The 144,179-nt window shown below is 45.9% G+C and overlaps 1 protein-coding gene, 1 long non-coding RNA gene and 1 pseudogene across 5 annotated transcripts in view; all 3 read left to right on the top strand.

The window, feature by feature from the left end:
- The first annotated feature begins 27,002 nt into the window (after positions 1-27,002).
- LOC131503012 (zinc finger protein 831-like) lies at positions 27,003-27,523 on the top strand (annotated as a pseudogene).
- Positions 27,524-65,666: 38,143 nt separating this feature from the next.
- RAI2 (retinoic acid induced 2) lies at positions 65,667-125,292 on the top strand. 4 transcript variants are annotated; one of them, XM_058714689.1, is made up of 3 exons: positions 66,088-66,472; positions 123,329-123,487; positions 123,704-125,292. In XM_058714689.1, the coding sequence occupies exons 2-3, from the start codon at positions 123,353-123,355 to the stop codon at positions 124,922-124,924; spliced, it is 1,356 nt and encodes a 451-aa protein (XP_058570672.1). In that variant the 5' UTR covers positions 66,088-66,472; positions 123,329-123,352; the 3' UTR covers positions 124,925-125,292. The 4 variants fall into 4 exon arrangements, with proteins under 4 accessions (XP_058570671.1, XP_058570672.1, XP_058570670.1 ...); XM_058714690.1 differs by having other exon boundaries at positions 66,089-66,472; positions 123,779-125,292; XM_058714688.1 differs by lacking the exon at positions 66,088-66,472 and adding an exon at positions 65,667-65,885 and having other exon boundaries at positions 123,329-125,292.
- An 18,565-nt stretch (positions 125,293-143,857) lies between these two features.
- LOC131502599 (uncharacterized) overlaps positions 143,858-144,179 on the top strand; it is a 3,011-nt gene continuing 2,689 nt past the window's right edge. Inside the window, exon 1 of the long non-coding RNA XR_009257088.1 lies at positions 143,858-144,137. This is a non-coding gene — a long non-coding RNA (uncharacterized LOC131502599). The remainder of the gene's footprint in view (positions 144,138-144,179) is intronic.

The raw sequence follows: 144,179 nt of genomic DNA, 5'->3' as shown, positions 1-144,179 counted from the left end.
TCCATTATGGCATTGCCGCCTTGCTAATTTGATATTTGATAGAAAAACCGAGGCAGTTCTAACTATACCTGTGTGATACAAGCAGGATTATTTCCAGAGTGGCAGAAGACAGGAAAGGAGGGTTTCTGCAGCTGTTATCCAAACTGGCATAATTGATGTGGGTGCAGTGGGTTATAGCTAATGGTCTGTGTTTAATTATGGAGGCAGTGACACCAGACCTCGAGGATGATAAGGCACTAACCAGATGATGTACCACTTTCTCAGTTATGAGCTTGCTGGAGAGGGTCAGTACAGTGGCAAGATGGTCTAAATTCCATGTTTCTCCTGGGATTCAGGCTTAGTCCTTGAGAAGCACAGGACTATATTCATAAGATGGATCCAAATTCACACTGACAAAGTCTCCTGGGAGAACAGTCACACAAAGGCCCCAGACAAAAGTGCTTTCAAATCCAGTGCTCTAAGAATTTATTCTCCATTGAAACCAGGATAATTTACATTGATATGTACCTAAAACTCAGCAGCCATAGTGGAAAGATGGAATTTTTCATCTTGTTTCATTCATCAGAGCAATCAACAACAAAAACACTTTTGTTCACTAGCTTATTGGACTGCATATCATCACACTATATCATTATTAATTTTTAGAAATAGAACTTTCAGGTTTTAGCTGGACATCTGGCTGCCCAGCTAGAGACTATGGTTCTCAGCCTCTGGGGCAAGAGTGTGAGACCACGTGACTCCCTTTTAAGCAATAAGAAAGGAGCAGAAGTGACTGTGTGTAATGTCTGGGTCATGCTCTTAAAGGGAACTTCATCTTCCACTTCTTCTTTTCCCCTTCTTGTGGGTGAAAGTGAGGTTGTGATGGGTGGTGGTTCAGTTTCAGTCTTGAAGATTAGGAAAACACCTATAGGGTTTTGTACATTTTCTCCTTAAAATTTTTTTTTAACATTTATTTCTTTTTGAGAGAGAGAGACAGAGTGCGAGCAGGGGAGGGGCAGAGAGAGGAGGAGACACAGAATCCAAAGCAGGCTCCAGGCTCTAGAGGATGACAGCTCAGAGCCAGATACGGGGCTCGAACTCACAAACGGCAAGATCATGAGTGGATCCGAAGTCAGACACTTTAACCGACTGAGCCACCCAGGCGCACCATGTACGTTTTCTCTTTAAATTGCCCAAGCCGAGGGCACCTGGGTGGCTCAGTCGGTTAAGTGTCCAACTTCAGCTCAGGTCGTGATCTCACGGTTTGTGAGTTCTAGCCCCACGTCGAGCTCTGGGCTGACAGCTCAGAGCCTGGAGCCTGGAGCCTGCTTCCAGTTCTGTGTCTCATTCTCTCTCTGCCCCTCCCCCACTTGTGCTCTGCCTTTCTCTGTCTCTCAAAAATAAATAAATGTAAAAAAAAAAAATTTTTTTTTAAATAGAGTGCACAAGCCGAGCCAGTGAAGTAGACAGGTGGGGAGTGGTTGGAGCATCTATTTGATAGGGAGGAGGCTGGAGCTCAGAGAGGCCAGACCTTTTTTCCTCAGTCACATACTATGTGAACTCAGAGCCACATCTTGAACCCAGGTGTCATGACTCCGATTCCAGTGCTCCTTTTACTATAAAATTGCCTCTTCATCCTTGGAGACCTTAAGACATAGCCCTATATGTTCATCAGAGGGAAATCTGCATTCATTGAAACACCTGCTGTTTTGGTGGCTTAAGCATCCCCATGTAGCTCTTATCCTCTCCTTTCCACTTCCTCCCGACTGCCCACCCCACAAACAGCAAAAAAGCAAAGCTCTGTAAAGCAGGGTTTTTAAAAATGGTCGATGGCCTTGGTTAATATCAGAACTTTCAAGGATCGGTGGGGAGAAGGAGTTGCAGTGGGAGGAGTATTTTATCAACGACACTGTTTAGAATTGCCAGCACACGGGGTAATAAAAAGCAGAACAACTTTTAGTCAGTGTTATTATGGTTTTAAAATTCTCTACAGGCATTGGACCCGTCATTACCTGTACCTGCTTTTTGCTTGTACCTTGGATGGACCGCTTCTATTACCCGCCCCCTGTTTAGTATGCTACAAAATAATAGTAATGAAGGAAAGCAAAATCACAAAATGCAAAATCCAATGAGCTCTTGCCTTGCTGTGTTTGATATGTATACATGTCCAGGAAGTGGCTGGGATGTTTTTACCAATTGTTGCCTGTTACATTTAGAAGAGCTTCTGTAAAGAAAAGGAGAGCTTGTCTGTTTCCTTGGGTTTTTCCTTCCGTCTTATCTCCATAGTTACAAGAGTTGGTTCTGTGCATTTTTTTTTTTAAAGCTGGCATCTCGCCCAACTCAAATTGATTATAAAGGTTGGGAGGGACAGTCGAGATCTGCAGCTTGATTCCCGGTAAGTTGGCTGTTTGGGAGGATAGCACTGACAGCCGAAACAGCCTGCAGACAGGAAGGCAAGTCTAGAGATTCCCTTGTTTATTATGGAGCGCCGAATGACTCACTGGGTTGTGCTCTTCCTTGGAGGAACACAGAAAGATAAGTTTCTGAGTGCCTGGCAGAAATCAGCACAGATTCTTTCCTCAAAGGCTTTATAGCAGAGTTGCCAGATTAAAGACAGGACACCAGTTAAATGTGCATTTCAAATAAGCAGCAGCTATGTTTTAGTGTAAGTATGTCCAAACTATTAAATGGAATATAGTCTACTAATAGATACAGGATACCCAGTTAAGCTTGCATTTCAGAAATGCAAATTTTAACAAAGCATCCTGTATTTTTATTTGGTAAATCTGACAGCCCTACTTCTAGAAATCTAGCAAGATTTCATGAAATAGTGTCTTTCAGCTCAGGAATAGCCAATGCTGTTTTTCCCTTGCAAGGTGATGCGGGCTGTTTGGATGTGTTTATTGGAGGGGTGGGGACATGTAGGGGAGAAGATCAAGGGGAAAGAGACTGGACTGGAAGACAGGAGACTGAGATCTGAGTCCTCTGCCAGCAACTGGCTGTGTGAAGCTGGACAAGGCGCTTCACCTGTCTGAGCCTTAGTACCCTAAAAGGAGAGGATTAAATGGTCCCTCTAAGGATAAAATGATCCTGTAGTCCTGTGTTCTTCCCCATGCTACAAATATTATGATGGAATTCATTTTCCCCAGAGATGATGTAGACTGGTGCTGTCCAATAGAAATAAAATGCAAGCTACATGTGTGGCTTTAGATTTTCTAGTAGCCACATTATAAACGTCAAAAGAAACAGGTGAAATTAATTTTACTAGTATATTTTATTGAACCAGTTATATTAAGATATTATCATTGCAGTATGTAATCAATATAAGAATCATTAATGAGATAGTTTACATTCTTTTCTTTGTACTAAGTCTTCAAAATCTGCTGGGGATCCTTGTGGCGCAACTCACTTTGGACTAACCACATTTAAAGTACCAAGCCACATGTAGCTATTACACAGCACAAGTAGAGACTAAATAACTAAATAGATGGATAAATGAATAAATTGTAGAGTTTAACAAGCTCAAAAGTGAGAAATCTGTAGTGGGTTATGGAGAAAACTTAGGCTATTTAAGAACATATTCATAAGCTTTTTAAAATTACCATACAGTTGGCCCTTATTATTCATGGATTCCATATTTGTGAATTCACCTGCTTGCTACAATTTATCTCTAACCCTCAAATCAATACTTGTGGCATTTTGCAGTCATTTGTGAATGTGACATATGTGCAGGGTGACAAATTTGAGTTGTGCAATGCGCATGTTCCCACCTGGGGAGGAACAAGGTGATGTTCTGCTTTCTTGTATCAGCTCTCATACTGCACAGAAGGTCCTTTTTGTGGTCTGTTTAGTGTCATGGTTTTTGCATGTTTTGTGCCTTTTGTGGGTGATTTCATGTTTAAAATGGCCCCCAAGATTAGTGCTGAAGTGCTTTCTAGCGCAAGAAGGCTGAGCTGTGCCTCATGGAAAAAATGTGTGTTAGATCAGCTTCTTTCGGGCTTGAGCTGGAGTGCCATTTGCCATCAATTCAATGCTAATGAATCAACTCTGTAGTAAATGAGGTTCTTTAAAGAGGAACACACATAAAACAAGGTTCCGTATTGATCCAGAAGTGTTGTGACCTGAGGTTCACGGCCAAGGGTAATGGCTCAGTATTCACCAATACCAGTTCACCCCATGACTACCGCGAATAATGAGCATCAACTGGACTTTGTTTTTTAGAATAGTTTAAGATTTACAAAAAAGTCGAACAGATTGTATAAAGATTTCCTGTATACCCACCTTCTGAACACAGTTTCTCCTATTGTTGACATGTTACATCAGTATGGTACGTTCATTACAATTAATGAACCAATATCAATACATTATTACTAAGTGAAGTCCATAGTTTATTCATATTTGCTCGGCTTTTACTTAATGCCGCTTTTCCGGATATCAGGACTCCACATTACACGTAATTGTCACATCTCCTTCTTGGCTGTGATGGTTTCTCAGACTTCCCTTGTCTTTGATGACCGTGATAGGTTTGAAGAGTACTGGGTAGGTATGTTGTAGAATGCTCCCCTTGCTGGGATTTATCTGATGTTTTTCTCATGATTGGGCTAAAGTTATGGGTTTGGGGAGGAAGATCACAGATGTAAAGTGCCATTTTCATCACTTGATATCAAGGGTATGTGCTATCAACATGACTGATGATATTGGCCTTGGTCACCTGCCTGAGGTAGTGTTCCAGATTTTTCCACTGTGAAGTTAGTCTTTATTCCCCTTTCCATGCTGTCTTCTTTAGAAGGAAGTCATTATGGGTAGCCCACACCTAAGGAGTGGGGAGTTGTGTTCTACCTCCTTGAGGGTGAATTATCTACATAATTTATTTGGAATTCTCCTGCACAGGAGAGTGTCTCTTCCCCTCCATTTATTAAGATATTCGGTGATTTATTTATATCAGTAGGGACTCAGGGATATTTATTTTACATTTTGGGTTAGAACCCAATACTACTTTATATATTTTGATGCTCAAATTCGTCCAGCTTTCGCGATGGGGAGCTTTCTCAGTTTACCCTTCTGACCAGTTAACATACTCTATCGTTGTATATGTGTGTGCATGAGGGGGTGGAGGGGAGAGGGAGAAGGAGAGGGAAAGAGAAAGCACTTCCTTACTTTCTGGCACTACAAGATACTCCAGGCTCATTCTGTATATTTCCTGGAATCAACCATTTCTCCAAGGAGCCCTGGTTCCTTTTATTGGAGACTAGTATTAGAAACAAGTATCTGGGAAGTAGGTTTGCTCATTGTTCCTGGGGTATTGTGGCTCAGCTGACAGAGCAAAGAAATATAGGTGTGTATACTAACCCATACATACATACATCTCTATAAATATTTCTATATATATCCACCTGTATCCATATTAAACTAAACCTAAATTCATACTGATGTCTCCAACTAATCCATTACCACATGGATCGTTCTTGCCTCCTCCCCTTGCTGATCTGTAAATTTCCACTCCAACAGTGAGAAATCTGGCTGCCACCATCTGCCATCCATGTACTTAATTGTTCAATTCCAGTGTGCATGCATTGAGGTATTTGCTATACAGGAGTACCATAGGCTTGTATAAAATGAATTTATTCCCATTATAAAATTGTCATATGTTTAATAAAGAAAATAGGAAAACTAGATACAAATTGAGAAAAAGTGTCAAAAGTAGGCCCCATCACCCCAATACAACCTTTGCTGATATTCAGGGTTATTTTCTTCCCTTCTACCTTCTCACTGGCTCTTTAAAACCAGCCAGACTCTCGCCACACCCCCTAAAGCCACTAGTAGCCACCTCTCAGGACTCTTCCTGTCTCCCACTGTGTGGGCACTAACTCCAGTCTCCATACCCAGAGGCTGACCTGCTCTTCACCCTTGGCCATCCCAGGGACACCAGCATTGCCTTATTTCACCTCTTGAAATGAGACACTGATTTGTCTCAGACCCTACTCCCTAGCCCCCACACCCCAAGACCCAACTCCAGCCTTGTCCTGGTTCCAGTCTCGTTCCTACTATCACCTTTTGGTCCACTTTTCGTAGTTGTAGTCATGTTTTAGGTATGATTTTGAATGTTACTTTTTCTGTCTTAACATTATGCTCATAAGCATATTCCATGTTATTGCAGTTTTCCTAATCACCATTTTCCTATGTTTGTTCCATCAACAGGATTTACCATGTTTTTTTTTAAACTATATCTTATCAGAAACCTGAGCAGTCCCAATTTCCAGCTATTATAAGTCCCCCTGAAATGACACCTTAGTACCCTATAGCCTTTTCTGTATTTAGAACAAATAAGACACATTAGAATATATTTAGAGTCACTCCCAGAAATTGAGTTATTAAATCAAAGAGTGTTTGAAATTTTCAATGTACATTAGGAAATTTCTTAAACCTGTGTGGTACTAATTCAGCTTAGGTTTTGTGTTGAAAGAGGCGGCCTCAGGTTTCCCACTCCCTAGCCCCAGAGGGCTGCCTTTGGGTATTCTTGGAAGAAACAGAAAGGACCCCAGATCTGACCCAGTGAGGCGATTCTTTGGTTTTCTTTTTATGTTATGATATGAATCCAGATATACTACAGACAAATCAGGGCCTCAAAGCATTGTAGTAATGGTAGCTGACATTTACTGTATGACGGGCACTCTTTCTGACACTTTTACCGGTATTCAAGAATTTCATTCTCGCAACACCAAAAGGTGGACATCTGCTGATCTCCATTTTACGGATGGAGATACTGAGGCATAGAGAAATTAAAGAACTTTCCCAAGACCACTTGGTCCATACATGGTACAGACAGGATCTGAACTCAGGCAGTCTAATGCCAGAAGTCATTCTCTTGATGCCCAGTTCTGGCTATGTGAGATGAAAACTATTTATTTATTTATTTATTTATTTATTAAAAATTTTTAATGAAAACTCTCTTTTAAAAATGTTTATTTGAGAGAGAGAGAGAATGCACAAACGGGGAAGGAGCAGAGAGAGAGAGAGAGAGAGAGAGAGAGAGAGAGAATGAAAGAGAATCCCAAGCAGGCTCCACACCACTGGCATGGAGCCTGACATGGGGCTCGAACCCACGAACTGTGAGTGAGATCATGACCTGATCCAAAATCAAGAGTTGGAAGCTTAACCATCTGAGCCCCTCAGGCACCCCACGATGAAAACTCCTAATAAAACAGTCACCTTTGGACACCTGAGTGGCTCATCTGGTTGAACATTGGACTTCAGCTCAGGTCATGATCTCACAGTGGGTGAGTTGGAGGCCCCCATGGGGCTCAGCGCTGATAGCACCGCAGAAGCTGTCAGCGCAGAGCCAGCTTTGGAGCTCCTGTACCCCTCTCTCTCTGCCCCTCCCTCACTTGCACTCTCTCTCAAAAATGAAGAAACGTTAAAAAAAAACCCAGTCACCTCAGTGCTGTGTATTATATACTCTTTCCCAATATCAGCATTATAAAGGGTGCGCCCTTGTCCTTCTATGTGTCTTTTTTTTAAAGTTTCCATTATAGAAAAACTTACTTAAATGGGTCAAAGAGCACTATGAATAAAGGTTACTTTCTTTACTGACAAGCTTTCCAAAAGAGAAATTTGCATTTCTTCTGATTAAAAGTGTATCACAGATATAGGTAATGGTTCAGTTTCTAGCAAAGAAGGAAGTGCAAGGTGCTGAGCTGAGCTTATCAACTAACTCATGGGCTTTCCTTGTTCCGTGTGGACTAGTCTTTCCCCACTGCCTCAGGGATTCCTAGAAACAATCTTGAAAAAGGTGCATGACTGTAGAAAATGTTTTCTTATTTACAAAAAAAAAAAAATCATTTCCTTATTTTTCTGCATATAATGTCTAAGAATTGTCCTTCCTATACAAGTAAGGGCATCTGGTTGCTGTGGTCTTCAATAGCTGGAAAAAGCAAAGGAGATGATTTAAAAAATGGCCTTTGAAAAGGTTAAGATTCCCTCCACCATCCCTGGTATAACCATGTTAGTTACGGTAATACTAGAATCTCAGTAGATGAATCCAGCAGCTGTTTATTTCCCACTAATGTCAAGTTCCATTGGCAGGGCCCTTGTTCAGCAGGTGGCCTTCCATGGCCTCCCTCAGGGCCCAAGCTCCCTCCATCTTGAGATAGGTTCTCAGCGTCAGTGAATGGGGAAAGAGACCCTGCAGGAGGTACCCTTGCTTCTTAAGCACCTCAGCCCAGAAGTGAGATGTGTATTTCCACTCACGTTGTGCTCATAATGAGCAGTCAGAGAGCCACCTGCCGCCGGAGTGTGGGAAATGGACTCCCTGACTAGGCAGCTGCTTTCCAGCCACACCTCAACGTCTTGGAGGGAAAGGCCAATCCTGATGGCTAGTGCATCATCTCTGCCATGAGAACCTTAGATGGAATGAGCCAGGTCCTCAGAATGTTGAAGCCAGCAGAAATGGTGCAAGACTGCCAAGGAAACAATCAACAAAACTAAAAGGCAACCAACAGAATGGGAAAACATATTTGCAAATGACATCTCGGACAAAGGACTAGTATCCAAAATCTATAAAGAGCTCACCAACCTCCACACCTGAAAAACAAATAATCCAGTGAAGAAATGGGCAGAAAACATGAATAGACACTTCTCTAAAGAACACATCCGGATGGCCAACAGACACATGAAAAGATGCTCAACGTCGCTCCTCATCAGGGAAATACAAATCAAAACCACACTCAGATATCACCTCACGCCAGAGTGGCTCAAATGAACAAATCAAGAGACTATAGATGCTGGCGAGGATGTGAAGAAACGGGAACCTTCTTGCACTGTTGATGGGAATGCAAACTGGTGCAGCCGCTCTGGAAAACAGTGTGGAGGTTCCTCAAAAAAAATTAAAAATGGACCTACCCTATGACCCAGCAATAGCACTGCTAGGAATTTACCCAAGGGATACAGGAGTGCTGATGCATAGGGACCCTTGTACCCCAATGTTTATAGCAGCACTTTCAACAATAGCCAAATTATGGAAAGAGCCTAAATGTCCATCCACTGATGAATGGATAAAGAAATTGTGGTTTATATACACAATGGAATACTACGTGGCAATGAGAAAGAATGGAATGGAACTGGAGAGTGTTATGCTAAGTGAAATAAGTCCTACAGAGAAAGACAGATACCATATGTTTTCACTCTTATGTGGGTCCTGAGAAACTTAACAGAAGACCATGGGGGAGGGGAAGGAAAAAAAAAAGAGGTTAGAGAGGGAGGGAGGCAAACCATAAGAGACTCTTAAAAACTGAGAACAAACTGAGGGTTGATGGGGGTGGGAGGGAGGGGAGGGTGGGTGATGGGTACTGAGGAAGGCACCTTTTGGAATGAGCACTGGGTGTTGTATGGAAACTAATTTGACAATAAATTTCATATTTAAAAAAATAAAAAAGAAATGGTACAGGAGGGTGCTCCGTGGAACCATCTAGAGAGCACCGACCCCACACTCTCTGCTGACCTGTGCCACGTGTCCCCCAGCTGCCACTGGCTACTGAAATGAGAAGAGAGCTATCTTCCTGAGCACTGGACACAGAAATCCTGGAGAAATCTTGGTGGTTTGACTACAAACTGAGCACAGAATAAGAAGAGTTAATGAGGCATGTGGAACAAACAAATGGAAGTGGTGATGTGGGCTGGTTTATCCATGGGCACTGCCTTAGTTAAGCAACATCAGAACTGCCTGATGTTTTAAAATAAAACAAAACCAAAAAACCAGATGCTCTCTAACTGCATGGCCTTGTGCCTGACATTGGCCACTCTGGGGCTTAGTTTATGCAAAAATAATGATGTGGGCCCAATTGTTTCCAAAGCATCTTCTATGATCCTATGACCTATGAACTACAGAATGGTAATGAGCACTTCCAGAGCCCTGAGCAAAGCCCCCTGTAACATATCTTGATCTGGCTGCTGGTTGCACAGATGTGTTTACTTTGTAAGCATTCACTGAGCTGTACACTTAGGATCTGTGCACTTGCCTTTATGTATGTTGTCCTTCCATTTTAAAAGTTTATAAAGGAAAACAAACCCTTGTCACCTTATCCACCTCTCTCCAAATAAGAAGCCTAACATGGTTTTCAAAGTCCAATTCAGGCCATGAAACATGCACAGGATGTAGACATCCTTCGCTGGGCATGTCCCCAAGATCTTCCCCCCTGCACTCGGTGTCTCTGGGATGGGGGAAGGGCAACTACCTGTTTCTTTTCTATTATTAAAAATTTTTTTTAATATTAAAACATTTTTTAATCAAGTGTATTTATTTTGAGAGAGAGAACACACGGGAGGGACAGAGAGAGGGGGAGAGAGGGAGAGAGAGCTCCACACTATGACAGCGTGGAGCCTGATGCTGCGTTTGAACCCACAAACCATGGGATCATGACCCGAGTCGAAATCAAGAGTCGGTCACTTAACTGACTGAGCTACCCAGAAGCCCTGGCAACTACCTATTTCAAATGCACTCAGACTTTTCTGGAATCCCTGCTCCTCATAGACCTCAAGTCCAGGGAAGGAGAAAGTGAGGCCAAACATGTCCATAATCTTTAAGCCCACTGACTGGTTTTCAGTGACTCTTGGCAGAATCTTTAGCAGGTCTCCTTGGTACTGGGCATGTCACATCTCTGGCCATCAGCCACATGTTGTAGGCCCCTCTGAATGGTCCCTGTTTTCAGGCAGTTCCTGAGTCAGAGGTCATTCTTATGCATGTGACCTCATCTTCAGACCACACCAGATTGGGCAGAGATGGACATGTGTCCCAAGAACAGCAGATCTAGAGGTGACCAGAAGCCAAGTGGTGGCCTGGAGTAAAAGTTCCACATCAATAGAGATGATGGAGATTAACTGGCACAACTCAATCATCCTGGGGACCTGGGTGTGTGTGACAGATGCAGAGTCAGCCAGGTGGGGGAGAGCAGAAGAGGAGAGGTGCCTGACAGAAGCCCGGCAGAAGGGCCTTGAGGAGGAGGAGTCATGAGCGGCCGTGTCCATGAGCAAGCTTTGCACAGGCAGAAACCAAGAGATTAGCCGGCTAGAAGCTGAGGCAGTTGATTGGCAGGAGCAGGCACAAAAATCCCAAAGATGAGGACACTGAGTCACAGAGATGGCAGAGCCTAGAGAAGGCGGCCATGGAGCCATGAGCTGCCAGCAAAGAGGCCCCACAACTCCGTTCAGGCTCCCCTGAGGCCACCCCTGCTGTTCTTTCCCCGTGTGAGCACAAGGTCAAGGCTACTGTCACCTTTATTTAATCTCTCAGTTCCCACATCCATAAAATGGGGCCAATAATAATGCCTCCTTCTCAGCATTTTATGGAGTTTAAGTAAGTTAATACATGTAAGACACTTAGGATAGTGCTTCCCACATACTAGGTGCTCGATAAACATTAGTTATATTGATGGTGAAGATGTTGCTTATTGCCACATGTGTTCTTAAGCCCGCAAGACCCAAGGCAATCAGAGTGACTCTGCTACTTGAAACCAAAGGGCCTATTTATTTTAACTGGTATTTTTAATTCCAAAGTATGGGGGTCAATATTCACTCAATTCTGGCCTTACCTCCACTCATAACTTTGCTTTCAGACACAGCCCAGTTTCCTCTCTTGAGGCTGTCCTCTAAAAGAGTTGTTTCCCGTCACAGCTCTTAGTGGCATCACCATCATCTGAAGGGACCCTGTGCATCTGTTAGGCACTAGCGAACTTGCCACAAGCTAGAAGCATAGGAACCTTGCAGCAAGTCTGACCCAAGGAGTAAGAAAGAGAGATGTGCACGGAATACCGATGTGAGCTTGGAATGCAAGACTGGCTTTTAACACCAACAGTAAACTGGAAAACGTGTGCCCACCTGACGCAGCATTTTAATATATGTCCTCCTCACCAGACGTCTCGACATCTTGAAGCCTGCCAAAATGTTCAGTTGCAGAGACCCCTGGGAGAAGAGAATTAGCTGAGCTCGGGTTCCTCCAGAGGCTGACTTGGCAACAAGGTCTCAACTACACAGAGCCGGCTTGGGAATGGGTCTGAGGAAACACCGCAGGGGAGCAGGCAAGCGAAACAAGGAAAGGAAGGCAGCCAACTGGGCGCTGTCAAGCCCGTGATCGCAGTGGGCAACTAGCATTGAGCCCCTAGCACTTCCGGCCTGCCACAGAGGAGAGCCATGCAGATTTCAGAGGCCGGGAAAGGTTGAGAAGTGCAGGTCCTGGCCCGGGGAAGTCAGGCTGGAATGCACACAAGTGGTCAGGACCAGGGGAGATGAGCACAAGCCTGGCCGCGCCTGCTGCGAGAGCCCAGGCCTCCCTGGGAGTCGTGGCCGCGTCTGCACTTCTGGGGATCAGGTGGTTGTCTTACAAGCCACACGGACAACCTGCAGTTCGTCAGTTTGCAAATCATTTGGGTTGAGACAAATGTAATGGTTCTCCTAAAATGGTAATTGCATTTTCCTGGAAATCAGCACAGGTTTGTTTATCTGCCACTTGCGTGTTACAGCACATAGCACATGCAGATCTTGAACATGTTGAAAAAGCAGAACAGAGGCCCAGCACAAGTCTGTTCACAGACCTGCCCGGAGGACACCAAATGGCATGTTATTTCCTCCCCTCAACTGCATGTCACCAACAAAGGAACCCTCCAGGCCGGAGGTGGTGCTTTTCAGAGATGTCGTAGGAGGCAGCAGATGTGAGGTTTCTGTCACTGGAAGGTCTGGCAGCCTTTCTACAGTGTGCCAGTGGCTCGGGTGAATACTCAGGATGGGGAAGGTTGCTAGTTTCATTTACATGCTATTGCTACTCGTTTTGGCTGGCTTACCCACAATGCCCCAGACACCTATTTGAATGGGAAGTGTTCCATATTTGTGAGACAGACCATCTTGTGGAAATTGGTGTTTTGTCACTCTCCCGAACAGTGTGAAGTTAGGAAAATGGCTTGTGTGTCTTGTTTGTGTTGTAAAATTCCAGCATTTTTTTTCTCCATCTTTCTTTATTATCAACATTTTTCTCGAGGGAGCTCACAAAAGCCAAAAGGATCCTTTTTACAATTTTTTTTTCAGAACCATGCAACATGAAAAATAAAACCTTCTGTTATGCCTTAATTATTGTTTGCAAAAACTACGAGTACTTTCATGCCATGGTTTCTATATACCACTAACATTACTTGGTAGAAATGTGAAAGTTATCAAAAATCATTTTGAGAATTCCTTCTTTTTCTTTTTCTCTTGGAATATTGATATATTAAACCAAAGTGGCTCTTTGTCCAAGGCCCAATATTATGGTCTTATTTGCCATAGGTATTTACTTTTATTTATTTTTTTTTTTAATTTTTTTTTTCAACGTTTTTTATTTTATTTTTTGGACAGAGAGAGACAGAGCATGAACGCGGGAGGGGCAGAGAGAGAGGGAGACACAGAATCGGAAACAGGCTCCAGGCTCCGAGCCATCAGCCCAGAGCCTGACGCGGGGCTCGAACTCATGGACCGCGAGATCGTGACCTGGCTGAAGTCGGACGCTTAACCGACTGCGCCACCCAGGCACCCCAGGTATTTACTTTTAAAACATATAATTTCTTTTATATCCTAACTATTATTTTGCGGTGTATTTCTATGCATTATTGAATTATTGTATTTTTCAGTTTCATTTCTATACAATGAATTTTGTCTATAGAACACTCAAATTGCCATACATAATATACGTGTATATTAAAATGATAGAGAGAAGCATTCAAAATTCCAACAAGAGTCTCATATAATTGCAGTGGTGTAATGTAATATAACGCAATAAAAATGCAGTTTATCCCAAGGACATATTGGACAGAATGGAAAGGTCACTGTTTTCTGACCCTGATTTTCAAGCTTCTGTCTGACATTTACATTGTATATCATTAAGAGCATACACAAGTATATCATGTCTTTTTCAGACCAATTTTACATAAATTATGTGTCTCTATGATTTGTTTGCATAATGGGGTATTCACTCTGTATTAGAAATGTCCCATAGACCAGCCCCCTGCCGTCACAAGAATGCTAGAAGTAAATCAGAGAAAAGAGGTTGGAGAGTTCTGAGACATTCTAAAAAGAATCAACAGGAGGCTTCTTCCAGTGATAAAACAGACTGAGCTCATGATAAGAACTCTCTTCTATTACTAATATGTAGAAATTCTCGAAAAACATATCCCCAGAATTTAAATATATACATGAGCTCAGAAAAGGATAAAGGAAATCCCCAAGTGCCTGGACAGGAAGAACAGAATCAAAGTCAGAGCACTAAGGCCAAACAGGTACCCCAGGACCATGAAGATCTCACCTCAGACTGCTGCCCTATCCAGGAGCTGAAAAGGGACGTGGCAGGCTTGCCAGGAAAGCAAGCCTGGCCCAGGGATGATGAGGAGGCTGGTGGCTGGGCCCCTGGGTGGAGGGAAGCCCTGTGCAGGAGGTGAAAAACCCAGGATTACACCCTACTTGGTGTAGAATTTGAGTTTATATTACCTGTATGGCACAGGAACACAAGCCAAACAACTAACATAAAAATGGATCTGGAACCTTTGAAAACTCCAGAATTCCCAACTGAAACAAATGCAAAACCACTCTGCGGGTCCATTTTCACAGCTAGTGACTCACAGGACTCCAGGAAAAAAAAAAAATACAGCCTACTAAAGAAGAATTCACAATAAACGATTATGGTTGTATTGAATAACGCACCTATTGTGAGGGACAGTTAGAAAGTTCAGCAGACAAGAGAATAGACACCCCAAATTGGGTATTAGAGAATCATCGTAACAACACAATAAATATATTTTGAATAGTTGAAGACATAAAAGAGAGAACCAGAATGAAAGCCCAATGTAATATGAAGAAAGACCAGAGAGATTTGAATGAGAACCAAATAGAGTTTTTACTAATGAAAAATAGAGTCATAGAAATGAGTGGACAGGCTAAACAGTAGTGTAAATAATGGCAAAAAGAAAATTAGTTAAATGGTATATGTGAGGAAATTACCCCAAATGTGGCCGAGTGGAGGGGGAGCGAGAGAGAGAGAGAGAGAAGTAAAGAAAAATGAACTATGAAGATAATTCGAGGGCGCCTGAGTAGCTCAGTCAGTTGAGTGTCTGCCTCTTGATTTCGGCTCAGGTCATGATTTCGTGGTTGTGAGATCAAGCCCCACACTGGGCTCCACGTTGGGCTCTGTGCTGAGCGTGGGGTCTGCTTAGGACTCTTTCCCTCTCTCTCTCTCTCCCTCTCCCTCTCCCTCTGCCCCTCTCCCCCTCTCCCCAACTTGTGCTTCCTCTCTCAAACAATTTTTTAAAAGAAAGTTAATTTGGAGCAAGTTCCAACATATGTCTAATCAAAGTTGCAGAATGAAAATTTAAAGGGAGATGGGGGCAGAATAATATTCAAAGAGATAACAACAGAACAAATTCTGGGACTGAAAAAAGACATGAGTTTTTAGATTAAACAAAGCATATCTTTTCCCAAGCAAGATAAAATAAATCCACACCTAGAAAAATGTGGTAAAACTACAGAGCACTCCAGTAAAGGAGAAAATCTCAAAACCAGAGGGGAAAAGAAAAAAAAAAAAAAAGCCTGCGAAGAAACCATACACACTATAATTCAGTCACATGACCAAACCTAACTGCACAAAAAACTGGGAAATGTAGTCAGGCTATGTGTCTGAGAAGATGGCAACATGGCTTTCAGAGACCAGATGCTGTCTCTGCCACAGTATAATTATCACCTTCTGAGTGTTGAGCTCAGAACTGTGGAAGAAGAAGGGAAGATTAAAGATGCTCTTGGGAGATGAAGCCTTTTTAACTATCCTCAAATCACACTACACATAGCACTGGAACTTTCTTCTCTGATATTATTTTGGCTTTAACTGTCGTGAATGGCAGTGAAAGAATTCCCTCACCCAGATCGAATATAACATGTTCTAGAAATGAATCTTGTCCAACTTAAACTCACAGAGAAGGGTGAAAATTTGGGTTTATTTCTCAAACACTGAGTTGGCCACTCATAGAATAATAAACTCAAGAAGATCTCAGTGAGTATCCCAGGTTAGCCCCTGGCCAATGCACTGCCGAGTAACGAGGATCTCATTTGCGTGTGGCACATGACAAACTCAGCAAAAGCCTGTTGAATCCATTTATTTATTCTTAAATTCAACAGACATTTTTTGGATGGCTACACTGAACCATTGTTCTCGATCTGCACTGTCTGATAGGATAGCCATTAGTCATATATGGCTACTTAAATTAACTAAAATTAGAAATTCAGTCGCACTAGCCACATTTCACATGCTCAGTAGATACATGTGGCCGGTGGCTACTACACTGGACAGCACAGATACAGAATATTGTCACAGAAGGGTTTATTGGGTAGATGCTGGAAGTACCGTAGCAAACACAACAGACACATTTCCTGTCTTCATGAAGCCTAAATGCTGTGTCAGATGACCATAAGTCTATGGAGAAAAATTAAGCCAGAGTGGAAAACAGGGAGTGGGAGTGGAGGAATGGAGGGGAAGCAGTTGCAATTTTAAATACAGTAATCCAGGAAGATGTCCCTGAAAAATGACTGTACTGGTTAACGTAACGCTAGCTGATATAACAAATAAGCCCTCAAATCTCAGTGGCTAAATACAAGAGTTTATTTCTTGCTCTGATCACTGGGTTGTGGGGAGGGACTATGGGATCATTAGGTGGCATCTGTTCTAATAGAGGCTCTGCCACCCACTACACGGAGCTTCCAGAGTTGCTCTGGGTGTTAACCTCAGCTCAGCAGATGGGAGAAAAGGAAAAATGGAGTCTCATTTAAGAGGTTCCCATGGTCTGTGATGCAGGCCTGGAAATGGTGTGATCGTTTTCACTGGCATTCACTTGGCCAAAACCCAGCCAGCTTAGCACATATCCTTATCTAGATGTACCTATTGTCCCAGCAATAATTCTACAATATGGACAGGGAGCATACATTTTGGTAGGTCGCTGTCTACTACAGCCACAGTCCCTCAAAGAATTGAGGGAGCCAGCATGCAATATGGGGGGGAAGGGGGGAAGAACAGTTTACCCAGAGAGGAGAGCAAATACAAAGGCCCTGAGGCAGGAGTGTATCTGGCATAGAGAGGGAAAAGCAAGGGGACCAGTGTGGCTGGAATAGGGAGGGGAGCTAGAATATCCCAGGGGTATCTTCTCAGGTTCCCGCTGACCCACCAGCGAGCCTCTCGGAGTGTGCTTGTTCACTTCCATCTGACCGGCCATAATTTGTTTATGAAAAAACTGTGACGATCTTGGCCAACTCCTTTGCCAAAACCCAGTTACACAGTCCGTGGCCTTTCCCTGGCTTAATAGTTTGATAGCCTATCAAAACAGTTAACTGGCATGGGCTACCAGGGCTTAAGCTTGGAGGCCCCTCGCCTGCAGAGACCCCTCGTGAGCCCCTGGAAGGGGCCCTGACAACATGTTCACATGTCATGTGATTTTGCAAAATTTGCAAAAATAAGACGTTCTAACCACAGTCGGTTAAGTCCTCTGTGTCAAGTTTACTTCCTCTCTGCCATACATCCACCCTACACCTGGCTGGGTTTTGGTGAATGCTGGTGAAAACGATCACACCATTTCCAGGCCTGCACCACAGCCCATGGGAAGCTCTTAAACGAGACTCCATTTTTCCTTTTCTCCCATCCGCTGAGCTGAGGTTAACACCCAGAGCAACTTTGGAAGCTCCGTGTAGTGGATGGCATAGCTTCCTTCAAATCTGCTGGTATCGAAGTGGCCACAGACGTTTTTGAGATCGGGCTGAGGGCAATTTGAGTTAGGGGTGTGCTTAGTGTACTCTTAGCGGGAAATATTTATGTGGTGCACAGTGACTTGTGTGTGTAGTTAATTTATTGTGAGCTGTCCCAATACAAGGGTGTCTCTGGAGTCGTGCTTATTTATTGTGCCAAGACATGTGGCATTGTGACAAAGTGTCCCCTGGCCATATTGAGATATCGGCTGGACCTACAGCAGCAAGTACCAAAGATATGTGCACAGTGGAGGAGGGAAAAGGTCTGGAAAGTATATAGCGTGATGTTGTGGAAAACCTTTCCCATCAGCAGACACAGTGGGGGCTTCGGTTCTCATTAACGCCTAATCAAAATGGAAGTTCTCCTGCCAGGGGTATAGTTGGTGTGCTGGGGTGAATAGTGTCCCCCCAAAACTCATGTCCACCTGGAACCACCTAACACGGACCTTACTGGGAAATAAGTCCTCGAAGATGTAATTAAGTTAAGATGAGGCCATTCTGGATTAAAGCGAGCACTAATCCAATGGCTGGTGTCCTTATGGAGGAGAGGGCACACAGAGACACAGAGAAGGCTGTGGGAAGATGGAGGCAGATGCTGGGGTCATGTGACAGGCCCAGAAATGCTAGGAGCCACAAAAAGCTGGAAGAGACAGGAGGGATTCTCCCCTCCAAGCTTTGGAGGGAGCATGGCCCTGCCGACACCTTGATTTGGGACTTTTGCTTCCAGAAGTGTGAGAGAATACACTCCTGAGGTGTCAGGCCGCTCAACTTGCAGTCATTTGCTGTGGCAGCAGTAGGCAATGAATACACTTATTAATGCAGCATTTGTGGGGGCGCCTGAGTGGCTCGGTCGATTAAGCATCTGACTTCGGCTCAGGTCATGATCTCACAGTTTGTGAGTTCAAGCCCCACATCAGGCTGTGTGCTGACAGCTCAGAGCCTGGAGCCTGCTTCAGATTCTATGTCTCCCTTCCTCCCGTCCCTGCTCACACTCTGTTTCTCTCTCTCAAAAATGAATAAACATTAGAAAAATTTGTTAAAAATAAATAAATGTAGTATTTATAATTATAACCACCTAATGTGTCTTTTTTCTTTGATTAATTGGAGCAAATAGAAATAGAATTCTCGTGCTTGTGTGTACAGACTTGTAGCAATACTCTAAGCAGTAAGAACATGTGTGTGTGTGAAGTTTATATGTTAACAGGCATCCCCTCTATCGATAAGATAGATTGCAATCAGCTACGGTGGATGTAAGGCTGAATTATTTTTATTTTTATTTTTTTTATTTTTTTTCAACGTTTATTTATTTTTGGGACAGAGAGAGACACAGCATGAACGGGAGAGGGGCAGAGAGAGAGGGAGACACAGAATCGGAAACAGGCTCCGGGCTCCGAGCCATCAGCCCAGAGCCCGACGCGGGGCTCGAGCTCACGGACCGCGAGATCGTGACCTGGCTGAAGTCGGACGCCCAACCGACTGCGCCACCCAGGCGCCCCATATTTTTATTATTTCATTGGAAAATGACGTTGTAAAATTATTGTCATGTAAAGATGTTATCAGAGCATCTAGCCAGAAAAAAAGGGAAAAATATTGTAAATATAATTCAGGAAGCTAATTCACACAAAATACTATTATTTTTATGATTTTTGTTTGGGAAATTTGTCAATTTTTTTTTTTTTTTTTGAAATTTACAATTTGTTGCAAGTTTTGTTCTTACTCTAAGTAAATATTCGTGTTGGTACCTAATTTTATATTTGTTATTTTGTATGATATCTAGTTATTAAATGTTTATTTATTTTTGAGAGATAGTGCAAACAGGGGAGGGGCAGAGAGAGGGAGAGAGAGAATCCCAAGCAGGCTGCACTCTTGATGTCAGTGTGGAGCCTGATGCAGGGCTTGAACTCACAAACCGTGAGATCATGACTGGAGCTGAAATGAGGAGTTGGATGCTCAACCAACTAAGCCACCCAGGCACCTCCGTGTAGTTTGTAACAGAGCCTTCTCCCACCAGATGCTACAAAGCTCCAGGCCCCTCAAAGCCTGGTCTGTGATTGGGCACGAGAAACTGACTCCAAGGGAATTTTGCATCAGCATCTGTTCACTGCATGATTTTTTGAAATCTATGGGCAAGTTAAGCCCTCTGGAAGCTTGTATCATAAGTGAACCCAGTAATCTCTAGATTTACAGCTATCCTGCACAAACAGGATTTCTATGAGGCAGTGAAAACAGCTCTAAAATTGCTCGTGCTTCTGGTGGTTTCTCCACAGCAGTTCAAATGGCATTTGGGCAGAACACAAGTTTGTTGTTCTAGGCTTTCCCGGGCACTGCAGACCATTTGGCATCCCTGGCCCCTGCCCGCTGGATGCCAGCAATAGGCTCCAGTCGTTGACAATTGGAATCATCCTCAAACATCTTGAAACTTCCCCGAGGCCTGTTGTCGGGGGAGAGGTACTGCTCCCATTGAGAACCGCTGCTGCACAGATGGCCCTGAGATATTCTCTGTAAATCCCACTTTATCAGATTAAAATTAAATTGGAACTTAATGTGAGGGAAGGGCCCCTCGCTTTGTGCCTCACTTACGGGGCAGACCCTCCTCGGCTCTCCCACATCAGCCTGTCACCCCCACAAGTAAGCCTGGGAAACATATTATGAAAATGTGAAATCATGAGATTCTAACATCCACTGCAGCACCGGTCCTCAAATGAGAGTGATTTTGTCCCCCAGGGGGTATTTGGCAATGTGTGGGAACAGTTTTGGTTGTGACAACTAGGGAGTGGGTGCCACTAGCATCTAGGAAGTGGAGAGCAGGAATGCTTCCGAACACCCTTCAGTGCATAGGACAGCCCCCATGACAAACATTGATCTAGCCCCAAATATCACTAGTACCAAGGTTGAGAAACCCCGATCTGGACCTTAGATGGATTCCTGAAATAGTCTATGTAAGACCCATTTTATTTAAAAAAAAAATCAAATTCTATTTTAATGTCGTTGAGACTTTGTGTCTACCAAGTCCTAAGGCTTTCAACGAGGCTGACTTGCCTGGGAACCATAAGCAGTGTGCCCGGGGCAGTCCAGTCATCCTCTGAATTGTTGGGAACCTTCGGGCTTTGCCTCCTTTCCCTTTCCCATACCTTTCAGGCTGCCCCCAGCCCTTCTCAGGTCCGACAGGGTTTGCCTGAGCCCCCAGGCAGTCCTGGTCTCACCTAGTCTCTCTAGGCAATTATGACACAGCCGGTCTATAAATACTCACCGGACCTTTCCTTCTTGGGTACACAGGAATCTTACATTTCCCAGTGTCTCTTGCAGTCAGCTTGAGGACCAAGTGCTGGCTCATGAAATGTGGGCAGAAGTGCTACATGCTATTTTCCTGGATGCCTTCACTCCGGGGTAGCACGGAGGGCACCCAGAAGGGCCCTATCGAGGGAAGCCAACAGTAACCATAATGCTGGCCTGTGAACCCACCAGAGGAGGTGCTATAGGGGCACAGAGTGACCTCAGGGTTGAGGGCTGCAAGGTGAACCTGGGGGCCCTGGGGAGTCCCACCTGGACTTCAGGAGGATACACAGCATGTATAAGAGAGAGCCAGAAGAGAGAACGCGGGGCCATGAGGAGCTGGGTGCCACAGCTCTAGGAGTTGCCAGCTGTACACCCCAGCAGGAGAGACAGCAGGAGGCACAGGGGCGAATGGACAGGGACACCGTTGCTACTGAAGCCTGCATGGACCCAAAGAATGTCAGGAGGACATGGCAGCCTCCAACTCTATGTCCACACCCCTGTCACTTGAGGATGCTGGGTGGAGCTCAGAAAGGGATTTTTCTCAGATAGTCCCCTAAATTTTTTATTTTTAAACTTGTTAAACATTAAGAAAAGTTGAAAAGTAATAGTCATCATCTGTGAACTCTTCAGCAAGAGGTACCTAACATTTCTCCTGACCTTATTCCATTATTCTTTCTTTCCACTCTGTTCTTTTTCTGCCTCCCTCTCTCCCCCTCTTTTCTCCCTCTCTCCCTCCCTCCTTCTCTCTCTCTTCCACCCCCTCTCCGCACTCCTCCTTCCCTTTCTCTCCCTTCCTCTCCCTCTCCCTCTCCCTTCCTCTCCCTCTCCCTCTCCCTCTCCCTTCCTCTCCCTCTCCCTCTCCCTCTCCCTCTCTCCCTCTCCCTCCTTTTGCTGAAACCTTTGCAAATAAGTAGCATAAACTGTGTTACAATCCATTCCTCCCATTAGGCTTTGTGATGGTCAATTTTATGCATCAACTTGACTGGGCTAAGGGATATCCAGACAGCTGGTGAAACATTACTTCTGGGTGTGTTTGTCAAGGTGTTTCTGAAAGGGATTAGCATTTGAATCAGCAGACTGAAGAAGAGCTGTCCTCACCAATGTGACCCGGCATCACCTAATACCTTGAGGGGCTGAATAGAAGAAAAAGGCTGAAAAAGGGAAATGTGCTCTTTGCTTGAAGTGAGAGAACCATATTCTCCTGCCCTCAGACATTAGTGCTCCTGGTGCTGGCCTTGTAGACTCAGACGAGTACTTACACTGTTGGGCTTCCCTGGTTCTCAGGCCTTCAGAACTGAATTACACCAGCTTTTCTGTGTCTCCAGCTTGTAGACAGCAGATCAAGGGGCTTCTCAGCCTCTAGAACTGTGTAAACCAATTCCTATAATAACTTTCCTCTATCTATCTATCTGTCTCATCTATCTATCCATCCATCCATCCATCCATCCATCCATCCATCCATCCTATTGGTTCTGTTTCTCTGGAGAACCCTGACTAATAGGATTTTGGTGCCAAGAGTGGTTCCAGAGGAACAAATTTTTAAGGATGAATATTCTGAATTGGTCCTGGATTTCTGGAATTGGCTCTCTAACCTCATTAGATTTAAAGATATTAATGAGTCTATTCTCAGCAGTAAGCAGAGTGGAGATAATTTTGTTACATAGCGTCAACCCCCCTCCACAGTGGCTATGGGTGCTTTCCCTTCCAGCAGGAATGTTTGCCAGCAGCCTTGCCAGCAGAGGGTTTTGTCAAGTCTGTGAATTTTTGCCCAACGGATGGATGAGAAATGTAGTCTCACTGTAGTTTTAACTTATTGTGAGCGAAGATGAGTGTTATTTTCTTATATTCAAGAATCGTGTATTCTTTTCTCCAGACTGTCTATACTTGTCCATCTAAAAATTTTGCTTTTGGTCTTTTTCATCTTGATCTTTAAGAGCTCTTTGTATCTGTGAGGGAGATTAGGCCAGAAAGGGGCATTTTTAAACTGAAAGAGAAGTTTTAAAACTGGGAGACATGAAGGCACGATGGATTGAAAAGTTGAACTTGCTCTGCTTATAAGCAGGAGGGAACAAGAGTATGATTAGGTCCTACCCAGAAAAACAAGTAAGAGCTTTTTCTTTTCTTTTTTTTTTTTTTCCCTGCATAGAAGTCTCGCGTGAACAGAGCTGTGATGCACCACATATGGCTAACACTCCAGAAGAATTTCAAATCAAATGGGCTTTCCCCCTGGACTTCCTAAAAGTGAGACCAGCTGCTGATACATGTAGCCAATTTGCCAACCAGCTCCTTTTTAAAGAACAAGATGCTGATGTGATCTCAAAAAGAAAAGTCTTCCAGAAGAGGACAGACACAGTTCTGGTTTTTGAACACTGTAACCGGTGGCATGATTAGGGCTGGCTCCTCTATCCACGAAGCCAGGTGTTTCATAACGAACAGTAACACTCTCTTGGCCCTAATTTGAATTTGGGGCGTGTGTTTAAAGTAGAGAACAGCAATAGAAAAATGTGGAACTCAAGCTCTTGCTCTCCAGATAAACATCTTGTAGTAACGATAACTTGAGAATGTCCTGAATAGGAGAGTTGGCCATGCAGTGTCCACACGGCATTCTCTTCGATGAGGAATGAAAAGGAAAGGAAAAGAAAGCAAGCGCCCGAAGGGAAAGCATCTTGATTCCTCCCTTGAATCTTTGCTGTGGCTGAGATGTTCTCCAAGAAGAGAGGCGTCAGGCAGGACAGGTCCCGGAGAGAGTGTTTCCGGTCCTCTTCTCAGCCTTAGAGAGACAGCGTCAGCTTGTATGTGGACGCGCAGCGGTGCAGACTGACCCTTGCAGGGACGCTCACTCAGCAGGCTGCTCACCCTGACCATCGTAAGAGGAAAAGGTAAGCGGAGAGTCCGGAGGGAATAACAGTGGCATTTTAATGTGATAATAGACAAAACCTGATTGGAGTGTGGTCGAAAAAGAGGAGAGCAGGTGAAGATGACAAACATAGCTCATTCTAGGAATTTGAGTGCAAAATGGAGTAAATACATGAGGGCTGTCCGTGGCATTGGATGTGGAAGCAGGGGATGTATATGTGTTTTTAAAGTTTTGGAGTTTCTCTTTACCACGTGTTTGTAAGCTGGTCCAGCTTTCTCCAGTACAGAGAGAGAACTTGATGAGCCAGTTGCTGGGGTGAGTCCTTGAGGAGGCGAGCAGGTAGGACTGGCATCACACACCCACGACCTGGGTCGGCACTCAGGGCCCCATGCTCTGAAAGGCCCTGAACTCTCTTTAATGCTCTGTTGTTGCCGTCTGGAAATTCTTGATAATTTTGCCTTTGAAAATGAAGTCCAGCAGAACTTAGGAACAAGTACCAGGGGCTTGGAGCCTCAGCTCACACGCAGTCCTGCCTCCTCTACCTCCTCGGGACAGGCTCTCAGGCACCTGCTCCCAAGATGTCTGGTGCCCCGGGCCCCACCTGGCCTCCCCCTCACCCGTCCCCACCCCATGCCTGGGACAGCAGCTGGGTGGCAGGTAGGAGGAGAGAGGGTGGAGAGCCCGATTGGTGCCGTCAGCATCCACTCCCAAGGGGGCCCGGGTGCAGGCTGCTTGAGCTCAGGTGCGCACACCCTGGGAAGTTTCAGGGCAGGCTGTGTGGTAGTTGCCCTGCCCTGGGGCTGGCATTGCCACGACATGTCCAGGCAGCTTAGCAGAGGCTGCATCCTGGGGGAGATGAGCCTCCCGTCCACCCCGGATCCAGGTACCTAGCGTGCCCTGGTGCACAGGTTTAAGGACCCCCAAGCATCGTCCATCTGCCATGGATTGGGGAGAGATACCGGTGGGAAGCAGAGCTCGACCTGCTCAGAGCTCACCCCCAGTCTCAGTGCAGCGGCTAGGCAAGGCGGCTGGTGGGAGGGGAAACCTGGTAGCCATCAGGCCCAAGTGCGGGCAGTAAAATTTGTGCTAATAATATAAACCTTGAATTTTTTCTCTATCATGACCTTACATAGCAAAAAGAAGCCCCATGACAAGTCAAGAGAGAAACTGAGAAAGATAGGGTTTTATATTTGAGTACTGTTTTCCCTGTTTTTTAAGCAAGGTGCTCCTCATTTTTGTGTTATGACTGAATACCTCCTCTAGGCCAGGCACTGCACTAGATGTTTTTACACAAATGATCTCGTCTGACTTTCCTGGTAATTCTGCCCTAATGACACTGTTCTTAGAGCCGAGGGAGGGCATCCTTGAGCAAGCATGATGGCTGAGGAGGGATGGGAACTCAGGTCTGTTCTTTTCCTGGAAGCACCTTGAAGTTCTCCAGGCGGCAGAGATGATGCAGTTTCTTGAGATAAGCCTTTATGTTAATATCAGCGCTTATCAACTTCAGTAGCTGCTGATCTCTAAATAATTCTGTTCTTAATTCTTTCCTTTAAAAACATATAAGGGTTCAGATATTTCGAGAGGCGGGGGGCTTTGCAGGTGGCCCAGTGCTACAAGATCCAGAACGGTAGGTGTTTGTGGTTGGAGAGAGGATAGGCAAGATGGCCTGATCTGCCCTCACTTCTCTCCAGTGGGATGCCGGGAAATGGTAAACAACCAGCTCTTACTCAAAATTAAAAGCTTCTTCTGTGGCATTTGCCAGTCTTCATGGTGTAAATCCTCTCACCGTAGCTGATTTTAAGCTCCCAACGTGATGAGGAGTTGGGAAGAGGTGCGTGGCAATACAGCATTATATGGCGTTTCCATGGTACAGATGTAAGACCTAAAACCTGCTCAATATCGTAGATACTATAAAATATAGTACAATACTTAGTAAATTATTTTGTTTTCACTGTCATTTATGTAATTGTATGTTTATTTAGTTCTTTTCGTATTTCAAGTGTTTAATTTTTAAAAGTTTATTTATTTTTGAGACAGAGAGAGAGAGAGACAGAGTGTGAGTGGGGGAGGGGCAGAGAGAGAGGGAGATACAGAATCCAAAGCAGGCTCCAGGCTCCGAGTTGTCAGCACAGAGGCCGACATGGGGCTTGAACTCAGTAACCATGAGGTCATGACTTGAGCTGAAGTCAGACGCCCTTCAAGTTTTCATTTCAATTCTAGTTAGTTAACATATAGTGTAATATTGGTTTCAGGAGTAGAATTTAGCAATTCATCACTTCCATACAATACCCAGTGCTTCATTCTTCATAATGGCTGTATTTAAATCAACCAGCTCACACAGTCCTGAAAACGTAACAATCAGCTCTCGTGAGCCAGTGTGAGCTAGTATAAGCAGCGTGGGCTGATAGGAGGTGATATGAGCCAGTGGAGGCCAGCTGTAGCACAGCGTTGCTTCTGAGGAGCTGAGGAAGGCCGTCCTGTCCCTTGAGCCAATTTTCTTTCTTGTTACGAACATCCCAGGGCAGGGATAGAACCCCAGAGTGGGAAGGGCTCTGGGAAGCTGCTGGGTCCCTGCCCATTTTACAGATATGGAAATGGAGTCCCAGAGGATGCAAGGGGCTTGCCCTCGGTACGCTGGATACTTGTGGACCTCCAGGGTCTTGGACACCCTGCATGTCTTTTCCCCCACACAGTCAAGACAGTTTCTGAGTGTCGATTCTATACCAGGCAGACCTGGGTCTGAGTCTTGACTCCGCCATTTAGTAGCTAGCTGCAGGACAGGTCACTTCAGTTCTGGGAGCCTCAGTCCTTCTTTTCTTATATGGAGAAAATAGTGCTCTTCTTGGGTGGTTGTTGTGAGACTTTGACGGGGTGATGTATGTGCCTGGCCTGGGGCAAGGGTTTACTGAATGTGGAGGGAAGAGAGGCACCCATGGGAACATCTGATTGTTGCTGCAGCTTGCCCAGCATCCTGGGCTGCCCTGAACTATGTGGGGTGAAGGTGCTAGAACCCGCTCGTCTTGCTATGCCTGCCAGGGACTGACAGCTCCTGCTCGCAGCTGCCCCGGGGCCTAAGGTAGTCTGTCCTCCTTTCTGCCTAATGCTGGGCCCCACCATCTTATCACTGGAGCGGGGCCTGGCACCGGCCATGTTCCTGAAGGCCCTGCCCGTTCTCCTTGACCACGCAGTGCCTGCTGGGGGTGTTCAGCCACATGCTTCCCTAGAGATGGGCAGCCTGGATTGGGGCAGCATGCCCTTTGTCCTTAACCCTCCTGCTGTGGCCCAAGTGGCCCATCCCTGGCCAACTCGGACAGCCGGTGGCCCCAGTGCTGAGCGTGTACACCATGGGTACTCCACCTGTCCTGTTGCCAGGCCTGGGAAACCCAGGTAACATGAGTAAGCCAGCATGTACTGTGCCTGCACTGTGGCCAGGACTGCCCGAAGCCCAGCTTTTTGGAAAAGCACATCCAGTCCTACACACACAAGAGACCCTTCCTGTGTGACACCTCTAGCCTTGCCTTTATGGCCCAGAGCAACACATATAAGCACAGGCAGATCCAGACACATCTCAGCAACTCCCAACTGTCCTCTGAGTCTGATGGGAGTGGGACAGCCTCCTAGTGGAGGGAGTGAGTCTGGAGAGACACTCAGAAGAGAGGGAAGGTGACAGGGCATAAAGCAATTTCCTTCTCCAGGCACCCAGGGTATTGGGCTGGACCCAAAGTCCACCATGCATTTGTCCCTTGCTGCTAAGAGCCTAGACATGAATCAGAAACTGTTTCCTGTCCAGGTCCACATTTAGAGACTCCCAACAGGGAAGCCCCTTTGGACTCCAAAACATGGCTTTCCCTGGGTTCCTGCCGGCATAAAATGCCAGAGTAGAAGTCTCTGACTGCCATTAAGCTTGGGCTGCTGCAGTGACAGCAGGCACTCTCCTTGGAGAAGTCCCAGAACACCAAGGCCTCTGAGGACAGGCTGAGAAAGTGTGAGAGCACAGTCTCAGGCTATCTGTCCCCCTCCAACAGCGCAGGGTTGCTGATGGTTCCCGCCAAGTACCCTGTGCCTACAAGGACTCCTTCCGTTTTGACATCTGGGCCCCGAGCTCAGTGGAGGAAGCACACCACCCTCTCCACAGCCCCTTCCACCTTCACTCCTCTGGACAAATCTAGGCCCCTCTTCTTTTACTCTGTTTCCACTCAGTTTGCCACCACTGCAAAATGTATGCTGATCATCAGGAGCAACTTGTTGCTTTTTATTAAGAGCAGCAGAGCACAGCACGAAGAGGGCCAGAGCCCGTGGAAGCCTGCCCCAGGAAGCAGAAGCTTCTGAGCCCCAGACACTACCTGGCCCTCTTGGGCTACAGCTTGGACACAACCTTAGTAGGTGTCCCCAACTGTCCCCCTTGAGCCCATGATGCCACAGATGGCCTGCCTTTTAACCTGATGGAGATATCCTGACCACCACAGAAAGCCGAGATGGAAAGAGAAACGCCACAGGGAAGGAGGCTGCCGGCCAATGTGGCCAGTAAAAAAAGTGCAGCCGGGAGGAACTGAAGGTGTGTTCCCAGGAGAAATGGTAAGATGTTGAAGAGCATCCACTAGAAAATGAAAGGCTGACACCATGGAGGCAAGAAGATGAAGGAGGTGAGGATGGGCAGTGAGATACAACTGAACCTGCCTCCACAGGAAGAAGCAGTAGGGAAGGAGGGGAGGCAAGTGGGTGCAGCCCAGCCAGGGGATAGGAGGACCCATCTGTGTGATGCCATTTTCCCTCCCGACACCATTTCTGTTGGGGAAGATGGGGCTTCACGGAAGTCAGCCAGCCCAAGAAGTCTCTTTGGTGACTGAGTCTCCCAAGCAGAAGGCTAGAGCAGTCAGAACAGAAACTGGTGACCGACCAGCCCAGGGGGAACAGAGCCATGTCATTTCCCCCCATCCTAAACTGCAGAGACCCCCTGCCAATCTGGACAGTAAGAGTCCTCTGATTCCTCCATACGGGAGGGTGGAGCCAGAGTGTCAGCTGCCACCAGCACCTGGCCTTCAAGAAAGGTGACGCAGAAGCCCTGAGGCTGGTTTTGCCAGACCCCAAGCGGGAAAGAGGCCTCCATGGTGATGACAGGAAGGAGATCTATCAGGGGGCCCAAGACATCCCCAGGTTGCCCAACTGTAGTTCCAGCAAATTCTGTCCCATGGAGGATAAGCTCCCTTCAGAAAAGAAGAAACTGAAGTGGGCTTGCTGAGCAGCCAGGAGAAGCTAGATGTCCCCAAACCAGGGGACACGATCCCAGGGAGACCATGATCCCAAGGAGAAACGGAGCGCTGACTACATGGAGTGAGTGAGACAGGTTGGCAGATGTGTCCTTGGAGTGCTCTGGTGTTTCCTTAGCTTCTCTGTGGGCTGTCCTGAGACATGTTGGGCCGAGGGCAAAGGAACCCCAGTTTCAGTGTGTGGGCTGTGGTTACCAGCCAGTGTCTCAAAACCTAGGTGCAAGTGGCTCCCTGCTGGCTGTCTAGCCTTGATTTCCTGGTTTGCTCGCTTCTCTGGAAGACCATGCCTGTTCCCTGAAGTACCTCCTCAGGTTACCTCAGCAAGAGACCCACTCACCACTGCCAGGATTCTTTCCGTGGGAGAAGGTGGCTTAAGGAATAAGGCCAGGTCAGGGCCAGGGCCCAGTTTCATGGACATGTGATCTGTGCAGTCACCCAGGACCATGGTGTCAGAAGGGCACCTTGCTTGGTTTAACACTCTGCTGGTGGGGTCTTGGGATTCTTAACAATTTTTGAATAATAGACTCTCCATTTTCATTCTGTACTGGGCTCCCCAAATTATGTAGTTGGTCTGATAAGTGGGGATGGGAACCACTTCACAAGTAAGAGGTCAGCCTTAGCTAAGAACAGACAATTCACTTGTAGTAGAGGAGGGGAAGGCACAGTCACAGGTAGGTTGTGGCTGTGCTAGTGGGAACCTGAGGGACTATTCTGTGACTGCTGTTGCATTTCCAGTGGAATAAGAACCGAGGTCTCAGTGAGACCTCAGTGAGAGTGAAGAAGGAGGAGAAGTTTTTGTGGTTTGAGCAAACAAGATGAGGTATGGAATCGTAGTCTATGAGGGTGGGCTGATTGAGTCCTTCCCAACATCTGGGATGATTCATGAACCCCCTCATGGGGCACTATGTTTAGAGGGTCTGAGAGGGTCAACTGGCTAGAAGGACTTCTATCCCACCCAATAAACAGGCTTTTGGAGCCAACCTTGACAACCGTTGTCCAGTTTGGGGGAGGAGCTTAAAAAACAGGCCCACCCAACTGAGGTGGGGGCTGATAGAGCTGTTTTAACAGCCTCCAATATTCCCTGAATGGGGAAAAAAATAATGGTCTGAAGTGTAGGTGATCAAAGATAAATCACTGAAACTGCTCTTATGAAGGATGTTAATGGCCCCTCTGTTACCAAATCCCATGGTCAGTTCTTAGGCCTCATCCTGCTTGAACCATCAGCAAGCAATAGAAACCATGTTGATCACCATCCCTTCCTTAAACTCTTTATTTGGTGCCTGAGACACCACCCTCTCTTGGTTTGCCGTTTTCTTACTGGCTTCTCCTTCCCACCCACCTCCCCTATACTTCCTTATCTTCCCAACCTCTAAGCTTTGGAATACCCTCAGACTTGGTCTTCATGTTTCTTCTCATTTTCTCTCACTCCCTAGGTGATTTTATCCAAGCCTATGGTCGAAAACACCACCTGTATACTCATGCTTCCCAAATTTGCATCTCTAGCTCAGCCCTCTCTTCTAAACTCCATACTTATATATCCACCTGCCTACTGGTCATCTTGATTAGGAGGTCTAATACACATATCAACTTAACATATCTAAAACAGAGCTACTGATATCTCTTACAAACCTTCTGCCCTACAGACTTCTTCCTCTCAGTGAACACCAAAAGCTCTGCTACTCCTGTGTCCCAGAAAGATAGATCCTTCTACCACCAACCACTCCTCAACCAACTCCCCATGGAGCTCACCCACTCCCACTTTAAATTCCAATTGGTAGAGCCTACATTGCGTGCCTGCTCCCCAGCTACAAGGGAGGCTGGGAGAATGAATTCTGACTTTGACCTTGAAAAGGGAAATTCTCCAAACATAGGCAGAGTTTTCAAAGATGCTGAGTAGCCACAACTTATGATTTCCTCATATTTTGTGAGGAAATATCAGTACTAACTCTTTCTAGAATTTTCTGATGTTCATCTATTTTATACCTGAATCTACTACATCCAGACCAGTAACTTTTTTTTTTTTTTTTTTTACCTCGAGCAGTTTGCCTTAATCAAGTCTATCCAATAACTCTCAAGCTTTTAATAATCTTTTAAATATCAATTTAGGTCACATCTAATTAGGTTACAGAACTATGATAACAACTATATGCATAAACAGGTTTGGGAACAAATTTACCTCGTTCTTGGCTAAATATACAACTCAGCCAGTGGTAACAAAAGTGTTCTGGCATTTTACAGAGTAGTCTTCTATCCCTGAGCAGTTTTAGGACCTGGGCATCAATATTGTTTCCAGTGGTGAGTATTGGTTAGTAAGGTGAATCAAGTAAGCAGAGATGGGTTAAGAGAACTTCTGTGTGCTTTACGTATTACTATTGTGAGTGATGACTTCATGTTTAGTGTCTATCCGGATTCCCTTTTGACATTGAACACATTGGGCTCTTATATGTTTCCTGCCCCCACACTTAGGGAAAGGCTGGTTCTTATCTCTTCCAGACACATCAGTCTGTTGTTGACCCATCATTCTGTTGCCCTCTAGAAAAATAAGTTGCACCTTCAGCCCAGTTCTGAAAGTCTGACTGCAAGGAGGAATAAATTTTATAGATCGATAGAATCAAATATTACATATATCAACTATTAAATATATATGTATCAACTAACCAGACACTTTTGCGAGTGAGCAAAGGGGGCACTATTAAAAACTAGGATGGGACAGTAAGTGTTAACAACTGACGTATTTTGTCTTGGTAAAGTGAAACATCTGATAACCCTGATGCATAGATGCTCATGCATTGGTAATCTTCTCCAAAGTTCACAGAGAGGCTCCTAGGGATTGTCAACGTGGTGAATTTTGTTTATTATATGTCATATGGGTAATGCAGTGATCTTAGGGATTGAGATAAACCATTTTGGCTGTAGTAAGTAGCATTCCAGAAGGATAGACTGCCTGGGATAGACACACAGGGATAATATGATCCTATCTGGTAAGATTCTGTTCCGTATCTGGAAAACCAACATCTGGTTCTGGTTCCAAACCACTGAATTCTGGTATGTACTTAGACTGTGCCAGCTTGGAGAGCTGGATGGTGATGGATACCACTTTATTTATGCTTAAAAATGCCATACCCTGCAATCGCATTGTGTATTGTATAACTCCAAGATTGATGAGGTGTACCTGGACCAATGCTTTGAGTCTTCCCAGCCCAGGTGCCAGATTATGTGAGTGAGTGAGTTTTCAGATGATTTCAACTCCAGCCATCTGCATTCATCTGAGAGATCTTGGGCCAAAACCTGCCCAACCAAGTCAGTCTTAAGTTCCTGACCCATAGAAACTCTGAGAGATAATAAATTATTGTTACTGTTTGAAGCCACTAAGTTTATGGGTGATTTGGTAGGCATTAATGAATAACTAGAACAGGTACTTATATGCTGCCACAACAGAGTGTCCCAACAATCAATAGATTTTATGAGTTAGAACTTCAAGGAGGGCTCAATGCTGAAGACAATTTAGGGGAGAACCTGAATATATATGGTGGTTAAAAAGGCTGAATGTGAAACCAGAGGTCAGTGCATCCATGAAAAAGGTCAAAGAAGGACAGTCAGAAATTTAAGCCTGTTTTCCCAAACCCCACTTTCTCATGGCTCTCCTCTATCTCACTGGCCATTGCTTCTAAGTGTCTTTGCTGCTTTCTCCTCATTCCTCTGGCCTCTAAACTTTGGAGTTCTAGGGCTCAGACCGAGGCTGCTTTTCTCCTATACATATTTCATAAGCAATCTTATCTAAACTCATGACTAAATACTACCCATGTGCTGATGACTCCTCTCTTTGATTCTCCAGATCTAACCTCTCTTCATAACTCCAGACATATGTGCCCAGCTGCCTGCTGTACATCTCCACTTGGAGATCTACTAGGAATCTCAAACTCAGCATATCCAAAGCCAGACTCCCAATTTTCCCCCAAACATGCTCCTCTTTCAGTCTTCCCCATCTCAGTAAATAATGAATCCATCATTCAAATGGCCCAGGAAAAATTTGGAGTCGTGTTTGGACTTCTCCATTTATGTTTGATCCATCAGCAAATACTTTCGGTTCTACCTTCCAAATACACCCAGAAAGTGCCCATTTACCATTTTTACCACTTCCTCCCTAGTCCAAGTCAGTATCAGCTCCCATCTGGTAGATGAAGGTAATGGAGATGGTGGTACAGCCAGAAGATAATGATTCAAAACAGGAGGGTTTTTAAAAATGTTTTTTATTGGGGTGCCTGGGTGGCTCAGTCAGTTAAGCATTCAACTTCCGCTCAGGTCATGATTTCACCATCCATGAGTTCAAGCCCCGCATCAGGCTCTGTGCTGATAGCTCAGAGCCTGGAGCCTGCTTCGGATTCTGTGTCTCCCTCTCTCTCTGCCCCTCCCCCACTCACACTCTGTCTGTCTGTCTGTCTGTCTGTCTGTCTCTCTCTCTCTCTCTCTCTCTCAAAAATAAATAAATATTAAAAAAAATTTAAATGTTTTTTATTAAATTAAACTTTTTATTTAAGATAATCGTAGATTCTCACGCAGATAAGAAATAGTAAATAGAGGTCCAGTGTTTTCCCCCAGTGGTAACATCTTGTAAAACAATAGTACAATATCACAACAAAGATATTGTCATTCATATGGTCGAGATACAGAACATTCCCATCACAAGGATCCCTCTATTGCCCGTTTATAACCACACCCATTTTTCTTCCACCCTTCTACCCCATCCCTAACCACTGGAAACCATCACTCTGTTCTCCATTTCTAGAATTTTGGTCATTTCAAAAATGTTATATAAATGTTATCATACAGCTTATAATCTTTTGGGATTGGCTTTTTTCCCCACTCTGCATAATTCTCTGTAGATTTATCCAAGGGTTTTTTGTATGTGTGTATCTCAATAGTTTATTCCTTTTTATTACTGAGTAGTACCACAGCTTGTGTAACCACTCACCTGTGGTAGGACATCTGGGTTGTTTCCAGTTTGGGGCTAGTATGAATAAAGTGGCTATGGACATTCATGTACAGATTTTTTCATGAACGTAAGTTTTCATTTTTCTGGGATAAATGCCCAGTAGCACAATTGTCGAATCATATGATACTTGCATGTTTCATTTTTTCAAATAATTGCCAAATTATTTTCCAGAATAGCTATGCCATTTTACATTTCCAGCAATAGTTTGAATCAACCAGTTTCTGTGCATTCTTGCCAGCATTTGGTGCTGTCACTGTTTTTAATTTTAGCCATTCTGATAGCTGCACTGATATCTCAAGGAGGTTTTAGTTTGCGTTTTCCTAACAGTTTGTGATGTTGAACACTTTTTCTTGTGCTTACTTGCCATTTGTGTATCCTCTTCTGTGAAATGTCTCTTCATGTTTTTTGCCCATCTTTTAATTGAATTGTTTATATTTTACCATTGGGTTTTGAGAATTCTTTATATATTCTAGATACTATCCTTTGTTCAATAAGTGCTCTGCAAATATTTTCTCCCAGTCTGCAGCTTGCCTCTGTGTCCTTTCACAGAAAAAGGTTCATAATTTTGATAAAGTCCAATTTATCAGTTTTTCTTTTTATGGATCATGCTTTTGCTGTCAAGTCTAAGAATTTGCCTAACTCTAGCAAAGATCTTCTGCTATGTTTTTTCTAAAATGTTTGATAGTTTTATATTTTTCATTTGTGTCCTGACACCATTTGTTTAAAAGGCTATCCTTTTGAACTGTTTTTGCATCTTTGTCAAAAATCAGCTAGGCATAGTTATGTAGGTCTGTTTCTGGGTTCTCTGTTCTGTTCTACTGATCTAACTCTCTGCCAACCACACTATTCAGATTATGGTAGCTAAGTAGTATGCCTTATTACTGGGTAAAGTTATTTCTCCCATTTTATTCTTTTTAAAAATTATTTTAGCTGTTCTAACTTCTTTACCTTTCCATATATATTGTAGAAAAGTTTTGCCTATATCTACCAAAGATCTTGCTAGGCTTTTGATAGGAATTGCATTAAACCTGTATATCAATTTGGTGAGTGCTGACATTTTTTCAATGCTGAACCTTTGAATCGTGGGCTTAGTATGTCACTGTTTACCTTGTTCTCTTTCTTTCATCGGTGTTTTGTAGTTTTCAGCATACAAGTCCTACACACATTTTGTTAGAGTTACACATATGTATTTAATTTATTTTAGGTATTGTAAATGGCATTGTATTCTTAATTTCAGTGTTTGTATGCTCATTGCTAGTGTACAGAAATGTCATTGACTTTTGTATGTTAATCTTGTATCATGCCACTTTGTTGAACTCACTTATTTGTTCTAGGAGTATTTTGTAGATTTCTTGGAATTTTCTACCTAGACAATCATGTCATCTGCAAATAGAGAGGGTATCATTTTTTTTCTTTCCAAACTCTCTGCATTTTATTTCTTTTTCTTTCCTTATTACACTGGCTAGAACTTCCAGTACTATGTTGAATAAGAATGGTAAGAGCAAACATTCCTACTTTCCTCCTGATCTTAGGGGGAAAGCAGTCAGTCTTTTATCATTAATATATATTAGCTCTAGCTTTTTGGTAGATGTTCTTTATGAAATTGAGGAAGTTACCCTCTATTCCTGGTTGTGATTATTCTTTTATTATGAATGGATATTGAATTTTGTCAAATGTTCTTCCTGCATTATTTGACATGATCCTGTGATTTTTATTCTTTATATTGTTATTATGGTGGATGATGTTGATTGATTTTGGAATATGAACCAGCCTTGCATCCTTGGAATAAGCCCTACTTGGTCATGATGTATAATTCTTTTTGTATCTTGGTGAATTCTTTTGCTAAAATGTTGTTAAAGATTTTTGTATCTACATTTATGAAAGAGAGCATTTTTGTTTTGTTTTGGTACTGTTTTTGTCTGGTTTGGTATCTGGCTAATACTAGTGTAATAAAATGAACTGAGAAATGTTTCTTCCTCTTCCGTTTTCTGGAAGAGATTGTATAGAATTGGCGTTAATTCTTTAAACATTTGGTAGTATTCTCCAATGAAACCGTTTGGCCCTAGAGATTTCTTTCTGGGCAGTTTTAAAATTATAGATTCGATTTCTTTAATAGTTATAGGACTGTTCAAATTATTTGTATCTTATTGGGTGAGTTGTACTACTTTGTACTTTTTAAAAAATATTTTATTCATTTTTGAGAGAGAGAGAGAGAGAGAGAGAGAGAGAGAGAGAGCACACACAAGCAGGGGAGGGGCAGAGAGAGAAGTGGACAGAGGATCTGAAGTGGCCTGGGGCTGACAGCAGTGAGCCCGATGCAAGGCTCAAACTCACGAACCAACTGTGAGATCATGACCTGAGCCAAAGTTGGACGCTCAACTGACTGAGCCACCCAGGCACCCTGTACTACTTTGTACTTTTTGAAGAATTGGTCATTTTCATCTAAGTAGTCAAATTTATGTATGTAGAGTTTTCATAGTATTTCCTTCTTATACTGTTGATGTCTGCAGAGTCTGTTGTGATAATCCATATTGAATTCCTGACCTTGGTAATTTGTGTCTTCACTCTTTTTTTTCAGTCTTGCCAGTGGTTTGTTATTTTTACTGATTTTTTTTCAAAAGACCAGCTTTTTGTTTCATTGATTTTCTCTATTGTTTTTATGTTGTAATTTCATTGATTTTTTTTGTACTTATTCTCACCTTTCTTCTGTTTGTTTTGGGTTTATTTTGTTCTTTTTCTAGGTTCTTGAGGTGGGTACATTGATTTGAGACTTTTCCTCTTTTCTAATGTAAATATTTTATGCTATAAATTTCCCTTTCAGCTTTAGCTAGGTCTCATATATTTTTCATATGTATATTTTCATTTTTATTCAGTTCATTGTATTTTTTTAATTTTTTTAAATTGTTTAATGTTTATTTTGGAGAGAGACAGAGGGAGAGAAAGTGTGATCAGGGGAAGGGCAGAGAGAGGGGGAGACACAGAATCTGAAGCAGGCTCCAGGCTCTGAGCTGTCAGCAAAGAGCCTGATGCAGGGCTTGAACTCATAAACCCCTGAGATCATGACCTGAGTCAAAGTCAGTCACTCAACCAACTGAGCCACAGAGGCGCCCCTTGTGTATTTTTTAAATTTCCCTTGAGACTTCCTCTCTAACACATGGATTATTAAGAAGTGTGTTTAATTTCTTTTTTTTTCTTTTAAACAGCTTTATTGAGATATAATTCACATTATGCCATTTTATGCCATTTTGAATTCCATACAATTCACCATTTTTTTTTAATTCTCAAGTTAGCTAACATACAGTGTAGTCTTGGCTTCAGGAGTAGATTCTGGTGATTCATCACTAACACATAACACCCAGTGCTCACCCCAACAAGTGCCCTCCTTAATACCCATCACCCATTTTCCCTACCCCCATCAGCCCTCACTTTGTTTTCTGTATTTGAGAGTCAGAAGTGTGTTTAATTTCTATCTGTTTAGAGATTTTCATGTTATCTTACAGTTGTTGATTTCCAGTTTGAATCCATTATGGTTGAAGAACATATTTTGTGTTATTACAATTCTGTTCAATAAGTTGAGGTATTTTTTAATGGCTGGGATATGGTCTATCTTCATATATCATCCATGGACACTTGAAAATAATGTGTATTTTTCCATTGTTGGGCTGAGTGTTGTATAACTGTCTATTAGATCTCATTGGTTGGTAGTGGTATTGAGTTCTTTGACATCCTTCCTGATTTCCTTTCTAGATGTTCTATCAATTCCTGAGAGAAGGGTATTGTAGCTTCTAAATATGATGGTAGATTTTTCTATTTCTCCTTTCACTTGTATCATTTTATTGCTTCACAGATCTTGCAGCTCTGTCATTTGATGCATACATATTTAAGATTGCTATGTGTGCCTGGTGGGTTGATTGTTTTATTGTTATGTAATAAACCCTTTGTGTCTGGTAATTTACTTTATAGTCTCACTTTATCTAATATTAATGTAGCCATTTCTGCTTTCTTTTGACTGTTTATGTGATATATCCTTTTCCATCCTTTTACTTTCAACCTACCTATGTCACTATATTTAAAGTTAGTTATAGTTGCATTATGTTTTTTAATCCACTATGCCAATTTCAGTCTTTTAGTTTGTATGTTTAGACCAGTTAAATCTGATGTAATTTTTGGCCTATTAAGTCTTAAGTATCCATTTCATTGTTTTGTTTTCTGTTTGTTCTCTGTGTTTATGATGTCTGTCTTGTTTTTCCTGCCCTTCTGTGGGTTAAACATTTTTTAGAATTCAACTTTGGGTTATCTATAGTGTCTTTGAGCGTATCCCTGTATAGCCTTTTTAGTAGTTGCTCTAGGCATTATATTACATATACAAAGCTCATGCCAGTCTACTAGAGATTTTACCACTTCCAGTGAAGTACAGATACCTTACCTCCCTTTACCCTCCTTTGTTTAGAGTATAATGGTCTTAAATATTTTCCCTGCATACATTTAGAAACACATTAGATAGTGTTATAATTTTTGCTTCAATCATGAAACATAATTTGGGAGACTAAAGAGAAGGAAAATGTATTTGCCCCCATTTTTACTCTCTGTTGTACTTCCTTCCTTCCTGATGTTCTCCTTTTATCATTTCCTTTCTGTTTAAAAATTTTACTTGAGGCATTCTTTTAAGATAGGTCTGCTGGTGACAATTTCTTTGAGTTTTTCTTCATCTGAGAGTGTCTTGATTTCCCCTTTCCTCTTCATTCCTGATGGATATTTTCACTGGATATAGAATTCTAGATTGACAGTTCTTTTTTCTTTCAGCACTTGAAAGATGTTGTGCCGCTTTATTTTGGTCTCCATGGTTTTGGATGAGAAACCTGTTGTTAATTGAATTATTTTCCCCCTATAGGTAATGTGTTGTTTGTCTCTTACTGCTTTCAAGATTTATCTTCAGCTTTAGCTTTCAAAAGTTGGACTATTATATGACTTGGTGTGGATTTCTTTGGTTTTATCCTGTCTGAGGTTTGCCCAATTACTTGAACCTGTAGACTTATATATCTTAACATATTTGGAGAGTTTGGGCTATTTTTCTTTAAGCACATTTCCAGCCCCATCCTCTCCCCTCTCTATATGGGGCTCCAATGACCCAGATGTTAGATCTTTTCTTAATTTATTTTTTGAAGTTTATTTATTTATTTTGAGAGAGAGAGAGAAGGGGAGAAGCAGAAAGAGAGGGAGAGAGTGAGAATTCCAAGCAGCTCTGCACTGTCAGCACGGAGCCTGATGCAGGGCTCGAACTCATGAACTGTGAGATCATGACCTGAGCTAAAACCAAGAGCCAGGAGCTCAACTGACTGAGCCACCCAGGAGCCCCAGATCTTTTATTATAGTCCCACAGTTCCTTGAAGCTCTGTTCATGTTTTTCAGTCTATTTTTTCTCTGTTTCTCAGATTTGGTAATCTTTAGTGAACATTAAAGGTTCTTCAGGTTCACCTGTTCTGTCCTCTATCCTTTCCATCCTGCTATTGAGCCCATCTATTGTTTTTTTTTTTTTTTTTTTAATTTGGGTTACTGTATTTTCAGTTCTACAAATTCCATTTGGGTCTTCCTTATATCTTCCTTTTCTTTGCTGAGACTTCCTATTTCTTTGCTGATGTTGTCTGCTTTTTTAACATTTGAATTGTAATTGCTCATTGAAGCATTTTTATGATGGCTGCTTTGGTCTTTGTCATATAATTCTAACAGCTCTTCCATCTTAGTGTTGGCATCTATTGATTGTCTTTTACATTCAAATTGAGATTTTCCTGGTTCTTTGTATGATGAGTGATTTCTTATTGAGACCTGGACACTTATGCTATGATACTCTGGCTCTTGTTTAAACCTCCTGTTTCAGCTGGCTTCCTGACACTGCTCTGGTAGGAGAAGTAGGAGTGGTACTTCATTCCTGCCAGGTAAGCGTAGAAGCTCAGGTTCCCCACTCAGCCTCTGTCGTCATCCTAGGGGAGTTCCAGCTCCCTACAGAGCCTTCACTGACACTGGGGCTGGTTGTCTCATTACCAATGGATAGTGGTGAAAGTCCTGACTCTCCCCTTGGACTCCTGGCAGGGAGGAGGGAAGGGAAGGTGGGTATGAGGGTGCAGACTTCCCACATGGTCTCCACCAGCACTGCAAGGGATGTGTGTTTGTTACCGCCAAGCAGAGATGAAAGACATGGCTCCCTACTCAGCTTCCTCTGACCACTCTGGTGAGAGGGGGGGCTTGTTACAGCCACGCAATGGTGCAAGTCTAGAGTACAGCTCTTTCTGTGGTGTTTGGCCAGAGTAAAGTAGTTATTTTCTAAAGGTTCTGTCTTGCAAGGCTGTCCCTTTCCTGGTACTTGGGCTGGAGGTAGAAGGCTTTTGTTCAGGGTTTTTTTTTTTTTTTTTTTTTGTCTGAATCTGTTTGTGTTCCAGATTGTCCGCTTCTTCAGCTCCAATTCTATGATACATGAGGCAAAAAGAAAATCCACAGAATTCACGACCTTGTTGTTCTTCAGGTCCTAAGGTCCCTAGCCAGTCTGACTTCCTTTCTGCACCTTTCAGAATCTTTTTATGTTTGCTTTATATATAATGTTTGTGGTTTTTAGTTGTACTTAGTAGGAGGAATAAGGAAAAGTAGATCCATTACATCTTCCTGAAAAGTAGAAGTTCCCCAGAAGTTTTTTATATAAAGGTTTTCTTATAAAGATGGGGAGAGAATAGGTGAATGATGATCATCATCTTCCTGAAACTCAGCAGAATGGACAACATCTGCCTAAAGCAGCTTTAGGAAGTAGAGAGCTTCATGGAAAAGCCAGGTTTCAGTTAACACTAGATGATTAAGGAATGGCCATCCACGAGATTGCTTGCCATGGAAGGGGGCACTGGAATTCCAGTGGACACTGTATAAAGGATTGGGAGGGACAGGAAGAGCAAGAGAGGTGATAAGCAAAGCGAAGAAACTTTTGGCTGAGAATATGAGACAGGAGAGATGACCTGTGGGGTTTGTTTATATTTGAGAGGTGACACAGGTGTGACAAGCAAGATTGGTTGCTTTAGCAGTCACAGAGAAATTTGGTATCACATCAGAACCTGAGCATAGTACACCCTTAGTGGCTGGGAAATGGGGTGCTATGATGAGCAGGTAGGTAGGAGCAGGAATGGCACCTGCAATATTTGGGTTCCATTTTCCCAAAGGCACAGCCAGCTCTGATGTAAATAATCCCTAAAATGAAGAGTTGAATTTCCAAAATGTTTTGGAAGAGTGACAGGCCTCTCATGAACGCAATCTCTACCCCTTATTTTCTCATTCTAATAAGGTTCTCAGGTAAGCCAGTATGATTCCTTTGCAGCTAGGCATTGTCTGGTATAAATTTTTCGAAGATTTGAATATTAGGGTTGTCACTTCAAAATAAATTGCTGTTGTATTGCAACAACTATAATAATAATAAATGTATTGAGTGCTTATTAGGTGCCATGTACTGTCCTAAGTGCTCGGCATATTTTAAGTCATTTAATCCTTAAAACCACCCCATAAGGTGGGTACTAATTATTGTATTAGCTCCATTTTATGCATGAAAACCTGGGGGTGTGTCAAAGGAATTAGAAATACGTTCTAAACCTTCACTGAATTAAAAACTGGGATAGCCACCCTCTCTGTCACCACATTCATTACACAAGAATCACAAAGAACGATGCTTTCCAGTGCTTTCCTAAATAATTGCAACAATCCAGTTCTTGTATTTCTTTCAGTTACTGGGGTAAAAAGTAACGGGTGCTAATCTCATTCATTTCATCTCTGGCAAATCACTTAATCCATTATCCTTATTTTCCCTGCCTTTAAACTTGGGGCAGTCATACCAGGCCACCACCCCTCTAGCCACAGAGAACAAAAGCAGTAAGATTTTATTGCAAAACAGTTTTTAAAAATTGAACTTGTACTAAATTATCATTCCACCCATAGGGAGCTGGGTGGTGACTACAGAATGAGAAAAGCAGGAAATGGCAGAAAAACCACAGAGGAGAGGAGGGTTGCCTAGCAAGGTGGAACCCAAGAGATAAAAGGTACAGGAACATTTTGAGATGCCAGAGGTTTGTTTTGAACTGTACCAACCCCATGTTGGCTCTAGGCCCCTTCAGGCAGGGCCCGTGGGCTTACCTTGGGGCCTCCCAGATGTCTGTATCCATGTTAAGTAATGACTTGAGTTGTCAAAAGAGCTTCCTTGGATGGTTTCCCAAGTCTTCACCCTTGTCTCTCACCTCCTCTTTCATCTACCTTTCCAAAAGTTCCCAACAGATGGTTTTCAGGTTCACCCATATTGATTTTGCTTCATGCAGAAATATGCCCGAGCATCTCTCTCAGTGCAGAGCTCCCAGCCAATACAATGTGGGGTGGGCATGTATGTGCGTGTGCCTTCAGAGCACAATTCCCTTGCCTGATGTCGAATCAGTGTCAAACATGTTGCATTTATTTTCACAGAGGAAGAAAAGAAAAAAAAGAAAATTTTGGTATAATCATATTATAAACCATTTTAAACAGTGAATATTTCCTCTTAGTGATGCACTTTCAGGGTGGGGCAAATTTGGATCTCTTTTGAGTCAAGACTATAAACAGAAAATTCCTCACTCCTGGGTTGAAGGCCACCACAGATCAACTTACTGCTTGAAAATCTGCAGATTCTCCCATCAAATTGGCTCAGATTCCAAGCAGACTTGAAGATTTCCATGCTGCCACTTTTTAGGAAAGTTTGAATAATGGAAGACCAAAACTCAGATGCCATTTGTTTGCCTCATTCTTCTTTTCCGAGGGGAATGCTGGCCCAAGTTTCTCATCAAAATGCAGTCCCCCAAGAAGCACTTCTTTTCTCTCCTCTGTTTGGAAAGAATGGTATACAAAGTAGACTTTATACAACTTAAGTAAATTTACAAGCTCTTACATATTTGTGTCCACCTCTTCCCTTCCCCTGTTCACACAATGGAATATACTGTAAACAAACAGTTCTAAAATAAAGTTTCCATCATGTCATGTCACTACCCAAACACATTCAATGACTCTCAGTTGCCTACAGGATAAATTTCAAAATCTGCAGACAGGCCTTTACATTCTTGTCTCTGACTCTTCTGTTATACAATCTCTTCACTGCGGAATCCTTCTAAACATGGTTTCTGCTTTTCCCTGCAGAATAAGGTAACACCTTCCTCATGAAAGCATTCTTGGACTATTAAAGTGTAGTTAGTACGTGTGGGAGAGACCAGAATGCTAGGGACCTAACACACCCCAGGAATGACTCTTAACCAATGAAAGACAAGAGTCAGTGGATAAATACTCCAACTTCCTTGCACCTCAGGACAGTTTTGGTCTACACAGGCCCTCAGAGGGTCCTGGGTGCCCAAAGTAGTGATCCATTTATCAGCATACCCTTTATTGGCTTTCCTGCCTTTGTACATCACTTCCCTACTCCCTCAATGTGCTTCCTGGAATCACCTCCCAGATAAGACACTTGCATCTTAATCCTCATCTTGGAGTCTGTTTTGGAGGGACTCCAAGCAAAGATAATTGTTAACAACATATTTTAAATGGTCTCCTTAATAACTTCTATTTTTAAGTAATCTGATTTGAATTCATTATTTTATAATAATGCTGCTCCTGAGCTACTACTAGGATGGAAGAATTGTTAGTGCTGACATTTCTCTTACACTTTTGTGAGTTTGTACTAATGGTCATATCTTGATCTATGGTTTCTTTGCAAGGATTTTTTAAGTTCCTTGCCAAATTTGAGAGAGTTATTAGTTAAAACTGAGTAGCTTAATTTGTAATGCCACCTAACCAGGAACATATCAATGGTAATACTTGGCAATATGCTGAAAGAAATGATCATGTGAAGTCTCCATTGTCAACTATTCCCAGTATGGAACATTCACTCCTTCCCCAGGATACCTTGAAAAACACATAGCCCTCTCATACAGACTGAGGGAGGGCACTGGTGGTGATCTATATGTTAAATAATAATAAAACTGAATCTGCCTATCTATTGATTCTGACATTTGCTCTCTATACCCCAGTGTGTTATCTCACTTACTCCTGGGGTGTGACCACCTCATTTTGGAGACCACTGCTCTAGAGAATCCAAGGCCATGTCAAAACATGGTGGAAAACCAAGTGGAGGATTGAAGGCAATGAAAGATATACTATCTCACAGAGAGTCACTTACCACTGGCAGCAGAGGGGTTTGGTAGGGTGGGCAGTATTTCTCTGAATTGAGAAATGCATCCTTGAGTTCTTGACTTTTGCATCTGAAGGAAGAAAGAGGAGTTTGATGCATGTATTACACAGGTAGAGAAGGGTGGAAAATTGGAAATGAGGGCCAGAGTGTACAACACAAGATTATTGTTCTCGCCTGGTTTGATACAGTGGTTTTGAGCCTTAATGGAGAAAGGTATTATTGATATATAACATGGAAGGAACTATTTTATGAAGCACTCTGATGAGACTGAACACACAGATTTTTGCTTTGAGGCTCAGGTGACAAAGAATATCACATGGCAGAGAAGAGAGACATACTCTAGACTGCTGCCCCCAAATGAACATCTCTGCTACTGCATCATGGACCATTTAAGGAGCATAGCAAGAGAGCACAGTCAGTGGGGAAATCGAAGTTCTTACCCTCAGCAGAAGTACTGGGAAGAGACCTCATTCCACTTTTGAGTAGATGACACTGACAAGAGGAAGCCATTGCGGGAGAGGAGGAAATTTTGATTCTAGTGGATGTGTGGAGGCTGTGGCTATCGTGTCTGTTCATGAGCTCCCTGTGAAAACCCTCCAGGGACACCCAGGAATACTTGCTTGGGAAGGGGCTTTTCTAGAAAGCTGTCTGTTCAGGCTGCTATAACAAAAATGCCATAAACTGGCTGGCTCATGAACCAACATTTATATCTCACAATTCTGGAGGCTGGAAGTCCAAGATCAGAATGTCAACATGACTGGGTTCTGGTGACAGCCCTCTTCCAGGTTGCAGACTGCTGACTTCTTGTTGTATCGGCACATGCTAGAAGGAGTAAGGAACTCAGTGAGGTCTCTCTTATAAGGGCACTAATCCCAATCATGAGGGCTCCATCCTTACGACCTCATCACCCCCCATAGGCCACTACCTCCTAATGCCATCCTCTTAGGGGTTAGGATTTCAAAAGTGAATTTGGGGAAGGGTGGCCCAGATATTCAGACTGTAGCACCGGTGACTCTGAATAAGCAGGTGGAGTTAAGATCCAGGGAGTTTGGATTAATTTGACCTCATTCATATCCCCCAGGAGACATTTGGGTTACAATAATAAGTTGGGATTTTTTTTACTATCAAAAAAGCAAATGATTACTTAACATTAAATAAGTATTTGTCCAGTTTGCCTTGGCACTTGCAGAGCCAGTCACTACTGCAGTGAAAATAACGATGGCTTTTTACCAGTTCAATTCACATGAGGACAGTTTTTGGTGCAGGGGAATATTCTAAAGTATCAGTTGATCACCTGATATTGCCAAACAAATGATTGGGAAAACTAATAATATCAGTGCTTCTAGGCAGGTTTGCAAGGGCAGACTTGCTTCCTGTTGCCTAAAGTTGCAGGATTATAGATGTTAGAACCTGCCCTATAAATGAGCGCCATCGCTCCTCTTGGTGAAATCATTTGTACATCATATTTTGTGGCTCTGACCCTTAGATTCTTCCAAGTTGAGTAATAATTTATATTATTGGATGAATTCTTGCACCTGTAATTTATAAACCTAATCATTCCTACTCAAATCCTTGCCATCTCACCTCCTCATAGAGTCGTGATTTAATAGCTCAGCTGTGAGTTGAGGTCTCAAATTACCAAAGCATCATAACTTTTCCCACAAATACTCTAAGACATGCAGGAGGAAGCCAAGACCCTTGAAATCAGTTGCACCTCAGGCAGGAGTGTCAGCTAACTGCAAGATGAACACTTTTGGAAGCTTGTTTCACTTTTTCCGGATGCTGGGAGGCTATTTAATGTGCTGGAGGAAATTTGGGGTAGGTGAGATGGCATCCCGACATCTTGAAAGTGTTAAGAGATTTTCCAAAGATACCTTAATCTATTTCCAGTGAGTAGTTTCCCATGGCTTAATATAACAAATAATCACAGCCCAATTGCACTTGCCAAAATACATAAACTTTTTGTATCGGGTAGTGAATTTCATCCAGAATGCTATCTGTAGTTTGGTTTCATTTGGAGATAGTTTTCCTGGAGGATTTTGGGGGGAAGGAAGTCTCTTGTCTTACATTTCTTTAAAAACAAAGTTCTCTTTGGAAAAAACTCCTAAATATTATGAATATATATATATATATATATATATATATATATATATACACACACACACACAAATTTATAAATATATAAATTATATATGTATATATACATATATATCTGAAAAAACTCATATGTGTGTGTATATACATATACATATATATGCATATATTTGAGTATACATATATTTGAGTCTTTCATTAGATTTCTAAAAATTGACCCTGAAAAAGTCAGGAATATAGATTTCATTATATACAGAGATTTAATGAAAGAATGAAACACATTTAATCAGGAAGTGGTCAGCTTTTATCTGAAACCCTGCATGTACTATTGGGAATAAAGGTTTAGCTTATATGGAAGTGATCATGGGCAAAAGAAACTTGGAGAAATGTGACATATTAGAAATTGTCACAGATGAATTTGAGAAATCAGTTGCTTGAAGAAAGACATAAGAAATGGCTTTACAAACTTACCCAAATGCCAATTAGAATTTAATGCTCCTCCTCTAAAAGTAAGCACTCCTTTGGTAATCATTAGCTTGAAATGAATTCATGAACATTAATTAAGCCCCCTCCATGCAGGATGATTAAGAGACAATTAATAACAGACATTTAATACCAGTCAAATTTAGTAAACATTTTTCTTTTGAAAGTTTTTGTTCATTTGCCAGATAGGCAAAAAGTACTTGACTCTTGTGGTGTATCTTCTAGAAAATGTTGTGTTTGGAGTTTGAAAGTGGCACCCTGGGAAACAGTGTGCTGTTACCATGGTCTTGGAATGTCATAATCCTGAATTCTGCAACCATCCTGCAGCCAAATGCCAAAGCAATTTTGGGCAAGCAACCTAATGCTTCAGATCCTCTGGTTTCTAATCCCATCATAAAGCAAATATAATAATAACCTCTCTCAGCTTCTTAACACTTTCCACCCTTGGCTTCAAGGCTGTTCCTCACAATCTTTCTAATCTCTCCTTTTACTTTGCTCACTCTCAGTGGCATAGCTAGTATATTATACACCTGGAGCAGATAAGTTTTTTAAAATGCCTTTTATTTCTATGCCAAAATTATTTCTAGTAGCAATCACATAATCATAATGATACTCTCTTAAATTGTTCTTTAGTTTTAAAATAAATAATTAAAAGTTAAAAAGAAATTTTGGTCTGGACAAGATGGCTTAGACACATTTCTCCCTGCTCCCCCCTGCTAAGTACAACTATAAACCCTGGAAAGGACTAAGAGGCAACCAAAGGAGCCCTCTGGAAGGTGGGAAGAGAAAGCCAAGCTGGTTTGAGATCCTGGGACTATAGGAACAACACAGCAGCAGGATGTCTTATACCTCCCTTTCCTCTCCCCACCCAACAGAAGAAGGCAACCCAGACCCAGCATTTTCAGACCCTCAACCTAGCGACACAGGGCAACCCAGGTGGGCTCATTTCTCTACCAGTTCAGACAGTAGGCCCTCTGACAACAGCAGGTGATCCTGACAATACTGGCAAAGGGGATCCATTAGGAACCTGGCTAAAAGCAAGCAACTAAAGGAAGTGCTGTCTTCCCTTGCCAGACCTGAGACTCTCCTTCCTTGCCAATAGACACCTAGTGGTAGGTTGGCCCTGGAAAAAGAGATTCTGCTATACACAAGTTGCCTGGCCCAGGAAACATTCTTCATCCTTGTGGGCCAGAGACTTTCTTCTTCTACCTAGAGACATCAGGCAACCCTGACTAGGGCAACTCCTTTGGTCCCCTCAAGCAGCACCCCAAGAGACCACTGGGAGTTCCTGCAGCACCAGATAAACCAAGCACTCCAAAAAATACTGCAGAGGCTCTGAAAACTAAGCTGTCATTCAAGCCACACCACAAAAATAGGTCAGGACCTGCATGTTAAACCTAAGCAGGTGACTACCTACTGAAATAAAAGATTTAAATGGGACGTAGAGTCTCACAACATAGTAAAAAGTCCAGGATACGATAAAAAAACCACCCATCATATCAAGAGCCAGGAAAATCACAACTTGAATGAAAAAAGACAAAACCTATGCCAACACAGAGATGAATCAGATGTTGGAATTATCTGACGAGGAGTTTAAAGAAGCCATCACAAATAAACTTCAGCAAGCAATAACAAATTCTTGTGAAATAAATGAAAAAAATAGAAAATCTCAGAAAAGAAATACAAGTTATTAAAAAGATTAAAATGGAAATCTTCAAATCGAAAAACACAATATCCCAAATTTTAAAACTTGCTAAATGAACTCAATACCAGAGTAAATATGTCAGCAGATAGAATCAGTGAATTTGAGGACAAATAATAAAATTTACCCAATCTGAATGACAGGAAATATATTGAAAAAAAATAATAATCAGACTGTAAGGAACTTGTGGAACAATAAGGAAAATATTCAGAGCATTGGAGTCCCAGGAGGAAAGGAGAAAGAGAGTGAGACTGAAAGAATATTAGAAAAAATAATGACTTAAAACACACCAAAGAAAGAAAATGCACAGATAAAAAAAAAATATAAGCAAGCCCCAACAGGATAAAAGATTTTTTAAATCATATTAAAACATCATAGGTAAACCTCTGAAAACTAAAGGCAAAGAAAAAATCTTGAAAGGAGCAGAAATGACACATTACCTATCGGAACACCAATTTGAATAGCAGTGGATTTCTCATCTGAAACCATGGAAGACAGAAGGAAGTGGTATAATATTTTTTAAATTCTGAAAGGGAAGAGTATCCTTTAGGTGTGAAGGGGAATCGGGACATTTGTAGATAAAGAAAAATTAAAAGAATTTGTTGTTACTAGACTTACTCTTAAATAATGTCTGCAGTAAGTTCTTCAAGTTATAAAAGAAGGAATCTTAAAGCATCAAGAAGGAAGAAAGTTAATTTTGCGTCTGGCAACTTAGCCGAATTCGTTTATTAGCTTTAGTGGGTTTTTTGGTGGAGTCTTTAGAGTTTTCTGTGTATAAGATCATGTCCTCTACAGAGACAATTATATTTCTCCCTTTCCAATTTAGGTGTCTTTTATCTTTTTCTTGCCTAATTGCTCTCACTACAACTAGAAGTAGGGAAAGTGAGCATCCTGATATTACAGGAAAAGCTTTACCTTTGTACCCTTTGTACCCTTTGTACCCTTTGTACCCTTGCGTATGATGTTAACATGGGCTTGTCATATATGGCCTTTGTCATGTTGAAATACATTCTTTCTATACCTAATTTGTTAAGGGTCTTTTTTATCATAAAAGGATGTTGAATTTTTCTACATTTATTGAGATGATATGGCTTTTATCCTTCATTCTGTTCATGTTATGTATCATGCTTTTTGATTTGTATATGTTCAACCACCTTGCATCCCAGGGTTAAATTCCACTTGATCATGGTGTATGATCATTTTAATGTGTTGTTGAATTCAGTTGCTAGTATTTTGTTGGGGATTTTTGGATCTATGTTCATCAAAGATATTGGCTTATAATTTTCTTTTATAGTAGTATGCTTGTCTGGCTTTGGTATCAGGGTAATGCTGGCACAATAAAATGAGTTTGGAACTGTTCCCTCGTCTTCAATTTGCTGGAAGAATTTGAGAAGGATTGGCATTAATTCTTCTTAATGTTTGGTAGATTTCACCAGTGAAGCCATCTGGTCCTAGGCTTTTCTTTGTTTGGAGGTTTTTTTGTTTTTTTGTTTTTTGTTTTTGTTTTTACTGATTCAATCTCCTTATTCATTATTACTCTGTTCAGATTTTTTTCTTTTTTTAATGTTTATTTTTGAGAGAGCATGAGTGGGGGAGGGGCAGAGAGAAGGGGACAAAAGAACTGTGAGATCATGACCTGAGCCAAAGTCCAACGCTCAACCGACTGAGTCGTCCAGGTGCCCTTGTTCAGGATTTTCTATTCCCTCATGATTCGGTGTTCGTAGGTTGTACATTTCTAGAAATTTATCCATTTCTTTTACGATATCCAATTTGTTGGCACATCATTTTTCAAAGTAGTCTCTTGTGATCCTTCTTATTTTTGTGCTATCAGTTGTGATGTCTCCTCTTTCATTTATAATTTATTTATTTGAGTCTTTTCTTAGTCTAGCTAAACTTTTGTCAGCTTTGTCTTTTCAACCCCTCAGTTTCATTGATCTTTTTCATTGTTTACCTAGTCTTTATTTCATTTATTTCTGTCCTAATCTTTATTATTTATTTCCTTGAACAACAGAAAGAGCAGCCATATGAGTGAATACGGTAGACTATCCTTCTCTGCCCAAATTTTACAAATTGTATTTTATGATTGAAACAAAAGTTATAACACCATCTGATACTCAAGACAATAATGGTTGAAGGAAATGAGAGTAAAGGGACCTAAATGGAAGCAAGATTTCCATACTTTACTTGAAGTGGCAAAATGTTAATATAGTAGACTGTTACATCACATATTTATGTTGTAATATCTAGAGCAGCGACTAAGAAAGCTATGCAAAGAGAAATCCAGAAACACTATGAATATTTTAAGATGTATTCATAAAAAAAGTTCATGTAATCCACAGGAAAACAAAAAGAGAAGGAAGAAACTATAAAAATAATAATAAAGGCAGACTTAAGTTCTAATATATCAGTCATTATCTTAAATGTAAATGGTCTGAATACACCACTAAAAAGGCAGACACATGAAGTGAATTGAAAAAACAGGACCAAATATATTCAGTTTATAAAAGAATTCACCTCAAATTTCATGTTACAGGTAGGTTGAAAGTAAAAGGATGGAAATAGATCTATACAGACATTAATTAAAACAATCAGAGAGGCTATATTAATATCAGATAAAGTAGACTACAGATGAAAGAAAATTGGCAGAGACAGGCACATTACATAATAATGAAAGGGCCAATACATTTATTAGCTATAATGACTCTGATTATGTACGCACCAAACAGCAAAGCCTTAAAATGAATGAAAGAAAAACTAATAGAGCTGAAAGTTGAAATAGACCAGTTCACAATTATAGGTAGGGACTTCAACATTTGCCTCTCATCAATTGAAGAATTATTAGGCAGAAAATCAAAGAGGATATAGAAAATCTGAACAAGATAACCAACAGTGTCTAATTGGCATATATAAAACACTCCACCTAACAATAGCATCCATGTAATGGTCACCAAAATAGACAATATCTTGAGCCATAAAGCAAAATTCAAAGAATTTGAAAGCATTGAGATCATACATAGCATGTTTTCTGACCGTATGGAATCAAACTAGTAACCAGTAACAACAACAACAAAAAAAAGAACAAGAAAATCTCTAAACACCTGAAAATTAAGCACTCCTAAATAACTCAAATGTCAGAGGATGTCTCCAGGAAATAAAAAATACACAGAAAAATTTAAAATAAAAACACAACAGAAGAAAACATATGGGATGTAGCTAAAGCAGTGCTGAGAGGGAAATTTATAGCAGAAAAGAGGAAAGATCAAAAATCAGTAACCAAAGTTTCTATTTCAAGAAGCTAGGAAAAGAAGAGTAAAATAAACCATAGCAAGCAGAAAGAAAGAAATAATAAAAATCAGAAATAAATGAAATTGAAAATAGGAAAATAATAGTAAAAATGAAATACAATTTTCATTCATTAAAAATAAAATAATATTGATAAAGTTCTAGTACAGCTGATAAAAATTAAAATAGAAAAGAAATAAGTCACCAATATCAGAAATTAAACAGGGGATTTCACTACAGATCTTATTAATCATTAAAAAGTTACTGATGGTATACTACAAAAAATTTACACCAATAAATTTAACAACTTAGAAGAAATGGACTAATTCTTCTAAAACCACAAGCTACCAAAACTCAACAAAAACAAAATAGATAATCTGGATAGTCCTATGACCACTAAAGAAATTGAATTTGTAATTTTAGAACTCCCCTAAATAGAATTACTGAGGCCCAGTTTCATAAGAGAATTCTACCAAACATTTAAAGAAGAGTTAACACCAATTATACAAAATCTTTTCCAGAGAATAGAAGAGGAGGAAAATTTCCCAACTTATTTTATGAGGCAAATGTTACCCTGACACCAAAACTAGAACAACTAGGCCTCCCAAAAAACCAAAACCCAAAAACCACAACACACTAGTATCACTCATGAATTTAGACACAAAAATTGTCAACAAAATATTAAAGATAAAATTCAACAATGTATAAAAAGAATACACCATGACCAAGTGGAATTTATTCCAGATATGCAAGTCTGGCTCAACATTCAAAAATGCACCAATGCTGATCTTTGGCAAAGGAGCAAAAGCAATACGATGGAGTAAAGATAGTCTCTTCAACACGTGGTGCTAGAACAACTGGACATTTGCATACAAAGAAAAGTAACCTAAGCACAGACCCTACACCTTTCACAAAAATTAACTCAAAGTGGATCATAGACCTAAATGTAAAATGCAACTATAAAACTCCCAGAAGATAACATAAGAGAAAACCTAGATGAACTTGGGAATGGCAGTGACTTTTTAGAGCAACACCAAAGGCATGATCAATGAAAGAAATAATTGGTAGGCTGGACTTCATTAAAGTTAAAACGTTCTGCTCTGCAAAAGACAATGTCAAGAGAATTAGAAGACAAAGCACAGACTGGTAGAAAAGATTTTCAAAAGACACATCTGATATAGGACTGTTTCCCAAAATAAAAAGAACTCTTAAAATTCAACCATAAAAAACAACCCAATTAAAAAATAGGCCAAAGACTTTAACAGACACTTCACCAAAGAAGATACACGGATGGCAAATAACATATAAAAATGCTTCCTATCATATGTCATAATGGAAATTGAAGTTAAAACAACAGTGAGATACTACTACACACCTATTAGAATGGCCAAAATCTGGAACACTGACAACACCAAATGTTAGCTAGGATGTGGAGCAACAGGAACTCCTATACATTGCTGGTGGGAATTCAAAATGGTACTGTTACTTTGGAAGACAGTTTGCTAGTTTCTTAGAAAACTAAACGTGTTCTTACCATAAGATTCAGCAATCATATTCCTTGGTATTTACCCAAAGGAGCTGAAAACTTATGTCCACACAAAAACCAGCACATGGGTACTTAAAGCAGCTTTATTCATAATTGCCAAAAGTTCAAAATGACCAGGATGCCCTTCAGCAGGTGAATGGATAAATAAACCATGGTACATGCAGACAATAGAATATTATTCAGCACTAAAAAGAAGTGACCTATCAGGCCACAAAAAGACGTGGAAGAACCTTAAGTGCATATTACTAAGTGAAAGAAGCCAATTGACTGACATTCTGGGAAAGGCAAAACTATGGAGACACTAAAAGGATCAGTGGTTGCTAAGGGTTGGAGGAGAGAGGAGGAAAGAAGAGCTGAAGCACAGAGGGCTTTGGGGGCAATGAGAGTACTCTCTATCATATTATAATGATGGAGATATGTCATCTCAATGATACATATACATTTGTCAAACTCTATAAAATGTACAACACTAAGAATGAAACTAAAGGCTTTGGGTGGTTATGATGTGTCAATGTAAGTTCTTCAACTGTAACAAATGTACCAGTCTTGTGAATGATACTGATAATGCGGAGAGGGGCTATGCTTGTGTAGGGGTTGGGAGTATATGGGAAATCCATACCTTCCCCTCAATTTTTCTATGCACCTAAAACTGCTCTAAAGAAATAAAGTCTTTTTAAAAATACATCAATGTAATCTATCATATCAACAGACTAAAGAAGAAAAATCAGATAATCGCTATTAATTGTTGCAGAAAACACATTTAACAAGATTCAACACTCATTCGTGATCAAAAAAGCTCTCAGTAGTTTCTTCTTTCCCAAGATTGCTTTGGCTATTCGGGGTCTTCTGTGGTTGTATATGAATATGAAGATTGTTTTTGCTATTTCTATGAGAAGTGCCATTGGAATTTTGATAGGGATTGCACTGAATTTTTAGATTACTTTAGGTAGTATGGGCACTTTAACAATATTAACTCTTCTGATCCAAGAATACAAGATATCTCTCCATTGATTTGTGTCTTCTTTGATTTCTTTTCACCGTGGTCTTAATAGTTTTCAATAACAGAACTTTCACCTCCTTGGTGAAATTTATTCCAAAGTATTTTATTCTTTTCTTTTTTTTTTAATTTTTTTTTTAACATTTTATTTATTTTGAGACAGAGAGCGAGACAGAGCATGAACGGGGGAGGGGCAGAGAGAGAGGGAGACACAGAATCGGAAGCAGGCTCCAGGCTCTGAGTCATCAGCCCAGAGCCCGACGCGGGGCTCGAACTCACGGACCGCGAGATCGTGACCTGAGCCGAAGTCGGACGCTTAACCGACTGAGCCACCCAGGCGCCCCTCAATGCTATTATAACTGGGGTTTCCCCCCCCGCTTCTTTTTCAGATAGTGTGTTGTCAGTATACAGAAACACAACTGGTTTTTGTATATTGATTTTGTATCTCGCAACTTTACTGAATTTGTTAATTAGTTCTAACAGTTTTTTGGTGGAATCTTTAGGGTTTTTTTTCTTTTAGAGAAAGCATGTGAGCCAGGAAGAGGGGTAGAGTGGGGGGGGAGAGAGAGAATCCTAAGCAGGCTCCATGCTCAGCACAGAGTCTGATGCAGGGTCAATCTCACTACCCTGGGATCATGACCTGAGCCAAAATCAAGAGTTGAATGCTCAACTGACTGAGCCACCCAGGCATCCCTGGGGTTTTTTTTCTATATAAGATCATGTCATCTGCAAAGAGACCATTTACTTTCTTCTTTTTGAATTTGAACACCTTTTATTTCTTTTTCTTGCCTAATTGCTCTAGTTAGGACTTTCAGTGCTATGTTGAATAGAAGTGAAGAGAGTGGGCACCCTTGTGTTATTTCCAATCTTAGAGGAAAAACTTTTAGCTTTTCACTGTTGTGTATGATATTAACTATGGACTTGTCATATATGGCCTTTATTATGTTGAGGCATACTCCTTGTATACCTAATTTATTGAGAGATTTTAACATGAAAGGATGTTGAATTTTTTCAAATACTTTACTACATCTGCTGAGATGATCACATGGTTTTTATCCTTTATTCTGTTAATGTGGTGTATCATACTTATTGATTTGTATATATTGAACCATCTTTGCATCCAAGGGATAAATGAAACCACAAAAGACCCCAAATAGCCAAAACAGTCTTGATCAAGAAGAACAAAGCTGGAGGCATCACACTTCCTGGTTTCGAATTATATTTCAAAGCTACAGTAATCAAAACAATATGGTACTGGCATAAAAACAGACACATAGATCAATGGAACATAATAGAGAGCCCAGAAATAAAACCACACATATATGGTCAACTAATCTTTGACAAGGGCGCCAAGAATACACAATGGGTACAGAATAGTCTCTTCGATAAATGGTGCTGGGAAAACTGGATATACACACATAAAAGAATGAAGTTGGACCCCCATCTGGCACCATACAAAAAAGTTAACCCAAAATAGGTGAAAGATTTAAATGCAAGACCTGCAACTGTAAAATTCCTAGAAGAAAACACAAGGTAAAAGCCCCTTGACATTGGTCTTGGCAATAATTTTTTTATATATGACATCAAAAGCACAAGCAACAAAAGCAGAAATAAACACGTGAGACCACGTCAAACTAAAAAGCTTTTAGACAGCAAAGTAAACCATTAACAAAATGAAAAGGTAACATATAGAGTGGGAGAAAATATTTGCAAACCATGTTTCTGAGGTGTAGCAGAGGTTAATATCCAAAATATATAAGGAACTCATACAACTCAAGAGCCAAACACCACAAATAATCCAATTAAAAAATGAACCTGGATAGCTCAGTCAGTTTAGTGTCTGACTCTTGATTTCAGCTCAGGTCATGATCCCAGGGTCATGGGATGAAACCCCACATCAGGCTCCACACTGAGCATGGAGTATGCTTAGGATTCCCTCTCTCTCACTCTCTCAATCTCTCTCTCTCTCTCTCCCTCCCTCCTTCTGCCCCTCTCCCCTTCTCTCTCTCTCTCAAAAAAAAAAAAAAAAAGGGCAAAAGACCTGAATAGATATTTTTCCAAAGAAGACATACAAGTAGCCACAGGTACATGAAAAAGTGGTGAGCATAACTAATCATCATGGAAATGCAAATCAAAAACACAATGAGATATCACTTCACCTATTAAGACAGCTATTATGAAAAAGACAAGAGATAACAAATGTTGTTGAGAGGGTGAAGAGAGACCCCTTATGTAACGTTAGTGGGAATGTAAATTGGTACAGCCATCATGTAAAACAGTATGGAAGCTCCTCCACAAAATTAAAAATAGAATTCACATGGGCGCCTGGGTGGCTCAGTAGGTTGGATGTCTGACTCTTGGTTTCAACTCAGGACATGATCTCACAGTTGGTGGGGTAAAGCCCCGCATCTGGCTCTGTGCTGACAGCATTAAGCCTACCTGGGATTCTCTCTCTCCCTCTCTCTGCCCATCCCCCACACGCATGCACACCCTCCCTTCCTCCCTCCCTCCCTCCCTCCCTCCCTCTCTCTCAAAATAAACAAATAATAAAACATTTAAAAAATAGAACTCCCATATGATCCAGCAATCCCACTTTTGGGATTTGTTGTTATTGTGACTTACATTTATATTATATTAACTAAAGGATAGATACACACAAATAAGATGCAAATACTATAATCAATAAGTGTGTAAAACCAATAAACTGAAAACTGCCTTAGGTATACAAGTAGAAAGCACAAAGATAAAAATGGCCTACCTCCCTGGTAATAAGTGAAATATAGTTTAAAACAAAATAATATTTTGGCCTAGGCCAGTGAGTACTCATAAGGCAAGTACTCTCAGGGCTCATATTTGGAATTAGTGGAATATCCTTTTTAAAATCAGTTTGGCAACATATACGTGTTTCTGTCTCTGCCCCAGAAATATTACAGCTGTGTATTTATTCTGAAAAATAATTATTAATGGGGAACATTGATATACACAAAGAAACTAATTGTGGTGTTCATTATAACAGCAGAATTTGGAAAGAGCCTACACTTCTGACAGTAGTAGAAAAGCTAAGTATATGGTGATGAATCTACAGGATAAAATTGTTCATTGAACTGTCGAAAATGTCTGTCTTGATTATGTAATATTATCAGAATGCTATGGGAAATGCTTACTCGTTGAAGATATTAAGAGGCAAAAGCAGGACTGTAATCATATGTAATATTATTTCAGATGAGTAAATGCTATAAAGAGAAAAACATGAAGGGAATATACAGATCATTGGGAGTGGTTATGACTGAATGTTTGTACTGAAGATAGAATTGCCTGTTACACTAATATGTAATTTTTAATGAATGTCACAATAAAAAATCATTTGAAAAGAATAAATTATATGTATTCTAAAGTATATCTATATTAATGGCGAATTTTTCCTAAAGCAATGCTATAGTTTTCAAAAGATCACCTTATTTGTGAGTAAAATGTTTGTTCTTCAAAAAAACAAAACCGATCATTATAAATCTCTAACAAAGACCCATCTAATAGAAGGAATGAAAGAGATAATCCGGGATGGTGGTGGTCTGCAATTTATACAAATACTCTTGTCGAGTTTTGGAGCACTCTCTTCAAGGAAAGAGGTCACCGAATGAGAAACTAACTCTGCCCCACACAGACGGCAACGTGGCCATCGCAGATCGATGGGAAATACTTTAGTGAGTGGGATTAGGTGGTGGAGCTACATCCCCAATGGAAGGCATGAGAGCTTTACAGAGAAATGGACCCAGGAGCCTAATCCTAGGGCTGAGGCCAGTGCGGGAGAGGGTCCTGGAGAGGCTGACGGGAGAATTCCGTGACTCGGTGGCCAGGCGATGCTTCGGGACCACAAGGAGCTCAGACGGGAGAAGCCAGCTTCATGTCAGACCCAACACACTGGTGGTCTGGTTCAGAAACTGGGCAGGCATAATCGCAGAGATGGAAAGCATCAGAAAATTCACTTGCAAGGGGCCGAGGTGGGCCGGGGCTGACGTTGAGCAATCTCGAGAGAGCGCTTGGATGTTGACCTGGCGCAGAGAGGCCACAAATGCAAAGAACAGCAATCAAAACTGCTAGCCATCCCTAGCAAGAGAGGTTTTACTCTTGTTCTCTTTTCCCCCTTCCATGAAATTGTTCTGTTCGTAAAATTCTATAATTTGAGAAACTCTCCCAGCTGAAGACAGACAACATGACTGCAGTCCATTCTGTATTATACATTGATGCCCTGTTCCAAAATGAATGACCTTGTCAGCTGCTGTCACCTCTTGAACTTACAGCAACAGAAGCCTTGTCAGTTATGTTGGAGAGACTCGCCATGCATGAATCGGGACAGACCTGACAGGCCATCCACACACTGGAGGTTGCAGGAGCATACGATCATTTGGAGGCATGGACCATTTGTGAAATTGACGGGCACTTTCTCGTTTGTTTATAAGCCGCGTGCTAGCTAGGTCAGATAGGTTGCATCTGGGAGGGAGGTCATCACTTCCGACAGCCCGTGGGTCTGATGGCCGAGAAAGCCCTCAGTAGCTCTGCTTCCAAGAGACAGTGGCAGGGATAGAACCTCGCTGTCACCACAGCACCAGGCACAGGGGACTGTGGTTTTTGGCCATCGGGGATATTTAGGGGTCGCTGCTCGTTGTGTCCTGTAACATTAACACTCCCGCCTTGGAGTGTCTCAGCAGCTATTTTTTTTTTTAATTTTTCTTAACGTTTATTTATTTTTGAGACAGAGAGAGACAGAGCACGAACGGGGGAGGGTCACAGAGAGAGGGAGGCACAGAATCTGAAACAGGCTCCAGGCTCTGAGCGGTCAGCACAGAGCCCGACGCGGGGCTCGAACCCACGGACCGTGAGATCATGACCTGAGCCGAAGTCGGACGCTTAACCGACCGAGCCACCCAGGCGCCCCTCTCAGCAGCTGTTTTTAACTATTGTTTTGGATAATATTCTAATTGTCACCCCAGGGCAACTTTGATGATTTTCCCTTTCTCACTGAGAGATCAGTCTGGCTCATTTGTGAATAAATTTCTAAGAAAGGAAAAGGTAAGTCTGACACCTGGAAAGAGAAGAGGACTTGGCTTGTGTAAAGGTGTGTGTGTGTGTGTGTGTGTTTCTCTACTGAGCATGATTTTCCCCGTCAGGAGACTGGGTTGTGCGGGGTCATCTCTGAGCTAGTCTATTCTTGGTCCTTTGTGTGCCAGTATTTCAGCCACACTCGTGTTATAGTCGGCATCGTTTTCCCATCCAGCAAAATAGTTTACCTCTCCAAAACCGAATCTGTGTCTATTTTCCACTTAATCAAAATCCACTGCCTATTATTCCGTGCCCCACGACTCCAAATCTCCCTCCCGGCTTTAATTTTGGTTTCTGGTCCTTTCTTGCTGATGAGCATGCTCTCGACTCTGTCTCATGCAATCTGGCTTCTCCCTTGCCTTGTACAGGGCTCTCCATTAATTAGGACAAACCCTGCTCGCCTCAGGTGACAGTTGCATGGCTCCAACCCCAAACCCACTCTGTCCACCTCCTCTCTCTAGGTAAGGGGTGTTGAAGCTCCTTGGGAATAAGAGACCAAAGCACAAACGTGAGGGGAGATCATCGTGGCTAGCCATCACTTACTGAAGGCCTCCTCCCTAAAGAGAACTAAGGTAGATTCTGTGGGAGATGTAAGCCAAGGGTCCCCCTTGATGATGACAGTCAAGTCAGGAAGATGGGATGTCCTGGGGAAGACAGCTAGAGAGAGAGAGCAGAGCTGGTTCACAACCACTCAGAGCGGTGAGAGAGCAAGAGATAGAATAAACTCCTCTGACCCCAGGACCCTGAGCGCAGGACCCTGAGCCCTTTGTTGAGGCAGGAGCGTGCCTGTGAGGCTAGAATGGAAACCGCCATGGCCATGTACGTGGCCGGCCTTCCAAATTCGGCAGAACCGTGCGCCTCAGCTGTGTTCTTATTTACACTTGTCTTTGAAGTCAGACTGCAATATCAATTCCTGACCTACTTCCCCCCTCCACTTGTTTCTGTTAGATGTCTTGATTCCAGAATGGCCCTTATCCCATCTGGGACAAAACGAAACAAAACAAAAACAATTCTGTAATTGCATGTGTGTCTTAGGATGCTCTTGATTGTAAGCAACAGAGACCTGACTCCGAGAAGTTTAAGCTAGGAAACAGTGGAACAACTTGGGTAACTAGAACTACAAGTTCCGGTGGTGCCGGTAGTGGTTGGTTGGTCCAGCAGTTCAGTACCACCACTGGAGTTTCGGGTTCTTTTTCTCTGTTTATTGTATTGCCTTTCGCAGTAGGAAAGTACATACTAAAACACACAGAGAAATAAGGTACTGTCTTTGCTCTGCACTGAAGTCTCCCATAGTCCAGTGGTAGCTCTGTCTAGTCTCACAATCAGGAGAGCATTTAGTGTCAGAGGATTTTGAGATGCTGTCACGAGTAAGAAGGAGGCCCATTATAAAGGGTCTGGCTTGTGGCTGCTTCATTCTGCATTCCGCAATCCTGTTTCCTAAGAGAACCCTAATGTTGTGCAGGTATCCATCCCTGTCCATGAAACCACGTGCCTTAGAATTTGATGCTAGCTTTAGGGTGGGGACCTACGGTACTTTCCTAGCTCCCTCCTAGGCCTGGCTCCTGGCATCATCATGACCATTCATCCTGCTGTGATGGGAAGACCCAGTTTATGCCTTTTGCCCTGATCACAGTGAGTCCTGGAACACCCATTCACTGTCAGCAGTGTCCCCGTGTAGATGGTCAGTTATACGGTCACCGGCATCATGTTTTTGCTGCCAGTTGCAAATGTGGTTACGTTATTTTCACATCTATTGAGAGAGGGCAGGTGGCCCTCCTGGAAGAGTCAGAGCTTACCCATAGAGCCCCAAGCAAATCTCTCCTCTCATCTCTTGGGTCCAAGTTTTGCAGGAAGGATGCCATTTGCCTCGGATCAAATGGTCCCCACCATTTGAAAGCAATGGATCCTTTCCCCCAAACACATTCACACCCATGAGCGCTAATCTGGCTTGTACAGCTTCAGGAGTTCCTGGCACCCCTAGAGAAACCCACCAGGATGTTCATGCAGATCAGGTCAAATCATGTGAGCATACCACGGGGTGATGGACTCAGCCACCAACTCAAGTCACATATGTCTTTGGCGGAGCTCAGTACCCACTGGCTCAACCAACACCAAGGACACGACCACTCCCAAATTTAGGTCTTCAGCTTAGATTTTTAACTTCTCCTGCAAATGCCTATTGGACTTCTCTATGTGGCTACCCAACAGGCACTTCCCACTCAAGATGCCCTAACCAGAACTCCCTGGAGCAGATGCTAACGGTGCCCCACCCACATCCCCTAGAGGCTACTGTCTCAGTGTGCTCCACAGATGGCCAGCTGCCAGTGAGTGTCTTCTCTCTGCCCCTGAAAAGGACTCTCTGCCTGTGCTGGCTGCCAGACCAGGATTACCAGAAAATCAGCACTCCCTGGGCAGCCCTCAACCAGCTTCCTCACCTCTTTGTTCTGAAGTGGAGGTTTTGTACCATATCCAGGAGTTCACCCATGGACTTAAGCTCCACAGTGGTAACTGGCCTTATTAACATACCCCCATTGGCTGCCATCCCTCTGACTGCCTCTCCCACACCCCTACCCGTGTTTCCTTCACCCTCCAAATCAGCTTTCTGCACTTGAATCCTTGTCTCAGGATCTGCTTCTGGGGGAACATACAGCATTCACCATCTCCAGTCCCAAACCTGCGTCTCTTTCTAGGACTTCTGTCTCAGTGATGACACCCCCAGCCCACCCTGTCACCCAGTTCAGAAAGGCAGGCACTAGTTGCCCTAACTCCTGTCTCCTCCATCACCAAGTCCCGCCAGTTCTGCATCCTGCTCTTCATCTCTGCTCGTACTACCTTGATTCAAACCCTGATCGTTGCCAGAGCATCTCTCACCTGGTCTCCTTGCTGCCAACCTCACTCCCTCCGGCTGGCCCTTCACACCCGCCAACACAGTGAGCATTCCTCAACCCACATCTTTCTTGGTCATCCCCTTGCTTGAAGTCTTCATTGGTTCCCCATGGACTCCAAGAAAAAGGTCCTTTATAGGACAGACCACGGGCTTCAGCTGCCCCCAGCCTCCTCCACCCCCACCCCTGCTATTCTTCACAGCCTCTACTCCAGTCCCACCGAATATCTGCAGTGTCCAGAATGTGCTTTGCATTCAAGTTTTGGTGCTTGCTGTTCCTTTCATTTGTAATGTATTTCCCTCACTTCGAAAAACTCCTATTTATTTCTCAGTGCTCAGCTCTTGACGCCATTTCTGTGCAGGCTTTTCTGACTGCCCTGCCCCATGCCATTCCCTACCCTTTCCCAGCCCGGGTCTGGCCCCGCTCCTTCAGGGTCAACCTAGTCAATGGGATAACTCCTCATGCACCACATAGTGTTACACTGTATCATTAACAGTTCATTTACTGGCCTCTGAGCTCCTTGAGGTCAGCAACCATATGTTAACCTTCTCTCTAACAACAGTCCTTAGCTCAGTGACTGGCATACAGCAGGTGCTTAATAGGTGTTTATTGGATAAGTAAATGAATCCTACATCTGGCAAGTTTGTGAAAACTAGATCATGAGGAGATGCTATATTAGAGAAGCAAGGTATAGATAAAACAATTAGGTCTGAGATGTGAAATTTGTTGAGTCCTTACTTAAAAGCAACAATATTAAAATTACAGATCTCAAAAATCACCGTGAGCAGCTCTGGAAGGTTTTTGTGGTTCTTTCCTGCTGTTTGGGCACATCCTTTCTTCTCTCCATTTTCTGGGGCATCCTTTAACTGTATGAATACAGTTCTTCCACATTAATGTCCCGTTTCTGTCCCCAGACATCTCTTCCCCCATGCAGACCTGCTCTGTAATTATGGACTTCTCTTTTTTCCTTCTCGCTGCAAGGGCACTCACGATGAAAATACAGAGGGTGCCACTGTACCCTTCTTTGGGACCATAATGCCTGTTTAGTATGCATTAATCTGAATCAATATAGTGTCTCCTGAAAACATAAGCACCTCAAAGGGCAGCAAATATGAATCACAACTGCCAGTGGGGATCAAACATTAACCCTGGGTTGTGATGAGGCCAACAAAAGAAATAGGCTAGTAATTGCCTTCCAGGATATCAATCCGTACCTTATACACACATACCCCCTCAGCACACACAAAACCTTTATGGATCTTTCATCCATGAACTTGCCCAATTATAATTGCCCAGCTGTGTCTTTAGTTGTATTCAGGCTAGGTCCTGGCAACAGAGACCTCACATACCTGATCCAAGGATTCAGAACAGTTCTGAGATCTCTAGAGGAAGTCTTTGGTTACTAAAATGGTTGAAGACACATTCACAGACAGATATTTCCACAGGTATCATTAATGACTTCAAGTTGATTTAAGGCCCCAAGAGCCTGACTGAAACGAGTAGGAACTGGTACTTTCTGTTGATATTCATTATTATCAGTTCTTTTTTAAAATATATATATTTTTTATTTTGGGGAGAGTACAAGCAGGGGAGGGGCAGAGAGAGAGGGACAGAGGATCCAAAGCAGGCTCTGTCCTGACAGGCTGACAGCAGCAAGCCCACTGTGGGGCTTGAACTCCCAAACCAGGAGATCATCACCTGAGCTGAAGTCAGACACTCAACCGGTTGAGCCACCCAGGTGCCCCGATTCATTATTATCAGTTCTTAAAGTTGTATTGTGTGTCTTTCTGTGTCTGTGTCAGCTCAGTATTTTTTAATTTAACTCTTTTTTTTTTTTTTTTCAAAAGAGGGAATTCATTATCAAGGAATGGTACCAACAGGGTCTAATTCTTTGTTACCAGCAGTGGGCACAGAGCCTGGGGCCCACAGTACTTTTAGGAGCCCACAGAAATGGTTTCATTTCTTTTGAAATCAGAAGAAAAATTGATCTTCTAGGTTGAAGAAAATGTATTAATATATAATATCAATATATTTGTCTTTTTACCAAAGCAATTGTAAAATAGAACTTTTAGGTTTTTGTGTTTTTGTTTTTGTTTTTTTTTTTTTTTTAATGGAAGAGGGAATCCAGTAAAGGCAAAAGTACCCTCAGAATAATATGGCATTATGTGGCCCTGGTTTCTATTACATTATGCTTGCAACACTACAAGGTTAGAATAGAACCTCTCCAACACAAGTTCAGGTTCCCTTGCTAATTGTAAACTTGCCAGGCTGCTCTCTCTGTCTTTCACACTCTGTGTGGCCACCTCAAATTCTACAAGAGGGAAGTTGTGGTTACGAGTCACAGTGTTGGGGTGGAGGATTGAATGTGCAAAGGATAGCTAGATTCAGACGCTCTCTTCTCTGATTAAAGTAACTTAAGTTCTGCCATTCTCTCTCAAATGTCTTCATCCTGTTTTGATTTCCAGAAAAAAATCTTTACATCTTTAGGGATTAATTAAAGCAGTGTAGTTGCTTCCTTTGCTCTCTTAAAACATTTACAGGATTTAGGTTTTTTATTTTGTTTTGAAATCATCACTAGTACTACTAACATCTATTACTTATTTACTGTTTAGCAGCCGGGTAGTCAATAGTCTCTAACTCCAGGTCTCAGCCCCGGTGTCTGGCAAACACCAGGTGTTCAAGAAATGTTAGATTAATAAATCATCTCTCAGGCAAGTTTGTGGAAATTAGATTGTGTCCGTGGGCTCATTTCGTCTTTCATAATCTCACACCTTGTGAGAAGGATCTTCTACGTGTATCACCCTGGCATTTTAGGGGGTGGTCACTGGGCCCTCCCCACCTCTCCCGCCTCCATCAGCCAGCCACTTCCTCTCTTCTGGGCTCCGTTCTGGCTCCTCTTCATCGTGGGGTCTGGAATGGTCCCCAGCCCGCCAGTTGGCAGCAGGATCCCCGCTCTGCCGGCCCTCCTCGGTGTCCATCTCCCCCTCCCCTGGCCCGCGCCTCGGGCGACCCTTCCTCCTGCCACCCTGCGCCGCCCACAGCCACGCCCTCCCCGTGGGCGAGATCACCTGTCCCTCCTTCGCCGCCGCCTCCTCCTTGGGTACCCTCTCGCCCCCCTCCTGCTCCCCCTCCTCCGCCACCTCCCCCAAGCCCTCCCCTTCCCCGCCTCCTCCCACCCCTTGGTGTATATAGTAAAGGCCGGGCGCCGCACGCAGACACACACTCGTCCGGACACAGGCGCACACACACTCACGCACGACCGGCAGCGGCGGCGACAGCGGCTCGGTGACAGCGGCGACGGCGGCTCCCACCGCTGCGCACCCCCTTCAGGCGGCGGGCGGCGAGGCCAGACCGGAGAGTTCCCACACCCGCGACCACCCCGTGGCTTCCTGGAGGCGGCGGCCGCGATCGCGAGGTAGCCACCGCGGTGCCCCCCAGCGCGGGCCGGGGTCCCCCTCCCCCGCCTTCCCCGTGCGGACCTGCCACCGGGACGCAGGGGGCGCGTCGGGCTGGGCGAGCCTGGCGGGGCCCGGCGCCCGGGGAGGGGCCTGCTCCCGTGGGCAGGACGGCGCCCGGAGGCCGGGGCCAGCTGGGAGGGCCGGGCGGGGGCGGGGACGCGCGGGCCGAGGCCGCCACCCGTGCGGCGTCCCCGGGCCCCGCTCCTGCTCCCGGCGCCGCGCACTGGCTGGCGGGGCCGGAGAGGCGGCGCCGGCCGGCGGGGCGGGGGCCCCGAAGTGGGTTTCGGGCCGCCACCAGCGCTGGCACCCGGCACAGAGGGCGGCGCGCGGCGGACTCCGCTCCCGGGCACCGCACCGGGCCGCCTCTGGGCTCTGCCGCTCTGCCCCGGCCCGGAAAACCCGGCGCCTTCCAGGCCCTTCGAAAGATGGATTCTGTTGACGTATCTGGCGGCCCTGGCGAGCCGGGTGGAAAGTTGGGTTTTGCCAGATCGCGCTGGGCTTGTCTTTGTGACGTTCGGCCAGCCCCGCATCCTCCCGAAGCCGGGTGAGTGTGCGTCGGCGCCCCGGGAGCCTTCGAACCCCCCAATGCCCAGACCCGGGGTGGCCGCACCGGCTCGGGCTTTCTGCCATGTTAGGCACCGAGCAGCGTTCTCGCAGCATTTTTGCGTGCGTTTCGGCGGCGCCTTTTGCTGCGGAGGGAGTTACCGCTTCTCTCCGTGTTGGCTTTTTCGGGGTTGAGGTTGTGCTCTGTGTGTTTGCTTGTTTGCCGTTTAAAGCCCGACTATTGTTCAGCATAAGCTCCGCCTGGGTGGGGAAATGGCATCCCACCACAGTTGCCGGCGAGGGGTAGAAATGTTGCCAAACAGCTGCTGCTTTGTGTTTCCCTATCACAAGTCCCTGGAGTAGGTTTGGGGCACGACGGATGGATGGAGAGAGGGATGGGGCATGGAAGAAGAAGGTGGCTTTGGAAGAGCGAATTGTCACCCACCCCATGGCATGCAGTCAGCCTCCCTTTCTGCCTGCCAAACTTTTATGAATATTCCTTTTGTGGCAGGGGGAAGCTTAATGAATTCAGCCCAGTTTTCCAGGGAAAAGCAACCCGGCTTTTAACAATGGTTTGAGAACTTAATCAATGAGAAAGGCGAGGGCGGGGGGGTGGGGGGGTGGGGAGGAGGCGCTGACACCATATCAGGGATGTGGCTGCTTCTTGCAGAGTCAGGTAGGGGAGAGGTGGGCAGGGCAGAGCGCAGCTCCTGGGTGGCTGAGTTCCGGGAACTGTCGGTAGCTCTTACCTGTGCCCGTTGGAGCCAACCCCATCGTGCCCCCATCTCATGGTCTGCCCAGCCGTGGGCGATCCGGCTTCAGGGGCGCCTTGCGGCAGCGCGCCGGCCGGCCCCCCTCATCTGGCGTTTTTAAGGATGTGTAAATATTTTGCTGAGGATAAGTGACATCAACAGAATGATATTCCGCAGAGCCCGGGTGTGCAGCGATGATAAATAGATACGGCCAAACAAAGTTTTGATAGCCGCAGATTCTCATGGCTCGCTCTGTTTCATTTGGGTCTTTGTTTTTGTTGATTTAGCATTATCTCTCATCCTCTGGTGTGATCCCTTTATTTAGCCGATTTCGGATGCTTCTCTTTAGAACAGAGAGAAAAGCAGCCAGCAGGGAGAAAACAATTCTTAGCCTTGCATACATCATGCAAGGTTTTCTCTGCTTTTCCCCAGGAATCTTTCCCACCGTTGTCTAGATGTCTCTCTTCCTCCTTTTGAGTCTTCAGAATCGTTTGTTGATTGACCAAGAGACTTAAGATAACTTAGAAAATGTGTTGTGATGTGCTTTTGTCACGGTGGAGGGGTGGCAGTGTGGGAGGAGGCTAGTGGGGAGGCTCGGGCATGGGAGCTGCTCACCAGGCAGCATTATGCCCCCTCTCGCTGTTTTGTCCTTTGCATTTTCTTCTCAAGAGGAACATGGGGAGCTGTGCCACTTTCAGAAGTCGGGGGTGGGCTGGAGGGCACAGAATCATAAACCGGGTGACATCCCAGTTCATCTGCCCCTTAGAAGCCCCGAGAGGCCACCCACCCACCCCTGAATCCACAGACCCCATAAATATCCTACGAATGACCACTTGAGTGTCATCCCGACTGATTCCCACTAGAGGCATTCCAACGCGGCCCAGGCACGGTGAGCCAAGTCAGACTGGAACTTAGGGTATTGGCGGCTTTGGCACCAGCCATGGGACGTTTGCGGGGGCGGGGGGGGGGGGGGGGGGTGGGGGGGGAGTGCCTCCCCCCCCACCCACCCCCCCCCCCCCCGCGGAGTCCTTTGTCATGCAAAGAAGCACCAGACTTCCAGCTGTGAGGTTTGGCCCCAGGGAAAACCTGCCCATCTCAGGAAAAAATGAGAACACAGCTTTCCAGGTGATGCTAGTTGCCAGTGTAAGAACTTGGTTGGTGGGCAGTTGGGTAAGAACCATAAAATAAATAAAAGGTCTTGTAGCCAGAAAACAGAGCCTCTGAGACAGGGCCTCTGAAAGGCTAGAAAGAAAAAGAAAAATCCAGAGGTGTGTGATGAGGTGTTGCTGGGAGTGCTATAGCACCAGGGGAACAGATACAGCTCTTAGCTACAGTGACCCAACGACTAAATAGGACCGGCCTCCCCAACTCTACTTGATCCTGAACGGAGGTATTCTGTATATGGCAGTGTCCACACACAGTGTGCTCCCAATCTCCGGTAAGAAAATAGCAAGTGTCTATTCTCTGGCTCCTTCCCTAATCTTAGATTTGGGGGGAGGAGGGTATTGGAGGGAAATAAATTAGGAAAGGAATTAACATTTGTTGCTACTCTCTGTCTGCCAAACACTTGACATGTGGGAAACCATGATGTGATGGAGGCATTATTTTACAGATAAGGAATCTGAGGCTCAGAGAAATTTCCAGTCGCGTGTCTGATTCCAGACTTTGGCGGTTATGAGTTAAAGGGGCTACGTGTCCCTCTAACCCCTCTGTCTCTTATTTTTTTTCTCCCTAAGGCCAGGGCCCTCAGCCCCTATGCATTCACAACGTATGGTACCTAACTTGGGGGCAGGGAGCCTACCAGTGAGGCAGCCCAGTCAACCCAGGGCACATGCTCATAGCCAAGCAGATAGACCCCAAATAGTCCCAAACTATTTCAGATGGAAAGACTGCCTCTTCCTTTTGGAATCCCCAACGCCCAACCGTTGGTGAATGAATAAGAGTTGAGTGATGAAATGATGGAGCTGATGGAGTGGATGGTGGTGGGGAGGCAGCTGTAAGTCATTGTCAAGGGAGACTCAGCAGGGACAAATGCAGAGATTTTTATGTTTCTCTGGGGACTTGGAGTTCCTGGTGTCATGCTCCATTTCTAGCCTGGGGTAGGTCCAAGATGACAAGTTCTTGTGACATGGGCAAAGATAATTCCCATTTTATAGATGAGGAAAGTGAGGCTAAGACAGCTTAAATAATTTAGCCTGAAGTCCATGGTAGGACCAAAGGATGCATGAGGGATTTCTGACTCTGAACGTCTCAAATAAATAAATTCTCAGTAAAAGTGAGATGAGGTCTTGCTATGCAATTGAATTAGGTAAGCAAGTCCCTTAGCTCCTTTCCAACCAGATGGTAGCCTTTAACCCCTCTGCAGAAACTCTGGAGCCACTGGGAGAGCCAGAATTTGAATCCAGATATGATTCTGCGCCTCCCTAATCAGAATATGAGGGGGACCTCCGAGAATGAGACACTCGAGCAGAGGGAAAGATGGCTAATTGCACTCTCCCCTGCACAAAAGCCTGCGTGGGATTTTGAATTAAGCTTGATTTGGGGAACAGGGTGACATCTTTGCTATAGAGTTGGCAGCTCTTGTCTTTGGAGAATGCCTCTGATTACCGCTTCTCCCTCCCACCTGTTTGTCTGCCCGGATGCCCATCATCTCATTCTTTCCAGGCGTCTCCTTTGTGGCTCAAAATGTTTCATGAGCTTCTTAAGTCTACCGCTCTCCTGTGCTCTGATGGCAGCTGGTGAGCAGGTGATTTTGGTGGTCACATTCGTACTTCTGGGTTTTGCACATGACCCTCCTTCCCTCTCCAGCCAGGAACACACACGCAAACACACATACACGCACAAACACAGGCACACGTAATTTGATCATGTTTCTTTATCTGCTTCACCAAATTAGATTGCGAACCCAGAATTGTTATTGAAAGATCGTACGTGACTTTGGTGATCTTCTGTCCCAGCCCCTGCCATAAACAGATCAGAAGAGCTAATATGGAGGCGGCTCAAGCGGCAGATGCCTTGAGTAGTGATTATACTTGCCGGCCTTCTCACTGCTGTGGAGCGGCCTCCCCATGATGTATGCATGGGCCCCGAGCCTCTCATAAAAGCCTGTTTTAATCTCCCCTTAGACGTGGAGGTGGGCTTCCAGAATATCCCAATCCTTACGATTCCCATTTTCACTGTAATTCTTTGCTCCAATAACTTGATGGCTCACCCTGCACTCACCCGTCACTCTTTCTTCCCACAGCTTTTTGGTCTCTCGGCACTGCACTGTCTATGAGAACTGTTTATGATGAAGGAAATGTTCTGTATCTGCACCATCCCATATAGTAGCCACTAGTCACATGTGGCTATTAAGCAGTCACAAGGTGGCTAGTCCAAAGCAGGATGTGCTATAAGGATAAAATATGCGTGGGATTTCCAAGACTTAGTACAAAAAACAAAGGATGCAAGATAGCCCATTAACAATTTTATGTCGATTACATGGCACAATGATAGTATTTTGAATATGTTGGTCAAATAAGCTATAGTATTAAAATGAGTGTCACCTGTTTCTTTTAATCTTTTTTAATGTACCTACCAGAAACTTAAACAAAATTTTTTTAAGTTTATTTATTTTGAGAGAGAGAGAGAGAATGAGTGGGGAGGGGCAGACAGGGAGAGAGAGAATCCCAAGCAGGCTTCACATTGTCAGCACAGAGCCCAATCAGGGGCTCGAACTTATGATCCGTAGGATCATGATCTGAACAAAAATCAGGAGTCGGACAGCTTAACCGACTGAGCCACCCACGTGCCCCTGTACCTACCACAAATTTTTAAATGACGTATGTATTTCTATTAGGCAGTGCTCTTTAGAGCAGACTAACCAGCAACCTGTGTCTTCAGCCTCATAGTACCTCCAGGTATTTTAGGGACATAAATACCCTGTGTCTCCGTGGCAGATGGGAGGCATGGGCTGACTCAGTAGCCACAACAGCCTGGCGTCAGGCCACTTTGATTTTCCGTGGCTAAGGAGTCCTTGGGGCGGGGGCGGGGGGGGTTGCACGATCAAGTCTATCCCTGAGCATGCTTGCTCAGCCAAGTTCTCCTGAGGAATGTGGGCTCCTGAAACTCAATGGAGATGAGAGAGCAAGATGGGGGATGGGAACGGACAAGGATGGCTTGAACAAAATGACCCCTTTCCTCTCCTCTCCTCCACCTCTCCCCACCTCAGGCTGGTGTACTTGTCCACTGGGGAGCCGTGTCTTGCCTGGGCAGTTGATTTCCTTGACACCTGGTCTAATAATATCCTTCCTGGGGATTTGTGCTTGGAGAATAGTGTCCCAAGTAGACACCCTAATGGGGAGAGTGGCTTGTTTGGGGCTGGAGCCAGTCTTAAAGAAGGGAAAGGATAAGAGAGGATGCACATAGTTATTTCCTGACAGCTTGATCAAAACAAGAGCAAGGAAATAAATACGGTTTCCGTGAGAAAGAGTCAACGCAAGGAAGCCCGCTCTCACATGCCGTGGTGCGGCAGATGAGGAAACCTGAGCAAGACACAGTTCCTGGAGATGGGGGAAGGGTCACGGCTGGCATTGTAGTCTTCCTGGGCCCTTCTGTGGAGCGCTGGGCATGGCTCGAGTAGATGGAAAGGGCTGGAATAATGAACTTGGGGCTGTGGTGATTTATAGGTCAGGCGCCTGTGGCTCTGGCTCCTGAGGGGGCTGCCCCCACAGGGGACCCTTGGCTGACCTCCTTGAGCTCCTCGGAAGGAGCTGGTTTTGTTTCCCATGGCAGAAGCAGACTGTTTACTGGAGCACAGGAAGAATCCGACATTCTGGCGAAAAATAATTCATTAACAGCCAGGGTATTACCAGTTCCCTGGAAAAGCTCCTCCAGCTGCACTGTAGCAACTGTTCTTTTTCAGCAGCAGATTCGGGCCTCACTGGCAGCCAAGACTGGGTGTGTTGGGGCGGTTTTTGTCATTGTTGTTATTTTTGCCTTTGTGTGTATGGCCACTTTTGCCTGATAATTCAGAGAAAGGAACCGTGGCCTGGAAGGGTCGAAATGGTATAGCTGTCAGCCATTATTTCCTTCATAGTTTAGAAGCTCTAGGCTGACTCTAGGAACGTGCATTTTTCCTGACCAAAGCCCACCCCCATGCTAGGGGCACGGTACAGCCACACAGAATATTCTAGAACTAAAGGAATTTTATAGACTCTCAACACCTGCTCTTAAGACCCTCTGGAAACAATTGGCGAAGGACTCCCACCCCCAACCCCACCCTCCCACATATGCACAAACATCAGGCAGAACGTCCTGTCTTGGCTGTGTGGGATTCTTTGCTTACTATTAATTGACACAGTGGGGCCAAAGTGTATGATTCATCATCCCAGTTTTGAGGGCATTTGGAAAGCCAGGCAGGCATGACCGAGAGAATGGGCTGCATGTTTTGCTCACTAAAGAATGATTGAATCTACAGTAAATAAAAACGGAATGATTCCGGAAGCTTTTTATGCCCTGGAAAAATCTGCCTTAAAAAAAAGGTGTTTTTGTCTGCTTGTTTGTTTTCTATGCCTCATGTTCAGAAATATGTACCCAGCTAGCAAGAAATGGAAAAGAATGGCATTTCCTTGTTTTAGCGTTTTAAAAACTCTAATTGCAGGTTAAGTGAGATACAAGGTATTGATTTTGGTTTTGTATGGAACATAACTAGATCATCATTTTATTTTATGGGATATTAATTTCCATCCATTTTCACTGATGAAATATGCATTTAAAATGCACCCCTGCCATCATCACGGTATTTCTTTAATGTTCCTGCGTTCAGACTGAGAACCTATGGCATTTATTTGGAAAGGAATAAGTACATCCTTAGCTAACACGTAAGCCAACCTTAGATTTCAAAGAAAACGATGTCTTCTCTCTTTGATGACGGCCAAAGATAAGAATATTAAAGGTAAGCATATTTGGCTTTGTCTAGAGCACGGTGTCTCCACCGGGGCACTATTGACATTTGAGGCCAGATTCGTCTTTGTTGGGGGCGGGGGAGGGCTGCACACCGTAGGATTTTAGCAGTCTCCCACTAGATGCCTGTAGCATCGTTCCCTCCCACCACAGTCGTGACAACCAAAAATATCTCCAGACCTTGCCAAATGTCCTCTCGGGGACAGAATTGCCCCTGGTTGGGAAACACTGGTCTAGACCAAGGTTTAATAAGTAATTTGTGGGTTTTGGCAAATTCAATTTGAAATAATAAAAGATGCAATTTATCCTTCTGACTTTTACATATACTGTTCATGGGGGCGATTAATTAACAGTTGGAAGTGGGTCATGTGCCTGACTTAATTCCCAGGTTGGTGGATGAGTCTGTAAGATTGTATAAGCACCAAGATTTTTTTAAGGCAGGCGACCGAATAAGGCATAGGTAATTAATTGGGGGGCACGTTGTAATAACTAACGGCTTTGCTGGTTTTTCAGAAAGAGAGTAGGTTTATTCCTCCCTAATTTCTTTTTCATATGCACCTGATTCCAGGCATTGCCTTCAAAGCCACCAGGCGTCTTCCTCTACCCGCCCCCCTCTTCACTGTCATTTCTCCTGTAGCATCTGAAGCCTGAGCCAATTAATTTAGCCCTTTAGTGTACTTGGGAGAGCTACGCGCCGAACACTGTAATAGACTCATTTCAGGTTGTGGCAGCCCTTTACCCGCCACTAATTTCTGTTTTCCAGTACTGTTGAGAGAGAAGGTCCGTGGTGGGTAGATGGGGCATTTTTCAAAATTATGGGACGTTCCAATTTAGGTGGTGCTCACAGTTCCTCCCAATTTTCTCCCTCTCGCACACATTTGTTTCCTTGCACCAGTTCCGCTCGGGAAAGAGAATGTCAGCAGAGCTCCTTCAGGCAGCTCGAAGCTGGTAATGCCTGCAGTCGGCAGCGACAAATGAAATGCTGCTGCCGGGACCAGCCCTTAGCCATCTTCTTTCTGAGGTTCCCTTGAAAGGCGAGAAAGGAGGGTCCTGCATTCTCAGGGAAGGCGTCAGGGGGGTAAAGCGTGGAAACGGGGTGAGCGAGAACAGAGGGAGAACAGAGAGGTGGGTCACTCATTACACAGCAAAGTGTCCCGAGGCCAGCCCTACCCGGCCCGTCTTTGAAGTGGGATGGGTGTTTTGGGGTGCTCGAGGACAGAGGCAGGTGCTCGGTGCAGTCAGCGGGGGCCACTTCGTTTTGCCGCCATCCGAGGTAGGCTGACCTCCCGAAGAGTGTCTGAAGGAGCTCAGAGTGTCAGGCTCCGCCGGTGAGGAGAGCTGGACAAGCTGGGCATGGAGGGGTTGGCCAGGCCACCAGGACACCTTCGTCGGTGAGCTGTAGCCTCACGCGAAGACCAATGTGATTCTTCCCCGTCGTCTTGAAGGAAGAGGCAGTGAGCTTGGCAGGCAGCCACAGCGTGCCAGGCCCAGGCAGCACGTGACGCTTGGTCATTCTAAGCAGCCAGGCCCTCACAGGCCAGGATTCGGGTGATGACTGCAGCTCTGGGAGAGGAAACAGGATCATCAATCTGGGCTTTGGAGGCCAGTTTCGTGGCGCAGAGGCCACCGGGGCCACTGCTGTGTGCTGCAGAAGCAAACAGACAGGTCCAAGTGGTATGTTGTTCCTCAAAATAATGGCAATGGCGATGGCTGTGAAAAACATTTAGACCCTTGTCATAAAAATGCAAACAGTCTTCCTGCTATAGGGAAAAGCTAAATAAACTCTATTGCAGCTGTATTAAGTAGAAACAGATTTGAAAATGGGGTGTTTTTTTTTTTTTTTTTTTTTCCTGAGACACTTATTTATAGCAGGTTGGGCAAAGGCTGCCACTATCTTGTGCGGCTCCGGAAGAGTGTTTTCCAGATGGTGCTTGCTGGTTTTCTCTTTATTAAGCTTAGCTGAACACGGCCTCACTTGGAAAGGTTCATAGAAACTGGTGTTATTTTTTTCAGATTACAGCGATCATTGATTGGCCAACAGATCAATGGCTGGGAATGGATTGAGCCTGTGCCGATGAATTTCCTTTTGCATTTTAGAAACAAGAAAAATATCAAGGAAAGCTCAAAATAGGGGTGCTCTCTCTTTGGCTGTATACATAGCAGAGCTTTGAAAATCATATGGGGCTACATTTTATACTAATTTACATTTGCCTTTTTTCTAAATTAATGCCCTTCTTTTTACTAAAATCTCTCCAACATCACTGTTTCCTTTCCAACATCTAAACAATGTCCAGATACATTTCAGATTGAGCAATTAGCTCTGGCTGCAATTTCCTTTTATGAAAAAAAATCACTAACCCGCTAGACTAAATATGAAATTATTGAATGTGAAAATATCAATCTGATACCATTTGTTCTAGGATCCTTTGTGGCTTATCACTGGCATTTTAAGAAGGCAACAAAGGCTGATTCTGCCCTGCCTTTCCATGCTGGACACACCCACACCAAGAAACCTCAAGCTTTGTTTTTGCTTTTAGGAGCTGTGCAGCTGGGTTTGGGGTCATCCAGACTAATTCTTGACAGCCCAAGCCACACAGGGAAGCATTTTGGAACGTCACATAAACCGGTGGTCCCCACAGACCAGGCATGGGACAAAATTTCTACCCATTCACAGTGAAATGGAGGAAATGTGAGAATGTAGTGCATTTCTTTTTTAAAGCTAAACCTTTTCCATTTCACAGACCTGCCTTTTATTCTAAAATGGCCTTTCCTGCTTTTCAGGGTGTTAATGTCTCTTTTCTGAATGATCAAGGTAGTACCTGGCATTTGCAGTTTAACATCTTTTCTGGCAAAGTCAGAAGTTGGAGTCTCCATTTTTTTTGTCAGCGTTCCTCATCCAGAACATTAGAAAGTGTGGGATTCACCCAGGAGGCCTAAGTGAATTGTGAAGGGGAGCCATTGTTATGATTCCTAAGCCAGAAAAGCCACCCTGAGCAAGGGTCCTGCTCTGAGTTCCCTCACCCCACTCTTCTGACCCACCGCCAGAGAGCTGGCTTTGTCCCCAGCCCACTTGAAGAACGGGATCGCATCTCCAGAGGAGTTTGAAAGGGAAAACTGGCCTCTTGGACATAATGTCTGAGCGTGCAGCCTGAACTCTGAGAGCCTGGACCTTTTATCCGTGATTCTGTTTTCGACTCTGTTGCCAGCTCACATGGGCTCCACCCACCTTCCTCCTCTCCTCAGCCCTGCCCACTGCTCCCAGAGCCAGGCCTCAGCAGGGCTCACCCAGGTGTGGCCCTGATCTCCTTGCTGGTCTGCTCTACTCCTGTCCTTGCTCCCTCAGCTAATATTCCTCTCAATAAAGCATCTCTCTAACCTCATCACCCCCCAGCTCAAGAACATTCAGTGACTCTCAATTTCCTAATGAGTTAGAATAAAACTCCCATATGGAGCCCTCTTCCCATTTTCCCTATCCGTTCTCCCCCTCGTGACTGGCCTTCAGTAGGGAGGATGTCTCTGGGTTGTACAGTTGCTCTGGCTTTTGCTTTCTCATATGGGGGGAGATTTGCAAGAAGGTTGCAAGATCTCTTAGGCGTCTTTCTAGATGAAGAACACTGAAGCCTTGAGTCTAATGTAATGGACCATCCCAGGGATTGTGACATTCATACCTGGAAGGAAGGAAGGAAGGAAGGAAGGAAGGAAGGAAGGAAGGAAGGAAGGAAGGAAGGAAGGGAGGGAGGGAGGGAGGGAGGGAGGGAGGAAGGGAGGGAGGGAGGAAGGGAGGAAGGAAGGGAGGGAGGGAAGAAGGGAGGGAGAGAGGGAGGGAGGGAGGAGGCAGGCTCAAAGCAAGCAAGCAAGCCCCACAGAAAATGAGGCTCTCTGGCTTCATGAATTATAGCCTTCTTACAAGGATTGTACATACTGCTTCCGGATGAGGGTGCCACGTTTCTGGCCTGCCAACAAATTGGTATTGATTCGACATGGTACTGCTGACTGGTCCTACTGAAAACAGAGCCACTTACGGAAGTTCTGAAATTTGCAATTGAAACACAGTGGAAAGAATCTGTCCTAGCCAATGCAGACTGTCCCTTCCACGAGAAGATATCTCTAATGGCCACTGATAAAATCATAGTAGCAACAATATTACCTGTCATTTATCAGGCTTCTGCTACAGACTGGACAGTTGTCCCAGGTGATTTACACTTACTATTTTATTTCCAGCTTCATAACAGCCTTAGTGATGTGAGTGGGTACTATGAGTTTCAATTCATAAAGGAGGAATCGGGGCTCAGAAAGGGTTAGTAACTTACACAAGGTCACACAACCCATAGGAGGTGGAACGGGGCTTCTATACAGCCTGGTTCAATAGAACTTCCATTCTACACTGGAAATGTACTATATGATGGATTGGCTATCCAATATGGTAGCCACTAGCCACAAGTTGCTATTGAGCACTAGAAATGTGACTAGTGTGGCTGAGACCTGACTTGTAAATTTTATTCTTAACTAATTTTATTTTTAATTTTTTCTTAAGCATTTGAAGTGTACAACTCAGTGGTATTAAGTACATTCATATTGTTGTGTGGCTCTCACCACCATCCGTCACCAGAACTCTTTCATCTTGAAAACCGATTCACTGTACCCGTTAAACACTAACTACCTGGGACCCCTCCTCCCAGTCCCTGGCAACCACCATTCTGCGTTCTTTTTTCTTTTTCTTTTTCTTTTTCTTTTTCTTTTTCTTTTTCTTTTTCTTTTTCTTTTTCTTTTTCTTTTTCTTTTTCTTTAAATTGCCTCTTTCCCCCCACACCTGAGCCTCTGGTAACCACCATTCTACTCTCTGTTACTATCAGTTTGGCTTTTGTTAATTCCACACTTAAGTGAGATTATGAATATTTATCTTTCTTTTTAAATGTTAAAATGTAAATTGCTACATGGAGCTAGTGGCTACCGTATTGGACAGCGCAGCACTAGAACATGCTGATTTCACGGTGCCCTTCTGATCCCAGCTTTCCTGTAATGCCCTCCCAGCCCAGCACAGTCTCTCCCTTTCTCAGAGACCTGTGGACCAGCGGTTCTCAAGGGTCAGTGTGCATTCGGATCACCTGGACAGCTTGTTAAACTACAGATCCCTGGCACCAACCCCCTGAGCAGGTTGGGAGTGAGGCCCAAGAATTTGCAGCTCTAACAAGTGCCCAGGTGCCAGGGCCTTTGGTTGAACATTATCTACCTGGGCTTAGGGACTAATTCCTGCATCTTAAAGTGGTGTAGCCTGAGATTCAGCTGTTCCCTTCTGGTACACAGAGAGCAGTGGTCGCTGGCTCAGCTCAGCTGGGAGAAGCTTTCTTCTTGCTGCTGTCCTGGAGGCCAGGCCCTCTACCAGCCCCAGCTTTATTTGGGCCACAGTTAGCTTTGGTCACTCCCTTGGCAATTGTTCTGGCATGCATTCATTTTAATTTGGAGCTCCTTGGGAGAGGGGATGGAGAACCAGGCGGGGTGAAGAAAGAGGCACGGTCTCTGGGAATTGCCTGACCGCCCTGGTGATGTAAGGCAAGTCTGCACAAAGACGCCTATTTGTTGTCCGATCTGCTGTTCTCTGCAATTAAACAGTGGCAGAAAAGTTAACAAGGAAAGAAAAAAATATGAAGCAGGCGAAGTGGACAGATAACGAGCTGTGTCTGCCCACTCTCGTGTCTTCATCCTAATTAAAGTCCTTGTCCCTTTTGGAAGGCAAAGGCCATTTGCCCTGGGGCAGGATTCGAGAGGGTGTGAGTGGCCAGGGGGCCGGGGAGGTCCCCAGAAAGGGGACTGTCATGTTGGCCACCTTGACTCTTGATCTAGCTTTCATTGGTGCTGAGAACGTTGTTCTTGTTAAATATATATATATACATATACAGGTGTCAAGAAGTAACTGAGCTTACTCATGAAAGTAGCTGTTAAGCTGTTTTTCTTATGAATATTTATACAATAAAAGAGCAATGTGGAATCACTTTTTGTCCAAGTGTGCACAGATCTTCTGTGTTTTCTCCCAGGGAGCCTGTTCTGTTCTCTCACTGTCTTTCCCCTCTTTGTTTTGTTGTTGTTGTCGTTGTCGTTTCATGTTTGGAGAGCAGGAATCATGTGTCTTTTTTTGTGGCTTGAGCCAAGCAGCACTTCCTAAAGTTCATTTTAATCGGCATGTTTAACAACCCAGCCCTCCTTTGCTCCTGGCAGCCTGCTCTATGGCTCTCAGATGCTGGTGATATGTTTCACACAAAAGTACAAATACACAAATTTCTCCCAGTTTATCTGTTTCCAAAAGCAAGTCTTCAAAGGCATGAACTCAAGGCCTCATTTCTGCTGTTACAGGGGTTCTGTCCCTGTTAATCGGTGGTGAAATGTCAACTTCCTGTGCTTTGAGTACTTCCGTCTACTCAGCTCTGTGTCATCTCCCCACGAGAGAGCTCCAGTGGGGCCCCACCCCCCTCCCTCTTGTTGGTGACACACCCACTCATCAGGAGTAAGGCCCACCTTCCTCTAGTCAGCTGGACCTACCTTCAACTCCATCTTGGACATTTAGAACATGAAGCTCTTCATCCCCCCATCTGTATGGGATGTTTCTTTCCTTCCTTCAGATCTGTTGCCTGGTCCCATCTCTATAGTGACCAGTGCCAAATGCCCTATGCCTTTTCACCACTTCCGTGGATGGGGTGAAGAACTTCAGGTTCTCCAAATCCACAATGGAGCTGAAACGCCTGACCAGGAATTTTATATACGTGCTTTCACTTAAATCACACGATAATGTTTAGAAACAGCTATTTCAGTTGCAGATGAGGAAACCAAGATGGCAAAAGGGAAGCTTATGGATGATGAGCAGAAAAGGTGGGCAGGGCCCAGGTCATAATGAGTCTTATAAGCCTTGATAAACAACTTGGACTTTATCCTGAACAGTTTCATAGAGGCCAGTGACAGTATCTATTCTTTGTGTTTGGTGCTTTGTCCTAGTGGAGAATCAACTGGGGTAGGATGGAAAGAAGACCAAAAAGGCTCTGTTGCAGTGATCACGGAGAGCAATGACCTTGAACTGAAGCCTCATAGTGGCAGATGCAAGGGGCTAGATTGTAGAAGTTTTGAGGAGGCCAACTATGGGACTTGGTAATGGCTGGTAGGTAGAGTAAATTATGATAACACCCTAATTTCTGTCATGCAGGCCCCTCGATGGGCCAGGGAACTCAGGAGAGGGGAGACATTGGGTATCTGGGCTCTCCCTCCCTTTGCAATCAGGCAGGTGGGCCGACAATCTTGGCATTGGCCCATGTAATCATCTGAGCCCTAAACTCTGAAGGGAGTGTATTGAAAACGATGAATGGGCCAAAAACTGGGGGAGAGAAAAGGGAAACTTGACAGACATGGTCACCAGCCGGAGTACCTTCAGTCAGTGGCTTTAAATACACTTTCCAAATTCATAAACTCTTTAAATAGGCCAGAATTTGTAAGCAGTGGGTGGCATGGGGTAATCCTGCCAGTTAGGCCTTGACCGGGCCCCGCTGGAAGAGAGGGATTTGGCTAGTGGCCTGCCACTAGGGTGACCAACTGTCGTGGTTCTCCCAGGATTGAGAGGGTTTCTGAGACATGAGACTTTCAGCTTTAAAACCTGGGCAGTCCTGGGCAAACCAGGATGAGTTGGTCAGTCCACCTGCCAGGGGAAGGTGTTGTAACATGGATAGCTGGGCTGGTCGGGGCCAAAGCAGCGAAGACTCAGTTCCTGCCTGGGAACTCAGCATGGCGATGCCACCACAGAGCAGAAAGGGAGCTCAGGGATGAAAAGGCAAGAATGTATCTCAGGCCTTTTCAGATAACTTTTCTGGGTTCAGATGAAAGGCTTCTTTTAAAATAGGAGCCTGGGAACTCCATTCTGCTCTCCCGGAAACTAGCCTGTGCTGCATCCTCCTTGTAGCCCCTCCCTGCTTCCAATCCTGGGGATTCATCCGGACATTTCGGGTGAATTTCAGGTGAGTGAACAAATACTTTGGTCCTACCAGCATGTCGGACTCAGAGGCCTTTAATCGAATGTGGGAATATTTTAAACTGGGTCCTAGGTGGTCAAAACCATTTCTTTACGTAACACATTCCTACATCCTTGACATTGTAGTTAGAAAAGACTTTTATTTTTTTTTTTTTGAAGAGCAGCAAAATGCAAAATCATTTGTAGCCGTAGACCATTTGGATCTTCATCTGCAAAGGAACCATAGCCTTCCATTATTCATAAGTCTTTTGAAACCAAATGACATTTTTTTTTTGTCTTCAAAAGCTTCCCTTCCCCACCCCCACCACAACTATTTCTCTTGCAAAATTAGCCTCAGTCAATAAGCAGACGACACGTGGTAAATGGTAGGACAGAGCCACGCTTAGAATAGAAAGCTAATGAAACAGATTTTTCCTGTGAAGGCCTGTCCCGGTGCAAGCCTCCAGCTCCATCCAGAAATTCAGAGAGACACAGAGGGTGAGGTGACAACGCTCATCTGACACCAGTGTCACCAGTGACAGGGAAACACATCGGCATCTGTTCTCGGCGGTGGGGCGGCAGCAGCAGGAATAAGGACGAGCTCAGTGCAGGGAAGTAAAAGAGAAAGGGGGAAGAAAAGTAAGGATGAGATTCTTCTGGCCACACGGCTCAGGTAGCGAAGGAGGGAGCAAGGTGCCAAGTGGGACTTCGGTCTTTGGAAAGAGCCTCCGACGGTACCCTGTCCTCTGCTGAATCCGAGAGTGAAACTGAACTTTGTCATTTCTCTGTGCCCTCCTGTGTCACTTCATGGGGAATGGTTATCAGTTATGGCAAAACTGCCTGCACCACATTCTTACCCAAGCGTAAAGGACATGGTGGGTAAAAGCTTAAATAATAGTATCAGCATTTAAAAAAGGTGTTTTATTTCACATACATTTTAAATAGGTCCAAATGTTTAAGCAATGAGGGGATATGGTTTATTCTTTTCTTGGTAATGTTCGGTTTTTAATGGCAGCTATACCAGCTCTATGGATGGGAGAAGTCCTAAAAGTGATCCATTACAGGGTTTTATTTTCAGGTTTTTGTCTAAAATCCTAACATACGTACAGAAAAGTACATGGGCTGTTAAGTGTACAGCTTGAAGAATTTTCACAAACAGCACACCCAAGCCACCAGCACCCCATGGAGTTGGAGGCCACACCGGCCCCCAGAAGACCCCCTCCCCATGTCTTTTTCATTACCCCTCACCAACAGTAACCACTGGCTCTCAACAACATGGATTAGTCGTGTCTCACACAGAATTTTCCAGTCGTAGCTTTCTGTAGGAGTACCCCCCAAAAAAAGCCCTTGAGACTTTTTTTAGGGAGGAGGGCAGAAATTTTCTAATGGTTTGCTTTCTCTGGCTGCTCTGAATTAGGCCTGTTGAACAGGAAGTTTCTGAGCTGGGTCCCTGCTGGTGCAGGGCTTGGGGCAGGCTGGTCTCTGCTGCCCAGGACGATGCCCAGGCTGTGAGCCAGTAGCCTGCCCTTGGCGTCACCTCTGCCAAAGGCAGCCACCAAGCTTGCCTTATCTCGCCCGCGAAAGCCTCTGGCAGATCTTGCAAAGACACGTGTCTAGAAGCATTGAGGACAGGACAGTAAAATGGCCGAGAGTCCCCTGAACATATTGGCCTTCCGGAAAAGAAGGTCAGTCACAACCATCATCACAGCATATCCAACGTGCTGGATTTTTTCCACCTTGCAAATGAGAGCGCGATTGATTAATTTCGCTTCGTCACAGGCTTCGTCGAAACTTTCGACGTGCTTTCTGCCCCCTTTTCTCACTGCAGGAAGCAAGCAGTACGAGTGCGGGAATAAAGCTATGGAACATACATCGTAATGTGTCTGGAGCAGCATCAGAAAAGGACTTATTTGTTCTCCTGGGCTGTGTAGTGCCGAGTGATTGAATGCTCGCCAAGCTGTCAGTTTTATGAAACAAATTCCCTAACCCCCTTGGCCCAGAGCTTTGCTCAGCCTGAGATGGAAAAGAAATAACTTTTAATAGAAAACTCATTGCTAAAATCTAAGATAAGATTTCAGAGTTACTTCTCTCCTAAGAATAAAATGAAGTATTGAAGAAAGCATTTGATGGGGGACTCGTAGGGAACCTTATTTCTTGGTTCTTGCTTAACAAACTATGTTAATAAAAATATTTAGACCTTCGTGATGCATAATGCATTTTTATTCCTAGTGAGCTAGCCTGTTTGTATACACAGATGTTTCCTGTGGTCCTTCTATCATTGCTTCTGCTTTTTCTGAAACAATATTTCTAGCCGGAAACAGAATCTTATGTTAAGAACCTAAGCCCCTCACAGACCCTGTTAGTTTGAGTGAGGGCATTTTATTGCTAGATTTGATACTTGGTGGGGGAGGAGGTGGTGGGAGTCTTGTTTTATTCAAAAAATACAGAAAACACTTTGAATAAAAAGATAATGCCATGAACCCACTGTATCAAGACTAAATTATTAGACAATTCTTCCTTGGCTTCTAAATTAGACCTGGCCAATTCATCCAGGCACATTCATTACTGAAGAGCTGGCCGGCTTTCTAGTCTCCGTTCTCACTGTCAAAGCCGCCGTGAGTAATGCCTGCCCTTTCGTACAAACCTTAGGTGTGTTCGACTGGGTTTTACAGATTTTCCAAAGCATTGTTCTCACAGAGCTGCAGTTTCCTTTCCAGCGCCAGGAACACCGTGGCAACACAGTTTACCAGTGCAGTTTCTCTACCACTCTTAGGAACACATGGAAATCAATTAAAAATAAAACCCATCGGCCAGTTGTGCTAAGGAAGGAAATGAGGTTTTACACATCAGCACTTTTCAAAAAAAAAAAAAAAACTATCTTAATTGCAAAATGGCACGATGCCCTAATGAAAAATTAAGCTTCAGGATTCAGTCCTTAATATCTCAGTGATGAGTGTGTGTTTCCTCCTGTGGCTACCCCTATGAGCGAATTCTGAAAGAATCAGGCAGGGTGTTGAAATAAGATATCACTCAGCGTGACTATTGGAGTGAGGCATCGCCCTGTCTGGCTCGCTTGTCAGTGGCTGCCTATATGCCAGGAGAGGAAGCTTCTGGTTCTTTGAAGTTCTATTTACTGTCTTTAATGTTTTAGTAAATTTTGTTTGTCTATGATAATAAAAGTAATACATACTTATTTTAGAAAATTTGAAAATGTAGAAAGGCAACGAGAAGAGAATAAATATCATCTGTAATCCTGCCACGCAGAGATCACCACTATCAATGACTTTGGTTACTCTCCTTAAGGGTCTTTTGTGCCTATGCGTACATCCTTTCTCTTCTCCGGGAATTTGGAAGGTGTGTTCCACAAGTTGGTTCCCCCCTCCAAACTTCTGTTAACATACATTTCTCTAATTATCAACATCGAGAATGGAAAGCTATCTATATTACCTCTCAGGTGTGACAAAAATTGTCAGGATGTTTATTCCTCTTTCTCTCACTGTCCCCCCCCCCCCCCCGCACGCCCCACTACCAGGTCTTGTTCACTGCCATCTCCCCAGCACCCAGAACAGCACCTGGCACTTGGCTGTTGCTCAGTAAATGCTGCCGGAGCAATGAGTGAATGGTGAGAGTTTATCCTCACAGGACTTCCAGGAGGTGAGGACTGACTCCTGAGGCCGACCTCTTTCTTTCTCCCTTCCTTTGCTGCCTCTTCCGAGAAGTCTGATGAAGCCATAGGTCCCACCGCTGTCCACTGGGTCTGCTTACCCTGAATTTCCACGTGGGGAGGCGGTGAGAGGTGAAGTGCCCAGTCTTCAGAGTCAAACAGACCAAATTCCCAGGCCTTCAGAGGATGAAGTAATGGGGCAAGTGTCTTCATCTCTCTGGGTGTCAGGGATGCCATCTGTAAAATGGGCAGTGGTGAGACTTGCCCGGCAAGGTGAATGTCAAGTATGCACGGTGCCTGGTACACAGGAGGGATCCAAGATCTGTAGCTACTAGTGTTGTCCCCGCTTCTCTTTCAAATGACAGCATAAATAAAGAGCCCTCGGGGTCCTGGACATTTTCTTTTCGTATTTCCAGTCATGTCGTCTAATGAGTACAGGAGAGTTTCTGATGGGTTACTTTATGCTTCTGTGCCAAGTAAATCAGAAATGGCAAAGAATCAAGTGGGCTTTCTGATAATCTGTGCTTCTCCTGCCATCCCCTGCAGCACGCTTCTTGTTGCATTGCAATTGTGTATCCTTGTTGCCCTGTAATTGTGCATCGGTGTAGCTGGCTCTCTCACTATACAGTGAAAGCACATTGCATCTTGATATCCTGAACCCAAGACCCACAGCGCTGTAACTGAGGAGTCACTCAATATGTATTTGTTGAACGAACGAACGAATGAATGAATGAATGAGTAGTATCATTTTGTCCACATCTTGCCTTATCTCTACCATACCTGGGGGCTTTCTGCCATCTCCTGGATGGCAAAAGCAAACCAAACCATAGAAGTAAACCTCTAGCCTTCTGAATGTATAATGTAAGCTTCTGAATGTATAATTGTAAGCTTACGTACTTCTAGATACGTAAGTATTGGTTTTGAAAAGGGCCAGTTCAAGGGGAAAAAAAAAATATTCCCATTTAGTTCCTATGATTAAGTCCACTGGCTGGCTTATCAGATACCTTAGGAGAGGAGGAGTGACAATGTGTGCACAGTAAAGCTCCTGTCTGCAGCTTTCAGTTTGAGTTATATGTGTGTTGGCATCTCTTTCACACAGAATCTGATGAGTTGGCATTTATTTTTGACAGCATCTCAAATCTTGTGAAAGTCAGGGCTCGGGGCTGGTGTTGTTTTTTAGTAATATCTCAGATGGTGGCAGGATAACCTTGATAGTAAAACAGAAAGGTTTAAAAAGATGTCTTAGAGTTCTTTGAGAAAACTAAAAGCTCAGCAAAGAAGAGCTTCCCAATTTCCCAGGGCAAAGGCTTCCTTGAACATTGGGCTTTTTGTAGGCTGCACACAAATAAACACACAGACACATAGTCGCTGAGGTGTGTTTCCTCCTCTAATTCACTGTGGCAGCGATTGCTGATTGGTCCCACACCTGTTTTGTTCATCTTCCCAGACACCCACCTAGACTACATTTCCCAGCTTCCCTTGCAGTTTTTTACCTGTGGCCATGTGACTGGGTTCTGCCTAATAGGATGTGAGTGGCAATGATGGGTGTACCTCTGCTACAATCATATAGGCTTTCCAGGTTTTCCTCCAGGTTCTTTTCTCGTGCACTGGCTGTCTGGGATGGAGCAAAGTCCCAGGGTAACCTTGGAAGGCTGCAGGGCCTCCTCTGCCTGGGGAGGGTCACTGCCTGAAATGGAAGTACCTGATCTGGAGCCCCCACCTTAGACTGTTACATAAGCAAGAAATAGGCATCCATTAGGGAGTTATTACAAGTGTGAAGCAGTTTGTTAGGCAGCCTATCCTACCTTAACAAAGTCATAGTCCTTGGATGTTTAAAAAAAAAAAAAAAGTAGCTGGACAGCTTTCAAAGCTCCATTTATGTGCCAGAAATTGTTTATGTTAATAACAATCCGTTCAGTAGCCTTACCAAGTTACCCTCATTTTACAGCTATAGATAGAACTCCAAGTGGGAAGGGAATGAGTATTTTGTCCACCATGGTGGCTCCAGGGTTGACACAGAGGTTGGAACTGACTTGGCCCTCTATGAGGCTTGTTGATGATGGAAGAAAAGAGGTGACCCAATAAGGTGGTCACATATCCAGGGCCCACAGCTGGAAAACGCTGGACCCACTGTTTCATCCAGATCCCCCTGGCTTCAAGGTCTAGCTTGCTTCTGAGCATCTGTAACCCAGGATTTTAAAAAGAATGGGTGAGGAGCCATTGATGGACCCTAAGAAAAAACATTTTAGTCTCTCATCTTATATTTCTGATTGGAAAAAGCAACATATTAAAAATAAAAACAGAAACATTTCTAAAACAAAGAAAGGAACAACCCTCCATAAGCTTATGACAGAAAATTGGTACGAGCTCAATTTTATTCTGTAAGTTCTTAACATATGCACACATTCAACAAACGTTAGTTCACTTTGTATATAGAAAATTTCTCTCCCGCCACATTTTTTTTTTATTATTAATTTACTATTAGTTCTTTTCCCCTTAAATGATTTCCTTGGGCATTACTTCCATGTCAGGACACACCAATCTGTGCTATCCTCTGCAACAACTGGTAATAGTGTGTGTAACCGTCTGCAGTAATCAACAAGTTGCCTCCCGGTTGTTGCTTAGGTTGTTTCCAGTCCTTAGAACACAAAAGAGCTGTGATCAACATGCTTGTGTGCCTCTCTAGGGTAGGATGCTAAAGGGGCAACTGTGAGCACACCAACAGGCACGTGTCACTGTCTGCCACATGGGGAGACCTATTGCTGCGGAAGGTCCACGTGGTCAATGGATACTCGGACTCTGTGGGTTTAGTTCTTCAAGTTAAGGCAACCAAGAACAGTGGAAGAAAGGGTTTGTACAATCTCACTCAGAGCGTTGCAGATAGGCTCCAAGCCCTGGCAAAGATGAACAGTAAGGAGGCACTGGCATCCCAGCTCGGGGAGGTGGCTCCTTCATGCTCTCAGCTGGTTTCTCAGCAACCGGACGGCAGTGTTGTCCGGAAGGCCAGAGCCCCCGAGGAGACACTGTCCGGCACTAAGAAGTGAAGCAAGGCTTCCTTTCAGAGGCGGGGCAATGGCCAGTGGGCCAGAGAGAAAGGAAGGAAGAGGGTATATAGATGTCGCCCAAGGTTCCTGCTGGGGCTGGAGCTGAAGGCTGCAGGACACTCCCTTCTCAGAACCAGGCATAAACCTGATGTGCCTGGACAGCTTTCAGGGCAAGCAGGCGATTCCAGACACATGTCTTTGGGCACAGCTGTGTGAGCTCTACAATGTCCCTGTCCATGAGGGATGCTCATGAAATGACGGCGATGATGATAATGATGATGACAGTGGCCGTGGTTGGCAGCGGGAGGAGGGAGATGATTACCCAGACAGTGCTCAAACACGAAGAGCTGAACGTGCAAGAAGAGCTGCCTTCCGTGTGTGTGTGTGTGTGTGTGTGCGCGCGCGCGTGTGCGCATGCACGAGCACATCGTGTTGTGGTTATGTATGTGAATGTGGTGTACATATGTGGTGTGTCGTGAACGCGTGATGTGTGCAGCACTCTGTGTGTGTGAGATCGTGCGGGATATGCGCCGTGTCGCAATGGTCGTGTGTGAGTGTGCTGTGTGTGGATGTGTTTGAGGGGGGATGTGTTTAAGTCCCCCAGGGTATTCATGTGGCCTACCAGAGGCTTCATACTGCTCACTTTTGAGTTTTTCCTCCTGTCTTCCCTGTTTCCTGTGGCAGAAATGCCAGCTTCGAGAACCCTCTCGACCATTTTTTCCCTTAGGGAGCTAAGCTCCAGGGACACACTTAGGTTTCCGCTGATCGTCTCATTACCTGGCAGACTTAGAAACAGGGCAGCGGTGTTCTCTAGAGCTATCTTATTTTAGTTTATTATTCTTTTTACTTACTATTCTATTTTACTTTTTACTGAGGTATATATAACACACACAGTAAAGTGCATGGAGCGCACAAATTTTAAGTGTTGATACACTCATGTAACCACCCCTCATTTCAAAGTAGAATCCATTTCCCGCACCCCATAAAGCTCCCTTGAGCCCTTTCTCAGTATCCCCCGAAGGCAACCACAATTCTGACTTCTGTCTCCGTAGATTAATTCTGTCTGTTCTAGAATTTCATATAAATGGAACCATGCAGTATATGGTCTTTTGTGCCTGGCTGCTTTCACTTAGCACAATGCTTTTGAGATCTATCCATGTTGCCGCGTGTATCAGCAGCTCGCGCCTTCCTACTGCTGTGTAGTATCTTAGTGTATGGATGTATCACAGTTTGTTTATCCATTTTTCTGCTGACGGACATCTGGGTGGTTTCCAGTTTGGGGCCATTGCAAATAAAGCTGCTGTGAACTTTCTTGAATGTGTCTTTTGGTGGCCATATGTAGAGCTGTCTTAATGTTGCCTATGATACCATTTGACAGAGATAGAGCTTGGAAAAATCATACAACAACAACAAAACCCCCAACGTACTCCAGAGTTTCCCAGGAAGAATGAAGCAGTTGACTTGATGTGGCCTGTCTTGAATCCAACTACATCCCTTCCTTTGGGAGAAAAGAGCATCACGTGGGGGAGAGTAACAGCCTGTCTGTCTGTCTGTCTGTCTCTCTCTCTATATATATATATGTGTATATATATATGTATGTGCACACACACATACATATATATATATATATATATATATATAGAGAGAGAGAGAGAGAGAGAGAGAGAGAGAGAGAGAGAGAGAGAGCGCGCGCCAGGTTTCCCAATGTAAAAATGACTCCTTGCTGGTACACTGTGGTGTTTGGGAGGGCCATTGGCTACTGCACTCTGTGGCTTGTGATTTGGGTTCCAATGCCACGATTTTCCCTAGTGGGAGTCCCAGTAAGGCTGGGTGCAGACTACTTGGAAAGGTGCCCAGTTTACTGTGAGGAGGCTCAGATGTTGGGAAAGTCTGGCCTGTTGCCTGACCCTGGGATACCAGGAGGGATTTCAGGGACTGAAGAAAGAGGAACGAACAGGCTTGCACCTACACAGTGCTCCAACTTTCTGGTGTCTGTAGCACCTAAACCCTTGCCCTACTCTCTAAAGAAGCTTTGGGGCCCAACCCCTATGTCTTTGGCCCTCATCCCACCTGCCCATGCACTCACTGCCACCCCCAGCGGCTCTCTTCCACAAGACTGCCATGCTGGCTCTGGGAGCATGCTTGGCTCAGACCTTGGGCAGGCAGGAGGCAGTGGTGTTTCTGTCCCCAGGGGCAGCCCCTGACCAATGCCACAGTGGAGTTGGAAGATGGGCACCCCGGTTAACCCCCCTTGGTGGAGATAGCTATGAGGTTACCTCCCAGAGGAACTGAGCCCTGACTGCCTACAGCAGCCACCTGCCCATTAAAGTGCCTCTGGATGGCCACCTGCCCTTCTGGGCTCACTTCCCACCCCCACACTGGAGCTGCCTGGGACCCTCTCCTACACAAACTGTCTGCACTTGAATCTTTGTCTCAGGGTCTGCTTTTGAGGGGATCCCAAACGAAGCCATGCTATTCTCCAAGAAAAATGCTCTTTGGCACATATGTTGATTTTGTCTGGCAATTTTGCACATTCCGTGGCATCTTTTGCATCGTCCACTCTGGGATTCAGCCAGGCCACTTCCGGCTGTATTTGCCATGCAGAAGTTTGAGATCAGTGGCCGGCTCAAGGGAGGACAGTAACAAATAGTATTTAATTTTCAAGCTGCAGTGAAGGTAGACAGCCTTGGTCCCATTGCTCCCTGTCACTGTCGCTGCCAATTCTGTGTACAATGAATGTGACATTACAGAAAAGTGTGAGTTAATGGAATCATTTAAGACCCCCATGATGGTGGGGGGAATATGCAGGTGGGGATGGGATCAGGGGTGGGCATTGCTCTTTAAGGAGATTCCAAGCTATTCTGTAGCCCTGAGGAAATGGTTTATCATAAAATAGAAAATGAAAAAGAAAAGGCAAAACTTGTCTCTCTGCCATGCTAGGTTGTTTCCTTAAAAAAAGAAAACCATAAAACCAAATAAATAGCTTTGATTTGTTGGGGGCCTATGATTCCTGAATGAATTTTTCCTTTTGTTTTTCGTTTTCCAAAATATGGTTGTGATGTAGGCGCGGACGTTTTTTTAAAAGAACTCTAGGGTGAATCCTTTTGAGGAGAAAAATCATACTACCCAAAGCACTTTGTCCAGTTTCTTTTGAGTCTTTTCCCGGAGGAGTATTTTTCCACATAAGTTAAGGAAGGGAACAGAGGAGGAAAGTGGGGCTTGGGGCAGAGGGCTAGAATCAGTTGATGATTTGCGTTTGAATTTGCGGTTCTGGGAGGATAAACACACGCACGGACCTCTCTCCGCGGGGCTGGGGCATCCGCAGGCCTCCTGCATTTTAGGGAGGGTGGGACGTCCAACTGCAGATGCGGTTGGATATATATTGGGGGGATTTGAGGGCACAAACTTGCTCTGCAAGCGTCGGATGGCGGAGCTGGGTGTTTTGGGTCCTGAGGACTCCCCTTTGTCTGGTTCTTCGCACCACCCTGCATTTTTAGAAGCACACAGCTGTTTAAGTTACATCCTATTAATCTTTCCCCAGGGCTGTATTTGCCTGAGTTGATCAGCATAACACCACACACATTTTCTAATCGTTTTTGCTGTTTCACTGATTGCGGAATTAGAAGCCTCCCCTGTCTGGTAAAAGTAGGTCAGGGAAGTTCCTGACTTCGCTACGCAGCTAATAGATTTCTGAATGACAGAACGCAGGGCGCCTGCATGTGACATTTGAGCAGAACAATGGTGATCACTCACTGCCGCTCTTGAGTCTGAGTCATTCTCTTCCGGCGAGGCAGGAGCGCATGTGGGCGAGGTGTCAGGGACTACAGGTGCCGCTGCGGTGAGCCGGCTCCCGACTGTTCCTCTGTTCGAGGGAACGCAGAGCCTTCTCCCTCCGGGTTGCCTCTCCCCGCCGCCCTGTGCCACTGCCCTCCCCCGTCACCTCTCCCTCCCTGGGCCACCGCCACGGAAACCTCTTCTGTGCCTCCTCACGTGGTCAAGCCGCACACACAGCATCCCCTTCCATTGAGCCTCCCCTCCCATCGGCGGCCTCAGCTTGGCTGGCACGCCTTCTCCCAAACTTCCTTCTTCCTCCTCTGGTCCGTGTGCCTCTTCCCTTGTTATTTCAGCTTTAGGATACTGTTGGCCGTGCAGAACCCATAGGAAATGAAACTGCATAGCCTTGCGATAAAACAGTTAAGCCTTTAGGTTGCCCCCAGGAAAAAGCAAATGGCATCAAATTATTAAGACCTAGGCATTGTCAAATTCACCAAATGGCATTGCTCCTGTCAAGTAATAACTTTGACAGGGAACGCTGCGGGTGTCTCCTTTCCGTCTCCCCCCCCCCCCACACACACACTTTTTTTTTAATTTTTAAGATGAACAATTTTTGTTTAAACCATTTCTTTCTTCCAGCTCCAGACAATGGCAATCATAATCACGTCTGACCAGAACATATTGCTTGTGTGTGCTCATGTTTAATTTGAAAAATGACAACAGTGATTTCTTTGAAGTCTCATACTCACCCAGAGCTACCCCACAATTGGAATCTCCTAGAGGAGGAGAAAGAATAAATCAACATAAAATGATGTCATAAAACCCTCTTAAATAACAGCCAGGTAGTAAATTAACATCTACACGACCTTTGAAATGATCATGTACGGGGAAGCCGAATCCAGCAAACAGCTGGCTGGGTGCCTGCCCTTGACTAATAGGCTGAGAGATACAGCTGCTGGAAGGATATTTGAGAGTGAGTCCTAAATGCAGAAAGCTGTCTTCTATAAAAAATAAAAAATCAGATCTTTCGTTTGACAGACCCTAATTTCATTGAGATTGACAGCGTTGCCTTTGTCGAACATACATTTAACAAATGAGATTGAGCAAGTACCCCGCTCAGTTTCATCTAATTTGATTTGACAGCCAAAGCAGGTAGGCAGAGTAATGTACTTACAGAGAAGGTAAGAAGGCTTTCCCAGGGTTAAATGACGGGGCTTGCTGGATCAGGCTTCAGCGAGTTATCACCTCTGTTGCTTTTGCGTGTTTGTTTTTGTTTTGCCATCCACACATGTAACTTTTTTTTTTTAATTTTTAATTGAAGTAGAGTTGTGATACGTATTGTTTTTTTTTTTTTTTATTTCTTTAAATGTTTATTTTTGAGAGAGCATGGAGGAGGGGCGGAGAGAGGGGGACAGAGGATGTGAAGGGGGCTCTGTGCGGATAGCACAGAGCCCGAGGTGGGGCTTGAACTCAGGAACTGTGAGATCATGACCTGAGCCGAAGTCGGTTGCTTAACCAACTGAGCCACCCAGGCGCCCCTTGTTTTCCTTTTTGAATTGACATACCAAGTACATCAAGTGAGCTAATGTGCAACTTAACCAAATTTTGCCAGTATGTACATTTGTATCGCCACCATCTCCATCAAGACACAGAAAATTTCCATCCTGCCAAAAGTTGACTTCCTAATGAATATAACACCCCTTTCCTGCTCTCAAGGTAACCACTACCCTGACTTCTAACAGTTTTTGTCGCCCGTTTTTGAACTTCATATAAAGTGTATCATACATTATGTCCTTTTGTGCCTGTTTTCCTTCACTCAATGGGAAGTTCGTCCATGTTGTAGCAGGTATCAGTAATTCACTCTCTGTTAGTGCTCTGTAATATTCGATTATATGAATAGAGCACAGTGTGTGTATTATTGATGGATAGTTGGGTTGTTTCTGGTTTCCCCCTTGCCTTCAGTTTTAACTTCTATTTCTAGAAGTCTTTAGAAGGGCATCCTAGAAATAAGCAAGAATGATATACACCCCCAGGTGAACTTGTTCCAGGCGGGCTGCAAAATGCACTCCCTAATTGCATAAGCAAGGGTTTTGGATCCTGAATGAGGGAACTGTCTTGGGTCATCTACCACTAGGAATCAAGCCAGCCCCATGTTCCTTCGTCTCGTTGCCCACAGAATTGTGGGGCAAGGAGGCTGCCTCATCGCCTCCTGTCCTTTAACCCCGAGATGGAGAAGAGAGAGGTGAGCAAGGCCTGAGGCCAGTCCTGTGAAGATAGCTTAGTGGACAGATGAGAAGGCGGGCCTCGGGGTGTGTTTGAAGGCAGCTAGGGAGGGAGAGGAGCAGTTTCTCATCGGGAAACTGGCACCATGCCCACCTCTGGGCAGACTCAGGGACACAGCTTAAATTTGGGCATTCCTCTTGATCATTTTGACACCTTCCCATTTTCTGAGTCTGGGAAATAAAGCAACCATTATTATCTCTCACAAAGAAGCTGACCAGGCAGTGTGGCTAGGGTAGGCATTTGTCACTGGGTAGAAACGGGGCACAAAGGATTGTCATCTTAGAAGGCCACCCCCTCCCTCCAGCTGCTGGGTAAGTCGAGCAGCTGTACATACAGGTGTGGCAGGGCTGGGAACTTCTGGAAACGGCAGGTCTGCAAGCTGCATTTGGTGGTGTGGCAATGAAGGGAGAGGGTAAGCTGTTTATCTGGCCCTGTTTACCTGGGACTGTTGCCAGTTGAGCACGGAGAGTCTCAGGTCCTGGAAAGCCCCTCAGTCCAGCATGATTGGCCACCCTAAAATAGAGAGACTTTTTCACTCATCTGTGCATTCATTTAACAAATATTAATGAACTTCTGTTACACACTACGCACCTTTCAGGGCTGTGGGGTTAGAACGGTAATCAACAAGGTAGCAGTGATCCCTGCCCCGCCCCGCCCCCACAGTACTTCCTCTGGAGAGAAAGATGGGATTTAAGGAAGTGATTACAAGCCAGTGCAACACTTGCTTTGATAGAGATAATAAGGCAGTGAGTGCTTAATTGGGAAAATACCGGAGGCTGTGGAAGCAGGTGGGGAAGACAGTCCGCTACCGGTTCTTTATCTCCTTAGCATATCCACAAAGTTCTAGAGCTGCTCAGAAAAGCAATTTACAGCAAACTCTGATGCATTCAATGGCTGTGGAATAAAGAGAGTGGGGATGGGGTGATAAGAAAGTGGCCAGGTTCAAGTCTACCCACGTGCTGCTTAGACCTTGTGCTCGCGTCTCCCTGCCTTGTATCTTCTACCACTCGAAGGGCACCTACTGGGTGGTACAAAGAAGCCAGTTGTGTGGTGAGCAGAAGATCTTGGACTTGTCCATCCCCATGAATTCACACTGACAACCATTCCCTGGCAAACCTTCTGCCTCTTTTCGGGTCATGTAGATAAAACAGGGTCAGGGGTTGGGGGTTGGGAGGTAGGATAAGTGCCAGAGTTGATAACGCATTATGTTTGTAAACAGGGCTCTAGGAGTGAAAAGTTAGTGCCAGATTATCTGTGTGTTGTGTTACAACAGAACAGCATGTACTCCTCCAAGTATCTAAAACTAATGGACGTGTGCTTTTGCCTAAGAGGCCTAGTTATTGTTGGTTAAAAAAAGAAAAAAAAATTTAATGCATTGGAAATGTATGGCAGCTGTTGTAAGATCTGAAAAGCTAGCCCAAAGCAGGTTCATTCATTCATTCATCCATTCCACAGATATCTGTTGACATACATGTGCAACTGTATCAGAGATCCATCCAAAGTGTTCTTTTTCTGTCACCTGGGAAGCAATGCACTGCCCACCTACTCTGCGTACTGACTCTTTGGGCGTTCCCAATGATCACGCAGCTCTTTCCAGGCTCGCTTTTGACAGGTTAAGGAGGGACAATAACACCCTCGCCTGGATGACCTCTGAGCTTTCTTTCGCAAGCAAGGAAGCAATAATGGAGACCTAGCCATGAGGAAAGAAGTGCCTCTTCCCTTTACAGTTTGACAATGCCTTCCTTTGTGGCTCGTTCAACACGCTCGTCCAGATTTATGATTTTTTGCCATCTGGTTTATTTCTCTTGTTGTTTTCTATTGTTTTAAATACGCTCGAGGCCATCTTTGAGTCTTTTCTTTAAAAAAAAAATACAAATTAAAAAAACAAATCATGTGAGTGTCATTTGAAGGTTAGGCATGAAAGAGAAGTTTAAATAGGACTCGGATCTTCCCTGTGAAGTTCAGTAGCTAAAAATAAAGTTCTTTTTGCTTTGTTGATTACGTAATGGAACACGGTTCTCAGATGTGAACTTTATGGAATGTCTCCGTTGTTTGAGGAATTCTTGTTTGGGTTTTCGTAAATGGTGGCGCGAGAGCATTCTACGAAATAATTGAATTGGGGAGCCTGTCCACTGGGCCAGCTGCTGCTGAGGGTCACTTTGTGATGCTGATGAGTTTTAACCAGAGGCAGGACTTGCCTTTCACTTGGTCGAACTTCATTTTCATTCTCTTAGGCCAGGTTTCTCTTTCTAAAGAAACATTTGTGCAGAAAGCAACGGGGAGGGAGTCTTTCTGTAAGAGGAAAGGGTGGAGTTGGGTGGGGCAGTCTTTGTTTTAAAAAGAAAAGGTACTCTGGGTGCTGTGTGCTGTGTTCTGGGAAGCCATGAAATACCAGTGACCTGGATAACTATGTTTAAACCATGTTCTTATTAAAACCAGCAGTCCTGGCTTTCCCAGACAAAGAGATTCTGAAACAATTTTGGAAATACATTCACAAGAGTGGAATTCATAAAAGGAACTGTATGGCTGTCCGCTGCACTGTGTAGACATAAAATTGGATGGGCAAAGGGGGAATTTCACAAGTATGGATTCAAAGCTTTTAGTTGAACTCTCCTAATTGGTAGTGGTAATGTAGAGCATCTTGCTGGAAGGAAAACAAATCTCGCATCTTAAAATGTTCTCATCAAAGTAAAAGTAAATGTAGCTTCAGACAATGCTTGGGAAACATCTTGGTTAAGGATTTTGGAAGCGACTTAAAGATCATGGCTTGGTGCCTGGCACTTGGTAAATCGCTGCACACGCTTTAGAAATCTTGTCAAGAGGTCCCTAAATCCAATCCCACTGACCTTAAAGTCACCTAGGGCGAGTTTGGAACCTGCGCAGCCTTGGGCGCTGCCATCAGATGTGTTGGGTCAGGCTTGTGGGTGTCCGGCAGAGGATCCGTGCGCTCAGAGAGCACGCAGAGGACACCGCTCGGGAGGGCATGGTCTGTCTCTGTCTCTGGTCTTTCCCGTGCTTTCAGGGCTGACCACCCCATGACAGAGTCATTCTGTCTTCACACATGTTATTAGTACTTGGAATCAGGTTGTTTGGTCTTGCTGACTGAAGGTCCATCTGTCTCTCTGGGGTGACAGTGCCTGCTTCTGATCGGCTCTTAGCTAATCTCATAGTTTCTCTTAGAAAGTGACCTTCCTCCTGGGGATTTTGATGATTAGCCCAGTTTTGAGAACGGCCGGCCCAGTCCATTTCTCTGGACAGGATCCTATCCATACCATCCCAGACAACTTTCTGCCACACAGATGGCCATGAAACAGCATCTTGGCAAACGCCATGGACTCTGGATTGTAGATTTGTTCGTTAGCTGAAGCCCAATTTTAAAATCCAGTCAACTATGATTCCTTCAAATGACTTCAAATCAAGTCACATACGGTGCTCCTTAAAGTTGATTTTGTTTCTTCTTACTCCCCTGAATGCTCAGGACATCTGACTGCTCCTGGGTTGGTGGGCTAGAGCCATAGGTAATAGGTTTTGGATGCCTCAGATGCCAGGACAGTTAAAAGGATAAATGATGAAAAGAGAACAACAGGATGAAGGTCCGTGGGTGAACAAACAACAATTGGACAAGGTTCTGTTCTCATCTCCACAGAGTGCGAGGCCATTTTGTGGCACCCCCTGCTGACCTTCGTGACATCTTTGCGGGGATGTCTCAAGCCCCGTTTCACAGGAGGGAGAGATAGGGTGATGATCCCAGGTCACAGAGCCAGCATTCAGGGCAGGCCTTCAGGATGTTTCTATACCACTCAGTTACCCCACTCTCTTCCACCCCAAATCTGATCCTGAGTTCTCTTCTTTTGAAAAAATTTTTTTAAATGTTTATTTATTTTTGAGAGAGCAACAGAATACAAGCAGGGGAGGGGCAGAGAGCGAGGGAGACACAGAATCCGAAGCAGGCTCCAGGCTCCGAGCTGTCGGCACAGAGCCTGACGTGGAGCTCGAACTCATGAACTGCGAGATCATGACCTGAGCCGAAGTCAGACAGACATTTAACCAACTGACTGAGCCACCCAGGTGCCCCCTGAGTTTTCTTCTTTCTGTTATCTATCAAGAGCATTTGCAGTTTTCTTCGGTTCTGCCGGGGGGTCAAGCTTGGGTATCTGGTTCGGTTCCAGCTGGGTTCATAAGGCCCGCTCACTTCTCCAGAGGCCTCCCTCACCCTTCTGGAGGACTAGCCCAGTCCTCTGCTGCTTCGGCAGGCTGGGAAACAAGCAAAGGTAGGACCGTTCATTTCTGAATCATGCATGGGTTTCCCTTCATCTGTAGAATGTAATTAAGAAAAAGGGCTTGAGGAATACCAGATTCCAAGCCAAGAATCTTAAGAAGCTGCCAAAGGAATTGGGTATTAGCAGCCTGTGCCGTGTGCCGTGTGAGCTGAGGCTGCTCTTAGCTTCTCGGCAGGAGGGAGTGGCCGTGGTGCCAGGAGACAAGAGCCAGAGGCGGTGAGAAGGAAGGCCCTTGCCTTCCGCCGTTGGGATTTTGGAGAGGTAAAGCAGGATCCAGGCCGAGATTTCTCGGGGATTTCCAGGGGGGCCCTCCCTTCTCGGCCGCACCACCATTTGCACTAATGTCCTGAAAGGTGGTCTCTGGACCACCAGGGTTACTCACCCTTACACTTCTGACACTGGGAATGAGATCATTCTTGGCCGTTGGGGCTGACCTGTGCGTCGTGGGGTGTTTAACAGCATCCGTGGCCTCCACCCAGTAGATGCCAACAGAAACCCCCTTCCCCGGGTTGTGACAACAAAAAAATGTCCCCAGACATTGCTAAATGTCCCCTTGGCAGCAGGGACAGAATCACACCAGCTGAGAGCTGCAGGAGCAACAGGAAAGGAAGGAGGGATCTGCGGCTGGGGGTGGAGCCCCGGGTTGGAAATGGTGGCAGGCCCCCCACAATTCCTGCCCTCCCCACCCCCCCTCAGGTGACTCAAGGGTGAGCCTTCACCACCCAGGGTTCCCATAAGGAGTAAGTCCCCAGCTTTCGCATTTTTACCCCATTTTCATGCTGCCTCCCTCCGCCTGTCCTCAGTATGCGGTGCCATGGCCCTCTATCAGACCTCAGCTCTGCCACTGAGTAGCAAGTCCCCTGTTCTTTTCATGCCTCCGTTTCCTCATCTGTAAAGTAGCCATAATGATAGCGTCTCCTTTTTAGGGTAGTTTGTGAGGATTGAGTATTTATCAACATTTCAAAGCCTGCCAGCACACGATAAGCTCTTTATAGAAGTGTTTTGTAAATGAAACATAAATAACCTGGCTGAAGAAACCTCTGTTACATACAGCTATTCACTGAATGTTGTTGGGTGCTGAACAAGACCTCACCCCTACCTTCCAGGTGCTCAGGTTGGCCATGAGCCAACAGTAACTTAGGTGGGTAAGTTAGTAAGGGGCACTGCCCTGATCAGGCTCTCACACATAGTCCCAAAGGAAAGTTCTCAGCCCCCCAGTGGACATACCATCCAGCCTTAGTGCCCCATGTAGTGCTTTCTCACTTACCATAAGTTGAAGGCGACTTCACCTTGCCATCAACTCAACGTTTTGTTTGACAATGATTCAACTCCATGTAGCCTCAGCTGTGGCCAAAATTTACGGAACCCATTATCCAAAACTTAGGGACACCTCTGTGAGGAGTTTGAGGTATTACCAGTCTTTGAGTACACTAGTCAGGAACACTGTCCTCCCTCCCTCCCTCCCTCCCTCCCTCCCTCCCTCGCTTCTTCCCTCCCACCTTCCCTCTTTCTCCCTTTCCCTCCCTTCATCCTCCCTTCCTTGTTACAAATAAATATCCATTGAGCACTCCCTATGGACTGAACATCATTCCAGGTGTTGGGGACATTGCAGTGAACATGGCAGTGGAGGAGCTTACATTCCAGACAGGATGGAGGGAGACACTAAATAATGAAAAAGAAGATAATTTGCAACTGGGATAGATGCTCAAGGAAAGGCACACCGAGATTGATGTGAGGGAGAATAACTGGATGAAAGTGGGGACTTACAGGTGGTCGTGGAATCTTCTCTAAGTTGATTGTTTTGATTTGAGACTGAAAGGCTGAGAAGGAACCAGCTGTGGGAAGGTCAGTCCGAGCTGAGGAAACAGCCAGTGCAAAGATCCTGAGGCAGGAAGGAGCTTGGTAGCTTCTAGGACTAGAAATATTCTGATGGAGGAGGAAAGTGCTAGGAGATAAGATTGGAAAGGGTTAGAGTGGGGCCAGGTCAGATGGGGCTCTGTGGGGTTTGGCTTTTACTTTAGAATGAGAAGCCATTGGCGAGTTTTATGCAGCTGAGTAAAACAACCTGCGTTGTGTTTGAAAAGAAGGAAGGAGTGGTCAACTGTGTGGAACACTGCCAGGATGAGTAAGATGAGGGCCAAGAGACTCTCTCGGTGGATCTGGCCGCGTGGAGGTCGGCGTGACCCCCGCGAGAGCTGCTGCGGTCAGGGAGTGGGCAGCAGCTGTGTGCCCTGCCTTTTGGTTCCAGAACATACAGTCTCCCCAAGGAATAGGCATTGTCATTCAAAGGGATCCATAATTTGATCACATTTCTTAGCCCTGCTTTGTGTGGCCTCAGGGAATTACTTGGTTTTATTCTCTCTTCAGTAAAAGACCTACTGCAGGGGTCACAACGATGGTGGTGGTGGTGATGTCATCCACCCCTGTGTGCCCACCGTGGATCGCTTCAGTGATTTTCCGGCTGTGGGACAGGGCCTGCCCTGCCACACACAGCCCGTGAGCCATGCAGGCCTCAGAGGGGTGACCTCGGCCTCCTCGGTGCCCTGTTCTGATGGCTGTCCTCTGGGTGGCCCTGCACTTCCAAAGTCCACCCACCTCCTTAACCTTGCCTGAACTTTTAAGCCCAAGAATGGCACAACATCCCTCAGAATAAATCCCTAAAGAGGCATTTGACAAAGCATATAGAAACTTACACTTGGTGAAAAGTGACTGTAGAAAAGAAGTATGTTTAGCACAAGCTTAAATATTACTGTGCTTTTTATGCGGTCTCCCGCGGCATTTTGGATCCCTGACATTTTTCCTGACTGATCGTTCCCTTTGATTTTTTTTTTTCCCCCTACACTGCTTTGATTTTGTAACACAAGAATAATATTTTTTCTGGACTAAGCTTCTTATAAGTGGTCTTACCCAGGGAATGTTTTAAAATGTAAAGATGATTCTGTTTTCTCTTAAGTACCAAGAAGTCCATATACACACACACCAAAAAACACATTTAATAGCTTCAGATGAGATAATTTGACTAATATTTAAAGGCATATTGGAAAAAGTTGTTCCTCTTAATTCCAGCCCCTAGTTCAGAGCCCCATCATTTTAACACTGTTGCGTGCACAGCGACGAAGTTCCCTCATCACCTGCACGGTAGAAACCCTGTCCTGAGGGGCAGGCCTTGGTTCTTGACAAATGGATTCGCCCTAATGTATTGTGTCTTCAAGATGGACTCAAAGGCGAAGCCATTCCATTTCACAAAGAGAAGATTTTTAACTCCTCCTTGTTAAATGCCCATCTTCAGTGTGTCGGACAAGGCTCCAAAATGCCAACACCTTTGTTCTTACCGGCTGGCTGGCAGGATTGGGTCTGGGCATTAATCACATGGGGGCACACTTTACAGTTAACTCATCCTGGGGAGGTGGGGGGCTGAAAGAGGGCTGCTGTGCTCAAAATCGACATCAGACATTGGGCACTGCCTTACTGTGCCGATTTTTTTATTATATTTTTTAAAAGGTGTATTTATTTTGAGAGAGAGAATGAGCAGGGGCAGGGCAGAGAGAGAGAGAGAGAGGGAGGGAGAGAATCCCAAACAGGCTCTGTGCTATTAGCACAGAGCCCAACACAGGGCTCCAACTCACAAACCATGCAATCTCGACCTGAGCTGGAATCAAGTCAGACGCTTAACTGGCTGAGCCACCCAGGTGCCCCTGTCATTTTTTTTTTTTTTTTTTTTTTTAGTAGCTTAGGTGTTGGCTAGCAGTAATCTTTCTCCTATCTAGAAGAGTCTGTTTTGTGCTTATGCCACTGAACTCTGGGGTCTAAGATGAATTCTTATCTGGAAGTCTGTGCAAATCCTGAACCCTAATGGAAGAAAAAAAAATATTGGCCTTGTCTGAGGGTACCCTTTTCCCACCTCTCCAAGGTAGTAGAGTTACAAAGGCATAGTCACTCTGGGGAGTCTACTCATTCACTTCTTTCGCCCACGGATCTCTCTTCAATCAGAACTGCAGGCACTTGAAAGAAAATCCAGCCAGGGCCTGCATTGTCTTGAGATGACTCCAACCAGCAGATTTTCTGGGTCAGTGAGTACGAATGCTTTTAAATTGCCCTTCAGAAAGTTCTTGACTAATTTTACTTCCATATCAGCAGACATTTACTATGGTGCTGTTTTTGCTCATCCATCCATCCATCCATCCATCCATCCATCCATCCACTTACTGATTCAGCACCTAGACAGTTTCCCAGGTACTGTGACTCCTACACAAATACAGTCAATTCCTGTCCTAGATGGGGTGTGGTGGATTTTCTCTGTCTCTGTGAAGAGCATTGAGGCTGTTTTCTTGGGCCTCTTGAGGACTGACTGGGATAAGCACTCATTTGTGTTGGGAAGAAGAGGATCCAGACCTGGGGGTGGGGTTCTCATCCCTGGCTGCACCTGCATCCCTGGAATCACCTAAGGAGCTCTAGCAAATCCTGATACCCAAGCCAACAGTGAAAGATTCTAATTTTATTAGTGTAGGTGTGGCCTATCTGAATCTTTCAAAGCCTCCCTCCCAGCCAAGTCTCCTGCTCAGCCGGAGTTGATTGTCCCTCCACAACCCTTTATTCTGGGGAGTCTGGCCTAATGAAAACCCTCCATTAGACCCCCACTACCTCTGTTCTTGACCTTATACTTGTCGCCTCAGATGTGATGGCAGTTACTGATCCCCTGCACATCTTGCCCACCTTGGGCCATGCGATGCCAGTGCCACGCCAGGCTTAAAACTGCTGAGAAGAGGGGCACCTGGGTGGCTCAGTCAGTTGAGTGTCCGACTTCAGCTCAGGTCATGATCTCACGGCTCGTGAGTTCGAGCCCCGCGTCGGGCTCTGTGCTGACAGCGCGGAGCCTGGAGCCTGCTTCTAGTTCTGTGTCTCATTCTCTCTCTGCCCCTCCCCCACTCACGCTCTGTCTCTGTCTCTCTGAAAAATAAACATTCAAAAAAAATTTTTTTAATTAAAAAAAACCTGAGAAGAAAAACCACTTCCTTTTCATCTTACTTATTGTTTATTTATAGTTTAGAAGGAAATTCTCACCTTATTTATTTAGCCTTCCACAGTGAGGGTCCTTTGGCTCCCTGTCTTTATCGTAGCAATATTTGCCAACCCCTACTGAGGGCTTACTGTGTGCCAGGAACTGTTCTAAGTGTCTTGCGTGGTAGCTCTTAATCTCTTTGACAACCCTGAGGCATAAAGACTATTAGCATCCCCATTGCACAGATGAGGACACCGAGGCATAGCAAGGTTAAGAAACTTGCTTCTGCCCCACAGCCAGTCCATGGGGCATCTCCCCCCTATTTCACCGCATAGGGCTCCTCTCTATAAGTCAGAAGGGCTTGGACTTGTTGTGCTTCTGCACTATTGTCTTCCCATAGTACAAGTATGGGGGGGGGGGGAAGGAGTGAGGGTTCACCTACAAGGTCTACCGGCGTCCCGACACTTTCACGGTGGCGAGCAGCTAGGGACGCGGAGCTTAGCAAGGAGTCATCCGCCCGCTTCTCGGCCAACGGTTTGAGTCACTTCAGTTGCATCCGCTGGACAGAGCTGTTTTGGTCTCGTGAGACACACTGAAGTAAGTAACTGAAAGCAGATGGTTCTTACCTGAGCCAAGCACTGCCATTAGCACTCCCCCGTCTGCACACTTTCGGAATTGTCCTCCAGGCGGAGAAAAGCCTGGGCGGGATTCAGAAACAGCCTGAATTCATCTCTTTGAAAATATGTAGAACTTCTCACCTGCGTATTCTCCTGCGGGAAGTCAGAGGCTCTCGGAAGTCAGTCATTTCTGCAGTTGTAACAGAGCCCGGTGTGGGGATGCGCGATGGAAACTGCACGTGGGTTTGTTGCCATAGACGAGGCGCAGAGTGGGGGGGCTGACATCTCCTCCTGGAAGGAAGGGATTAGCCGGCCAAAGTGGAAAACAGATTTGAGAAATCCATTTACCCTGAAGGTTTAGTAGGGAATGCAGGTCAGACTTACTGTAATGTCTTTAGTCACGGCTCTGTCTCCTGGTTTTATCTCGGACGGGGCTCAGGGTTTCAAAAGAAAGGGGGTATGTGAGCCTTTAAACCCTGGCCTTAATATTTCCAACCACATTATTAGGAATAAGAATTCTCGTCATTTATTGAACTGAAGGGATGGCATGAAAGTGTGTGTAAAATTATTAATTTACTACTTGTATATTTCTCAGTTATTTGTAGGTTATTAAGAAAAATTCTTGCTTCTGCGTATACGATCATAGCACCCAACTCAGACTTCAAGGAACCTCGGTAGCATATCCTTGATTTTTCTCCTGAGAAAGATATCACAGATGATAGGAAAATAACTTGGAAACATTCACAAGGAGTTGACATGGCCCCAGGCCGTAAATGAATGTCAGAATCCTAATTAGTCTTCAAATAATCTTTTTTATGGCCAAGAACTTCTGCTTGCAAGAGCACCATTTCAATATGCTATTTGTCACCTCATTACCTGAAAGCCTCTTGGAGGCATTGTATGGAACTCAAACCATTTGAAGGCCCTTTGAATTCCACCCATAATCTTGCCCCTAACTAGATGCACGGCCGGAGGCAAGTCACATTTTCTGAACCTGTTTCCTCATCTGTAAAATGTGTTGCACTAGATAGTCTTTGTAAAATGAAAATTAGAAGGCTGGGTGTGATGTAGTCCCTTCCTTTTCTTTCCTACCACTCGGACTTGCTCCCTCCCTCCTGTTAACACAAGCGCACGCGCGCGCATGCACACGCTCACACAAGCACACACACACAGGCCTTCTTGGCACACTGGAATGCATTATACCACGGTGTCTCCTGTCTTTCAGGTCTTTACTCAAAGCGACATCACCTAGGAGAGGTTTCCCCCTCTTGCGCTCCCTGAGATAGCCTCTTCCCCACCTCGTTCCCCCTTGTCACTCACCACGATTTACTTTCTTCTTAGCGCTTAGCACCATCAGAAAGCATAAGACACTGAGATGCCAGTGCAGGGGTAGAGGAAGGGAGTCACAGAATACAAGAGAAAGTCCAACAGATGCACATGAGGAGTTGGGTGATGGCTTCATGAGTGTTTATTTTGTTAGTTGAAATTTTATGGTCTTAAAAATAAAAACAATTTTCAAAATCAAAACAAGCGAACCATGCCTGGAACAGTGTCATGAACTGAAGATTATGATTATACAGATTCCACGCACCTGAAATCCAAACATTTAAAGATGAATGTTAATTCAGCTGGAGGGGACTCCTCCTCCAGCTGAGAGATTGGCATAGATGACCAGAAGGACCTCTGGGCCCCAGAGAACATTCCAGGTTGAGTGTACCTGACAGTTTATATTTCACTAGCAGTGTCACCCCCCCCCCCCCCCTGCCATTTCATAGACAAGGAAACTGTAGCTCAGAGAGGCTGGGTCACTTTCCCAAGGCCACACAGTCTGAAGGGGCAGAGCGGAGGCGGGCCTGATTCACAAGCACATGTCTGTGTCAGTATACCATAAAGCCTCCCTGGGCTGTTTGAGGGCTGAACACAGCAAATGGGAGTGTTGTCTCAGCCTCTTACTAGGGAAATAGAAGATTCCTCTCTGCCATGCATAATAGGAGACCTTTGCCCTTAAGGAACTTCCAGTTTCTGCTCCAGCAGGGATTTTTCTGGGTGGCGCACCCCAGAGATCTGAGAAGGAAGTCTCAGTAGCAGCATTTGAAGGCTCTCTCACGGGGCCCCTCACTCGGGCAACGGTTGTTGTCCAAAGACCACACGTTTTGGCTTTTGCTCGCCTTAATATTCCCTCCCCTTTCCCAAACACAAAAATATTGGCATTTCCTGGAAAGTGGTTTTGGCCCAAAGCCTGATAGCTATCCCACACTCTCAGGCTAGTTTTCCTCGGGGCCTCTGTTCTTTCATTTTGTCCAGCGTTTGTTTGGGAGCTGACGTTGCTGCCTCCTTTGTTTGCACCTGAGGTAAAGGGCCCCTCACAGGTGCCCTGGGGAGTGCCTGTACCCCTCGCCACCAGCCAGCCCCTGCTCCATCTCTCCTGTCTCCACTACACTCACAATTGGTCAGAACTCACGATGCACACACACAGTACCACTTTGGGTGTTGATTTTTCCTTTTTGCAGTTTGATAGTATTTTCAATGTTTTTTTTTTTCCCTTAAATCGAGAGTAATGAACATAAAATCAAATCATTCTTATGTGGTCAGATGAATCCGTTTGGAGAAATCTGTGTACTTATGTAACCACTGTCTGAAAGAGACTTTAAAACGTTCCCGTCACCCCAGAAAAGTCCTTCCTCCTCCCCCTCCCCCAAGCAACCACTTTCTGATTTCTACCATACATTTTGCGGCCTGTTTTTGGATATTGCATCAATGAAATCTTAGAGCATGTACACTTTTGTATCTGGCTTCTTTCGCTCAGCACAGTGTTTTTGAGACTCGTTTATGTTGTCGCACGTGGCAAGAGTTCACCGCTTTCCATTGCTGAGTAGAAGCCCGCTGTGTGAGTGTCACACAGTGTATTTATCCATTCGTCCATTCACAGACATTTAGGTTTCCAGTTTGTGCCTTTTATGACCAGACATCTGTGTACAACTCTTTTCGTGAATATATGTTTTCATTTCTTTTGGGAGGATACCAACGAGTGGAATTGCTGAGCCCAAGGGCGGACAGTTGTTTAATGTCGTTGGAAACTGCCGGACAGTTCTCTGAAGCAACTGCACCATGGAGCCGGCAATATATGAGTGGCCCAGTTGTTGCATAGCCCCACCAACTTTTGGTGCTAGTCTTTTTTATTTCGGTTGTTCTAGTGGATGTGATCTGATCCCTTAGTGTTTTATTTTAAAGGACAATTTTAAGAATTTTCTAGTGTGTCAGTCAGTGCCAGCTCAGACACGGAAAAGGTCCTGTGAGAGGGGAAATCAAGTGTTACATCCTTATGGACAGGAGGTTTCCGCTCATCATCCCTGTCCCTGAAGCAGAGTCTCCAGCCCCAAGGGCATTGTCTACGGGCTGCCACAGGGCAAGCTGAAGGCCAGAGCCCCAGAGGGGCAAGGCAGGGCAGGGCAGGAGAAGGAGGCTGGCAAGAGAGCCAGAGTAGAGAAGGGAGGGACTCCTACACAGAGAGCTCGGAACCGCACTGTGACGCCCTAGGACCAGCCTCGGGGCAAATGAGGCTCTGCACACGCGTGGGCACACACACGGCTGGTGAGAAACTCACACATAAGTAGCTACCAGGCACAGATCGGTTCACGAGCCTGTTCCAGGGAGTCCCAGCCGCTGTCCTTTCTGCTGCCATGACCACACATGATACAAAAGCTTTACTCGATGCAGATATGACAATATTTCCGAGGCAGAATTTTGGCAAGGCAGCTGGAAATCCTCCAAAACCAATTGCCAGGCATGGGGCCAGCTGGGTGGCAGGCATGAGAACCACCCCTGGGGTGCTGGCTGTGGGCTTTCCTGGCTTCTCCGGCACTGTGCACAGAGGGCGGGGAGCGCTTCTAAAACAGTTTTTCTAATCCATATATCTTTTTCTTTAATGTTTATTTTTGAGAGAGAGAGAGAGAGAGAGAGAGAGAGAGAGCGCGCGCGCGCGCATGCCAGCATAAGCTGGGGAGGGGCAGAGAGAAAATCCCAAGCAGTATCTGTGGTGTCAGTGCAGAGCCTGATGCAGAGCTTGAACTCACGAACCGTGTTACATCATGACCTGAGCTAAAGTTGGGTGCTTAACCGACTGAGCCACCCAGGCGCCCCTCTAATCCATGTATCTTGAATGTCACTATTTTACCCATTTCTTTTTTTTTTAATGGATTACACCCTTTTTTAAATTACACTCTTTTTTTTACACTCTTTATTTGTTTATTTTGAGAGAGAGAATGAGTGGGTGAGGGGCAGAGAGAGGGAAAGAGAGAATCCCAAGCAGGCTCCGTGCTGTCAGCACGGAGCCCAACGCAGGGCTCAAACTCATGAACCGTGAGATCATGACCTGAGCCCAAATCAAGAGTCAGACGCTCAATCAGCTGAGCCACCCAGGCGCCCCTATTTTACCCATTTCTTACAGTTCTCAGGCTAATTAGCAAGCTACCCATTTCACCACCTGTGAATTTTAATATTTCCTGTGCTCTATAGACAAACCTCAAGTATTGATAGAGATGAAGAGATAACTGGAACTCCAATAGCACTCTGGGAAGGAGTCTTGCTGATTAGAACTTGAGCTGACACACATCCTCCCTCTCCCCCCCATCCCACGGTGTATGGGCTTGATGACAATGCTGGTTGACAAGGTCAAGATTCTGCCCGAGTCATGGACAGGAAATGTCCCACTGTAGGTGCTGGTGCCTCTTTTGTGTAGAAAGTGTTGTCCTCAGTTCATTCCAAAGTGGCAATGTCCCAAAGTCTTTAGACGGATCAGTATTTTGGACAGGAACCCAGAAAGAGGTCAGTAATGTTGAACACGAGGCAAGAGCTTGCTAGCAGTGAAACTTCAGTGGTTGGTAGAAGGGAAGGATGCCATTGGATGGGCATTCTTTGCCTAGAAACTCAATTATGGAGGGTGCGAAGGAAAAGCTGGCCCAGACCCTTGAGCCATACCTAGATGATGAGCTCCCCTAAAGGAAAATCCACAGGGACGTTTCCGATAAAAAATCTGGTGTGACTGGGGGAAATGGCAGACATCCCAGGCCTTCCTGCTCCACAGACCAACCAAACATCCAAGGGTGCAAACAGAGAAGGGGTGTCGTGGCTCCAGCAGTCTCCTCTGGCCAGGTGCCCCGTGCACTGGCTTTGCGGGTATGTTTGCCCACGTCATGCCGGGGCCCTGCTTCTCCCTCCCACACCCACACCCGCTCACACAGGCCAGGGCCGCCTCTGGCTCTCCAGGGAGGAAGGCCGCTGAAAGGTCTGCCCCTCCTCTGTGAAGGCAGCTTGGGCCTCCTGCTTTCTCTCAACGCTGCCAGCTCTGGGAATGCCTATGAAATGGACCCTTTCAGTGGATATTTATGCAGGAACCAGGCAAAAAATCGTTCTGAACCCACGTTAATAAATTGATTCAAGTCAGAAGGAACAGCCAAAGTGTCAGCGCTTTTTATGCAGAGAAGTTAGCACAGGGAAGCTCGAATTGGTCTCTGAGCACTTGAGCTACTCATGCAGTTCCGGTTTCCAGCTTGTGGGGTTCAGGGCGCTCGAAGGCTGCAAGTCAGTCTGTCCCTGGCGCTCACTGTGCAGAATGGGTCCCAGGAAGTGCTGTGTCAGTTGACGTAATGCTAGCTGCTGTTTCAAACAAGTCAGGAGTGTGTCACGGCTCAAACACAGTATAAGTTTATTTTTCGCTTAACAAAAACCCAAAAATGAATGCTCCTGATGGCAGGTGGCCCTCCTCCAAACTGTGATTCAGGCATGCAGGCCCTTCCCATCTTGTGGCTCCACTTCCTCCAACAGGCAGCTTCTGAGAGGCCCTGGTGCATCAAGCTCAGGCAAGAAGGAAGAGACTGGAGCATCATGTATGGAAGGTTTGTAGCAGCCAGCCCTGGAAGTGGCACACATCACTTCCACCCACATTCTCTAACTGCAAAGGAGGCCGGGAAATGTAGTCCAGGCAGAACAGGAAATGGGTATGGTGAACAGCTGACCAGTCACCCACAGATGACATATATTCCTGGGAAGGATGGGAATGAATCCCTGCCTGGGATGCAGGCTTGTCCAGAGGCGTAGGAAGGAAGAGTTAGGCCACAAAAGAAATGGGAGCTCCTGTGTCCTTCAGGGGCCAGCCGTGGCTGGCTGTACGACAATGGTGGAGGGGGAGCTCAGGGCTGGGCTGCCCCAGCTACAGAAGCAGGCCAGGGAACTCTAGGCTCTGGCCAGAGGCGAGAAGATCCCTTCCCCTCCTCCCTCCCTCCCTGCCCTTCCCCAGCCCCATCAGCACCTACACATGATGCCAGGAACCTTTGCCCTCCCTTTTCCCCACCTCCCTCAGACCTGCCTTCTCTGTACTAAATGTTGTTCACATTCTGGAAGGCTCTGGCCCTCCTTCCCATCAAAATAGTCATTCCCTGGAGATTCACAGTTCAGTTCCTGGAAGGAAAATAAAACCAACAAACCAATTCACACCAAGGTGGTACTGACCTGCTGGGGTTTCTGAGTCGTGGAGAGGAGAAAATGAATGTCAAATACCTAGCAGGGTGCCTGGCACAGAGGTAAATGCTTAGTAAATAGTTTATTAATATCATCTTGTGAGCGTGTGTGTATCGGGGGGGAGGTACGGGGAGAAAGACAGAGAAATAGACATAGAGGAGGAGAGAAAGAACTAGAAAAGCCCTGCAAATTAATTTTCTTTCTCTCCCCCTCCCAACCTCATGGTCTCCCTACTGAATCATGGCATGGTGCTCATTGGGACCTGTGAAGACCTCAAAGTAGTGGAGGTTGAGGTGGCAGTCCCGGGGGGGTATAAGGCAACTTTTCACATCCTGTGGAAGAGCCAGATGCCCGCTCAGGTTCACAGCACCCCGTCTCTCCCTCAAGCCCTCACGAGCCCTGAGCTCCAGCCCTGGCCAGGCCCCACACACCTTTCCTCTTGGACCTTTTCTCCTGCACTTCTGGAACTCTCCACCCCATTCCACTATCTCCTCTGTTGAAATCTGACCGGTGGGGCGAGGCAAAGCTGTGATGACTGGAACCCTGAGGTGGACTAGGTGAGGACCAAGTAAATTCGACATGAATTCTGGTTTGAGAGTTAGAGGGACAACAAGTGGCCTCATTGCTACTCACCCACTGTGCCGTGTGTGTGTGTGTGTGTGTGTGTGTGTGTGTGTGTGTGTGTGTGTGTGTAAACACATGCATTCCAGAAGAAGTCTTTCCTGAAAGAAACTAGGAAATAACACCTATAATCTTCATTGTCAACTAACCAGATGTTATGCAGCAGTTCTTCCTCCCCCCATCCCACCTTTGCCTTGTTTATGCTATATTAGCTGCAGTCACAATACTTGCTTTAAGATAAATATAGTGAATTTATAGGACTTCAAAAGGCTGAGCAGCCCTAAGATTCTGCAGTGTGTTGTTCTGCTCTTGAAAGAACTCGCCTCCAGGCAGAGGGACGCTTCTGACAAACAGAATTCCAGAAAGAAGGCTCCATGTTTAAAAGATGAGCATTCCCCACCCTCTTCTTCCCCCATTGTCTGTGTACTTCTCAGGTCAAGGCTGTTATTATTTTTATTTTTAGGTAGTATGCAGCTGATGAAGTGAAGTGGCCTTTGTTTATTTATTGTTTTTTGGTCCCTGAGTTGGAACGCAGGATCACCAGAAGAGAAACTCCCTCTGTGACTCATTGCAGGAACATCTAGCATTCCAGCCAGCACAAATAGGATTAAAACAACTTTCCCGAGGGCCCCAGTCATATTCTAGCAAAGGAACACATTGGCCAAACTCACCACCTCTGGACCATTTTGCTTTTGCAAAGAGAGCTATCTGTGGCCTTCTTGTGTGCTAGGCTCTTTATGAGATCTCCAAACAGCTTCTCATGAGCTGATTCCTCTGTGGCCTAGAGATTGTCATCAGCACAGAGGGTCTTCTTCACAGGGTCATAGAAAGTGTCACCCATTCGGGAAACACCTGGCCATGGTGGCCTGAATTGGTGACATTTGGGTCTTCACATAATAAACACTGCAACTTTCCAGGGCATGGCTGGTGTAGCAGACGTGGTTTGTCCCCTGCCCCCATGTCCCCTCAGATTGGCCTCTATATGCCGAAGGCCACCTACTGCAAATAGCTGTGACTATTCTAGAGGACATGTTTTTTCCCTCAGGAGCATAGTAGGCCCGCTTGCTGGGCTAGTTCAAAGCACCAAGGAATTAACACACCATCCAGGAGCAACCCTTGACCTGTGATGGATGGGAGTTGGTGAATAAACACCCTGACTCCGAGGCATATGTTTTCCCCTGCCTCCCAGCATCCCCAGTAGAATCGAGCCCTAGTTGCCCTCATTGGTAACTTAGTTGATAAATTGCCTTCCTTCTCTTTGCCGTCTCGCCGCTTCACTCCTCTACTGGTATTTTCTGGGATCTTCTCCCAAACAAACTACTTCCAGGCAAATCAGTCTGTTTACGGAGCAATCTAGCTGGTTGAGTTCATCAAAACCGAACAGCACCCCCCCTCACCATATCCATCACCACTGGTGATGGTCATTAAGTTTCCCTTGTGGCTTTAGCACTGCTGTAGCACATCATACATGGGGACACAGTCCTTTGAGAGCCACTAACTTCTGCATGGAAATCTGGTAAGACAGAAACCAGAGTTTCAAAAGGTAGCCAGTTCAGCAGCAGGGCCCCCCTGTACCACGAAGTAAGGACAACTTTGGACACTGCTAAAATCTCTGTATTCAGGAAGCACATACTCATGAGGTTCCTGTGAGTGAACAGTAAGCATTTGTTGACTGAGTCTATAAAGGAATGAATAAGTGACTCACATTCACTTCTTCACTTAATTCTGAGTGCTTAGAGGTTGAGGGCACATCCCACCACTGTTTTTGAACCTCAAATGCCTTTTTTTTTAATTTTTAATGTTTATTTATCCTTGAGAGAGAGAGAGAGACAGAGTGCAAGTGGGGGAGGGGCAGAGAGAGAGGGAGACACAGAATCCAAAACAGGCTCTGCGTTCTGAGCTGTCAGCATAGAGCCTGATGCGGGGCTCGAACCCATGAACACAGGATCATGACCTGAGCAGAAGCTCAACCGACTGAGCCATCCAGGAGCTCCTCAAATGGCTTTTAGTGGAGCCAGCAATCCTGGCCATAGTTGTATGTTCTTGTTTCTATGGAGAGATTTCAAGACAGTAAGATCCTTCCCATGATTGCTATCTGACACCTCTAGATTAGAGTTTTATTTCTTTGTCCATAACTTTGTCCACTGATTGAATTATGTTTATTATACCAATAAAGGAAACATAATCCTTAAACCTATCAGTCATAGACCTCAGTGAGAATGATTTTATCACCTTCTTTCTGGAAAACTCAGTTTTGATGGGGGAAACCCAATTCTGACCATCTAAGGAAGGGTGAGGAGTAGGCAAAAATGAATCTCAGGCATCCAGGGAAGATAAATCTATGTGGTTTTTTTTTTTTTTTTTTTCTAGGACTGACAGCCCAGCCAACTCATAAGTGAATGCGCTTGGTGGTTTTAAAAGCTTGGGAGATTTCCCCAAATTTGGATCACCCTCCTTTTGTACTTCTAGTGCTGGTGAACAATTTCTTATCTTCTTCACGCCCTCATCCTCCTGAGAATCTCCACTCCCACCTCTGCCTGCACCACTCTGCACAGCAACCAAGCTGTTGTAGCTCAAAGCGCCCCCTTGTGGCCAGATGAATAACAGTCAGTGCTTTTCTCAGTGTTACCCAGTTTCTCAGTGTCTTCTCTCTTCCAGCTGAGCAACCTTTTTCTGATTTGGACCTACACATACTTTTAAATGGTCTCCCCCCCTTCTTTCCTTTAATTCTTGCCCAGTTACCTCAGAAAATCCCTTTACTTTCCCTCTCCCTCTTGTCCTTAACCCTCTTCCTTGGCTATTCCACCCTTTCTTTGTTTTTGTTCCTCTTCTGAGTGACAAAATGACCCTAATCCAGTTGATAAACAGGAGAGGAGGGCTGCTTAGGTCCTTGGGCCGGAGGGAAAGAAATCCCTAGGACCTAAAGTGAAATTATACATCATAGCCAATCAGCAGTAAATGCTGATGAGTCCATATTCAAGCTACAAAAGGCTCTGGCCACCTCCCCTTTCTCCCCTAGCCTATCTGCCTGAATGAGAAATAGATTTTTGTATTTAGTTGTTTTCCCATGGTCTCTCATTTCCAATAGTGGGACAGTGTTGTTTTCTATTTTCACTGCAAGCGTTCTGTGTTTCAGCTATGTTGGGGGGCAAGTGAATATTTGTGGAGACCTCACCATAAGGTATATAATATTCTACATTAAATGCCTTCCTAGTTCCTTGCAGCTGATTTGAAAACGAACCTTTGAACAAACAGGGTTTTAACTTAGGAGCTTAATGTACAAACCCATCGGGAGCATCAGCAATGCTATTTAAGATGCTCAGAGGAAATACGAGCAGTGGATCTGATAATGATGACAGTGATGCCAGTAACGAGGTGGCAACGGTGATGATGCCGACGACGATGGTGGTGGTGGCGATAGCCATGTTTTGTCGAGTACATTCCACGTGCCAGGCATGATGCCAAGTACTTTACCTGGATTATTTCCTTCAGTCGTTACAGCCACCTCAGGTCTGTAATCCCTGTTTTACAGAGAGGGAAACTGAGACTTAGAACTAACTTGCCCAAGGCCACACAGCTAGCAAAGCTAGGCAGAGCTGAAATTTGATTCTAGGCCTGTCTGAGTTCAAAGCTTGTACCTTGTGACCACTGTCATGGGGGGCCCAGTGCCCAGGCTGAGGCTGGCACTCTTTCTGTGCTGATGGCTGTCGAGGGGCTCACATGCATTAGGAGAAAGGGAAAATCTGAACTCCAGTCCTTTGACTTCACAAATCTACACCCCTTCCTTCCAGTGACCCCTCAAAGGGTCTATTTCTGGCACACTAGTCTCTGGAAAATGTCCTGCTAATGACACGGGATTATAAACAGTCCTTTTCCCAGAACAAAAATTTAACCTTTGTATCTCAATCTAATTAGAAGTATTTTCTCTTCCAGAGGCAGGTTTTCCCCCTTCTTTGTTTCATATTTCAGAGGTTTCTTTATTGCCAAAAAAAAAAAAAAAATCTCCAAAAATCACAGTGTTTTAAGAAGATAGACCCTGGCCTGAGACCTTAAACGTGACCTGTGCTCCTGCACAAGATGGCCACTCAGGCACTAGCACCTGAGGGTGTTTGGGGTTTTCTGTGTCCTGCAGAAGGCTGTGGACCTTGACCAAATGCAGGGACAGACGCTCACTGACTGTCACAGCCCACTGTCTAGGTGAGTGTCCCCTGCTACCAATAGCCGCTCTTCAGGATATTTTCCCATGATCCACCAAGACCCCAGGAGGAATCTTCTTTCCTTGTAGTTTCTAGAAAATAAGCATTTCTTCTCTACTTTAGAGAGGTCCTTGCCTTAACATCTCTTCCCACTGCTGTCTCGGGACGGGGGTTCTTCCTCTAGAGACTTCCTGCTTTACCCCTGCAGGAAACGTGGGCCTTGAAGGAGCCCTAGTAGAGGCAGATAATCCTGGGAGAGTATCAGTTGGTTAATACTTTGGGAATTGAGCCAAGAGAGAAGGCAACAAGCCTATGGAGAAAACAGTACCAGGGCAGAGAAATGGGAAGTACATGCCTAGCACACAGTAGGTGCTCAGATAGTTTTTGAAAGAACAAATAAATGAATGGATGTGAATACAGTTCCCGTTCTAGCCCTCATGCAGTCCTGCATGGCCCAAGGTCCACCATCCATCCCTGGGGGCAGGCTAGAGGTAACTGGGAGTATGAAATGAGACCATAAATACAAAGACATATGACATTCTCCACCTGGGCAAAGAAGGAGGTAAGGCAAACCCACGATGCTCCCCACCCCCGCCAGTCTCCCAGATCCCTCTTGTGCTCTACTGGAACATCATCATCTCTCCTGCTGAGTTGCAACGTTTTTGTTCTTGCACTCCTACTAGAAAATAATTTTTGCACACTCCCCCAGGGCAACAGACACAAAATTATGCATCTACTTATATTTATTTGTTACATATGCTATAGAATAGAAAAATGGGAATAAAAACGATAGATGAGGAGGCATAATGACCCTAAATAAGTTTTATGGTGACCTTCCCCTGCTCCCGGGAAGACCTCGCAGTCCCCTGGTGTCAATGATGCTTGGGCGCCCTGCTAGCCCCTCCTGACTCACCCACCTCTGCCAGGTTTCACCAAGATCGTGTGAGAGCCAAGAGTTGCAGTCTGTGCTCTCTGCATAAATGCCCACAGCCTCTGGCCATCTAGATGAAGGGGATACTCAGTCCTGAACCATGAGACCACCAATGTTTTCATAAATGAGATAACATGTCAGGGAACTGATTTCCAAAGCTCACCTGGGTGGTCATATTTCTTTTGGAGGGTTGTGTGGGTCCCTGGATATAAAAGGCAATCACCTCTAAGGTGGGCAACTATTTTGTGTATTCTCCATATTTTCACTAATTTGGGAACACATTCACTTGACAGTTGTGTTCACGGTTTCAGTAGAATAGCCCTGTGCTGGTGTTTAAAGCTCAGAAAATGGAATCACTGGGACAAGTAACTAACAAGTATTACACCCTATGGGAAGAGCAAAACCATTTTTTTTTTTTTTTTTTTTTTTACCTAGCTGGCATTACTTCTTAGATATTTAGTGCATATCAGGTCCTGAACGGTGAAAGCACATCCACGTTGTGTTAATGGACGAAACTTATGCATTGCTCATTTAACTCCTGGGAAGTGGCTGGGGATTTTTATACAGAATTGTCAATCATTGGTGTGGTTAAAGTGCTGGATGGAAAGCAGAAAACAGACTCAGAATAGATGGAGGGGCAGAATTCTTAGCACAGTTCTCTGCCAAGTCAGCCTTCCAAAAGGGAGAGATGTGTCACCTTTTCCCCGGAGCAAGGGGACATGGGGAAACGCCATGAGATCTGGGGAGAGGTTGGGGGAGCTTGGGTTGATGGCTTTAGTTTTTCCTGTGAAGCACGAAGTCAGATCAGCCACTGGGAAGGTTGGCCAACCAGCTGCCTCATCCTCTGGCCTCTGAATTAAGAGTTCCCAACCTGACTGCACGGTAGAATCACCTAGGGGATTTCTTAAACCCCCAGAGCCCCAGTTGCACCCCAGACCAATTAAATCAGAGTCAGGGTGGGGGGAGCCAGACATCCATAGTTTTTAAAAGCTCCCAAGGGATTCTAATGGGCGGCCAAGTTCGGGAACCAGTGTTAAGCCCGAACTCGTCAGACTTTAACATGCGTGTGCACAAAGCACCCAGGAGAGCCTGTCAAGGTACGGATTCTGATGCAGGAGACCTGAGGTGGGACCCGAGAGCCTGCATTTCTAGCCAGTTCCCGGAGATGATGCTGCAGCTGCTTCGGGGATCCCGCTTTGAGCCGTGAGCACATGGGATATCCTATTTTGACCTGAAGTAATTGATAACTGCCTACAGGCCCCGTAAAAATCAAAGCTGTCGATATTTTACAGTTGGACAATATGTATCTTGAGAGAATTATCAAGATATATATTTTTAAATGAATGTTGTGGAGGAAGAAATTCATCTTGATAGAAAAATCTAGATGAGGCTTATTTCAGTGGAAGAGGAGAGCAGGTCACATCTGCCCGCTCTTGGGGCTGAAGGGGGCATACTCAGGAGCAAGGGCAGGGCCGGGGCCCGGGCGTGGAGTCTGCCCAGTGCAGCCCAGGCTCCCTAAGATCGCTTCCCCTGAGGCTGGGCTTGCCTTCCGGTGACCTCAGGTCGTGCCCCTCAGGTTTGAGTTGCTATGAGGTAATCTCTGCCCCTCGTGCCTGGGTCCCCAGCCGTAAAGGGTTTGCTCAGGGCCACTGGGCTCTGCGGACCAGGGCCTTGTGATCATCTTGATAGTTGTTTCTGTGGTAAAAGTGCTCTAAAGTCACAAAATAAAATTAAGCCTCTCCCTAGAAGATGATTTGGGCCTCTCAAGGACACTCCTGGAGTGCTCCAGGGTTTTTTCCAAATTCTCTGCTCAGAAACCAGACTAGACCTGAGCTGGTCTTGAGACTCCGTCTTGGGTCAGTGGGGAGTTCACAGCCACGTTTGAAGTTCCTTCAGTTCGAGTTGGTGCAGGCTCTTCAGGGGGCCCTGGCGTCATTTGGGATATGGCTGAGGGCATTAGGAGTGAGGGGACTGGCCTATGGGAGAGTGAGAGAGAGAGAGAGAGAGAGAGAGAGAGAGAGAGAGAGAGAGACTCAGTGATAAATGCCCATAATGAGGAAATAGATGGACTCTAGGACCCAGAGAATAGTCTGAGTTATCTGAGCGCTCAAGTGTTTTCACTTTTTAAATTAAGCCATAAACGAATCCTTATTATAAAAATGTCAATGTGCAAGGAGGCCCATAGGGTGATGCGAGTGCTTTGTGCGGCGCTCTGGAGGAGCAGGCCTGCAAGGCAGGCATGGCTTTTGCAGCGGCACCTGGTGGGGCACGGATGTGGTGCTGGTCCCTAACTGACTGTCCCGGAGTTAGGCCCCAGGTCTGCTTCTTCGAGAATGTACCTCCTTATAAGGAAAACAGCACACAGGAAGCTTCACTTTGGTTTTTTCCTGGGTGCATCAGAGAAACACCGGAACCCAGGGTGGATTCATTCACATGCCCCCGGCTGGTGAAGGTGGGTGGCTGTCACGTTACCCTCCATGGTGCCAGTGGGGCCTGACCCTCTACTTTTGTCCCAGTGCGAGCATGGTGACCTTGGTAATAACTGGTCTCAGGCAAAATTTGGGTCAGACTCTCTGGGTCACGGTTTCCTCATCTGTAAGTAGAATCAGGAAGGGGATGGAGATGTGACCTTGACCACCCCTTCCAGCCTTGATGTGCGTGCCATGGTTCCGTAAACGGTGAGCCTGCACCGGAGGCTGGGTAGAAGCCAGACTCAAGGAAGGCCTAGACGCTCATTCGGACACCCGTTCGCTCAGAAAGTGTTTCCTGAGCGCCTGCCATTCCCCAGAGGCGGATAGAAAGATGCGGCAGTGAGACAGCCCCTCCCTCCTGGAGAAATGAGTGAGCAGGCAATCCCAATGTGAGGAGAAGGCTCAGGACTAGACAAGGGCAAGTTGGGGTGCTGTGTGGGAGCTCAGTGAGGTGGGGACGAGATCTGAGAGGAGGAAACCGCAGAGTCTGACAGAAGAGCAGGAAGGAGTTGGTCGGGTGACACAGAGGCCCAAGAGGGCTCCAGGCTGAGACACAGATCCCAGGGAGAAGCTGCCCCGACTTAGGTCGGTAGCTAGACGAGGGCTCCGTATAACGGTTCTGTGATCCCCCAGGTCGCTGAGCCCAAGTACTGCCCCAGACAGCCTCTCCTCACCCCCTCACTTGCCCTGGGCCCCGAGGCATTTCCCCCAGAGTCTCCAGCTGGGGGCCGCATGGCCTATACTGGGGTGGACCCCAACCTTTAAGCTCTAGCAGCTGGCCAAGGGCCAAGAGATTGATAGTGACCCACAGATCCAAATTGCCCACTCCCCATCCGGCCACACTGCATTTACCAACCCTGGCCCATACCCTTCCCCCATTCCCCCCATTCCCCCCATCATCACGGGTGTAGGCAAGACAGATGGGTGACCTGATTTAAACCCATTTGCAGAAGATGTTTTGAAAAACCTGAACAAAACATTCCCTGTCCCCTCTGAAGCCATCGTGCCCCTTAGCTTGAGCATTAGTTGGTGGCTCCTAGGATACTTCCTGATTTGTAGAGTTCCTCAGCACACCTGCTGCCCCATGCTAATCAGCAGGGAAGGGAGGACAGCTCTCTGCCTTCTCTCCAGTCAGCTCGTTTCTCACTCGTCCTGGGGAAGGGATAGAGACTTGCCCTGTGAACTCTCATCTTACAAGCTGCTTGTGAGTGAGGGTCATTGCTGGGGCTTCCGGCACTGGCTCCTACAGCGGCTCCACTTACTCTGCCTGCACTGGGGGTGCTCAGGCCCCCCCGGCGGCTGACCCAGAGTTGGGGCACCCACCGGCAGGGTGAGTGACAAGGGGAAGGGGAGCAAAGAGAAAGAGAAGAACCTTTCTGGGAGGCAGGAGGGTGCATGATGAAGGTAGGGCTACCGTTTCCTTTGCCCGTGTAGCCGAATACCAGCCTCATCTCAGCAGGCCAGTGGCCCTAGGGAAGCGACCGGGGGTGCTCACAAGGCCTACTGCCCGAAGACAGGAGCTCTAGTGCAGGGCAAGAAGGCCTGCATCCTCTCGGCCTCAGCCTTTCTGAGACAGATGTCAGGTGGGTGGGCGGGCATCTCAGCACCTGTGAGCTACAGGGAGACCCTTAGATCTCCCCCTGGGGGACTCAAAGCTCCGGGAGCAGGGCTGGGGCAAAGCGGAATGGAAGCGTGGGCCCAATGTCACTTCCCCCTCCTCCCACATGACAGCCGTGGACCTGCCTGACTACTTGGCCAAAGTAGTCATGGGGCGCCCCATGGGGGCTGTCCTCCCCAAAGACAGGAACTCTGGTGACCCTTCGGCTCCTTCCCCGGTGAGAGGGACAGAGGAGGGTCCTGGTAGACAAAAGAGAATAAGCAAACAGTTCGATGACTTTCTGGAAAGGACTTGGCCACCACCTTGAAGAAATCTCATGCTCGAGTGCTCTCCTTTACACAGCTCTGCAGGCACATGCACTCGGTGTTGAACAGGCAGCTGGAGAGCACTGTTCTTGCCGAGAAACAAAATGCACGAACGAGTGTGGCCCTCACAGCTTCCACTGGGAAAAGAAGCCTGGGATTAGCCCTGAACTCGAATCCCACCATCAGTGTCCCTTATCCTAGTCACCTAAACTTCCTATGGAATCAGTTTTCTCATCAGCAAAATGGGCATAATTATAGGCCCCTCCTCATAGGGTTGTTCTGAGGATTAAGTGAAGTAATGCGTGGAAAGTTCTGAGCATTCTTGGCAGAGGCCCGGCACATGGTAAATGCCCAGTCCATTTTGGCTCTGGCCATCTGTGAAACGAACAGGGGCCCCCTGTCCTGGCGAGGTCCCCTCCTCACACTCTGAACCAGAAGGTTCTGGGGGAGTGGGAGGCCTAGAACCAGGGCCAGGCAAGAAAGGAGTGAGGTTGGCAGGAAGAGGTGAGAGCTGGCACCTGAGCTAAGTTGTGGACCAAGAGCCGGGGGAAGAAGCCCTGAGAAGTCTGCCTTCTCTGCCTGGGACGGGGCAGGGGTGTGCGAAAGAGGCAGAGGCGAGTGTGGGCCGGGGAGGGGAGGCTCTCTTGTCCAGAAGGGCAGATAGGTGCAGCCCCTTAAATGCAAGCAGTCTTCAACTCACAGGAAGCCCAAAGATGGCACAGAACATGTCTTGACCTCTCCCAGTAGTCACCTCGAAGGCCATCAGAAGCCACCTCAGATGGGTGACTGTGGGTGCCTTCTCTTCCCATTGCCATCCTTGTCCTCCCCGGCGCCTCCCCAGCTTCCCTTTAGCCTTTGCTCACCCCTCCCTGAGAGTCTTGGCCACTGGGAGGGACAGGGCAGACCCTTCTGGAGGAGATCCTAGGTTCTCAGGTCCTTTACAGGGCCGTGACCAAGTGGCCACCAAAGCTTCGTCCTGCTGATGTTGATGCCTCTCCTGACGTAACTTTGATGCCTTCTCACGCTAGCAGATCTCTGTCCGTGGAAAGACGTGTGCACCACTGAACTGTAATCTCCACTAAAGCAGGAACCTTGTCTGTCAGGCTCACAACAGCATCTCCAGCCCCCAGCAAAGTGCTGGTGTGCAGTAAGCGTTCAGCCAATCAGTGGGTTGAATGAGTGAATGAATGAATGCGTGCGTGAAGGAATGAGTGAACAAGTGATATTTTCTGGGCTAAATCAGGGAACATTCCTCTCAGGAAAAACCAGGACCCTTCGGTTGGGGCAGGCCCCCGCAACTGCCCTGGCTTGGGCTGCCTCCCTACTCTGCCCTAAAGGCATCATTGGCCAGCACTCTGGGTCACCTCCTGGTTTCCAGAGGATACCCTGCCCCTAGGGTGCTGGGCTGTGGAGCCCTCCGTCAGAGGCACCACTGTGCACCCTGCTGAGGGCATTACCAGCGAGTCCTTCTCCCCAAAGTTGTGTGCACAGCATCCTTCTGCTTGCTGCCCTTCCTCCTGCTTCAGAGAAACTCCTTGTTCTATGCATTTGACACATTTCGATTGTCTGGAAATATCACACGGTTGTTCATTTGTTAAAGCTGCCTTCCTGTAGCGAGGCCTTGTTTGTTTATTTCTACTCCTATGGTGTGCCAGGCGGGCTGTCCTACGGGTTGTGGATGGTGTGTTGGTAATTTGGGGGTGAGGAGAGGAGGACGCGAGATGACCGTGGGACTAAAGTCTACAACAGCTCCAACAGGTGAGGTCGAGAATCTGAGTTGCCCAAGGCCTGCCCGGCAAGCCTGAGGATTATTGAATTATTATTGAGCCCAAGCAGACTCCAGGGCTGCACAGATCCCTGAGTTAGACATGGTGCCTGCCTTCTCCATGGTAACGAGGCTAAATATGGACGCGTTTCCATGGAGAGTCGTATCGCAGCTGCAGCCCTGCTTCCTCCAGGAAGCACCCGTGCTGGGTTCCTTGGGCCTCTCAGGAGGCCGTCAGGGGTGCCAGGGATATCAGTGAAGAGTATCTCCCCGTGGAAGACGTTTGCTTCCAACAGGTGTTCCATTTCCCCAGCCCTAGAATCAGCGACGTCCCCTCTTGACAACTAGAAGAAGTTAGGGGAGGTCACGGGTCACGCAGAGTTGCTGATTAGGGAAAGCGACACTGGACCCTGTGAGCATTCGTGCAGTTATCCTGTCTCCACCTGGCTCCGTGGGGAGGGTTTGCCTGTTATGGGGAGGGAAGGAGATAGCATTGGTCAGAGGAAGCCCGTGAGACAACTGTGCCGATCCTTGTGAAAACGCACTGCTGTTCTTTTCATCGAGCCTCTTCGGGAAGAACGATTGCTTGAAAGAGTTTTTAAGATGCTTTCTGTAAGTGGGATGTCCTGTTTCCACTTTCTTAGAATGTTCTAATGTGACAGGACCTTATTTTGTTTTTGAGGTAAAGTAAGTCTTTGCCGCCCATTTGCGTGTGAGCAAGTCAAGTCTCCACGTATCTTGACCGTCCCAATGGCAATGTGGAATGGAACTTTGTGTTTGGCGAAAACTAAACATATAAGCTGAGTATTAGGCTTAGAAATACTCTGTTTAACCTCTCTCGGCTGTTTAGTCATTACATCATCTGTGTTTATAGCTTAGTCGTCTGTTAAATTGGGCCTCTCCATGCACAGCTGATCACTTGGGTGTGTTTGTATATATTAGGCAATATCTATAGCATGTATGTGTACATAGAGGGACGGGTGTGCTCTGTGGCTCACTAAGATATGGAGACTCTTGAAAGACGTGGAGAGAGCACTTAAGGCAATTGTAAGTGGTCTCTGACGGAAGGTTCATGTTGTGATTTTGCCTTGCAGGCCCAGTGGCATCAGAGCCGAGTGATGGACGATCTGCAGTCCCAGAACCTCTCCATGGACATGACTGACTCCTCTCCCGCCTTGGCCAATAACAGACTGGAGAATGGCATGGCCCAGCTGATCACCACCGAGGCCTGGAACATCAACTCCACCGACCTGGTAAAGAAGGCCCTGGTGACCGTGCCGGCCCCATCCATCCTGAACCCCCCAGCCGAGTCTCAGGGCGGCATGGCTCTGAAGGTGGCGGCCACTGTGCTGCAGCCCCTGTGCCTCGGGGAGAGCCCGGTGGTGATGCCCATTCACATGCAGGTGGAGGGAAGCCCTGCGCCCGAGCTCAACCCTAACGGCCATGCGGCCTATGTCATGACCACGCAGGGCCCCGTGCAGCTGCCGGTGGTGCTGGAGCAGCACGTCTTCCAGCACCTCAACTCCCCTCTGGTCCTGCCGCAGGAGGCCCCGTGCTCCTCCAGTGCTATCCACAACAACCTGTTCCAGGGAGCCGAGGACCCCGAGGCCCGACCGCAGCTCCTGGACCTGCGGATCCCCAGCCGGCCACAGGAGCCCACGTTGCCGTTTGAAGCTGTGCTCCAGAATTTGTTCCCCTCGCAGGGCGCTCTCGGCCCCCCACCCTGTCAGCCTCCTCCTGGATACGCGCCTGTGCCCCCCCAGCCCTTTAACTCCCCCCTGTCCCCCCTGGTCCCTCCGGCCACCCTCCTGGTACCCTACCCTGTGATCGTCCCCTTGCCCGTGCCCGTCCCCATCCCCATCCCCATCCCCGTGCCTCAGAGTCCCGAATCCAAGCTCAGCTCCGCTTTCCCCAAGCCGCCATCTTCCTTCGGCCTACACCCCTTCAAAGGCACCCCTAGCCCTCTGGAGAAGGAGGAACTGAAGCCCTTCGATATCCTGCAGCCGAGGGAGTACTTCCAGCTTAGCCGCCACACGGTCATCAAGATGGGGAGTGAGAACGAGGCCCTGGATCTGTCCATGAAGTCGGTGCCCTGGCTTAAGGCTGGCGAAGCCAGTCCCCCCGTATGCCAGGAAGATGCGGTCCTGGACCTGTCGCTGGCAGCCCACCGAAAATCTGAGCCTCCCGTTGAGACACTGTATGACAGCAGCAGCTCAGTGGACAGCCCAGGTCACGCCGGCGGCATGGAAGTGCCCTTTGCCCCTGCCACAGCACACGGGGCCTCGGCTGTGATGGATAGCCACGCGGGCGGCAGCAACCCCGCCCAGCTGCCCGGCCAGCCCGGCCAGCCCAGTGGCGAGGTCAAGGCTGAAAATCACATGGAGATCGTGAGCGAGTCCCAGGCCGCCAAGGTTATCGTCTCGGTGGAAGACGCCGTGCCTGCCATCTTCTGCGGCAAGATCAAAGGCCTCTCGGGCGTGTCCACCAAAAACTTCTCCTTCAAAAGAGAAGACTCCGTGCTTCAGGGCTATGACATCAATAGCCAAGGAGAAGAGCCCATGGGAAGCACAGAGCCCCTTAGGAAACCCGTCAAAAACAGGAGCATAAAGTTAAAGAAAGTGAACTCCCAGGAAATACACATGCTCCCGATCAAAAAACAACGGCTGGCCACCTTTTTTCCAAGAAAGTAAATAATGGCTTTTTAAAATTTTTATGATTATAATATGGGGAAAGGTGCATTGGTTTTATAAAAAGGCATTTAAAACAAATTATCTTTGTTAATTATTTTGGGGAGTAGTTGGGAAGCGGGAAGGCGAATTGGCTCTAGAGGCCCTGTAAGCTAGTATTGTTTTCTTTTTTAATTTTTGACTTTTCACAAATGAGTAAATAAGAGCAACCTATTTTTCAAGCAGATTGCACATTTTTTGCAGCTTTAATGGAATATTGGGTGAATCAGAGGGGTAAAAAAGCTATTTTCATTGCCACAAAGTGCTTTGATGATGTAATACCTAATAAAGGGTAGGATGAATATTTCACAATAAATGTTTGTTTGCACTAATTGGTTGCAGCATTCTATCATTTTGTAAATTTGCATTCCTTAACTGGTGTGGTTTGGCCAAAACTGTTGCTTGTAAAGCGCTACAAGTTCTTTGTGTTTTGAGACCTAAGCTCTCCAGGCGTATGGGGCAAAGAAGAATTATATTGGCCTATGCCACCATTAAAAGAAGACTAGGAATATGTACGGCCTGGAGCCAGTCACTTTCCCCTCTAAACGTTGCTTTCTTCATTTGTAAAAATGTGGCACAGAGAAGGAAGAGGTGGGGAGGTGAGTTTCAAGCACCCGAGGCCCTTTCCAGTTGACGTAGACCCTGGGTGTGGAGAATTCTGCGTCTGAGCCTTCTGTAGACCAAAACCGACAAATGTGTCTAAAAGGAAAATTTACCTGCTTCCTCCCCACCCCCCCCCCTCAGAATTTAGCTGGAGAGGACCTTCTTTTCAAAGGCAGTAACAGCATTGTTCTGAATGACTGAAAGTCTTGCAAGCCAAAAGTATTACTGAAGACCCCTCAGAACGAGAGGTAAGTCCTTTGCTGGTGGATCAGGAGATGCCCCATAAACGTTCCTGGCTTGGGATAGAGATGCTTGGGAGTGGGGTTGGGAAGGGAAGAGAAAGTCGCTCCTCCTTAGTTTAGGCCAGCGGTTCTCAACTGGGGGTGACGGTGCCTCCCCAGGGAACATCTGGCACTGCCGGGAGACACTTTCGGCTGTCACAGCTGGGGAGGATGCTCCTGGCCTCTGGTGGGTAGGGACGGAGGGCATTGCTGAACATCTCACAGGCACGGGACCCCCCACAACAGCAGATGATCCGGCCCAAACGTCAATGGTGCCGAGGCTGAAAAACACTGGCTGAGCCATCTCTCCGTGGACGAAAGCGAGGCACCTGGAAGAAGGGAACAGCCCGTGGCTCTTCCCCGACAGCACAAAGCCACCCCTGCAAATGAGGCAGTTTGAGTGTACATTTAAGCTAGATCTGCTAGGCGGCACATCGCACTTGTGTCTGAAACTGTGCTGGCGACAGACTGGTGATGGCATGCCTGCTTTTAAACTTAGAGCTCTTTCTTTCACTTCTTGCAATTAGTATGTATCCAGCTGTTACCGTGAACATGAACAGGAGGAAAAGCAGTTGCGAGACTGTTCTTTTATTACCAGGCTCTCTGTGTATAGGGTTACCATTTCAGCTGGTGCTGTACTGAACACCCAGAATGGCTTTTCTTTTTCCTGCTCTTTTCCTATGCCGTTAAAATTTATTTTTCAAAGTGCGACGTGGTGGTAATCACCAAACAGCCGTTGCTCGTCAGGCTAGCTTAGTCCCGTTCAACGGCACCAGCCAGACTCCATCCCTCCGCCTCCACACAGTGCAGGCTTTTTCCATTTTTACGCCCATGGTGGGTTTCTGGCCGTGTTTCCTGAGCATGGCATGTGTGCTAGTCTCAACTACAACACGAACGTGCCCGGGGGCTTGCACTTGCCGTTTACCTGACGTCTCTTCTCACCACGTTCGCGGTTGTCTCTGCTGCCCCTGCAGCGCGGGGGGGGCCGCCTTTGTACACCGGCCAGCAGGGGACCCGGTTCACAGTGTCCTGGGGACACCTGCTGCTTACCCGGCTTTGAGGGAACAGGATTCTCAATTTGGCCTTTAGAAGAAGCCAGTGCTTAAAGCTGAGTGACATATAGGTGGAAAGGAAGGCATTTGCAGCCTCTAATTACATTATAAACCTCAAGCCACAAATGTCTCTTTGATGGGTCTGGAAATGCCCCTTTCTCCTGAGACGTCAGTGTTGCTTGGGTGAGAATTGTTGGCTCCACAGCCAGCCAGGGTGTCGAGTCAGCACGGGCTGTCTCCTACCCTGGGTCGGACTCCCACCCACCCATGCTGCGCTTAGCCCCAGGCCCTGTCATTCGTGGCTGGGGGGGAGCTTTGGGAAGAGGCCGCTGTGGCGTGGGGAGATGTGCCCACTGAGGTCTATGAAGGCCACACGCAGTGTTGTCTAGGGACCGGGCTTGTGCCACTGGGGCAGTGATACCCTCTGCTTGCCCCCCTTCCCAGCCTTTGACGGGAACTGGAATCCACTTGGCTACCTGCAGGCCAGGGAATCAGGAGAAGAACAAAGGGCTTGTTGCTGCGGCCAAGGTGAGCCTATGGATCCCTGGTGGTTCGGTTCCGTGCTCCCTCCCGAGTCAGAAGTTCGCAGCCTTTCAACACAAACTTTATCTAAGAATTATCAGCCTGGAACCATGATTCCTGGTCTGAGGCATGTGATCCACACAAGGGTCACAGGGGGGTGGGGGGTGGGGGGTGGGCACTGGCAAACTTCAGGCCCCATCATTATTCTGCTTGATTCAGATAGCTTTGGTCACTTACCTCCCCACCCCTCACAACTGTCTCCAGCTAACCTCCTTTAAGGTTTCGGCGGGATTTCTATCAGACTCTTTCTCATGACTTAATTTCCCATTTCTTCTAAAAAAAATGTTTGGGTCAACTAGCCTACAGAATAGCTTTTCAGAGTCTTTTAGGAAATAGAATTAGTCCCCAAGAATGTTGATAATTTGCTCGGACTTGTCACGATGGCTTCGGCTGGCTTCAGTTCAGAAATGATAAAAAATTGGAATGACTTACAAAAATCCATATTTGGGGGTAGTGATCCTCCTTGTAAAATAAAAACTAGAGAGAAAAATGAAAGATTTAAAGACGGTACAGTTACTGTCTTAACCAAGAAAGTCCTCGACAGTGAGTAGGAAATTCTAAAGTGAGATCAAAGATTTGTTTAGATTCAAATGCAAAACTCTCATACTTTAAGCATGAAAAAGTACATCTGTAATGGTGAAAACTCCAAGCAAAAGGAGGAAGGGAGGGAGGAAGGAAGGAAGGATGGAGGGAGGGAGGGAGGGAGGAAGAGAGGGAGGAAAGGAGGGAAGGAAAGGTAGCCAATTACTGAGAGATGATGTCAATATAGTGATCATCTTCATAAACAGCATAATTAATACAGCAGGAAAGGATTTAGATTCCATTTTACGAGTGAGGAAATTGAGGCTCAGAAGAGTTTTCTGCTTTCAGTTTTTAAGTATCAACAACTTAAAATACGTACTTTGCAATGATTCTTAAATATCGGGTTTGAAGCCCAATGAACCCACAGGAATTTGGATCCTTTTGGGGGCAAAACCCAGTATGAATTAGTGAAGAGTCTGAATTACAGATTTTTTTTTTCAATTATTTTCGAGACCATTCCAGTTAACTGCAATGCCCAGAGCACCTGGTACAATTGTAAAGGGAGATTTCAAGCTGAAGGGTGGTGATGCCAAACCTCTAAAAGCCACACTCAAAAGCTGCTAAGCTGAAAACTTTAACAGCAGGGAAAAAAGCGTGAGAGGTCATTCTGGCCGACTTTACTCCTCATTAAATAAAAAAGGCAATTTTCCAGAACAGCTCACTACCACCAGGTCAAATAACTGACCTCCCACATCAGTGAAACAAAATAGGGTGTATTTGGGGTCCTCAGGGGCGCCATTTTAATAAATTGCTATTTACTTTAATTAATGTATTGGTGGATTTTATAGTAAGTAGCATATATGAGTGCTGGAAAGAACTAGTTCCAAATATTGCAAATAATCCAACTGAAACTGTTATTAGACCAAGGGATTTCTAAGCAAAGTGAGACTGTAGCAATGCCCTGCCGAAATTGTGAACAAGTTCAAGTTAAAGGAGATGAACTGTTAAGGTTTACTATATTAACCCAACTTGTAGGTTATTTTCCATCTGTGTTCTAGATATACACTCAAAAAGTGTAGGCTCACCCTGCTGATAAAGATAAGTCACCTGGAAGCTGTCCACCCTCTGCTTAAATAATTTTTTAAATCGAAGGTTTGATAACCAGTCAATTAGTAAGAATTTAATGAACCTCTTTATATCGATAGCCCCACGCTGTCAGTCCTGAATGGTTCTGGGAATTCAGTTTTATCTAAAATCCCTTCACATAAGGAACTTGGAGAGGTGTTTTCAATGCAGATATTTTCAGTGGGTCACATTTCAAGCCACGGTAAGAAACAATGAACAGAGCAAATTCTTTGAAAGCAGGAACTGAACCTTACTTCTTTACTTCAAGGTTTCTCCACTTTTGGCACTATTAACATTTGGGACCGGATGATTCTCTGTTGTAGGGCACTGTCCTGGGCACTGTAGGATATTGAGCAGCATCTCTGGTCTCTCGCATGAGATGCCAGTAGCCCCCCTCCCACCTGCCCCCCATCGCCCCAGTCGGGACAACAAAAATGTCTGCAGGCATTGCCAAAAGTCCCCAGAGGGGCAAAGTCACCCCTGGTTGAGAAACACTGTTTTATCCCCAGGGTTTGTTTTATTATACCTGGTCCACAGCAGGACCTCATAAACTCTTTGCAGAAAGAATTTAATCAAGAAATGATCCAGGATAGAGATCTGTACCTGGTACCCTACTCCTATCTTCTGGCTTACCACCACGTGCCTGATCTGACCAGGAAACTATCCTTTGGAAACTATTCATTCGTCCAAAGGGCCATCACTCGTCCAGCATGTAACAGGGCCCTCTAGAAGCTTCTCCCTAGAACACAGGGTTCAGCAAATCTGTGACACCTCACAAAAAGGGCTGGAACTCAGCCAGTTCTGAAGGGATGCCTCACCAACACCATGAAACTCGAAGGAACCGTTACTCAAAACTCACCCTATGATGACCATTCGTCAGTCTTATTTGCAAGGGCAGCCTAACCCAGGAAGTTACAAACATTGCCAGGAAGTTGGGTGTATTTTACTTTTTCCTCATGTTTTACGTGAATTCTTCTTGGTGCACTTGAGCCTAGTCTTTTGCCTGTCCTTAATGGAAACAAAAGCCGAACCTCCTCCTCCTTTAAACACCAGATCTTTCCGCGGCTTCCTTCCCTTGGACTCGAGTCCCATCTCTTCTCACACTCTCTGAGCTCCTACTGTGTAGTCCTTCTGTCATCTGGGTTGCTCTTTCCCCAGTTTCTCCATTTACTTTGTAGAATCAAGAACTCCAGGTAGGTGACAGAAATGTTGTAAAGTCGACTGCGGTGATGGTTGTACAACTCTGTGAATATACTAAAAAAATTGAATTGTACCATCTAAGTGGGTGAATTGTATGGTATGTGAATTGTATCTCAGTAAAGCTGTTATCTTTTTAAAAATAATAAAAGAACCCCAGATCGAAATTGGGACTGCTTGTGGGTTCCAGCAAAGCCTCCTAGAGCTAACTAGTTCCTTCCCATCTTTGGTCAGTTATGTACCTCGGGTAACATATCTCCACTTCCCATTGGGCCCTGACGTCTTTGATTAGTTATTTCCTGCTTACACCTCCTCATTTCCCTCTGGACCCCGCCCATCTGACTCTCCCAGGTTTCTCTTTACCGTCAGAACTTTGCTGGGAGCATCACCGGTCCATGTCTCATTTCTCGGAGTCTTGGATTCCTTCTTCCAAGTGGTTTGCCCTGAATAGGCCTTCCCAGGCCTTTAGCTTGGTCCTCACCATTTCTCTCCCAGGGTTCAAACTATATTTGGCCACAGCCTCTTAATTCAAGCAAAGTCACACAAAGGAGACCAGTGTATAAAAGAATCACACAACAGCAGCCGCTCTGGTCTAGAGTCCCGCCTGGCCCTGTGACTACAGCAGCTGTCACCCCACAGCACCCTCTCCATCAGGACTTCGGATAGCAGAGCCATGTACCTTCTACTATTTTCTCTCTTACATCTTCTCCAAGAGCAGAGGGGACATTCGGGGCACATGTGGTCCAGTAACCTCCGAGCTCAGAATTAGGAGACCAGGTTCCCGACTATCATTCCCTCCTCTGGAAGGAGGGCTGGGCACCAGCACCAGAGAAACGGTCAAGGACCCAAGCACTATCCTCACAAAGCAAAGACTCGTCCCCTGACTACAGGATGCAGCAGGAATCTGTCCCCAACGTGGCCACGGTGGCAGTGGAGACTGTTGAAATGCCTTCATGAATCCCGTCCTCCTTGAGGCAAGGCCAGCAAACAGAACAGAAAGTTGGTTCTTATCAAGTGATGCTTTTTTAATGCAGCATTATGATTTCAAGTGCCATACTAATGGAAACCGGCTAACAAGGTCTTGCCTGGCAGAAGTCCATGGGGGAATCTTGTTAGTACAGGGATAACATTATTGGTGAAGAGGGTATCAACTATTTGTAGGTGAATGGGTGCTCCTAAGATACTTGAGGGTGGATGAGAACAGTGTGTTTTCTTTGTGTGGCAGGGGGTGGGGGAACGCGACCTGGCAGGCAGTAGAAGAGCCAGATAATGGAGGGCTCACTCTTTAAGCCCTGAGACCGTTTTATTGCAACTGTTTTCAATGGGAATCTTTTCAAAATGCATCAAGCACCTGGCAGGGGTAACCCTTCCTTGACTCTGTCATTGTCCTGGCCATAGGTGACTGGCCTAGGGAGGAATGATATGATGCCCTGCGGAGATGTCCAGGGGAGAGAGCCGTTTGTCTCCAGCTTGTATCGCTCTCCCATCCCCAGTGCACACTGCACACTGGTGCCTTGCTTCCTTTTCATGTCCCTTCTTTTCTTCCATGACGGCAGGGCATGCCTGGACAGCCATCACTAGCCAACGGGCTCTCACCCATAACTTGGCCCATAACACGAGATGGTCCCCACTCCCCTGGTAAGTGCCTTGTCACTGCCCTGTGAAGCCCAGCCCCAGCGTCATGTCTAGAAAGATCCTCTGTGGCTCCTTTCCTCCACACACTTCCCTGAAACCCACTACAGGGCAGTGAGACTCTAGGGAAGGCCTCTCCCTCCCATCTAATTGAGCAAGCGAGGTTCTGGGCTTTAGGTTGGAAGCTCCCTGAGACGGGCCCACATCATAGAAGTGACTGCTGCGTCCATGGCCCACAGTGCAGAGTAGCTAGGAAGGCCTCGACAGTTGCTTAATTGAACTGAAACACAGAGTCACCTCCTTTACTTTCTTATTTATCACTTCTTGGCTGTAGTGGCCCCTGCCCTTGACTCGGCCACTGTCAGGCCCTTCTGTGCGCTTATTCTGGATCCTGGTGACTTATGCAAGTACCAGATGCACAGGACACTGTATTTTAGACATTTCACTTAGAACTTGCCTGTCCTATTTATTAACTCTTCAGGCCCTTCCCTTGTTGCCACCATGAAAGTTAAAATCCAGCAGAATCCTTTCAGGCCATTGCAAATTTCCAAATTAACGAAGCTGTAATCAGTGTCTCACTGAAGTTTCTCCCTCCCTTCCTTTGCTCCTCCCTCCCTCCCTCTCTTTCTTTCTTTTTGTTCTTTGGTAACATCCGGAAGTGCTGCTTCTGTTTCATGTTATAAGTGACAATAATTACCCAGGGAGCCATGGCACCTGTCCCTGGGTGCTTTTACCCCGCTCCCTTCTTAGCTTTCCTGGTGCACCTCTCACCACACTCTGCTGTCTCCCGAGTGTGTCTTCCTTTCCCCTCCGGACAGTGAGGCTGATGTTCCACCCCGTTCTCCCTCTCTCCTGCAGACGCAGACCCCCCTGTGGCTGCAGCCCTCACCCGCGTGCCCTCGCACTGTGCCCCCATCTGCTCTGCTAGCGGTGGCCAACATCTTCATTGTGTTGATTCCTCTCCAGTGCCAACCCTTCACACTCAGACACCCAAGATCCTGCCTGCCATCTTCACAGGGCGATCCTCTAGGTACTTCAGACTTGTCATCCCTAAAACTTAATGCAGCGTCTCCCTTCCTCACCCCAGCCGTGGACTGAACTGAGCTGCACACCCTCTACTGCCCCTTCCCCACTGCCCAAGTGAGAAATGGGAGGCTGGTCTCTGTGACCTTGCCCTCTCCTTCACCTCCCACGTCCCCTCTTGCGCACTTTGCCTCCTTGATCTTCCCCAAATCCACCATTCCTTTCCTCCACACTTACTGTTCTTGACCCAACCAACATCATTTGCCCATGCTTCTATTTTTTTTCTTTTAAAGATTTCACTTTTTTAAAAGTAATCTCTACCCCCAGTGTGGAACTCGAACCCACAACCCCAGGAACAAGAGTCCCATGCTCCACTGACTGAGCCAGCCAGGTACCCCTTGCCTCGAGTTTTAATTTTTTTTCAACATTTATTTATTGTTGAGAGACGAAGAGAGTGCAAGCGGGACAGGGGCAGAGAGACGGGGACAGGATCTGAAGCAGGCTTCGCACTGTCAGCACAGAGCCCGATGGGAGTCTCGAACGCAAGAACCATGAGATCATGACCTGAGCTGAAGTTGGACGCTCAACCGGCCAAGCCACCCAGGTGCCCCCCTTGCCTAGACTTTTAAAATGGCCTCAGAACTGGGTGGGGACCATGCCTCCATTTTCAGCCACTGCCTCCAATCTCTTTTCTATCTTCCGCCAGAATAGTTTTGGTGAAAGCCAAATCTTACCATGTCATTCCGGGATGTAAACGCTTCTGGTGTTGGATTTATCCTTATACCCTGAAGAGGCCTCCTATCTCCAGCCTTCTGAGATCAGACTCCAGACCACCTCTGTGACTGGACCTCTCCCCTTGACCCCTGTGGATAAGCTCCAGGAATACAGAAGGTTAACAGTTCCCAGCATAAGCTTCTGTGGGTCCACCCTTCACTGCCCTGACACTCCCTCTGGCTAATTCTTTTTTTTTTTTTTTAATTTTTTTTTCAATGTTTTTTATTTATTTTTGGGACAGAGAGACACAGAGCATGAACGGGGGAGGGGCAGAGAGAGAGGGAGACACAGAATTGGAAACAGGCTCCAGGCTCCGAGCTGTCAGCACAGAGCCCGATGCGGGGCTCGAACTCACAGACGCGAGATCGTGACCTGGCTGAAGTCGGCCGCTTAACCGACTGCGCCACCCAGGCGCCCCCCTCTGGCTAATTCTTCAAGATTTAGCTCAAAATAACTCGTCCTCCAGAAAGATTTCCGTGACTACTCCAGCATAAGCTGCCTCCTGCCCTCCCACGGCAACATGTGTACTCATATATCATTTTGTCCATCTCACTCACTTGAAAGCATGTGTCTGTCCATCCCACCATACCATAAACTGCTCTAGGGCCAAGGTCAAGTTCATTGTATCTCTCACACCTAGCACAGTGCATGGCATTTAGGGAGCCTTCAATTTAATTTAAGCTAGGAGGTGGCTAGGGACTCTTGATAGAAGTTAGAAGCACTGGCTTTAGAGCCAGAGTCTGGATTCAGCTGCCACTTCTCCTTTCTCCCATGTGACTTCACGCAAGTCACTTCATCTCTCTGTTCCCACTTCTTTACCTGTAAAATGGGAATAATAAAACACACGAGGTAATGCATCTGAGGCACCAAGGACAGGGTGCTTGATACATTCTTTGTGTTACATTTTGTTTATGGGTAGTGACAGAGAGCAAGGCCAACAAATGTCACAGAAATTCCTGATTTTATAAAGCCTTTAATTGCAGCTGACATATTTTTAGGTTCCACTTCGTCCCACAAAGGTAGGTGTCTAGCCAAGCACTTTCATGCCCTCCTCCAGGCTACTGACTAATAGTTGAAGCATCTTCAATGTCATCTCATTTTCCTTCTGGGCCTGAGAGAGGGTTGCTCACTCGCCCATCACCAGGAGAAGGGACTAGTCAGAAAAGGAGAGGAATAGGGGCGCCTGGGCAGCTCAGTCGGTTGAGCACCCGACTGAGCCTCACGTCACGATCTCGCCACCTGTGAGTTCGAGCCCCGTGTCGGGTTCTGTGCTGACAGCTTATAGCCTGCTTTGGATTCTGTTTCTTCCCCTCTCTCTGCCCCTCCCTCCCTCCCTCTCAAAACTAAACAAACACTTAAAAATTTTTACAAGAAAAGGAGATGAAGAGACCGGCGTGGAGAAAAAAACCTCAGAGGCAAGTCTGACCATGGAATCAGAGTGATACCTGTTCTTTAAGTTGATTCTCTTTTGGATTCCTCATCTGTGGAACCACTACTCGGTGGCCTTCTCGTGGGGAGTGGGGATCAGTGACATAAGGCACATGCCCGCGGCCCTCCAGAACCAGGGCGCATTCCCTCCTCCTCCTGTAGCCGATGGGCCCCAGGGACAAGCCCTGTCCAGAGGCAGCTGGCTGCTCGGCCTCACGGTCCGCTGAAGGCCACGGCCCAGGGGCAGCTGTGTCGCGACGCCGTGCCGCTGTGCAGCCCCGGGGTCCGGCAACCTTGTGGGCCAGGCCATGGGGCCTTCCTCTGAGGTAAATATATAGAGCGGTTCTCCCTTTTATCAAACTCTTCTTATAAATATCTGGTGTCCTGCGGCAGATAAACCTTTATTTGAATTAGAAATATAAATTCGCTTTACAAGAAATAACGGTAGTTCCTTTTTTCGATGAGAGAGGTTTCTTGTGTGCCCTTTAAACAAGATCTAGCATGTGGGAAGCCTCTCAGGAGCACAGCTACTAGACAAATTAGGGGCAACTGTATATGAAATAACTACGGGAAAGGGTCTTTGAGGTCAGTGTGGAAAAGAAATCCCTCACTCATCCTGTGTAAGAGCTCCTGACCTCCAACACAGAGAGAGGAGCCTTTGCAGTAAAGGGATTTTTAAAAAGTCAGAACAGCCTCTGCTTCTCAGAAGGCCCGCTGGGGAGAAACCACCCTGTACCCACGCCGTCTTTGCTGGGGGGACAGCGCCTCCTGCCGGCAGCCACGGCGACAACCGCAGGGCACTCCCGCACACACAGTGGTGGGGACACAGGCACCTTGCTAATGACTTTGGTCCTCTGGAAGAAGCTAGTCTGTGAGCAACTTCGAGGACATTCGTGGGAAGGATCCAGACCGAAAATCCTCGGGGGCCCAAGCTTTCAGGAAGGAGCCCCCTCACCCTTTAGTGGTGGATGGAAAACCTCGTTTCAGCCAAGCCAGGGAGAGAGGCCGAACGACACGCCGGAGGACGCCACGTGCTACGAGCGCACGGAGCCCAAGCGGCTGCCCCGACCCTCGCGGGGACGAGAGAAATGCAGGCGGCGAAGGGCGGTGGGGCTGTCGGACGGCCACAGGGAAGGACAGACGGCCAGGTCTCCGAGGGAGCGCGAGCCCCTGACTCGGGCCACTGGCCTCGGGGGAGGCGGGCCCCTTGCCCGCAGCGCCAGGGCCGCCACCCGTCGCCCCTCGAGGTGCCTGTCCTTAACCCGGGCTGCCCCTGGATTCGCCAGGGGAGCTGTGAGGAGTCCCAGCGCCCAGGCCTGGGGCCCAGAGGTTCCCGGGGCGCGGGGCAGGGGAGGCAGGGCGCTGAACTTGCCCCATTCCGGGGGATTCTCGGGCATCGGGCTGAGGGGCCCGGCTCTGTAGGCCGCGTGGAGCCGGTCACCGGATCAGTGCATTTGACTCTCGCGTCGCCCCGGCCTGTTCACGTTACCGACCCGGCTTCCGGGCGGCAGGAAGCGGCGAGCCAGGCCCAGGGTGCGGCAAGGAGAGCTGGGAAGTACTGTCCATGCGACCCAGAGGACCGCGGCCCACTCTGCCCACGAGACACAAGGGTACAGCATGCTCAGAGAGCAGCGCTGACCGTGTGGGGCGCGGGGCTCTCGGCGGGCTTCTAGTCGACTCCGTGACAACCTCTGCAACGCGGGGGATGGGCCCCAAGGCCCGCCTAACGATTGCCATCCGAGATGTGTGTGTGTCCGTGTGCGAGGGAGAGAGAGTGTGCGGGGGAGAGACTGTGGGGGGGAGGGAGGGAGGGAGAGAAAGGAAGGGAAAGAATGCGTGGGAGGAGAGAGAGAGAGAGAGCCAGGGAGACAGAGCGAGAGACACAGACGTGGAGGGAGGAGTGGGGCTTCCGAGGGGCAGAGAACAGGAAGGAGCCGGGCCAGGAGTCGGTAGGTGAAAACCGACACCTTCCCATCGCTGTGCCAGTCTGACCGCAGCCAGCCTGCCTTCCAGGCTGAGTCTGGGCCTCAGACCCCTGGGAGGCAACCACCGGGGAGCGCTGGTGACCAGTGGTGGCCCGGCTCTGGGGAGCCATGTGGCAACGAGCCCCCACCCTGCTCCGGGCTGAGCGACACCTTGTCCTGCCCGTGGTGGCCACGCGCCGTCCACCAGGCTCAGAAGTCGGGACCTCTCCTCACTTGCCTTTGTCCTGGCGGTGACGCCAGTCCCATGTTTCCTGGCAGTGGTCCCCGACCTCGGGCAATCTTGAACGGAACTCCTTCCCCCATTTTCAAGAGAAAGGTGGTTGTGCCTGATTATTTGCTGGCTATGTTTCACCCAACAACTCGGGCCATCCTGAGACGGACACCTCCGCCTCTGAGAACGGCCCGGAAGAAGGTGAAACGGAGATGCTGGAGTCGCCTCCAAAGAGAATACCTGGACGGCATCCCATCAAGGGCACTGCGCATAGCGGATGATGGGTTCTGTCTGCTGACAGCTCGCCCCACCCCCACCCCCAATAGCTGCCAGAATGATCTGTCCAGAATGTCCGGAATGCTGGTCTGGCTGTGGGACACCCACCCCCCATTTATGATCCCTTCATTGCTTCCCACGGGCCCTGAGGTCCCATCCAAAGGTGACCCAGGGGCCTTCCTGTTCCAGGCCTCGTTCAGCCCTCCAAGTTCATAATGACTCCCCAATACCCGGCCCACATTTCAATCTCTCTCGACACTTGTGGTTCACCACGTGCCTCAAGATCACACAGCCTGGCAGAGACCTGGAATGCAGGGAATGTGTCGTCCTTTCGGTGTGGCCCCCAACTGCTCTAGTGGCGGGCCGAGCACGGGCTGTTGTGAACATGAAGAATCTGAACCTGAACCAAGGTGGACCGGGGGGATGAGTGCTCACGGGCAGAGCCAGGATTCTTCTTAGAAACTTGGGGTTAGCTTTACCTCACAGATAAATAAAGGGCCACTCAGAATCCCAGGTTCCCAGATCCTAAGACCTGACATTGGCAACACATAGGTCAGATTAGGCCTGCGTGACATTTTGTTTGGCCTGTGTTTGCATACACCTGCGCCCACATCTTAAAACTGGGACATTTCACACTCCAATCGGCCTTTCTACTTGCTTTCGAAACACTGGAAGATCTGGAGCCTAAGACTCAAACTGTTGCATGTCAACAACCACAGGGATTACTGCTGTCCTTAGGGGCAACGGGGGTCCCCAACCGGACGCAGCCCCCTCCAGGCACCCGGGCACGACACCCAGCCAGCTTCTCACAGCCCGGCCACTGACCTGGCCCGGCCCGAAAGTATGTCTGCAGTCACTTGAGCCTGAAAAAACCGTTGACAGCCTCGTGCTAGAAGCAACGCTTCGCGTTCTCCACATCTTCCGTTTTCCTCTTCTTGGGAAAGCCGCTGTACCCAGCCCTGGTGCATGTAAGCAGGGCCACGTGAGTTCTACCAGTCGGCTCCGAGTACGAGTACCACGTGTCACCTGTGGACGGAGGCGATGAAAACATCTTTGGAGGCCACATGTTCCGTGAGCAGAGTGACCACAACCACATCTTAATCATTCCCTTTACTTATTACATAATCACAAAGCTCACGATCCTTCGCCCTCTTGTCGTAAGTATATCCACTAGCAGGCCGTGCAAACGTTTGGCAATGTCTGGAGTGGAGCTCGGTCAACCTTCTCCACTCTGGCCAGTGCCTCTCCACAGTCGGCTGACGGAGGGAAGCTCGCACGTCACTGATTAAACCAGGCGTCTCAGGAAGGGATCGTTTCGGGGCACACTTTCCGAACCAGAGTCATTTCTTGTGTACCTGCAGTCTTTCTAACACAAACATTGCTGTGGATCTCAGCAGCATCCACGCTAACTTCTGAAATAGATGAGTACGTAAATGAATAAAGCAAGATGCCACATTAGAAACCAGCAATCCTCACACTGTCGACGTTTCCAAACGGTGACCCTCATATGCTGATGGTACGTTGTAGATCAACGTCCCATACAGAAATTAGATATATACTCATTATAGGAAAAGCAGACAACAAGAAAATACTGTAAAAGGATAAAAGGGGAAACCGAAAAAGAAGAAATAAATCTACATGACCACACATAACTTGCCCACAAAGTATATGCAGTAACCCCTTCTTCTTCTTGAGAGTTGACCTCATTGTGTCACACGCACGCACTGAAAGACAAGTGAAGACAAGAGCCAGGCACTCCGTCAGAGAGAAGACATACAAATAACCACCGGAGCAGGTCGCACAAATCAACTATTTCATGCAACAAGAAGAAACTTTGCACATTTTCCTTTACAGGAAAGAGCATTCACTCCAAAACCTCACTGGGATGTTGGGCAAAGATTTGCCCAGCTCAGATTCGAGAGATGAGAACTTGAAACAGAAACCAGCCGCCAAGAATTTCCCATGTGCCCATAGGCGACAGACAGCTTTCCAGCAGATTTTGTGGTTGTTATCAGTGGAGGGAGGGAATCAGGGGGAGAAGGGTTCGGTGGTGAGGTTTGGGGGAAGATAGGATAATAATCGTCAAAACTTTGCCTTTAAAAACAGGGCAGAAAAATAGAATGGCTGTTTCAGTTAGAGATGGTTGTGTAACAACAAACATTTGTTCTCTCACATTTTCCGTGGGGCAGGAATTTGGCAGTGACTTAGCCAGTTGCCTGTATCTCAAGGCGTCTCGCTAGGTGGCAGTCAAGCTGTCAGCGGGGCTGTGATCTCATCTGAAGGCTCCACGGGCGGTGGAGTTGGGATCTGCCTCCCAGCTCACTCACAAAGTTGTTGGTAGTTAGTCCTCGGACCTCACACCTGAGATCTTTCAAGGGCTGCCTCACGGTATGGTCGCTGGCTCCCCCCAGAGCAAGCAGTTTGAGAGGGTGCCCAAGACAGAAGCCACAGTCTTTTCAATCTGGTCTCAAAACTGACATCTCATCACTTCTCCTGTATCTAGTCATGAGAAAGCAGAGAGCAAGTCCAACCACATTCAATGGGAGAGGAATACACAAAGGTGCGGGGACCAGGAAAACGGGATCGTGGGGACATTTTCCACAGGGAGGAGAAAAGAGCCGCTTTCAATATTTCTAATGGGGTTTATGAGTTTAATGATAAGAGAGTACGGAAAATGGAAAGAGGATGAAGATGCCTTGGCTGGTATGAAGTGTGTGGGCCAGGACACAGCCAGAAACGAGATTAGCCAGGTAGGGGAGAATCCTATTAGAGTTCGGAGGGCCACAATTTTACAAATGTATCCAGCTGACGTAAAAATTTATTTCAGGTTCATGGTGAATAACATCCTGAAGAAGATAGGAGGGATTGACCATGAACACAGGTAACTTGTGTGTATAAAATACCACAGCAGAGATGATGCCAAAAGGGATGAAGAGACTTAGCTGTGTGCTACAGAAGGAAGCAACAGAACCTGATAATTGACTCTGTGTGCGTGTGTGTGTGTGTGTGTGTGTGTGTGTGAGAGAGAGAGAGAGAGAGAGAGAGAGGTATAAGATACCAACTTTATGCTGCATGTTGAGATTTCCAAACTCCAGGAAATATCACCCCTCCCCCCACCCCCTGCTCCCAGGTTCTGAAAAGTTGAGAAATCAAAGAATAAAGATGGGCGGCCCCACTCTTGGTTTCTGATTCTGCAGGTCTGGGGTGGGCCCGAGAATATGCATTTCTCACAAGCTCCCCGGTGAAGCTGATACTGCTGGCCTGGGACTTAGAGACCCACATCTGACCTGTTCGATGGGGCCTTTCAATGCTGCAGCCACACGTGGCTGGTGAGCACGTGAACGGGGCCAGGCTGAAATGAGATGTGTTCCAAGTGCGAAACACGCATCGAGCTTTAAAGACAAGACACAAAAACAGTGTATACTATCTCTTTAATAATTTCATTTACTTATATGTTGAAATGATAATATTTTAGATATGTTAGATTAAGTAATAATGTTAAAATCGATATTACCTGTTTATTTGTACTTCTTTAAATTTTTTTTAAGCAAACCTGATACCACACGTGGGGCTCAAACTCACAGCCCCGAGATCAAGAGATCAAGATCACACTCCACTGACTGAAGCAGCCAGGAGCTCCTGTTTATTTTTACTTTTTTTTTTTTAAGCTTAAATATTATGAGCGAGCTAGAAAGAGAGAGAGAGAGAGAGAGCAGGGGATGTGGCATCGAGAGAGAGGGAGGAAGAATCGCAAGCAGGCTCCGTGCTGTCAGCACAGACCCGACATAGGGCTCGATCTCATGAGTTGTGAGATCATGACCTGAGCCTAAATCAAGAGTTGATGTTTAACAGACTCTTAACTACCCAGTTGCCCCTATTTTTACTCCTTAATGTGGTTATTGGGAAACTTAAATTACGTGTATGGCTCGAATTATATCTCTATTGGACAGCACTATAACAGACAATTAAAAGAGGTAGGATATCAACCTGTGAAAAAGGAGGATGACAAGGGCGCCTGGGTGGCTCAGTCGGTTGAGCGTCCGACTTCGGCTCAGGTCGTGATCTCACAGTATGTGGGTTCGAGCCCCGCATCAGGCTCTGTGCTGACAGCTCAGAGACTGGATCCTGCTTTGGATTCTGTGATTCCCTCTCTCTCTGCCCCTCCCCCGCTCTCTCTCTCTTTCTCTCTCTCAAAAATAAACATTTAAAATTTTTTTTAAAAAAGATGACATTGAGATAATCACACATTTAAATACTGCATGGATGTTTAGTGATCTTAAGGAGTGGTTAAGTTTTAAAATAATTGTTAAGTTTTAGAATAGTTTTAGATTTAGGTAAAAGGTGCTGAGATAGTAGAGAGAGTACCCACACCCATTTCCCCCGCTTGCTAGTGTCTTGTAGTACATTCACCACAAAGAATGAATCAATATCGACACGTTATTACGAGCAAAAGCCCACCCTGAATTCAGATTTCCTTGGTTTTCCCCTGTTTCTGTTTCAGGATCCCGTGCAGGAAACCACATCGTGTTTACTCACCGTGCACGCCTCCTTGTGCTGTGACAGTTTCTCTGACTTTCCTTTTTTTGATGACCTTGGCAGTTTTGAGGAGGACTGGTCAGGTATTTGGAAGAATGTTCCCCAGCTGGGATTTGTCTGGTGATTTTCCTCATGATGGGACTGGGGTGATGGGTTCTGGAGGGGAAGACGGCAGGGGTGAAATGCCCTTCTCATTACATTGTCTCGGAGGGACGTGCTATCAGCATGACCGATGGCTGGTGCCGTTGACCCTGATCACCTGGCTGAGGTCGTGTTTATCGGGTCTCTCCACTGGAAACCTACACTCTGCCCCTGTCCACACTGTCCTCTTTGGAAGGAAGTCTCTGCACACCCCACACTTAAGGAGTGGGGAGCAGTGCTCCGCCCTTGAGAGTGAGAATCTACAGAATTTGGGGTTCTCCTGTCTCTTCTCCCCCATTTGTTTGTTTCCTCGCTCCCTCATTTGCAGCAGTGTGCACTCGTGGGGATCTCGTTCATGCGCCAGGTTCTAATCCTACACTACTTCACTTGTTGCTCAAATTGTTCCAGACCGAACCGCTGGGAGCTCTTTCACTTGGCCCCTGTGTCGCTTTGAAATGCCCCACCGTGGGTGCTTTGTGCAGCACATCCCTCTGACACTACAGGATGCTCCAGACTCACCTGGAATGTTCCCTGCCCCAGTCCTAGGGTCAGACATTTCTCCGAGGAGCCCTGGTTCCTTTCCTTACAGAATAGCGTTAGAAATGAATTATTAAAGTGTGACAATAGTAGGGTTACTTTAAAAAAATTTTTTTTAACGTTCATTTATTTTTCGGACAGAGAGAGGCAGAGCATGAACGGGGGAGGGTCAGAGAATGTGAAACAGGCTCCGGGCTCTGAGCTGTCAGCACAGAGCCCGACGCGGGGCTCGAACTCACGGACCGCGAGATCATGACCCGAGCCGAAGTCGGCCGCTTCACCGACTGAGCCACCCAGGCGCCCCTAGGGTTACTTTTTAAAAAGTCTCTTTATCTTTTCGATATACACACTGACCTGTTTAGATTACGTGGTAAGTCATAGTTGCTTGAAAACAACTTGGAAATGAGGGGTGTGGGTGGGTGTATGGATGAAACAAGACTGGTCATGAGTTGATCATTATTGAAGCTGGGTGATCGGTCTGGGGTTCCTTTTACTCTTCTGTTTTTACAGGTTCTTGAAATGTACTATCACAAAGCTTTTTAAAAAGAAGGGAATAGTTGACAGAGCCGATGGAAACAGGTGTTTTATTGGAGATACCAACAATAAGCACATCTTTGACCCTTTGTACTTTTATTTTTAACCTCCAAGTCCAAAGCATGAAAAAAGTGGCCTCTCCATTGTAGAGAAAAATAGTAGCCTGGCTCAAACAAAATGGCATCAGCCACCAGCTGGTTTGGAGACATAAGATATAAATTGTCTATAGGACGTAGGACAGCTTTATTAAAACTTCAGTGTTTACAGGTCATAGATCTTCAAATCCTAGTTAAGCACACACACACACACACACACACACACACACTCTCTCTCTCTCTCTCTCTCTCTCTCTCTCTCTCTCAAAATAAATAAATAAGTCAATTTTTTCCAGTTTAAAAAAATAACAAAATACAACCATTATAACAATATAATGAAAGTTACGTGAACGTGGTCTCTCTGTCTCTCAAAATGTCTCGTGCTGCACTCACCCTTCTTCTTCCTCCTGTGATGCTGTGAGCTGACAAAATGCCTGTGTCAATGATGAGATAAAGTGAGGCGGGAGACGCAGGCCTTGTGACTTGGCGTCAGGCTACTATTGACCTGATGGTGCGCCCGGAGGATCATCTGCTTCCGGACCCTGGTTGACCTCGGGTAACCGAAGTCCGTGGGTAAGGGGAGACGACGGTATAGGCCTGGCACTCAAGGAGAACGTTCGGGAAAGAAGCTGTAGCTAGAAAGGTAGGCGTGATGATCGTTTTTGTCGGTGGTGTCTCAGAACTA

The sequence above is a fragment of the Neofelis nebulosa genome, chromosome X (genome assembly GCF_028018385.1).
Source record: "Neofelis nebulosa isolate mNeoNeb1 chromosome X, mNeoNeb1.pri, whole genome shotgun sequence".
In the NCBI taxonomy this organism is placed as follows: domain Eukaryota; kingdom Metazoa; phylum Chordata; class Mammalia; order Carnivora; family Felidae; genus Neofelis; species Neofelis nebulosa.
This window is presented reverse-complemented; position numbering and strand designations above follow the sequence as displayed.

Bases quoted from the DNA above. Each gene is read 5' to 3' on its own strand.
- RAI2 (XM_058714688.1), top strand. From the start codon at position 123,353: ATGGACGATCTGCAGTCCCAGAACCTCTCCATGGACATGACTGACTCC.